Source organism: Antechinus flavipes, chromosome 2, assembly GCF_016432865.1.
Source record: "Antechinus flavipes isolate AdamAnt ecotype Samford, QLD, Australia chromosome 2, AdamAnt_v2, whole genome shotgun sequence".
NCBI lineage: Eukaryota > Metazoa > Chordata > Mammalia > Dasyuromorphia > Dasyuridae > Antechinus > Antechinus flavipes.
Genome location: NC_067399.1, coordinates 401,622,242 through 401,744,137, shown reverse-complemented (window position 1 = coordinate 401,744,137; position 121,896 = coordinate 401,622,242). Strand labels below are relative to the sequence as shown.

General features: G+C 35.8%; 1 protein-coding gene across 4 annotated transcripts; it reads left to right on the top strand.

Moving 5' to 3' along the window:
- Positions 1–2,028: 2,028 nt before the first annotated feature.
- On the top strand, positions 2,029–71,578 carry NMUR2 (neuromedin U receptor 2). Of its 4 annotated transcripts, XM_051978754.1 has the most exons (5): positions 2,029–3,298; positions 8,446–8,530; positions 11,146–11,271; positions 55,660–55,704; positions 71,266–71,363. In XM_051978754.1, exons 1-4 carry the CDS (start codon positions 2,582–2,584, stop codon positions 55,689–55,691), a joined length of 960 nt encoding a protein of 319 aa, XP_051834714.1. In that variant the 5' UTR covers positions 2,029–2,581; the 3' UTR covers positions 55,692–55,704; positions 71,266–71,363. The 4 variants fall into 4 exon arrangements, with proteins under 4 accessions (XP_051834714.1, XP_051834712.1, XP_051834713.1 ...); XM_051978752.1 differs by lacking the exon at positions 55,660–55,704 and having other exon boundaries at positions 71,266–71,578; XM_051978753.1 differs by lacking the exons at positions 55,660–55,704; positions 71,266–71,363 and adding an exon at positions 14,790–15,150 and having other exon boundaries at positions 2,029–3,226.
- The last annotated feature ends 50,318 nt before the right edge of the window (positions 71,579–121,896 follow it).

The window sequence follows — 121,896 nt, the reverse complement described above, 5'->3', positions numbered from 1 at the left end:
AGTGGATTAAAGGAAACAGAGGTTAAATGACTTGCTGAGGGTCACAAAACTCAAGTATCTTAGATCAGATTAAAACTCAAGTTTTCCTGACTTCAAGTCCAAGATTCTATCCACTGAACTACCTAGCTACCTCTCTACTACTGTATCACAATGAAACTGATAGCAAGAAAACACTTATCACAAATAATAATAACAAGATATTTGTAAGAAACAAATTGGAAATAAATTATGTGTCTTTGATTTAGGAAGAACTGACCAAATTGTGGAATAGGAATTTATTACAATAGTATGGAACATAAAGCATAGCAAATATAAAGAACCTGAAGAAATGTGAGGCATAGTGATGAAAACAATCTTAAAAAATATAACCAATGATTGTGACAATGTAAACAAAGTCAACATGAAAGGGTAATAAAACTTTGCTCAGATGCAACAGTTAATATTATTACCATAGCAAACTTAAAAATGCCCCATTTCTCTCTGATAAAAAATGATAAACTAAGATTTTTCAGGAAGAATAGCTGATGTGTGGAGGGAGATAGATGCTTTATCTATCAGGTGCACATAAGTGGAAGAATTATTTGGAGACCTCAAGTCAGAATTAGGGTTCGGCTGTGGATGCCTTCGTAGTTAGTATTGGCTAGGCAAAATAAGCCAGTTGATTTGGTGTTTGTTGGGAAATGTTTGATATGCCAAAGGGAAAAAAAAAAGAATGGATTACTCTATCTTAAAAATGAAATCAAAGGAGATTGAAAGTATGTATTTCAGAGGAATAAAGGATATCTATAGGGGAATCAAATTTAAAAAATGAAAGAAAAAATATAAGGTTTAAAAAAAAGAAATGAAAAAAGCAATTAAAAAATAAAACAGAGAGTGGAGCAAAGCAATATAGGAAAGCTTTTGTCTCATTAAACTACAGTTTTTTCCTCCTTTCTTCCCCAATCTACACAATCCAGTGTAGATTGCCCCACACAGCCCACCTCAAAAAATGTAATTACTGTACATGCAACATCTTGTGAGGAAGCTCTGAGAAAGGAAACAATTTGTATTTTTCATTTCTTTTTTTAAACTGACATTTTTTCCCCTCTAAATTTTAAGGACCAGCAGCACTTATTTAATCTTGAGAGTGGGGAAGTAATCATGTTTAAGCATTTCTGAGTATAAGAAGATTCGAATAAAAAAATTTAAGGGGAAAAAAAAGTTGTTGGTTGAGGAGGGGAGCAAGGTAATTAGTAGTAATGCCTTGAGGAAAATATTTTCTTATCCTTAGGAGTTTCTAGAAAATTTTTGATGGGCATATTTTGAGTCAGCTAATCATAGTATACTAGAATGTCAGAATAAAAGGGACTCAAAGATCAAAGAATACAGCCCACAACTGCTGCAGTTTCCACCTTTAATATTCTGTGGTCCTGTAATCTCTAATTCATTTTCTTTAGACATTGTTATTTAAGTGCCAACTCAGTAGGGATTCCTGCTATTCTGCTCCCTTTCCTTTGTGTATCTAAGCTCTTTCTGACTTCTTTGTAACTTTCCCACATTAATTTCTCAGAACCCACTTAAGTTCTAGAAGCTTTGCATCCAGTGTTAAGTCCCATGTATCAGACATAGCAATTCTCTATTCTCTCCCTCTGACTCACAGAAACCTTGGCTTTTCTGGGCAGCCAGTGCAGTCAGATACAATAGCACAGAGAGCCAAATGATGAGTCCTTTCTTCTCATTCAATTTGACACTCAGTCATTGGGCAGAAGCTGTGAAAGGAGGGGCTTCTGTCTCTGGGACTCCTCAAGTGGGCTCAGCCAGCATAGACAGCAACCTCTAAACTGAAACGAACACAATCCTTCTCTCTCTCTCTCCTTTCCTCCCTCCCCCTCCCCTCTCTCTCTCTCTCTCTCTTTCTCTCTCTCTCTCTTTCTTTCTCTCTCTCTCTTTTCTCTCTCTTTTTCTCTTGTTCTTTCTCTTTCTTTCTCTTTCTTTCTCTCTCCCCTTTCTCTCTCTTCCTCTTTCTCTTTCTTTTCCCCCTTTCTTTCTCTCTTCCCCTTCCCTCTCTCTCTCTTTCCCTTTCTCTCTCTCTCTTCCCCTCCTCCCTCCCTCTCCTTTTTCCCTCTCTCTGTGTCTATTTGTCTGCCCTCTCCTCTTTCTCTTCCTCTCTCTGCCTCTCTCCATCTCCCTTTCCTTTTCCCCTCCCCTCTCTTTCTCTCTGTCTCTACCTTCTCTCCCCTTCCTCTCTGTGTCTGTCTGCCTGTCTCCCTCCTTTCCTTCCCCTCTCTTCCTCCCCCCCTTTTCTTTCTCTCTTTGTCTCTGTCTCTGTGTCTCTGAATCTGTCTCTCTGTATGTCTTTTTCTCTGTCTCTGTCTCTATCTCTCTGTCTCTGTCTGTCTTTGTGTGTGTGTGTCTCTGTGCCTCTGTTTCTCTCTGTGTCTTTGTTTCTCTCTCTGTCTCTCTCTATCTCTCTCCCTTCCTCACTCCTTCCCTCCTTCCCCCCCTCCTTTTTTTCTCTAACTCTACTTGGGAGATAATCAAAAAATCTATCATCTATCAGGGATCCCTTTTTTTTTTTGTCTGTATAACAAGTCCGACCTCAATGGATGATATAAAGAATTCTTCCTGGTCTTACCAGCTTATTCCAGAAGATCCCTACAGAAAATATTGGAATAGCACTGAGGACTATCTGACTTTCTTCTGTGGCCCCCGGAGAAGTCATTTGTTCCTGCCCATGACGGTGGTGTATACACTGATCTTTGTGGTTGGGGTCACTGGCAATCTCTTAGTATGCCTGGTGATTCTGAAACACCAGACTATGAAGACTCCTACCAACTACTACCTTTTCAGCCTGGCCATCTCAGACCTGTTGGTTCTGCTCTTCGGTATGCCGTTAGAAATCTATGAAATGTGGTATAATTACCCATTTCTGTTTGGGCCTGTGGGTTGCTACTTCAAGACTGCTCTTTTCGAAACAGTGTGTTTTGCATCCATCCTGAGTGTGACTACAGTCAGCGTGGAACGTTATGTGGCCATCCTCCATCCCTTCCGAGCCAAGTTGGAGAGTACACGACGGCGGGCCCTGAGGATCCTTGTCATCCTCTGGGTCTTCTCCATTCTTTTTTCCCTACCTAACACAGGCATACATGGCATCAAGGTCTATCACTTCCCCAATGGAACTTTGATCCCAGAATCAGCCATCTGCACTGTGGTCAGACCCATGTGGATCTACAACTTTATCATCCAGGTGACTTCTTTCCTCTTTTATGTCCTGCCCATGGCTGTCATGAGCATTCTCTACTATCTCATGGGAATGAGAGTGAGTATTTGCATTTTTATCTCTCCAGGGGAACTTTTCTTCTCATTTCTCTTATAGCATTCATTCATTCATTTGTTCAACATCCATTCATTGTATTTGTTATAAAGGGGGGGGGGGAAGAGAGGGAGTTTTGCTCTCTCCTACTTCTTCCTTACAACTCTTTCTCTCTTGCCCTGACTGCTTCTAACTGTTTTGTGTACCAGCACCTGTTATAGTGTCATAGACTAAAATACAGGAGCAGAATTTCAGGTACAAAATCCCTTGACAAAAATTTCATGACATGCAGGTTGATTCTTTGATTTAAATGTTAGGTGAAAATGAAGGATAAGCATGTATGAAACTGCATTTAATATCTATTCTGTGGTATGTGTGTGTATGTATATGTGCAAAACAGGCAAAAAATGGAGAGTAAAGAAAAACATAGACAAATACAGTGACAGAGACTGAGACAAACACCAAAATAAAAAGAGACAGAAAAGAGAAGAGATATGAAGGGGAAGAAATAGAGAATGAAAAGAGATAGATCAAGGAAAGAAACAAAATAGAGTACAAAGATTGATAATAAACTATAGAGTAATGAGGGAGAGATAAAGAAATGGAGAAGTAAGGAGAGAGATAGACTGGTAGATTAGATAGATAGATAGATAATAGATAGATAATATTTAGAGAGTTGTATAAACAATAAGAGGAATGTGGAGAAAAATGGAACAATAGGGAAATATTGACAGATGAGGCTAAGAGAGTTTAAGAGAGATAAAAAGGGCCAGAGAAAGACAGAGGGAATAGTTGAAGAAGGAAAGACATACAGAGAGAAATGAAAACTATTAAGTTAATTTATTCTTTCTTTCTTTTTTCATGGTCATAGACTCATTTTCCTTTTCCTAATTTCCTTTTCCCAAACATTGATTTACAATTTTCTTTGTAGCAAAAATTTTGAGGAGGAAAATTCAAGCAAAGATCTATGCTTACAATCACATTTTTCTACTATGAGATATAGAATTAAAAATATATTACTGTACAAAAAATTCAATCCTCTGTAACCTCTTTTCTTTTTAATGAGCTAAGGAGAGATATTAAATTAAATGAGAAAAGAATGGGTTTATCATATTTATGTTATGTGTTTTTTAAGATATCACAGATTCTATTATCTGACAATATGCTCCTTTCTCTATTTGTCTTTAAGTGACATGAGTAACAAGTCCAACAATCAGGCCTGGGGATTGTGAGATTGGTCTCAATAGTATAATTCTTCTGGAGGTGAATGTCTAGGTGTTGTCTAGACAGCAGGAAAGGGACTGAGAAGACAGGCTTCTGTTCTTTTAGCTTTTTCTTAGAATACACATTGATTCACTGAAAAATTGCCCTGAAGAAGTAAATCACTGAGACTGTTCCATTTATCCTCCTTCAAAAGCAAAGTTAGGAAAGGCTAAATTTTGAATAACTATATTGTCACTATAAGAAATTGTGGCAGCTTGGGCAAAAAAATCCCCTCTCTAGGATTCAATTATCTGCTTTGTAAAATGTGAACTATGTATTATATGGTTTCAAAGATCTGTCCTCAAATGTACTCTGTTCTAAGGTCCCTTCTGCCTTTAAAATTCTATTCTCCTTCATATTCTAAGATCTGACACATAGTGTACATAGTAGGCACTTAATTCATATTTGTTGAATTTTCATTTTTAGTTAAATACCTTCAACAAATTCAACAGAGTTATGGAGCACATGTTATTTATATGTAAGACAATTTGCTAAGGCCTGGGTACCAAACAATCAACAATCATGGGGATTAAGTGTCTGCTATGTATCAAATATATAAACAAACAAAAAAAAGTTCTTCTTTTTTATTATTATTAGTGAACATTAAACTACCTCCTTTGTTCTAATTATCTATAAGCCAAAAATGTTTTGTTGATGTTCAGTCACGTCCAAATCTTTGCGACCCCATGGACCCTATTGTTCTTGGAGTTTTCTTGGCAAAATTATTGGAGTAGTTTACTATTTCCTTCTCGATTGAATTAAGACAAATGGGGATTAACTGACTTGCCCAGAGTTACACAGCTAGTAAATGTCTGAGACAAGATTAGAACTCATGTCTTCTTGACTCCTTTGAGCCATCTGCCTGTCTCCTTGGCTGAAAATATGGAACTGACCAAAAGTTTAAAGGGAAATTCTCAAGTTGTTCACTAGTTAACCACTTCTGAGAGATATTACATAGTGAGCTTATGCTTAGATATATACAGATCAGCAGACCTAGTCCCTGACCTAGAGACACAAGATAAGATTCACCTTCGCACTCCCTACCCGTCCAAAGTACCAGATACTGGAAGGAAACATGCTCAGAACAAGGGTCACTTCCTAACAATAGTGGGGGAAAGTTTCTTAGAAGGGAAGATTTGACATGAGCTCCCTTAGCTCTTTCTCAGAGGAATCTCTCTACAGATAATTCATATATATATACATATATACATATACACACAGAGACACCATACACATACATTCAAACATATATTCACACATATATACACAAATCATCTTAAATAATTTTATATGACTAATATATAATGAAAATTTCTCTCGATTGAATCTTTTTTAAGTTTGATATTATTTGAGTCAATGATTACTACCTCTACTTTTTCCTAATAAAATTCAACTCCTGATCATTGTTATTGCTTGTGTATATCTCTTTTTTCCTATCCCTGATAACTCTTCTACTTTACTTCTCCTGTCAACTTGCCTTGATATTACTTAACCTTCCAGCCACTCCCATCTTCATATATTCCTCCCCTGTCTTCTCCCCCACTGTTTCCCTCTCTTTTTATCAAAGAGTTTCTACTATGTGTGAATTTTGAAGGTCATTTTCTTGCTACTTGGTCAGCTAAGTGACAATGAGGAAAAGGCTGGACCTGGAATCAAGTCCAGGCTTGATTGCAAATTGAATGCAAATCTAGGCTCAGATACTTATTAGTGTGAGACTCTGGGCAAGTAAATCAATCTTTTTTTTTTTTTTTTTTGCTTCATTTTCCTCAACTATAAAATTAGTTGTTATAAGGACAAAAGGAGATAAATTTTAAAGATAGATGCCTTGCATGTAGTAGGTGCTTTATAAATACTGGTTATTACTGTCATTATTACTTGTCCTGGGCTAACAGGGGTTAGAGAATCAAACAATCACAAAATGGGAAAGCTGAATGTTCTTTCAATAGAGAACACAAAATGCCAAGGCTAGAAGAGATATCATCTTTTTTTTTTCTTTTGTATCCCCCAGTACTCAGCACAGTACCCGGCATGTAGTAGATGTATAATAAATATTATTGGATTGATTGATTTTAGAAAACAAGAACAAAAAATGTAACAAAATCTTAGAGATCATCCAGTGCTTAGAACAGTGCCTAATCCATAGAAGCACTTAACACATGTTTGATGACTATTAATCTAGTTCAACATATTCATTTTACAGACAAAAAAAATAGACTAAGGTAAGGTAAGACATCTGAGGGAAGAGATAGATCATTGTTTATGAGCAATAAAGTCTGTAAGCATTTGTTTCTGCCCTTACAAATATATGTAATTCTTCCTCCTAGGATGTCAAAGAATTAGGAATGTATCTTCTCTGAAATAGATTAAAAATGGTTTTCATGTGGAATGTTTCTTGGCTGAATGCTAGAAACATTGCCCAGCGTCTAGCCTTACAAAGAAAGCCAATTATCTCAATTGTATAAAACTTTGTCAATGTCTCATTTTCCTTTATTACATAAAATAATTTCACAAAGTTTTTTTTCCGCACTAGGCTGATACCTAATAATAGATATTATGTCCTCTCTGGGACTCAGTTTTGCCATTTATAAAGTGAAGATTTAGAGTATGTGAATGCCAAGATCCTTAAACATTCTATGCTCCATATTCAAAGGTCCCTTCCAGATGTGGTATTCCACCTTCAAATAATAACATGGAATGTCAGAGCTGAAAAGCACTTTAGAACTAAAAATTGGAATTTCAGGTGGAAATCAAAAACACAATATAAAGTATTTGAACTGGATGAAACAAAGGAAGTCATAGATCTAGAATGTTGGAGCTAAAAAGAGCTCATGATAATAAGAGATTAAATTAATATAATGCTTGCTATGTACCAAATATCCTAGCAAATGTTTTTATGATTATTATCTTATTTGATCCTGAAGTTCCAAAATTAAATACATATAAAATAGAGTGGGGGAAAAAACTACTAGATATAAAATCAGGAGAGATACAGATTCAAATCCTGCCCTTCACCTTTACCTTTACATGATTATGTATAGATAATGCAATTAGTCTTCCTAAGTCTTAATTTTTCAGTCATGTCTGACTCTCTTTAACTTCATTTGAGGTTTTCTTGGCAAAGATGCCAGAGTGTTTTGCCATTTCCTTCTAATGCTCATTTTACAGAACCAAATAGGGGTAAGTGACCTGCCCAGGGTCACACTGTTCATAAATGTCTCAGACTAGATTTAAACTCCAGTAAGTCTTCCTAACTCCAGGCCTGACATTTCTATTTGCTTGTACCATCTAGGCTGCCTTAGAGCCTCAATTTGCTCATCTGTAAAATGGGGATGATAACACCTAATAGAATCAATTTCACAGGATCGTTATGGGGATGAATGAAAATAACAAATGTAAGACGCTTTAAAAACTTTCAAGGACCACATAAAAGTTCATTATCAAATCTTAGTAATAAATTCTGAGATCCTTTCCAGGTTTAAATATTATGATATATATCTCCTATCTCTAATGTTCTACGGTCTATGTTCCAAGATCCTTTCTGGGACTATTGTTCTATAATTCTGGTAATAAAGGTAATAAATAAAGGCTGACACAGCCTTTAGCCTGACAGTAAGATGCCCAGATAGCACATATAAATGACAGAGATAATAAGAGGGACATTGAGTTAGAGTTGAAATGAATATGAGAATCCACTGAATACAATAATCCCATTTTGTAAGTTTTATATATGAGAAACTCACCTAAAGCCACATAAGTAGTAAGAAACATGCAAGATTTGAATCCAGGTCCTCTATGCAGAACAAAGATCTGTTGCTTGACCATCGAGGTCTCACTCTACCCCACCATATAATACTCTCATTTCTAACTTCTTCCTAATGCTTTTATTTCAGCTTCGGGGAGACCAATCTCTTGAGGCTGAAGAAATGGCTGCAACTGTTCAGAGACCCTCCAGAAAATCAGTCACAAAGATGCTGTGTAAGTTGTCAGGCCTCTGCACCAAGCAAAGGCAAAAGAAAAGAATATGAAATGACAAGGAAGAAATATTTGGCAGTGGGTAGGGAGGACATCCTTCAATAAACAGAAATGCAAAGTCTCCTTCCTGGGCTACAAAATTTAACTTCCCAAAGCCAAGATAGAGAGATGTAGTTCAATAACAGTTCATCTGAAAAATTCTGTGAAAGTTTCAGTGGACTACAATTCAACATGCCATTATATAATAGGTACTTCCTCATCAAAAAAAAAAAAATGAAAAGAACTAATATATTCCTAGGTTACCTTAACAGAGGCATAGTGTCTAGCAGAGAACAGTTACAGGGCTCTTGTACTATTCCTTGGTCAGAACTCATCTTAAGGATTGTAGTCACATTCTTGGGGACCATTCAGTCAACTAACATTTATTAAGCACAGTATGTTCCAGGCACTAGACTAAACAGTACATTATAAGGAATATATTGGTAAGCTGATCATTTTGATAAAAGATGAGGGAATATATAGAAGAGGAAGAATGAAGTCATAATGGATTTAATAGCATGACATTTTATTATTTAGTCATATTCAACTCACCATGACCCCATTTGGAGTTTTTTTGTCAAAGATGCTGAAGTGTTTTGCCATTTCCTTTTCTATCTCATTTTACAGATGAAGAAACTAAAGTCAAGAGGATTAAGTGATTTTCCCAGCATCACACAACTGATAAGTGTCTAAGGCTAGATTTGAACTCAGGAAAATGAATCTTCTTAACTCCAGGCCCAGTGCTCTATTCATTGCTCTATTCATAACTGCCATATATCATACTATATAAGAACCACTTAAAAGAACTAAGAATATTTTTTCTTAGTGAAGACATAGTGGGGATAAATTAACCATCTCTGCATATTTGAAGGTAAAAAAGGGACTGGGCTTGATTCTGCTTGGTCCTGAAAATTAGAATTAAGAACAACAGGGGAAAATTTCAGAGAGACAGATTTAGGGTCAATATAAAAAATTACTTATTTCTAACTATTAGAGCTGTCCAAAATTAAAATAGGCTGTGTCTGGAGATAATGAGTCACTATTCTCAACGGATAGGGTCAAATAAGTGCTAAATGAGCACTTTCAAAAAAAATTGTTGGGGGGATTTTGTTCAGATAAAGAATGAATTAGATGTATTGTGCAGGTACCTCACAATTCTGTGATCCTGTCCTAAGGATGGAATCACTGTAGTTTTTATTTATGGGTGGAAACCTCACATTAATGTTTTACATTCGATGGTCTCTTACCTCTAACATTCTAGGTTCTTTGTTCCAAAAAACAGCTAGATGGTATGGTGGATAGACCACTAGTCCTAAAATCATGAAGATCTAAGTTCAAATTAAGCCTTACACACTTAGCTATGTGATCTTGGACTAGTCACTTAACATTTCTTTGCCTCATTTTTTCATCTGTAAGATGAAGATAATAAATAACATCTGCCTCCAAGGGTTGTTATGAGTACCAAATGAAATAACAATTGTAAAGGGCTCAGCACAGTGTCTGGCACATAGTAAGTGTTATATAAATGTTAGTCATCAATAATAAAGTCCCATTCTGTTCTGATATACTAGGTTCTCTGATTATCTTTGACTTGTCCTTTTAACTCTGACATTCCCTATGTTGTGATTCCTTTTCTTTGTTCTATAATTCAATTAATAGAAAGTTTTATAGTCTTCCTAAATCCAAGGACCCAGTTCTAAATGTAGCATAGCCAAATATAAAAGCCACAGTAATAATCATATCTATGATATGCTTATGATCCTGAGAAAATAATATTTTTTAAATTCTTAATACATCAGTTTTCAAATCTATAAAAAAGAAGAAGAAGAAAAAGAATATATTATCTCTCAGAACTACTTTATCACCCTTTAATCACAAATACTTGAACATAAATATAGGCCTTTTGAACTCTTGAAAATATTGTTAGGTATTGATTACAGTGAGACTGTACAAAGTTCTTGTGAGTCATAAATATTTTATCATCAAATAAGAAATAGACATTCATATTGCTATCAGTTTAAAAATAAATGGATGGAGAATTGTGTGTCAAAAATTAAAAAATGAAATTTTTTCTATAATCTCTCCACCAGTTTCTGTGTTGCGATTTGGAAATTTTATTAAGCCATAGGGGAAAAAAAACAAGTAATAAAAAGGATTATAATATGAAATATATAATATTAATCTAAAATATTAATTAATTAAATATTTTATGGTATATAGATATGCGATATAATATTAATCAAATAAAAATTTATGTTCCAACAATATTCTGTGAATTATTCAAAAAGTTGATTTATATTATGTTCAAATGCTAGGCTATTAGAATTAGGAGAGCTTAGACCATATTGCATAGCATTGAAAACTGAGTATCAGTTCTAAAAGGGACATTGGAGAGCAGAACATAGAACATCCACTGAACAGAAAGAGCCCTCAAATATAAAACATTAGGCTAATTTCTTAGAGTAATCATAGCTCTCATATAATGGATTGACGAAAGATATTTGTTCATTTTTTAAATTTTCTTTCCTACTTTATTTCATCTGACCTTTTTCAACCTCTTTTTCATCAATCTATTCCAGTCATCTTGGTCTTGGTATTTGCCATCTGCTGGACTCCATTCCACATTGACCGACTCTTCTTTAGCTTTGTGGAAGAATGGACGGAATCTCTGGCTTCAGTGTTCAACCTTATCCATGTAATATCAGGTAAGCTCAGTAACATTATTGATGTCATGTGTCCAACTTTTTTTAACTTTCATCTTACCTCAAATATTAGACTCTGGATATTTTATATTGGTTATTAACTATGAATTTGATTTTTAATATATTGATAATCACTTGTCAGTATGACTGATTTCCTTTTTTAATCCTTTCTTTTATTTTATGCATTTCACTGGAATTGAGATAGCCTTTTAAGACCTCACCATACTTCCCTCAAGTTATTTTTGGTTCACTTAAACTTTGATTCACTGAACTTCATTGTGTTATAAATTTATAACAATAAAGAATCAGGATATTTCATGTAACAGATGGTTTTTGTTCTGGGGAGCCACTAGAAATTATTGATAGCAATGCACATTTTCCCAAATGCATTCCATCTCATTTCCTTCTTTTTATTTAATTCTATTTGTAACTCACTGTTCAGATTCAATGCCTGTCCCAGATATAAATACTGATTTGCTAACATGATTGATTAACCATCAGAGTGCATGTCAAAGTCTAAAAAAAGAAGTCAGTCTGAATTATAGTTTTTCCTGTATGTTGTGTGTTGCTAGACTTATCTCTTTTGTGTAATCATGGATCTCACAGAGGAAATCCTTTAATATTCTACTTTTGAGAAATTACAATATCTTCTACAAATAGGAACATCTAAAGAATCTCTCCAACTATAGGGAATCCTTCTTGGGGACTCATAAGGAAAGAGTATGGTAAGGAATGGAATGGAGTCATCTAAAGCAGGGCTGTGTTTAGAAAATGAAGCAAGAATTCTTTGTTTTAAATTGTTTTCAGGGTACCTCAGCAGGAGTTTGTGGCCACTTATTCTCTGAAAATGGAAGTTTCCAATGAAGGATTTCAATCCATATATAACAAGAAGAACACACATCTCTCTCCTTCTAAAGCTTAATTTACTATTTCTACCCTGGGAATTTGTACATTAATTAACTAAGTGAAGATCAAAAAGAGCAACTTGACTAGTGAGAGCCAACAAGCTCAAGTCAAGTTCCTGAAGGGGATCCCTTTCATCTCTTTCTCTTTGATCTCTAGAGTGTGGTTGGTAGCTTTGGTAACTTTGATTGGATCATTTTGTCATCTCAGTTAGAGTCAGGTACAATGAATTATCCCTTTCTCAGTGAGATCACAATAATAAGGCATTAGTGTATTCAATTAAAGGGCTAAATTCTCCTTATGACCAGTTCAAATCACAGGCATTCAGAGTGGCCACACCATCTCAGCAGATGGGATAAACTAAGTTGAGGGTAACAACAGACCCAGACCTGCTGGTAAGTTAGGGGGACCAAGCATGTGAAGACTGAATGCAAATGAGAACAGCTTTTTCCAAAGACCATGAAGTCGGTTTAAGCTCTGTGGAGTGCTTAGAGCTTGGTTAGAGATCAAAGACACCAAAGTTATCCTTTGCATTTTATAACATTGCCAGTTGTCCTGACTTTGATCTTGCCAATGGATTTGCAATAACTCTGGAAGAGACAGTGAGGCTCATGACTTTGTGCAACTATGCCTCATTTAAATCCAGTTCACATGCAAGATATTACCCATGATGTCATTAGTTCTCTTCTAAATGAAGGGAAAACAAGCAATAACTATATTATTCTGTGCTTTTAATTTTTTTCATTGGCTTCCTATTGTCAGATGAATAACATATAAATGCCTTTGTCTAATATTCAAAGTTTCCCATAACTTAGGACCATATCATTTTTTCAGCTTTTTCTCATGTGACTTGATTCCATATACTCCATGTTCCAGGCAAACTAAAAAGCTCTTCTCTTCTTCTCATCATCACCTCACTTCCTATCTTTACTCAAACTACTCCCTTGCTCCTGGAATGTCTTTCCATTCCCCTTCTACTTAAAATCCTCCCCATCCTTCTAGATATAATTGAAGTATTTATTCCATGAAACATTTAGCAAAATCCTCTCCAACCTTCATTTGGAATTATCTTGACTAGCTTGACCTTCATATAATCCATTGTGTCTCTGACGCATTTATCCATATTCCACACCATATAAATATTTTTGTTATTATCAAGTGATTATTATATGGCCAGCGAAATATGCAACTGCTCAGAAGAATTAAAAAACTGAGTATCACAGAGGGGAAGTGCATGGTGGGTTTGACTAGGGTATAGTGAATAGCCAATGAGAAAGGCCATAGAAGAGCAGGAAAAATCAAAGAATTATACAATAGGAAGAAAAGATGGGTTAATCAGATGGCAAAAATGGGGGATTGCAGAGGGACAACCATAATGCTCCATTAGTGTTACTATAATATCTGGAGAAAGAGTCAGGCTTCCAGCATGTGAGGTGGATTCCTAAGGTTGAACATATGGCTGGATGCTTATTAGTTGTATAATCTTGAGCAAGTCACCTAATCTCGTTAAGCCTCAGTTTTCTCACCTGTACAATTCAAAGGTCTGACTAGATGCTTTATAAGAAACTCTAAATCTACATTCTTAAAATATAAGTAAGAAGGAGTCAGTAAGACCTGAGTTCAAATCTAGTCTCAGAACCTTACTAGATGTATGATCCTAGGTAAGTCACTTACCCCATTGCCTCAGTTTTCTCACTTGTAATAGAGAAGGAAATGGCAAACCACTCCAATATCTTTGCCAATAAAACTCCAAATAGAGACATGAAGGGTCATACATTACTAAACACCTGAGCAACAACAATTTTTAAAAAATAGATGAGTGTTTCAGGATTGGCAGATATGAAAAAGGTGCAACCTGTACCACTGGAGGTGACTCATGACTAGATGATATCAGAGATTCAAATATATCCATTATGTTCCATGTTCCATAATAATAACTGCCCCTCTTTCATCTTCCTCTGATGTGTCATCATGGCCTAAAGGCAAACCCAAGTTCTCCAGTTATGATAACGGAGCAAAAACCCTGGTAGCTACTTCTAAGCGTGGAACACTTTGAGTCCAAGCTCAGTGATAAGCCAAGTGTTTGTTATCTGAGGAATACCCTGGTGCTTAGGAGACATTCATATTCAGAAAACTGATCACAAAGTGAGAAATTCTTTTAGGCTGTTATTACTCTATTAAGGCAAATGAGCCTTGTAAGTTGCTGCAATGAAAAGAGGCCTTGCACAGATGAAATCATTGGTCCTGGAAGTATTGTGGTAATAATAGTTCACCTTGATGCAGGGCTTTATGCATCCTTCTGAGCTATGTCATGCAGGGATTATTATCCCCACTTTATAGATGAGGGAACTGAAGCCTAGACAGGTGAAATGACAAGGTCACACAACTAGTAATTATTGGAGTAAAAGAAGTGTGAGAATTAACCTCAGATTTTCCGATTACTGTAATTTCAGGATAAAGTCTTCATCTTTTCATCTTTGTGTGTTACAGAATCACTTATACAATCTACATCTTTATGAACAGTTGTTGAATAAAACTAAAATACTTTTCTGAGATAATCACATGACAGTTACCCTCCTTTCTTTTCCTTTCCATCTTCTTTCTGCCTATGTCTCTAGGTGTTTTCTTCTACCTGAGTTCTGCTGTGAACCCCATCATCTACAACCTGCTCTCTCACCGATTCCGTGCAGCCTTCGTAAATGTGATCTCTCCCTTGTGTAAGCACTGGCACGCAAAGCACTCTCTCAGTGGCCACTCTGCTCATCAGGACCTGCCATCTTGTGTCCTGCATCAGGAGTGCCATCTTGTAAATGAAGATGTTGATTCCACATTTTCTCACAAAACATCAATCCACAGCTCTCATTTGTCCACTATGCTCTGAACTCCACAGCCAAAGGTGACACATGGTGTCTTTGAGTGGCTGCATACCCAGGTGCCATGATCTTTATAACATTTAGAACTCAGTGTTAAGGAGTTCAATACTTACCATAAAGTTACATTTGATTTCCTGTTGCCTTCTCCTTTGAAAATGCTATTTTTTCTATGAGAAGATGGTTATTCTTTAATAAGGTAATGTGTTAAATCCATTAGTGGGAGTGGGCAGCAGAGAACCACCAACACTCCTTAATTAGTCACTGTTGTAAACAATAGCCAGGGCTGGTCCTGCAAATAATTTGTATAATTCAAACAGGCAAAGGTATGAGTTCACTGATCAAAAAAATTTCACTCCCAGTTCCAGGTATTTAGCTTCATCCCTCATATTTCAGTTTTCATGAAGCTCATATTCAGATGGAAATACCTCTGAAGAGGATTGTAACAAAGTTACAGACAAAATTTTGAAGATCTGTTAAGTTTTAGCCAAAATTGGACCCACAAAGACAAAAAGATAAGGGAGGCAGGATACCAGACAGATGAAATAATGAGAGAGAAGATAGTGACACTGAAAGAGCTAAAAGGTGCAAAAGATAAATTAGTGTGTGGGGATAATGAAATAATGGAAAGAGCTAAGTATCCAGAGAACTATGTTAAAATCCCAGCTCTGATGTTTACTGCTTTTGTGACCTTAGATAATTCATTTCATCTCTGCAAGTCTCAGTTTATTCTTCTTAAAAATGGGAGGAAAGAAATAATCTACTATCTATATCACGGGGATGTCAGAATCAAATGAGATAATATATGCATTTAAAAAAAAAAAAAAAAAGCTTTGTAATCCTGAAAGTGCTAGAAAATTAAGCACTACTCTACTACTTCTTTTTTTTTTGTTGCAAGTTTTAGGTGTCTCCCTAGGTTTCCCGGCAATCAGCCTCAGACCCAAAGCAGACAGTTTTGCCTGAATTTGTGCCCAAGGAGGATGTTTCCCCTAATTAATTCCCTATCAATCTGTGTCATCTGTGGATAGAGGAAAATACTGATTGATATAAGTAGTTCTCAAACTTAAAAGACCTGAGTTCTAGTCTCACTCTTCACTTATTATTTGATCCTGAAAATGTCACTCAGTTTCTCTACATGTAAAATGGGGTGTGTGGAAAGAGAGCAAAGTAATAATCTTTCAGAACTCTTCTGTCTTCAAATCCTAAGCACATGAGAAGAATTCAAGGATCTATTGTGCCTGCTTACATCCCGAAAGACACAAGGCATTATTGAACCTGGCCATAGACTGCAAATTGACATCTAATGATGTTTCTGCAACCCATTTAGGGTCTTGAGAAGCTCCATTCAGGAGAGCAGAAGGCCCTCACCATAGTGCGTTATCAGTATTTATGAACATCTATTAGATACCTGCTGGAAACAAGTCATTCTCAAAGTCCAGTTCCTATCTCTCCACTGAGGATTTTTCATGAATAGAGTAACACCCCTTGAAGAAATGGGAGATTTGATAAGTCTTCATTACTTCCTGATTCCCTTACCTCATATCACTCATTTCACTAAATTACAATCAAACCTCCATGCCCCATAATTTTTTTGAAAACAGGTTATGAAGATAGTCTTCATTTTGTCTTCATTTTATTTTTGTTGTTGTTGTTGTTAACAATTTAGTCTGAAGTTTCCTTGTTTTCAATTCTTTTTATTGAAAATCTTTCTGAAAGTTTTAAGTCACTTCCTACATTAACTAAAGCTGCTTGGATATTTTCCTTTGGCCATGAGATCATAGAAGGCCCCATTCTGATCATTCTGAGGTCCTTGTGTACAGCTAAAGATAAATATGGAGAAGTTAGAAGATTCTGAGATGAATATGGATGAAATCCATGATGCTCTGTGAAACTGTCTTCTTTTTCCCATAAAGTCTATGGTCTTGACTGGCATTCCAAATATCATTGGCATCCTTCTCCTAAAAACAGAATTCAAAGAACAGGAAAGTTAGAAAGACAAGTTGAATAAAATTAGAGTAGACTAATATATGAATTTACATTCATATAAAGTTTCATTCTTTTATTCAAAAACCAATGGTACAAATACATGTAATTTGTAGGGACATGTAATTGTGCAACAGTAGGTATACAAAAACTCTAGACTTTTGCTTAGTTCAGGCACAGAGAAGTTAGCAAAAAGATTCTTGTAGGATTCCACCCCCTCCCCTACTGCTGATATCCCTTGCCAAAAAAAAAAAAAAAAAAAATTCAAGCTCAGTCTGACTTAAAAGCATGATAGAGGTGATAACTATTTTTCTCTGTCTTTGTCAGATCTAATCTAGAGTATCATATTTGGTCTGGACACCACATTTTAGGAAGTATGTTGGAGGATCTTGAGAAGGATATCCAGCAGTAAACTTAAAATCAAAGCAAAAGAGAATTGACAGAAGGGATTAGCAGAGCATTTGCAGGGTGGAGAGAGATAATGTTAGCTGTCTTCACATATTTGAAGGGCTATTATATAAAAAGAGTTATGAGACTTTTTCTGGTTATTCCTCACCAGCAAGCCTATGACCAATAGAGGCCCTAGGGAAATGACATATAGAGGCAGATTTGGGGTCCATATAAACAAAAAGTTCTGAAAAGTTATAATTCTTTCAAAGCATAATAGGTTGCCTTTGGAGGAAGTGAGTTCTCTACCATTAGAATTCTTTAAGTGGAAACTGAATGACCACTTGCTGAAGCTGTTATAGATGAATTTACTGTTAAGCTAAGCATTGATCTCCAAGTTTGATTCCAACCCTTAGATTCTATGATTCTGTAGTAGATCATAAGGACACAGAATGGGAAATTAATAAGGATTCTCTGTATGGATACTCTTGATGAATCATTCCTACCGAGTACCCAGAACGGGACTCTCTGAACATAAGTTATATTTATTTTTGTCCTCACGGAACTTTCTTCTTTTTTATTTTATCTTAATTTTATTTACCTACATATACATTACATTTATTTTTTATATATTTCTACATGGATCATATTGGGAGAGGAAAATCAGAACAAAAAGGAAAAAAAGTGAGGGAAAAAAAAAACAGAAGAAAAACAAAAAGGTGAAAATAGTATACTTCAATCTGCATTTAGTTTCCATAGGTATCTCTCTGGATGTGGATGGCATTTTCCATACAAAGTTTATTGGAATTGCCTTCAATCACTGAATTGCTGAGAAGAACCAAGTCTATCATAGTTAATCATCACACAATCTTCTTGTTGCTGTGTACAGTGTTTTCCTAGTTCTGCTCACTTTACTCAGCATGAGTTCATTTAAATCTTCCCAGACTTTCTAACATCAGTCTGTTCATCATTTTTATAGAATAATAATATTCCCTTACTTTCACATACCATAACTTATTCATCCATTCCCCAATTGATGGGCATCCACTTACTTTCCAGTTCTTTGCCACCACAAAAAAAAAAAAAAAAAAAAAAAAAAAAAAAAAAAAAGAGCTGCTACAAATATTTTTGCACATGTGGATCCTTTTCCTCATTTATGATTGTTTGGGATACAGCCCCAGGCGTGGTACTGCTGGATCAAATGCTATGCACAATTTTATAGCCCTTTGGGCATAGTTCCAAATTGCTCTTCAGAATGGTTGGATCATTTCACAATTCCACCAACAATGCATCAGTATTCCAGTTTTCCCACAATCCCTCCAACATTTATCATTATTTTTTCCTGTCATCTTAACCAATATGATAGATATTAGGTGGTACCTCAGAGATGTATTAACTTGCATTTCTCTGATCAATAGTGATTTAGAGAACTTTTCATATGATTACAGATGGCTTTAATTTCTTCATCTGAAAATTGCCTATTCATATCCTTTGACCATTTATCAATTGGGAATGACTTGTGTTCTTATCAGTGTGAGTCACTTCTCTCTATGTATTTTAGAAATGATGCTTTTATCAGAGACATTGGCTGTAAAAATTATTTCCCATCTTCTTACTTCCCTTCTAATCTTGGCTGTATTGCTTTTGTTTTGGCAAATACTTTTTTTAATTTAATGTAATCAAAATTATCCGTTTTGAATTTCATAATGATCTTTAGTTCTTCTTTGATCATCAATTCCTCCCTTTTCCAATTATCTGATAGATATACTATCCCTTGCTCTCCTATTGTACTTTTAGTATCTTTTTACACCTAAATGTTGTACCCATTTTGATCTTATTTTGGTATGGGGTGTGAGATGTTGATTTGTGGTTAGTTTTTACCATATCATTTCCCTGGGTTCCCAGAAATTTTTGTCAAATAGCAAGTTTGTATCCCACAAGTTGGAGTTTATGAGTTTATCAAACAATAGATTACTATAGTCATTGATTATTTTGTCTTTTGTACTTAAGCTATTCCACTGATCTACCACTCTATTTCTTAGTCAGTACCAGATGATTTTGATGGCTGGTACTAATATTTGGTATTGCCAAATCACAAGCCTTTGCATATTTTTTCATTAATTGCCTTGATATCCTTGACCTTTTCTTTTGCCAGATGAATTTTGTTATTTTTTTCTAGCTCTATAAAATAATTTTCTGGCAGTTTGCTATGGAACTGAATAATTAGACTAATTTAGGTTGTACAAAAGCTATATCAAATACTTATATCAGCAGCAGAACCACATTCCAGTTTCATAGCCCTGGATAAGTTAAGGCCTCTGTTTCTTCATCTTCAAAATGAGGATATACTTGCCTTATAAGAGTTAAGACCATTTCAGAAAACATATATAAAGGACCTGGCAGCTTAGAAGGTGCAGGGGGCAGAATGTTAGATCTATAATCAGAAAGACTTGTCTTCCTAAGTTCAAATCTGCCTCAGACACTTACCAGCTATGTGACCTGAGCAATTCACTTAACCTTGTTTGCCTCAGTTTCTTCATCTATAAAATGAACTTCAGTATTTTTGCCAAGAAAATTCCAAATGGAGTCATGATGAATCAGATAAAAATGAAAAATGATCAAACAAAAGAACATGCCATGTAACATGCCAAGGAAATATAAAATCCTTTAAGGACATGAGTTGCTTTTGATGTTGTGATGTTGTGTTATCAGGTTGATACCTGAGTTTTCATTGGTCAAATTCATTTTAGTTTCCTTTTCAAAATGGTGAACTTTCACGTGCATCAATCTGGCATGCATGCATATAAAATTGTAAATTTCCAGAAGCTTGTGTCATTTCTCTGTAAATTATATGATCTATTTGTAAAATAAACATTTTCTCTCTGTGTGATAATTACAGGTCACAGAAAATGGTGATTATTTAGTTCATTGAAAAATATAGCCATTCAACAAGATCATTGGCACAGAGAGATCCTATTAACTATGAGTTGGTAATTATCCTGGAGGGAAAATGTTACCCTTGATGTGGTACATGAATATCTGCTTTCAGAGGAGCAAAAAATCCTTTTGTATGTATTCCCCCTATATTCATGATTACTTACAGAAATTATTCTTTAAACTTATTGTGTTTCTATAAATCTGTTATAAAGATCAAATGAAATAATATATGTAAAGTGTTCTACATACCTTAAAGCACTGTGTAAATGCTAGCCATTGTTGTTGTTGTCTATGTAGTTATAATATTAAAGATACCTTCCCCAAAAGTGAAAATCCAAGTTTCTGCTCATATTTCATCACTTGAGTGTTAGCTGTTATCTTTTTTTAGGGGACCTACTTTACTGCATGGATAAGAACCATAATTATTGTAATCTCCTCAATGTAAGCTCCTAAGAGCTTGCCTTGTTTCATCATCTGTTCTCCTTAGTGCCCATCATAATATTTTCCATATAGTAGCATTTAATAAATATTTAATGAATTAAATTTGATAAATTGAATTATGTAAATATATATTATTTCCTTTTATTTGACCACAAGCTTCTTGAAGGCAGAGACTATGTTTTTTACTTGGCTTGTTCTAGCCCAGTGCCCTAAACAAAGTAGAAATTTAATAAATTTTTGTCATCTAACTGAAGAAGTATTGCTTCTTATATTTTATCTTTCTGTGTTAAAATATGTGTATGTAATATACAAGTTCATTAATTTGTTCTACTAATAGAAAAAGATTTGTTTGATTTAGTGAGAAGCCCAAATAAAAGAGAACTTTAAAAAAATGCAATTATATTGTTTTCTAATGAATTCTGTAAATCAAATTCCATTAACAAGATACTAGTATTATTCTTTAGGGAACCTGCTTTAATGTGGCAACAAGAATAATAAATGAATGTCATTATTATAATATAGCTACGTGGTACAGTGCATAAGGTACAATACATAAGGTGCCAGAGTTGGAGTCAAGAACAAAGTCCAAGTACTGTCTCAGATGCAGTATGAACTGAAGCAAATCACTTAACTTTTTGATGCCTCAATTTCCTCATTTGTAAAATTTGTTGTTCAGTAGTTTCAGTTGTGTGGGGTTTTCTTCACAGAGAGACCAGAGATGAAGAAACTGAGGTAAACAAGGTAAGCAACTTGCCTCCGGTCCTACGGTTAGGAAGGATATGAGGCCAGACTTGAACTCAGGTCTCCCTGACTCCATGCCGGGTGCTCTATCCACTGCCCCCCACCCAGATGTCTTACCTAGACTCTGTACATCAGGAAGTGCTGAGAAACGTATTAGCCACATAACCTTGGGCAAGTCTCTTAATGCTATTTGCTTTAATTTCTTCCTCTCTAAATCGAGCTGGAGAAGGAAATGGCAAACCATTCTAATATTTTTGCCAAGAAAATTTCAAAAAAGAATCATGATGATCCAGACATAACTAAAACAACTAGACAATAGCAGTAACTCTAAGTTATGGCTAAAAAGGAAAACAGGTGATCATCATTGCCTGGCTCAGCACCCAACCTAACACCTGTTCCATCCACATTAGAACTCTTAAATCTTTAAAAGTTGTTTTCTTTACAGTATTGTTGTTATTGAGTAAATTGTTCTATCTCTGCTAACTTCATTTTGTATCTGTTAAATTTTCCCAACTTCTCTATAACCACTGTTTTCATCCTTTTTTCCCATACAATAATATTTTATTACATTCTTATAGTCAACAAGTCAATAGGCATTTGCTAAACATTTATTATATGCCAGACATTGTTCTACAAATACAAGCAAAAGAAAAGGCATCTTTTAACCTTAAGGAGCCTCCATTTTTAAAAAGGAATTGCCTTCTTTTCCAAGCTGTTGACTCTTTCTTGCATACCTCTCATTTCTTTTCTCATTTTTTGTTCTACTTCTCTTATTTGCTTTTTAAAATCTTTTATGAGCATTTCTAAGAAGCCTCTTTGGGCTTGAGACCAATTCGTATCACTCTTTGAGATTTCCTCTGTGGACATTTTGTCCCCATCTGAGTTAGTATTTTGGCCTTCCTTGTCACCATAGTAGCTTTCTATGGACAAGGTTCTTTACTGTTTCTTGCTCAATTTCTTTCCATTTCTTTTGATATGTCCTCTTTCTTTATTTTTATGGTCTAGTTCTGCTCCTAGGGCAAAGGGGGCACTATCCCAAACTTTCTGTGCAGCTCTGAGCCTTGGCTTTGAGCACAGGGATCCCTTGTGTTTGATAAAGGTAGCTTTATCGGCTCTTTCCAAGAAACAGTCTGGTTTCCCAGAACTTGCCTTCTGAGCTGGGACTGGGGACAGATGTACTGGTTTGGTCCACTAATGAGGCAGGACCAAGGGTCTCAATTGTTGATCTGTTGTGATTATGACTCTCTAATTGGTTTTCCCAGACTCTAAGCTGGGTTGAACACCCCTTTCATCCAAGTGAGTCTGACTTTTCTTGAAGTTTTTCCATCTATCTTGAACCAGATAATGGTTTTATTCCATCAGACTTTCATATGGGGTTTTTGAGGTAAACTAGAAGAGCTCAAGCAGCTTCCTGGCTTAACTTTGCCATCTTGGCTCCACTCCCAGAACAGAGGAACCTCCATTTTAATATGAGAATACTACATGCAAAAGAAAGCCAGAAAGCAAGGTATGGGAGTAGAGATAGTTTCCTGGCATTAGAAAGGAAGGGAATAGTGACAGCATTCAGAGAGTAAAAAGCAGAGGTGGAAAATGAATTAAAAGATGGCAAGCATAGGCCGTTTCTCAAAGTAGAGTTTCCAAGAGGTTCTTACGAAACATCTCCTGTCCTGTTCAATATACTTGGTTTTAATTATTTCTAATATTATTTTGACATCATGAATTATAAAGATGATTTGAGGACATGTTTCCTATTGTTTATCCTAAATATCAAACTTACTAATTATTACTGACTCTGGGCCTATATTTCCTCTTCTTTAAAATAAGGTTCTTAGACTAAATATTCTCTAAGATTCTTTCCAATTCTAAATTTTTTGAGCATTTTGCCAAGTGGAAGAAATCAGAGCAACAGGAAAACTGGAAAAAGAAGATGGATATTCTGAGATAGATAAGGCATAACTAAATTGGGTCTCAAAATGAATTGAACTGGACTGACTTTTGAGATTCCTTTTAGTTATATCATTACACCCATGGATAGGGGAATGGTTATATCAATTGTGGTACATAAAGGTAATGAAATATTACTATACTATAAGAAATCATAAATATAAAGACTTCAGAGAAATATATAAAGACTTATCTGAAAAAAATAGAAAAAAAAAAAAAAGACTTATCTGAAGTGCTCCAAAGTGAAGTAAGCAGGACCAGAATAATGGTTACCATGATTTAAATGGAAAGATATTGAAAATCACAATAGAATTTTGTGTAATTATAATTACTAAGTTTTAACCAGAGAAAAATATCAGAAAATTCCTTCCATTTATCCTTTTAAGTGATAAAAGATGATATTTTTAAAAAACTATCTAAAAACTGTAAGAGTTCATTTTTGCTGAACTGTTTTCTTTTCCTTTTTTTTATTCTTAGTTACAAAAAAACGAGTTTCTGAGTACAGTAGGGACATTTTGGATAATTTAAAATATGACATGAATTATAAATCTAATTAATAATCTGTTTCAAGATTTCATATCTTAAAATAAGTGAATTAGGTAGTTTTAATTACATTTTAAAAGAATAGTAATGAGTGAGATCTGATCTACTATTTGGTTAATTAATACATTGTCATGATTATGTATTAAAAGATGCCTTCAGGCACAATTTAAAGATAAGGGTGAGAGTGAAAAGGACTGAAGATGGACAAGAACAAAGTTGACTTCCTACTCATAGAAAATTGGCTTACCATTTCTACTCATCTAGAGCCATCAACATCTGAAGTCTAAGACAATGATTCATGGTCATGTGAGAGCAACTAGCATAATTATCTTGAAATACCTAATTGCAGAAGTCCTTGAACTGCTAGGAAATGCATGAAAAGATTGTAAAGTGATACAAGTGATAAAGTCAAGTTGGCAAAGTACATAGAACATTCCAACCAGACTCTTCCAACATTATTCAAACTTCAGGCTTTTTCCTTGGTGATATTTTCACAGTTAACTCTGGGGACCTGTAAATTTTCAATGCTTTCAAAAGTGGTAGGATCCAAGAAGATGTGTGGTGTCTGCTTTACTGGTTCATGATTTGATTTTTAACAGGCGAGGACCCTACTTCTTTATAACATAAAAGAAAGTACTTCAGGCATTCTTTCATTTCATCCTGTTCATCCTCAGAAGTGTTTTGGTACTGACACCTCCCCCAATATGCCCTCTCTTTTACCATCCTCTGCCCTTCCCATATCCCATTCCCCTTCTACTTTCCTATAGAGTAAGACAGATTTCTATATGCATATTGAGTGTGTTTGCTACTACCTCTTTGAGGCAATTCTGATGAATATAAGGTTCGCTCACTCCCCTTCTCTTCCCCCTCTTCCCCTACACTATAAAAGTTTTTTTTTTTTTGCCTCTTTTTATGGCAAATAATTTACACTATTCCATCTTTCTCTTTCCCTTTTCTCATCTCTTTATTTTATCTTTTAGATATTATCCCTTCATATTCAACTCACACCTGTGCCTCTGTCTATATATACTCCTTCCATCTGCCACAATAATGAGAAAGTTCTAATGTGTTACAAGGGTCTTCCTTCCATTCAAGATTATAAATAGATTGTAACAGCCCTTCAAGGAACTGAAAACTGAGTAGGTGACTATCAGGTGGAGAATGGAGAAGTTATGGTATACGAATATTGTGGAATATTATTATTGTATAGGAAATAACCAGCAGGATGATTTCAGAAGCCTGGAGAGACTTACATGAACTGATGCTAAGTGAAGTGAGCAGAACCAAGAGAATATTGTATGTGTCAACAATAAGATTATATGATGATCAGTTCTGATGTATGTGGCTCTTTTTAACAGTGAGGTGACTCAGGCCAATTCTAATAGATTTGTGATGGAGAAAGCCACCTGCATCCAGAAAGAGGACCGTGGGGACTGAATGTGGATCACAACATAGTATTTTCACCTTTTTGTTGCTGTCTGCTTGCTTTTTTTCTCTCTCATTTTTTTTTCCTTTTTGATCTGATCTTTCTTTGGCAGCATGAGAATTGTGGAAATATGTATGGAAAAATTGCACATGTTTAACATATATTGGATTACTTGCCATCTGAGGGAGGGAATGGAAGGAAAGGGAGAAAAAAATTTGGAACACAGGTTTTACAAGATGAATGTTGAAAACTATTTATGCATATATTTTGAAAATTAAAAGTTTTTAAAAAATAGATCCCTTATGATATCCCTTTCCTAATTATCTTCTTATACTTCTCTTCTGTATTTGCATATCAAATTTTCTATTCAACTCTGGTCTTTTCATTAAGAATGCTTGAAAATTCTATATTTCATTGAATTTCTACATTTTCTTTCAAGGGTTATACTTAGTTTTACTGACTAGGTGATACTTGGTTGTAATCCTAGCTTTGTTGCTCTCCATAAGATTAAGTGGGGCTGCATGGGCATGGCCTGCACAGGGATGGCCTGCTCAGAGATTGCACGATAACTCCTAACCTGGTGTTACAGATTTTTTTTTTTTGCTGACCTCCTAAGTTGTCTTTAGTAGGAAAATGTTCTACTCCATCATTTGGCGTTCTAATGCACCAAAATTTGTTTGGAATCATTATTTAAAGGATTTGGAGTCGTTTGAGGGATAGGTTGGGTAAGTTCCTGCCTTTACTCTGCCATCTTAGCTCTCTCTCAGAGCTCAATAATTAAAAAAAAAAAAATGGAAAGACTTCAGGGAAGAGAAGAATAAATAGAACAAAGAGAACACTGTATATAGTAAGAGCAATATTGCTTTAAGAATGACTTTAAATGAATACATTATTTTTACCTATCACAAATAGTTGAATAAACTATGAAGAACATATGAAGAAAGATGCTATTAACATCCAGAAAAAGAACTGATAAATAAAATGATGTATGATTTTACATATATACCTATTTGTTTCTAATGGTAACCATTTCTAGGGTAGGGTCAGGGATAAGAAGAAAAAAAAATTATTTGATAATTATGTTGCACATTTGAAAGAAATGCCAAAAGTTGTACATAGTAGATTTACAGTTTCATATCTAATCATCTTTTTTATTGTACTATGTCATAGAAATTTTTTATTCCATAAATTTAAAATAATATATGTATGAAAAAGAAGAAGGTCAAAGGAAAAAAATATGTCATGTTTAGGTATGATATGGCCAAAATTGTCACAGTAAAAGCTGAGTCATTGATCAGACAAGGTGATAAACCCCATGAGCTCTAAATTAAAATGCTATTAGTGTAGTGAGGAAAAATAAGGCCCAGAATATTATTTCTCTCACTGGTCAAATGTTAAGAGACCTAAAGCCCAATCCTGAGTATACTGTACTACATCATATTCTGTAAACAATATTGGGGATCTTTTTTTCCCTCCAGAAAACCAAGTTTTCTCTTTTAAAAAAGGATATAGATGAATTAGTGGAAAGGCCAAAATAATTCCCTTCATACTATGACATTCTAAGGTTTAAGTACCTTTCCAGTTTTCATCAAGATCCCTTCCAGTTCTATTAATCAATAATCTTCCAAACATTTAGGATCCACACAGACATAGAGTATTTCATGTCTTTATTTGGAAGACAATGGCATTTTCCTTTCTCCATTCCATTTTTTAAAAATAATTTATATGCCCACTTGGAGGGAACAAAGCATCTCCCTAATATCTTTAGGGAGTGCTTAGTGCTTCCCTTTTTGAGCACATTTGACTATAGTAATGATATAATCAGCAATACTTAGTTCATTAGAGCGTTGAAGTCTTCAATTGCTCTGGGAGATCATAAAAAACAACTATTTGTTTCACATAATTCTTACTTTTATTTGTGCACAAGATGAAATTGTGAGAAATAGAACAAAAGAGATAAATGCATATAGTAACCTCTCTTCTTTGTAGCAGCATGCTTAGAAAGGGAAGAACTATGGATTCCCTAAAAATATTGGGAAAATGCTTTGCTTGTCCCAAGTGGACGTACAAGTTATTTGGGGGAGCAGAAAGAAGAGGAATGTACAAAAGATAATGCTGCTGTCTTCTAAATAAAACATAAAATGTGCATATACTACTTTTTTCTTGAATTTTTAGTAGCCTAAATCTGCCTAGTATTACAATCAGGGGAAAATATATGTCTTCAATGAATCTTTCAGACATTCCAGAAAAACAGTGAAAAGAGATTTAAATTTAGAATTATATCTGGGTTCGTGTTCCATCTATCTACAAGAAATTTCACTTTTTTAAGCCTCCATTTTTTTCATCTTAAAAATGAGTCATGAATACCTGTTTTGCCAACTTCATAGCATTGTAGCTAGAAACTCACTTTGCAAATTGTAAAGTCATATAGAATCATCATTATCATTATCATTACTATTTCAATCAGGCTCCCAGCTTTCATTAAATGAATTAAATTTACCTAATCAAATGAATTAAATTATGTAAGAATGAATTAAGTTAATTAAAATCACCTAAGACAATGAGAGTGATGATGATGATGATACCTAATATCTATAGAACACTTTAAATTTTCTTTTTTCTTAAAGCTTTTTATTTTCAATACATATGCATAGATAATTTTCAACATTCATTCCTACAAAACCTCTTGTTCCAAATTTTTTTCTTCCTCCCTTCCTCCACCTCTTCCCCAGATGGCAAGCATCCAATGCATATTAAATGTGCAATTCTTTTTTTTTAATTGTAGTAACTTTATTTATTTTTAATATACATTGCTTTATGAATCGTGTTGAGAGAAGAAAATAAGAACAAAAGGGAAAAACCATGGGAGAGATTTTTTTTAAAAAACAGATAAAAGAACATAGCATGTGTTGATTTACATAGTATTCTTAGATCTTTTTCTAGGTGTGAATAGCATTTTCTGTCCAAAATCTATCTATTTTGTATCACTGAATTACTGAGAAGAACCAAGCCTTTCATAGTTGATCATCATACATTCTTGCTTGTTTCACTCAGCATCAGTTCATGTAAATATTTCAAGGCCTTTCTATAATCAACTTGTTCATCATTTTATATAGAACAATATTTCATTACCTTTATGTACAACAGCTTATTTAGCCATTCTCCAATTGAGCATCTACTTCTTTTCCAATTCGTTGCTACCACAAAAAGAGCTGTTCCAAACATTTTGCACATGTGGATCCTTTTCCCTCCTTTATGATTTCCTTAGGATACAGACCCACTAATGGCACTGCTGGGTCAAAGGGCATGCACAGTGTTATAGCTCTTTGGGCATAGTTCCAGAATGCTCTCCAGAATAGTTGGATCATTTCATAACTCCACCAACAATGCATTAGTGTCTCAGCTTTCCTAATCCCCTCCAATATTTAACATTATCTTTTCCTATAATCTTAGTCAGTCTGAGGGGTGTGAGGTGGTACCTCAGAATTGTTTTCATTTGCATTTCTCTAATAAATAGTGATTTAGAGCATTTTTCACGTAACTATAAGGCTTTAATTTTGTCATTTGAAACTTGTCTGTTCATATATTTTGACCATTTATCAATTGGGGAATAAACATGTGCAATTCTTCCATACCTATTTCCACAATCATCATGTTGTACAATAAAAATTAGATCAAAAAGGGGAAAAAAATGAGAGAGAAACAAAAAGCAAGCAAACTTCAACAAAAAAGTGAAAACACCATGTTGCAACAAACCCTCAGTCCCTAAATCTTCTCTCTAGGTGCAGTTGGCTCTCTTTATCAGCAGACCATTGGAACTGGCTTGAATCACCTTGCTGTTGAAAAGAGCCCCATCCGTGAGAACTGATCATTGTATAAACTTGCTGTTGTTGTGTGGAGGGCTGAAATTCTTGAATCGATGCACTGAGCTCAGGACAGCGGAGCACTTGAGGATAACTACAGATTGGACAATACTATGGGCATATGCTTGGAAAATGGCCCTTCCCACTATCCTGTGCTGGCTCAATGATTGGTGTACACAGAGGATTGTAGGAGGGACTAGGGGGTGGAGTAAGACTAGCCAGGGTCACTTTGGCGGTAAATGAGAAAGAAGGTGGTCCTGGAGATTCTCTTCCATCCCCTTCACTTCTAACCTAAAGACCAAGAATAAAGACTAAGGACTTTTGCTTATCCTGACTCTGGCTAATTCTAAGGTATCCAGGGTGCTAATGCAGGCATCACATTGTTGTGTACAATGTTCTCCTGTTTCTACTCACTTCACTCAGCTTCACTTCATGTAAGTCTCATTTTTTATAAAACAATAACATTCCATAACATTCATATACCATAACTTATTCAACCATTTTCTAGCCATGGGCATCCACTCAGTTTTCAATTCCTTGTCACTACAAAAAGGGCTGCCACAAACATTTTTGCACAAGTGGGTCTTTTTCTCTTTTTTATGATCTCTTTGGGATACAGACCCAGTAGAGAAAATGCTGGATTAAAAGGTATACACAGTTTGATAGCTCTTTCGGTATAGTTCCATCTTGCTCTCCAGAGTTAGTCTATAATACCACCAATAATGTATTAGTGTTGCAATTTTCCCACATCCCCTCCAACATTCATCATTATTTTTTCTATCATCTTAACCAGATGTGTAGCGGTACCTCAGAGTTGTCTTAATTTACATCTCTTTGATCAGTAGTGATTTAGAGCATTTTTTCACATTGACTAGAAATAGTTTTAATTTCTTCATTTGAAAATTGTTAATCTCCTTTGATCATTTATCAGTTGTAGAATGATTTGTATTATTATAAATTTTAGTCAATTCTCTATATATTTTAGAAATGAGGCCTTTATCAGAACCCTTGGATGTAAAAAAAAAAAAAGTTTCCCAGTTTACTGCTTTCTTTCTAATTTTGTCTGCTTTGGTTTTGTTTGTACAAGAACTTTGCACCTTAATATAATCAAAATTATCCATTTTTCTTTCTATAATGTACTCTAGTTCTTCTTTGGCCACAAATTCCTTCCTTCTCCACACATCTGAGAGGTAGATTATCTTTTGTTCTTCTAATTTCCTTATGGCATCACCCTTTATGTCTAAATCTTGAACCCATTTCAACCTTATCTTGGTATAGGGTGTTAGATGTGGGTCAATGACTAGTTTTCTGCCATACTAATTTCCAATTTTCCCAGCAATTTTTGTCATATAGTGAGTTCTCATCCCAGAAGCCCAGGTCTTTGGGTTTATCAAACACTAGATTGCTATAGTCACTGACTTGTGAACCTAACCTATTCCACTGATAGATTATTTTGTTTCTTAGCCAGTACCAAATGGTTTTGATGACCACTGCTTTATAATATGGTTTTAGCTCTGATATTGCTAGACCACCTTCATTTGCATTTTTTCATTAATTCCCTTGAAATTTTTTTACCTTTTGTTCTTCTAGATGAACTTTGTTATTATTTTTTCTAGGTCTGTAAAACAGTTTTTTGGGAGTTTGATTAGTATGGCACTAAATACATAGATTAATTTAGGTAGAATTGTCATCTTTGCAAATATTATCTCATTTGATCTTCACAACTATTGTGCAAGATAGGTATTATTATCATCTATTTTATAGATGAAGAAATTGAGGCACACTGAAGTTACATGACTTGTCCAGGGTCCCAAAATTAATAAGAGTCTGAGGCTATATTTGAAATCAGGATTTCTTGACCATTTACCGTGCCTCCTAGTTATCTAATTTGAATTAATCAACAAGATGAGTTCCTATCACTTGTTAAGTACTGAGTTGGGTACTGGGAATAAAAAACAAAATGGAAAGGAACTCTTAACAGCTGCAACTATTTAGATAAGAGGGAAAAGAGGAAATGAAAGGACAACCAGGAAAAGCCTCTTACAGAAGATAGTGCCTGAACATAAACTATGGATTCCAACTAGCAAAGATGAGAAGATTCCAGGTATGGAGGCATAACCATTGCAAAGGCATAGATACAAAAGATGGAATATTATGTGTGAGAAACAGCAAGTGAACCAGAATGACTGGATCATAGACATGGAGTTGAGAATTGAACAAGAAAATGGGAAAGGGTTGCATATGCAGGGTTGCATAAGGCTTTAGGTGCCAGAGGAGTATAATGATACTATGTCAGAAGTTCTCAAAGTATGGTTCAGGAACCCTAAAATTATTTCAGGAGATACACAAGATCAAAACTATATTTATTATAATACTATAATACTCTTCCTTTTTCTGAAGTATATTTGTGTGATGCTAGATTTTCTACATTTTTTAACCAAAACAACATACCATAAGGTTTTAAATGCAGAAGCAGATATGAAGATCCAACAGCATTCTTTTAAGCCAGACATTTAAAATATTTGCAAAAATAATAATAATAACAATGCTATTCCTTATTAAGCTTTTTGGGGGAAATAAAAGGTTTTTATTTAAAAATGTTATTTATTACTCTGCAATTATTATTGTCCTATCAATGATGATGAGATATCTTGCAAGACAGAACATTTCAAGGTCATCATAGCCCTATAGTCCAAAAAGATTTTAAATAAATTTAAATCAGTTTTCATTTTTAATGTCAATAAATACAATCTATATAAATAAAAATGTTTTCACTGTTTTTGTTGTTGAATTTAACATATGTTAAATCCAATATATGCATACATATTTATACAATTTTCATGCTGCATAAGAAAAAAGAGAAGCAAAATAAAATGCAAGCAAACAACAAAAACAGTGAAAATGTTATGTTGTGAACCATGCTCAGTTCCCACAATCCTCTCTCTGGATATAGATGACTCTCTTCATCACTGAACAATTGGAACTGGTTTGAATCATCTCATTGTTGAAGAGAGCTATGTCCATCAGAATCGATCATTGTATAATTTTGTTGCTGCCGTGTGTAATGATTTCTGATTCTGCTCATTTCACTTAGCATCAGTTCATGTAACTCTCTCCAGGCCTTTCTGAAATCATCCTGCTGGTCATTTCTTACAGAACAATAATATTCAATAACATTCATATACAATAATTTATTCAGCCATTCTTCAATTGATGGGCATCCATTCAATTTCCAGTTTCTTGTCATTACAAAAAGGGCTGCCACAAACATTTTTGCATATGTAGGTCTGTTTCCCTCCTTTAAGATCTCTTTGGGATATAAGCCCAGTAGAAACACTGCTGGATCAAAGGGTATGCACAGTTTGATAACTTTTTGAGCATAGTTCCAAATTGCTCTCCAGAATGGCTAGATTCATTCACAATTCCACCAACAATGTATTAGTGTCCCAGTTTTCCCACACCTCCTCCAACATTCATCATTATCTTTTTCTTGTCATCTTAGCCAATCTGACAGGTGTGTAGTGGCATCTCAGAGTTGTCTTAATTTGCATTTCTCTGATCAACAGTGATTTGGACCACCTTCTCATATGACTAGAGATAGTTTTAATTTCTTCATCTGAAAATTGTCTGTTCATATCTTTGACCATTTATCAATTGGAGAATAGCTTGAATTCTTATAAATTTGAGTCAATTCTATTTTAGAAATGAGGCCTTTATCAAAATATTTGAATGTAAAAAGGTTTTCCCAGTTTATTGCTTCCCTTCTAATCTTGTCTGCATTAGTTTTGTTTGTACAAAAACTTTTTAACTTGATATAATCAAAATTATCTATTTTGTGATCAATATCGATCTCCAGTTCTTCTTTGATCACAAATTCCCTCCTCGCCCACAGATCTGAGAAGTAAACTATCCTCTGTTCTTCTAATTTGTTTAGAATATCGTTCTTTATGTCTAGATCATGAACCCATTTCGACCTTATCTTGGAATACGATGTTAGGTATGGGTCAACACCTAGTTTCTATCATACTAGTTTCCGATTTTCCAGCAGTTTTTGTCAAATAGTGAATTCTTATCCCAAAAGCTGGCTTCTTTGAATTTGTCAAACACTATATTGCTATAGTTTTTGACTATTTTGTCCTGTGAACCTCACTATTCCACTGATCAACTATTCTATTTCTTAGGCAGTTCTAAATGGTTTTGATGACTGCTGTTTTATAATGTAGTTTTAAATTTGATACAACTAGGCAACCTTCATTTACATTTATTTTTCATTAGTTGCCTTGAAATTCTTGATCTTTTGTTCTTCCATATGAATTTTGATGTTGTTTTTTTCTAGATCAATATAATAGTTTCTTGGGAATTTGATTGGTATAGCACTAAATAACTAGATTAGTTTAGGTAGTATTGTCATCTTTATTATATTTGCTTGACCTATCCAAGAGCACTTGATATTTTTCCAGTTGTTTAGTTGTTTTTGTGTGGAAAGTGTTTTGTAGTTTTGCTCATATAGTTCTTGACTTTCCCTTGGCAGATAGATTCCCAAATATTTTATACTATCAACAGTTATTTTAAATGGAATTCCTCTTTATATCACTTGTTGTTGGATTTTGTTAGTGATATCAAAAAAATGCTGATGAATTATGTGGATTTTTTTGTATCCTGCATCTTTGCTTAAAGTTGTGGATTATTTCTAATAGTTTTTTAATTGATTCTCTAGGGTTCTCTAAGTATACTATCATATCTGCAAAGGAGTGATAATTTGGTTTCCTCATTACCTACTCTAATTCCTTTAATCTCTTTTTCTTCTCTTATTGCCAAAACTAGCATTTCTAATACAATATTGAATAGTAATGGTGATAGTGGGCAATCTTATTTCATCTTTGATCTTATTGGGAATGGTTCCAGTTTATCTCCATTACATATGATGCTTGCTGGTAGTTTAAAATAGATGCTACTGACTATTTTAAGGAAAATTCCATTTATTCCTATACTCTCTACTGTTTTTAATAGAAATGGGAATGGGACTGATTGGATGAAGTATTTCTCAGTATTGTCACATGATCCCTGTTCCCAGAACTTTGGACCTTGAGAGAAGTTATTTTATTCTCTGGAGGAATGGACTTTGAACCTGAGATAGAGGAAGTTGCAAGAAGTGACATGACCTGTGGGAGGCAGCCAGCATTAGTGATCATTGGTCAAGGATGGTTACATCTTTTTAGTCTATCCAATGAGAAGGCTCAAGTCTTTTGCTTTTAAACCCTGGACAAGCAGGAAGCAGGTCAGGTTCCAGGAGCACATGGCGGGAGCATGGGATAACTCCTAGGTGTGTGTCTGGGCCTCTCCCTGCAGGGATTAAATAAATGCTTTCTCTTTATACCTGATGATGTCTCTGATTAGTTAATTGGATTGGGAAGGGGTCTTGCACCCAACCTGTCCCACACAAATGGATGTTGGATTTTATCAAATTTGCTTTGGTTACTAATATAGTCAATTATGCCAATATTTGAACCAGCCCTGCATTCCTGGTATAAATCCTACTTGGTCATGGTGTATTATCAGGGGGATGATTTTCTGCAATCTCTTTGCTAATATTTTATTTAAGATTTTTTCATCAACATTCATTAGGGAAATTGGTCTATAATTTTCTTTCTTGTTTTCATCCTACCTGGTTTAGGTATCAGTACCATGTCTGTATCATAAAAGGAACTTGGTAGGAGTCCTTTTCCAATTTTTTCAAATAGTTTCCAATATTGGAGTCCATTTTTCTTTAAATGTTTGGTAGAATTCACATATAAATCCATATGGCCCTAGAGATTTTTTTCCTTAGGGAGTTGATTAATAGCTTGCTCTATTTCTTTTTCTAAAATGGGACTTTAAATAATTTATTTCCCCTTCTGTTAATCTGGGCAATCTATATTTCTGTAGGTATTCCTACAATTCTTAAAGATCTGAAAATTAGAGTCTTAATTGATCAAAGATGGACAGAAGCAGCTACACCCAGAGAAAGAACACTGGAAATGAATATAAACTGCTTGCATTTATGTTTTTCTTCCCGGGTTATTTATACCTTCTGAATTCAATCCTCCCTGTGCAACAAGAAAACTGTCTGGTTCTGCACACATATATTGTATCTAGGATATACTGCAACCCATTCAACATGTAAAGGACTCTTGCCATCTGGGGGAAGGGGTGGAGGGAGGGAAAAAATCGGAACAGAAGTGAATGCAAGGGATAATGCTGTAAAAAATTACCCTGGCATGCGTTCTATCAATAAAAATTTTTTTAAAATCTGAAAATTATCTGTTCATATCCTTTGACCATTTATCAATTGAAGAATGGCTTGAATTCTTAGTTATAATTCTTAGTAAGATTACCCATGGTAAAGAGTTTAGAGTCATATATTTATTAAAGCTGTAGTAGACAGCATCTGAAAGAGTCAGCCAGGATGGTGATCAAATCTCTAAAATTCCTTCAAGATTGTTTCTTAATCCTACATCTCAAATTAGCCTCCCATGCTAGTCTCATTAGTCTTATCATCTATGTCTGATAGGAGGGTGTGTTAATTCCCCCAACTGCCAGTTCCTCTCCTAAATCCAAATTAGTTTGAATCTGTATATATTTTAATTTATTATTTATAAGTATACATATTATTGCTCCTGATAGAATATCAGATTACAGACTTTTTTACCCCCACAGAAGAAATGAAGGAGTTTGGCAAATAACAGATATTTCATAACTGCTTTTGGGTGATTGGGTTTTTTAATTAGCTGTTTTAAATGTCTCTGAAAATCTACCTACTTAAACAAGTATCCACAACAAGTGGAAAGAGCTGAATCATAACAGAATCATAGAAAGTCATAAGTAAAAGGAATTTATAATGTAGAATATGTTGGTGATAAAAAAAATAACTTAGAACATAAATTTTGTATTCTAAATATCGAGGTAAGAGAATTAAAAACATAAAATGTCAGACCTGGAAGTGCCCTTAGAAAATAAAACTTAAAGTGTTAGAATTAGAAATTACCTCAGAGCATAGAATGTCAGACAAAGGATACCCTAGCTCAATCCATTCATTTTACACATAAGGACCCTGAGGTCTAACAAAAGAAAGTGCTTTGAACAATATTACATAGCTTGTTAAGGGAAAACGGAAATAATTATTAAATTTCAACTTTTGTTTTTTAATAAGCTTGATGTATAATAATACCAAAAGCATGTTGATTTTCAGTGGCAACCTTAAGTAAACACCCATTGCAAAAGTCCCTTCACAATTCTAAAATTATGCATTAGATTGTACAGTCTAAAGTCTTTTTCAGATTGAAAAAGGGACCCTGAAGCTTGAAAACTCCTTGAAGGAGAAAATCTTCAACTCTGCCTCAGTGAGGGACCTCACCCAGTGAAACAAGACAAACAGTTTCATTCTGTTATCTAGGTAGGGCTGGTTTAGTCCTGAGCAAAAGAATTCCGACCCTATTGAATTAAAGAAACTCATTTAATTCTATTCAAATTCCAGCTCAAGCCCACTAGCCCCCTTCAGCTTGTAGCCAAAGCTCCTATTATAAAAGAGCCAATCTAAAATCCTCTCTTTGCAAAGGTTCTAAACATGCTATGCCAAGGAAACCTCTACCTGCTGGAATAATATTCTCTTCCAGTGTTACCCTCTCTTTATCCTCACCTATTTCCCTAATGATTCTTTATGTCTCTTTGTGTCAGGATTTCTAACCTTACTTCCCAATCCCATAGTAAACCTCTTTTATCAATCTAGATTTTAAGGTTTGTAAATTCCTTTACAGAGAATCCCTACACTGCCAGAAGGGGGTTCACCAAAACTCCCTACCTTTTCACTGAATCCCAAGGGGGTGTAGGAGAGCCAAACCTCTCCATTTGGTTCCCTGAACCCCAAACTTGCCACTAGACCTTATCATTTAATTTACTGACCACCAGAAACCCTAATCTCATTTTGGTTCCCTAAATCTAGACCTTATCATTTGATTCCCTACTAAAGGGAACTCCAAAACCTAAACCTTATGATACTTTTGGTTCCCTGATGGGGAACCCCAAAAACTAGACTTTATGTCTCAAAAAAGTTATGACATTTTATTTTCTACATTTTACATTCCAAATATTTGGTGTTTTACATTCTAAGGTCCTCTCTAGTTCTAATATCCTATAATTCTTTTTTTTTTTTTTTTTAGAAAATTTTTTGAGAGATGATGATCCCAGTGAGATAAAACCTAATTTTTTTGGGTAGATGCCTTGAGTTTTTCAAAGTCCCAGTGGAGAAAAAAGGAATGTCTCACTAGGACATGCAGTAACCAGCCAGTTATGTAAAATGAGCAGCAAATCCATAGAGGGAGCAAACTATTGATTCCTTTTCCCCACTGCTCTTCTCTTGATTATAAATAGGAACCAAGCAGAGACCATCAAACTCTAGAGTTCTGTTCTTTGAACAGCATAAAAAACCTTACCTTTTTCTATAGTACAGGAAGTGATGGTGCCAGAGGATAATTCCATGCCTCAGGACAGTGTGAATAAACATCAGGCCCTGCAATAAACAAAGGAATCATTTAATTAAAGGCCCAATTGTATTGATCTTAGTTAAAGAAAAACTTTATGTGCTCAACAATGCCAAGTTTCCATTTGAGACAAGGGGAAGCACTGAACAGCTCGTTGGTCCTTGGAGAACGTGGAAAGGCAACAAAAAGCATTTTCAAGCCCACAAAAGCCCTTTGAGCATAAGAATCAATTCTGCATTTTCACTAACTGATTTTTGTGGTAGGTTTTATTTTACCATCCACATGAATGAAATATACTGGGCCAATGAACTCTGATTGGAGATGGTGGGAGGAGGAGAATATAACAATTATCATTATGATGATGATGATTCATAAGAGCACAAAATATATAAAGAGGGTAAAAGTGATATTTTAAAATGAATATTATGTATTAAAATTATTGTTATCACATAAGAGACTTCTTTGTCATATAAAGGGCCTAATTTGGGGGATTCTCTCTTCTTTAATTTTCTCCTTAACTAGGTGAAATTTAGAAATATTAGTATCTCTCATTACCCATAAGTAATCATCAGCATCCCCTTCCAAGCACTGAAGTTCACAAGAATCAAAACATAAAACTTTTTGTTTAAAAATTAAAGTGTTCATATCCAAATTCATAGAATATCAAAAGATCCTTCTTTCCTTTAGGAAATATTCTGTCTAGAGACTCATACAGTCTCTATTACTTTAACTTCTGTCCTAGTTGGGCTATACACTAAGGAAGATCAAGTTTACTACTCACTACCCTGTGGTTCCTTTTAGCTTATATGAAGTGGTGTTCACCACTTGTAAATCCCATTTATTACACTCCAGGGTTCCATTCCCAATTTCCCATATGGATAGCCAAGAATTTAGTTCCAGGATAGCATTGTTCCAACACTTATAGCTCAAATCCTCTGATGTCTATAGTTCTAGCAGATTGCAATTGTAAATTTCCCCAGAGACCCAGTTCTCTCCCCCAGATAAAGAACAGGTTAAAAACATCCTAGTTCACTCCCTTCATTTTTACAGATAAAGACTCTGAGGTCTAGTGAAAGGATCAAGATAACATAGTTTGTTAAGGGAAGAACTGGAATAATTAAATTTCTCATTGAATTTTATTAACTTTTGATTTGAAAAAAACTAAATGTATCTCTATGACATCAAAATAAAGGCTGATTTCCAGGGAGCACTTGACTCTTATGGCGTGACCATTCTGGAGTCATCATATCATCCTCCTGTCTTTCAGCTTGAAAGCACACTTTGGTGCCAACCATAAGATCAAACAACCTCCATTCCTGCAGCACCTCTCCTACCATGACAATGAATTCTAAATACTACAGTCAAATTTTCTACTTATGCTATACAAATCAGTCCCTATCTTGAACTTCATACAGGGTTATGGTGAATAAATAATGTTTGAATTTTCTCTTCTGTGACCTATCAATCATATATTGAAGTCACATCAGAATATCACTATTGATTCTCAAAATTGAAAGAATTCAAAATCTTAAAGATGTGAGACTCCTTGCTTTCTCCCCAAAGCTTCCTCACAAAAGGGATATTTCTAAAGCACAGGACTAACCACAGGTCTCTCTTCTCAAGAAATTACAATAGGTATTTTTAAGATCAGACATTTCTTTTCTTTTTATTATAAAGTCTTTTTTGAAATAGTATTTAATTTTTTCTAATTATATATCAAGATAATTCTTAACATTTGTTTTTACAATATTTTAAGTTCCAAATATTTATCCTTCCCTCTCTCTTCTCCTCTCTTCCAAAATGGAGGCAGTTTGATATAATTTATACATGTGCTATTATGTAAAATATATTTCCATTTTTAGTCACAGTTGTAAAAGAAAAAAACCAATCAAAAAGAAAAAATGAAAAAATAAAGTACAAAAAATATACTTTGATGTACATTCAAAATCCATTAGTTGGTTGTTTTTTAATGTAGATGTGGACAGCATCTTCCTTCATAAGTTTTTTGTATTTGTCTTGGATCACTGAGTTTCTGAGAAGAGCTGAGTTACTCATAGTGGTCACCACACAGTGTTCCTGATATTGCATATAATGTTTTCTTGGTTCTACTCTTTTCACTTTACATCAGTTTGTAAAGATTTTTCCAGGGTTTTCTCAAATCTGCCTGTTGGTCATTTCTTATTGAACAATAGTATTACATTATATTTATATACTTCAGCTTATTCAAGCATTCCCCAATTGATGGAAGTCTCCTCAATTTCCAGTCATGAAAAGGACTGCTATATATATTTTTGCACATGTCAGTCCTTTTCCTTTTTTTTGATCCCTACCAGATCAAAGGGTGCTGGTTACCATTTGGGAATAGTTCCAAATTGCTCTCCAACATAGTTGAATCAGTTCACAATTCCACCAACAATGCATTACTATCACAATTTTCCCATATTCTCTTAAATTTTTATCACTTCCTTTTTTTGTCATATTAGGTATAAGGTGGTATATCTCAGAGCTGCTTTAATTTGCATTTATCTAATCAAAAATGATTTAGAGATTCTTTATATACTTTGCAGAGAACTTTGATTTCTTTATCTGAAAACTGTCTATTCATACTCTTGGACTATTTAGCAATTGCAGAATGATTTTATTCTTATAAATTTGACTCAGTTATCTATATATTTCAGAATTGAGGCCTTCATCAAAGATATTTGCTATAAAGATTGTTTTCTCAGTTTTCTGCTTTCTTTCCAATCTTGGTTGCTTTTGTTTTGTTTGTACAAAAGCTTTTTATTTTAATACAATCAAAATTATTTATTTTACATTTTATAGTGCTCTCTTTCTTTTGGTTGGTCATGAATTCTTCCTTTCCCCATGGATCTGATAGGTAGACTATTCCTTACTCTTCTCATTTGCTTATGGTGTCACTCTTTATGTCTAAATCATGTACCCATTTTGACCTTATCATGGTATATGGTTTGAGATGCTGGTCTATACTCAGTTTGTATTCTATTGGTTTTTTTTTCAGTTTTCCCAACAGCTTTTTGTCAAATAGTGAGTTTTTATCCCCAAAGTGGGAATTTTTAGGTTTATCAAACATTAGATTACTATGGTCATCAGCTACTATGTCTTGGGTACTAAGTCTATTTTACAGATCCACCATTCTATTTATTAGCCAGTACCAGGTACTTTTGGTGATTACTGTTTTATAATATAGTTTGAAATCTGGTAATACAAAACCATCCTTTGCTTTTTTTCAATAATTCCCTATTTTTTCTCATTGATTTTAAATATATATTTCCATTGCTCTTTGTTAAATGTAATTTTTTGTAGTATGATCTGAAAAAATACATTTAATATTTTTTACATTTCTTCATTTGATTTTAAGGATTTTATGCCCTAATATATAGTCAATTTTTATAGTTTCCATGTGCTCCTGAGAAAAAAATTTATTCCTTTCTGTCCCTATTCAGTTTTCTCCTAAGATTTGAAGTATAATAGAGTCTTCTCCAGTCTCTTACTTATATTCTGTATAAGTCTATTTCAAGTGTTTTTCTTGTAAATAAAATGTTATAATATTCTAGTTTTTGATTAACTCTGCTATCTACTTTCATTTTATTTCATACTCTTCATTTTCACAGTTATGATTATTGTGTATCTCCCTCCATCCTATTTTTAATCCTGTTCATCCTCTCTCTACTTTCACCTTTTCCCTTCCCATCAGTGTTTTATTTGTCTACTTCCTTCAATCTATCTTCTCTTCTATCAGTTCCTACATCCCCTTAACTTAATCTCCCCTCCTACTTTCTTATCTGGTAAAATAGATTTCTATAGTCAATTGCTTGAGTATACTATTTCTTCTTTCAGCCAATACTGATGAAAGTAAGGTTCAAGCAATGCCCCTAGTTCCTTGTCCCCTCCTTCCCTCCATTGTAATAGGTCTTTCACGCTGCTTCCTGCAAAATAATTTATTCCATTATTCCATCTGTCTCTTTTTTCTGCACCTAGTATATTCCTTTTTCTCATCCTTTAATTTTTTATGTCATTTCCTCAGATTCTCCTTATACTGATATCCTCTATCTGTGTATACTCCTTCAAGCTGTAATATTACTGACACAATATTTTTTTGCTTAGGCAATTGACGTTAAGTGACTTGCCCAGGGTCACAGAGCTAGAAAGGGTTAAGTGTCCGAAGCCAGATTTGAAGCCAGGTCCTCCTGACTTTAGGGCTGTTACTCTATCCACTGTGCCACCTAGCTACCCCAACACAATTTTTAATATTTAACAAATACCATCTTCCCATGTAAGGATATAAACCATTTACCTCTATTGAATCCCTTATGTTTTTACCTGTTTATGCTTTTCTTGGGTCTTGATATTGGAGATCAAGTTTTTATTTAATTTTGGTCTCCTCTTTATGAAAGTTTTATATCCTTCTATCTCATTGAATAACAATTTTTCCCTTGATATGATTAATTTCACTGAATAGATAATTCTTGGTTGTAGTCCCAGCTCCTTTGCCTCCCCAAACATCATGTTCTTTGGCTTCTGATCTTTTAACATTGCAGTTACTAAGTTTCGTGTTACCATGATTGTGGTTCCCCAATAATTGAATTGCTTCTTTCTGGCCAGTTGTAGAATTTTTTTCTACAGAACTGATAGTTCTGAAATTTGATAATTTTCCTTGGACTTTTTATTTTAGGATAACTTTCCTGAGGTGATCAGTAGATTTCTTCAATGCCTAGTCCTCTGGTCCTAAAACATCTGGACAGTTTTCCTTAATAACTTCTTGGAATATACTGTCTAGGTATGACTTTCAAGTACTTAAATAGTTCTGATATTGTCTCTCCTGGATCTTTATTTCCAGTCAGTTGTTTTTCCCATATAGTACTTTATATTTTCTTCCATTTTTTCATTCTTTGGAATTTGATTGAGTTCTGATATCTCATATAGTTGTTAGCTTCTACTTTCTGAATTCTAATTTTTAAGGAGTTATTTTTCCAAGTTAGCTTTTGTGTTTTCTTTTCTATTTGACTAATTCCAATTTTTTAAGCAGTTGTTTTCTCTTTCCAAGACACTGATTCATAATTATTTTGTGCCTCTCTCATTTCTTTTCCAAATTTTTTTCTACCTCTCATATGTTTTAAGCTACTTTTTGACTTCTTTCATGATTCTTTCTCTGCTTTCCATTTTTCTTAGGGATTTCATCCATAGGTGATTTGACATTATTGGCTTCTTCTAAGTTTGTCTCTTGGTCTTCCCTGTTACTATAATAACTTTTTACAGTCAGATTCTTTTTTATGTTTTTTTTTGCTTGTCTCTTTTTTGCCTTTTTTCCTTTCTTTTAAATTTGAGATCTGCTCCTGATATCTCAACCTTCTTTCACCAGAGACTTCTAGCCCTGACTGTTTACCTGATGCTGCACTAATGTTGCCCTCTCAAATCCCTCATATCTGGTGCTGTGCTAAGGAGATATCTGAAACTGCTAAAGGCCTAGGAGTCTAACAGCTCACTTAGTGCTGAGCCAGGATTCTAATGTGAGTAATTTATGTATCTTCAGGTCTATGGAGTATTTCTGAATTTTCCTGGGTATTTGCTGAAGCACATGGTGGTCTGGCCATTGTAGGCTGCCTGTTTGACCAGGGCTGTACTGAAACATGTGATGGTTCTCAGAGTTGCAGTCTACCCAATCCCCTGATCATGGTGAGAAATATAAGGAGTCATGGTGTTGGTATCTATCAGCTCCACCATCCTGGGACTCAGGATCTTGCTGAAATTCTTCCATTCCTTGACTGTTCTTCCCTTTAAACTGAATAAGAGCTTTCCTTTCAATCTTCCAAGTTTCTTTGGTTCAAAGATTGTTTCACCCTGTCTTTTTGATGGTTCTTCTATTTCAGGATATGTGTAAGATTGCTAATTTTACAAATATTTGAGGGAGCAATTTAGTGTGTACTCTACCACCTTAGCTCCCAGAAGTCAAATCAAAGATTTATTTTCTTGTATATGAAGTTCTTCATAACCTGGCTCAAATCCACTTACCCCAGCCTCATACATTATTCCATCTGCCTTTTAGCCAAGCCAAACTCATCTTCTCACTGTTTCTCATAAATATATTCCATCTTCTATCTCTATGCATTTATACAAACTATCTCCCATGCTGCAATGCTTTTATTTTTACCCTCACCTCATCACTTGCTATCTGTGCTTCTTTAAATATCAAGCTTAAAAACCAACTGTTCCATGAGGTCTTTTATGATTCATCCAGCTGCTCTTTCCTCCACCAAATATTATCTTGTGTATACTCACATAATATTTATATATGTTCATGTACATAAATGCATATATGTGCATTTATATGCCTATGTTATATACATTATAGACATATTTTCCCCTATAACAGAAGTTTTCTACCTTTTTCAGTGCCTACATATCTTGGATTTAAATGTCTCTTATTCAATTGCAGGAAATCGAATTCTAGCGTTTACCATACAAATGAAATACAATAAAAATTTATTTTTTTTATAAATAAAACTATGCAATATATAGACATATCATTTTAGTATCATAAAATTGTTAAATGTTTAAGATGACACAGCCAAATAAATCAGTGAGACCTTGATTCTTCTTCTAACTGATTACCAATTTATTCTCCATATAGTTTTTAAGATTCTAACATTTAATGTTCAGCGTATAGGTTATTTCTTGCTTTGGATTTGATTAAGACCAGAATAAAGAATAATGATTCACAGAGATCAGTTTTTATAAATGAAATTCAGGCTTGGAGAAGACATCTAAGAAAGAATGAGATATGGCTTTCTAAGGGGTATTCCAAAAATGTTGTAACTTCATTGTTTGGAAATCAATTCAAAGTCTCTGGATATTGTAAAAATCATTCATCTTTCACTGGGTCATTGTCACAGAGTTGAATTTTTTTCTGGCTTAATATGAAAAGAATTTTCTATCTAAACCATATTCATTTTGTTTAGTTCAATAGATATTATTCCTTCAAATGTATCTAAAATTTTTCATCCCTTTTTCACACTGCCCCTGCCATCTCATCTGCCTCTCTCCAATAGACATTTTTAGAATATTTCAATAGGACAATATAGTTCTATATCAAATACACTATGTCTCCCTTGACAAGATCTTCATTCTTCTCATGGATATAGATAACACCAAATTGGGAATTCTTGTCCTATAGAAGTTAAGTTCCTTCAACAAAGGAACTCTTTTATTTATTGTTGTTATCAGTGCCTACTACATAATTGAGGTTTAATAAATGTTTGTTTATTGATAAATTAATTAAATATTCTCTGGTGGAACTTGGATAAATAATTCAAATTATTCTGCACTTGATTCCCTCCAAAAATGAGAGGAGAGAGTAGACCCATTTTTTTCCAATAAAGGTGTTATAGCACCTCCTTAACGGCAGCTATGTGGCACAACAGATAGAGTCCTGGATACAGAAGACTTGAGTTCAAGTCTAGCTTTAGATGCTTACCTATGTAAGCAAGTTGCTTAACTTCCATCTACCTCAGTTTCCTTATCTGTACAATTGGACTAATAATAACACATGCCTCCTGAGGTTATTGTGATAATAAAATAAGATGTTTGTGAATATGTGAAATGTTTGTAAATCTTAATACATTATATAAATGTTATTTATATTATATTGTATATATTGTTATATATGCTATGTTATGTAAATGCTATATTTTAACAATAGCAAAAGAGATTTATCATTTTATTATATTTCTATTTATTCATTATATGATATCCATGAAAGACAGAGTAGTATTGTGGTTAGAGAGTCAATCTGGGAAAATCTAATTTCAAGTTCCACATCTGAAACATACTAGATATATCACCCTAGGCAAGTCATTTAACTTCTCAATATCCCAGGAAAACCTCTTTCTATAAATTGAAGATTTTGGAGTGGAACAATAGAAGGAGTTTCATTATCTTAAGTTTCCTGTATGAATTTTCAAATCCACACTATCCCCCCCCCAAAAAAGTATCCATTGTCTATAGATTGTCAGAGATAGAAGTAATTGAAGGCATTGAATATTAGAAATTTTAGGTTCCTTGCAACAAAGATTGCCAGAACTGGAAAAAATCTGAGAAATTACTTAGTTCTTCTCATTTTACTTAAGAAGGAAACTTAATCATACCAACTAGCAGAATAGAAGAAAACTGGGTGGCATAACAGATCAGATGCCAAGCTTAGACTCAGGAAGACTCATGTTTATGAATTCAAATATGACTTCAGCCATTTACTAGCTATGTGACTCTGGGCAAGTCATTTCACTCTATTTATCTTCTCTGTAAAATGAGATGAAGAATGAAATATCAAGCTACTCTGGCATTCTTGTCAAGAAAACTCCAAATGGAGTCATGAGGAGCTGGATATTTAATAACAACAACAATGATGTTGTAATAATGTAGACTTCAACCACAGTATCTTTGTTTCAATAGAAGGATCTTTCTAGGATACCATAAAGCCCCCTTTTAATAGTAAAATATGGTTCCCAATCTATTGATTCTCTCTGAAGTGAGAAGCCTGGCCAGTGTCGGGGGATCACCATCTGTTATGGTAGATTTTCTATCTCAGATTATCTTTTAGTCAATCTGGGACCAGACACACATGCTGTGCTTCCATACAAAATGTTTTCTGAGGGTGCTTTCTGTTTCTGAGAAATCTGGACTAGTCTACAGATAATTTGACTAATTTTCAGTTGATTATAGAAGGGAAGGAAGAAAAAGGCAGAATCATCGAGAGGGATAGTTGCTAGGAAACTGATCTGCATTTCAATTCAGAAAAATTCACTAAAGAAATCATTCCAATTCATTCAATCACATTAAGGGAAAAGAGCGGCTTCATACCCATTAGCCAATTTGGTACATGGTCTTTACCCAAGAGTTATCATTATTCAAAATGTAGAAATTGGGAAAAGATTGCAGAAGGCCCTGAAAAAAACAATCCCCATTCTTATACATGTAACCCAAAGGACATGCCTTTTTAATCCTTATCTTTGTTTACCTTTAATAGGGATGTTAGGATTTCGCACTTTCTGAATCTACATTTCATATTCCTCTGTCATCCTGTCCCAATACTGAAAGTGAATCTAGAGTTAGTGTTAGTGTATAGTGTTGTCTCCATATGGTTTCCTGTCAGTATTGGACCCAGATATAATTCTCATCCCCAAGATTGTTCTAGAACTCTTCATTTCTTTTTCTATCATGAGCCAGAATCAGAGAATTGGAGAATCTCAGTGAGAAGAGACTCTAGAAGCCAATTAGTCTTAAATGACAAGTGCTTACATGATAACAGTGTTTACATGACAAGAAATTTCCTCATAGATTGATGATACTAAAACTGGTCTTCTAAACTTTGTTAGAAGACTAACAGGGAAATTACAACTTTTTAAGAAAATACTATTCCATTTTCAGACAACTTTAATTGTTGGAATCATATAGATCATCAATGGCTTAATAGAGAAGTCCAAGTGAAGTATAGGAGACAAAGAACTATGGTGTAACTGGCCACTTAAGATTAAAAGAAATGAAGTTAAGGTATCTTGCAAAGAATGCTGTAAATTAATGGGGAAATGTAATTCAATTTACCCACTCTATTTATACACAGTTTTGTAGGAACACTTCCTTCACCTGTAATTTCCATGGACCATGTAAAATAAATACTGCCCAACACAACACTCAACCTTGCTATGTCAATCATACTTAAGTCAATTCCTAGAATGAAATTTCATAGGATTGTATTTTCTAGGAATCCAATTTCACACTACACTGACTGTGTAGTCAATTTCTTACTACATAATCATTTAAGGATTCAACATAAGGGAGCAGAAGGAGCCCAGGATGGAAAATCAGGAGCCCTGAGTTCGATTTCTGACTACATAGCTTCAAAGCATTATAACCTAGATTAAACATTTCATATCTCTAGCATCAGTTTCCTCATCTGTCAAATAGGAATCACTGGAGATTTAGAGCTTAATTGAACCTTAAAGATCACCTAGTCTTACAGATAAAACTGAAACTCATGAAATGATTTATGCAAGATCAAACAGGTAATAAGAAGCAAAACTGTTGAATAATTATATCTTTGGTGATAACCAAATGAGATGACCACTATAAATTATTTTACACTAAAAATCTCACAAAAATGTCAACTACTATTGCTTATGTTGACCTAAGACACTTGTTGATAGAGATAATCTGGGGAATTCTCCATAAGGAGAATAAAAGTTGAAAATCATCCAAAACATTTGAGAAACAAAGCCAGGGCCTATTTGCTTCTCTGTATTTTTTTTAATTATTGATTAATTCCCTCTGTAGAAGCCCACTTCCTCAATATAATTTGTTATCTAAAGAAATGCCAAAAGAAATGAGAAAGCAATTAACTTGACCACAGCTGGCCTATCAAAATCCCAACTTGAATAAAGGTCTTCTTGATTTCAAGCCAAAACCTCTATCCACTATGGCTGTTCTTTTTTCTTCTAAATATTTACAGTGTTACTATATGGTAGAGCTTTTAATGCTTACAATAGTCCAGTGTGATAATATAAATAGCATTATAGCTATTTCATGGAAAGCAAACAGAGGCTCAGAGAAGTAAATTGAGTTGACCATGATCAGTTGATGAATTTCCCTATATGGCTTCACTCCTCATCCCTGTGACACCCTATACCAAACATATCCCACTGGCTACCACTATGATATGTATGTATTGTATGCATGTATGTGTGTGTGTATATATATATATGTATATATATATGTATACACCTATGCTTTATGCATACATATATGATACATGTGTATTTGTATTATAGTTCTATGTGTACATGTGTGTAAATATAAGTATCTATGTATATTTATGTGTATATTATAGGTATGTGTACCTACAAGTTTATGTTTGTATGTATATGTGTATGCAAGTATATATTTTATGAGTGTATATATGTATGTGTGTATTTTGTCTCTCCTTATTAGAATGCAGTAAGCTCCCTCAGTGCAGCAATCATATGTATTTTTATTCCTAGTACTTTTTCATCCATTCATTTATTCATTGATATTTTGGTGCCATCAAACTGAGCCATAGTCAATGAATTCACCTCAACAGAATCTCACAGTAATCCTTAAGTAATCCTTAATTACTTAATTGGATCCTTGGCTTTTTTAGCCTATTGATTCCCATTTATTTTAATTCAGGGAAATGTGAGCATAAGGTCTGTATTTTACCTTGTCATATTGATCTGCTCATATGCTCCTCTCTCCCTACTATTGTTTTGTGTTAAAAAGGTCTTGTTTCTCTACAAGGTCTTGTACAACCCTCTTCTAGTAAGTATACTGGATATATTCATAGATTCTCAAGGTGATACCTTGACCCTCTCAAGGTTCTAGTGGGTGCCAGCATGGGTTTAGTTACAAAACAGTTGTCATTTAGTTGTTGTTCTTGAGTTACTTCAGTTGTATCCAACTCTTTGTGACCCCATGTTAAGGTTTTCTTGGCAAAGATACTGAAATCCTTTGCCATTTCCTTCTCCAATTCATTTTTGCAGATAAGGAAATTGAGGCAAACAAGGTTAAGTGACTTGCCCAGGCTCACATGCCTAGTAAGTGTCTGAGGTCAGTTTTGAATGCAGGATTTCCTGACTCCAAGCCTGACACTCTACTTTCTGTGATACCTAGCTTTCCTGAAGTGATGTAGGTCACATGCTTTTCCCTGGATTTCTGTTTCCCCTGGAAGATGAGCTCTTCCTTATGTTCTACCATGGCAAGTTCCTAGAATCAAAGACCTAGAAGGAACATCAAAAACCATTTAATCCAACACCTTCATTTTACAAATGAGAAAACTAAGGCTTAAGAAATTGAAATCGTGTATTAAAGAATGCATGGATATCAAGTATCAAAGATGGAATTTGAATTCAGGTCTTACAGGCACCCCAGTCGTGATATATCCATTGGGCCACACTTTTTGAGTTGTAATTTTCTCTTCTGTAAAATAGGGGTAAGCAGTGGATAGAGAACAACTCTGGAATCAAGAGAACCTGAACTCAAATCCAGTCTACTTCCTTAGCTGCATGATCCTTGGCAAGTCACTTTACCCTTATTGACTCCAAAAATTGACTTTAGAAAAAGCATTTTCTCTAGCTGTTAAAGGCTTAAGAGGTAGAACAATATTCTTCCCCATATTTTTATTTTATTATTTAGTCCTTCTTTCTACTCCACCTACTGACCTTCCTGGATTCTTTTAAATCCCACCTAAAACCCTACTTTTTACAGGAAATCTTCCCTAATCCCTCTTAATTACAATACCTTTCTTCTTTTATTTTCTATTGATCCTGCACATAGCTCTATTTGAATATATTTATTTAAACATTGCTTTCTCTATTAGACTAGAAGTTGCTTGAGGGCTGAGACTGTTATTTGCCTCTTTTTCTAAACCCAACACTTAGCACAATGCCAGAAACATGATAGTAACTTAAACTTTAAAGTACTAAATTGAAAAGGGACAGATTATTTGTATTTTCCTTAAAAAAGATTTCAGTGAAAGCATTATACAGATGAATATATAGTAGACTTCTTGACAATTATCCCATATAATGTATTTCTTCCTCCATTCTCATTTTAAGGAATTGCGATACAGTGTAAATGTGCTTGGCTACAAGATAATTCCTATCCAATCACTGAGTCACACTGTCAGCTCAGTGTTGGCTACAACAGTTCAGCCTGCTGGCCACTAGGGATCGCCCTTGTGCCACAAAAAAAGCAGAACAGAAGCCAGTTACCTGTTTAATCAGAAGCTTCCATCTTCACTGTTTAACCTGATTCTAAGACCCTTGAAAAATCTATCTCATGGGATCACTCAAGTTCCTTTTGCTTTTAATTCATTTCAAAATATTAATACCATTTAAAATCCAAGTTCCTAATTTTTAGGAAACTCTGTCAAGCTCAAAAATCCCTACAAAGTCCCAAGATTTCATATAGGGATATCCTTTCTCCTACCATTTCCCACTCCCTGCCCTGGCACCCTCCCCTGAGCATAGAGAAAAAAGATGATGATAATTTTTATTTCTAAGAAAACCAAATAAAATTTTTAAATAACAATGCTGATGAAAGCTCTGATTTTTATAGTATTTCAAGGAAATAGCTCTTTTTGTAATATTATTATCCGCATTTTATAATTGCAGATATCAAAGCCAGGCAGATTATAATTGAAGAGGCTATGTTTGACCACAAAAGAAACAAACCATTCCTAATCACTAGGCAAAGCCGTGCCAACTCATATATAAGTACATGCTTTTAAGATGGCCTCATTTCAATCAATTAGTTAATTAATTAATTAATTAGTTAATTAGTCAAGGAGCATTTAGTAATCATCTAATATGTTCCAGACCCTATGCTGAGCATGAGGCATACAAAGAAAGACAAAAATATAGTCCATGATTTTGAGACACTCATAATCTAATAGAAGAGACAACATGCAAACTATATACATGCAAGATACTTTAGTATAACTGAGAGGTAATCTCAGAAGAAAGGCACTAATCTAGGAGTATAGGAAAAGACTACAACCTTTAATTCATTGTGCTTCAACTTTTATCATTAGAGAAAATCAAAAGGATCATAGATTTAGAAGTGGAAAGGATATCAGATGTTATCTAGTACAACTTGGAAATTATACAGACAAAGTCTCAAGAGGTTGTTTTTTCCAGGATCAAACAGAAATCAGAATTTGAATCCAGTTGAAACTCCATTTTTAGATCCTAAAGGTTTTTGGTCTTCCTGAGACTGTTATTAAAATATAAATCACTATGAATCAGTTTACACCTTATTTAATGAAAATATCCCTGACAGCCAGGATACTTGGGGATCTTATGAATTAACAAGGTAACCACCAAGCCTGGAAATATCCATTTCTCAGTATCACTTGTACTTGGCAAAGGAAAGAAAAAAGTAAAAGAAAGGCAGGAAATCGAAGTCAAGTCTCATGTTCGTCTAAGCAAACATCTATTTCTCCCTGACAAGTTATTCTGCTACAAGATGGCATTTACCAAAATTGGGGGTTAGAGGAAAGAAATCCCCCCACTCAACACATCTGTCAGACACTAATATCTTTGTTAGAAATGAGGTAAGTCAGTCAACAAATTTTCATTAGTCATTGTGTATGAATTTCTCTGCCATCCTAACAAGAATGTCTTCTAACATTCTGCTACATAACATACACACACACACACACACACACACACACACACACACTCCAAAAACAAAAACAATCATATATAGATATATTAAACTGGTGCCAGATAGATTTTTATGACATTTTTGTCTATATTGATTTATATATTTTATATAAGTCAACTTAAGACCAACCAAATAATCATCATTAATAATTGCCAGAAGAACATTGTTAGAGAATGAATGGTCTAGCTATAGAGCCATCTGTTAAATGTCCATTAGTAGAATGTGTTGATTAGAGTAGTTAATTGTCACCTTGGAAAACATATTAGGTTCAGCTGTAAGAGGATGAGTGAAAGACAAGATCTAACAATAAGGAGAGGAGACAAAAGGATGGGAAAAACAAAGTCTCAGAATTGGAAGAAACCTCAGAAAGTCCTTCCTCTGAGTCCAAACTATCTGATCAAGCATCTATTCTACAATTATTTCCAAGTGCTTGTTCAGCCTCTTATTGGACCTCAACTCTCAGGCAAGCCTCTTCTTAAACCTATTACTTCTCAAAACAAATCATTCCACTTTAGGACAGGTCTAATTGCTGGGAATTTCTTTGCTTGTTATTAATTCTCTTGACTTTGCCTCTAAATCTGTCCCATAATATAAACTAATTTCTCCTAATTCTAACTTCTGTGAATAACCAGAACAAGTGGATTCTTCTAGGTGCCATTCGTTCATATACTGAAAAATAGGGTAGCCTTTCTAAATCTTCTCTTTCATTTGATATCTACCAGTACCTAAAACTGGTCATCATATGCCATATGCCATGAACTCTAGTCCTCTCCTCCCTAGTTCAATCATTCTGGTGACTGTCTTTTGGACTTAGAATTGATTTACATTGCACATGTAGTTTGATCAAACAATAGTACGGCTAGCCATTTTCCTATAAAAAAATCTCTTACATTTAGTGTCCCCATTTGGGAAGGTTTTCACTCTCGGTTGCTAGATGAAAGTGCTTAGAAAATCCTAAACTCCCTTAAATAAAGAATCAATAACCTTTTATTATTGATGTACCTTTCTCTAAAGGACATATGGATTCATACAGAGATATGTGGCATTACCCAATCAGAAATGATTTCAAGTTCCCATGCTACTAGAAACCCTAGCTATTTCTTGAACAGGATATATTTTAGTATGTCCTAGTCACATATCATTTGTATATCTTATCAGAAGCAGACAACTATGCATAAAGTACTTTTACTTTTAGCATAGACTCAATAAACAAATAATACATAATATCAAGAAAACCAGGCATTAAAAATATCTTCCAAGTGTTGTAAACCCAAAGTCTTAGCCCAACTCTCTACTGTCCCTAAACATAGTTTTGCTCCAAATCTAGAAATTCTAGTAAATATACAGTTTGAGTTTCTTTAGTCAGTAAATCAATAAGTATTTATTAAGCATATACCATATGACATGCACTATTCTAAAGGTTAGGGATACAAAAGTGGCAAAAGACAATTCCTTCCCTCAAGGAATTCACAATCTAATGGGGAAAAGAACAAGCAAACAAATATGTACAAAAATAGCTCTACATAGGATATTGTTGTTGAATTCTTTTGGAGTTTTCTTGGCAAAGAGACTAGAGTGGCTTGCGATTTTTTTGTCCAGTTCATTTTACAGATAAGGCAGATTTAAATGACTTTCCCATTATTACATAGCTAGTTAGTGTCTGCAGCCAGATTTGAACTTACAAAGATAGTCTTCCTGACTCCAGAGCCATATATATATATATATATGTAAAGTAGGAAGTAAATAAGAGGGAGAAGGCACTCAAATTAAGAAGGTTATGAAAAGGTTTCCCATAGAAGAAGAGATTTTAGTTGGGAAAAAAGGATTTTGAAGGAAACCAGGGAAGAAAAGAGAGATGAAGAGGGAGAGCATTCTAGCCAGCCAGAAAAAAAAAAATGTACAGAGCTATGAAATGTATATGGCACACAAGGAAGCCAATGTCACTAAATGAAAGAGTATGGGGTGGGGAATAAGGTATGCCTGGAAAAGTGATCATGAACACTTTTGAGCATCAGAGTATATATTATGTAATAATGATATTCTCATATATAATTATGTTCTCACCTGAAATGTTACAGAGAAGAGGAGCCATGGAAGATTTGAAGAGGGATAAAAAGACTTAAAAGAACTGTTATGGGGGGCAGCTAGCTGGTGCAATGGATGGAGCGCCAGCCTCGAAGTCAGGAGGATCTGAGTTCAAATTTGATCTCGGTTAACACTTCCTAGCTGTGTGACCCTGGGCAAGTTATTTAACCCCAATTGCCTGGGGGGGGGGGAGCGGGGGACTGCTATGGAAAGTGATATGGTGAGTTGATAATTTCCCTACAACTGCTCCCCTATGAGTAGGCAAAGTGGAGAATATCATCGATCTGGCTCAACCCACATTTCCAAGATGAAGACAAAATCTAGAATCAGGATCTTAGCTCAGCCCAGGGCATCAGACTCTGAAACCCTGTACAAATTAAAGTTCAGAAGCATCTATGTTTTCCCCTATTTTCAGTTGTCTAGTCACTGGCGGAGACCTCTGGCTATTTCTGCCCACTGAACACCAGGTTAGTAGACTCAGCAGTCAATTCCAGTAAGAATTAATACAGTCAGAAAGGATACTGACTTCCCTTTATCTCCAAAGCAACATCACTTAGTCTTAAATATTTCCTTTCCTGCTCTCTTATTAGCCAAAACCCCTTTGCTCTGTGGCAGAGGAGGGAAGAGGAGGGAGAGTTTGAGAAGGAAGACTGGGGCTGCTGCTGCCTAAGCAAGTGCTCCTGATCAACCAGCCTAGCCATCCCATCCATAAAGAAAATGAAATTAGCATAGCATGCCCTGTCCTTGCTAAAACCTTTTAGTGATCACTATTTCCTTTTCTAAGTACTTACAAATCATCCCTTAATAAAAGGTTTTAGAATTTTGCCAGGAGCAAAGGTCAAAATCACAAGACTATAATTTGCAAGACTCCACTTTTCTCTCTTTTCTGAAAATTAGGACATTTTGGCCTTTTTCAGTCCAGAGGCACATCTCACATCATCTAGGATCATTCAAACATCACAGACAATTTCTTAGCAATCATATCTGCCACAGTTTTCAGGGTCAAGTGTCGTTCATTTAGGCTTAATGACTTGTAGTAAGAGAGGGCAGCTATATGTTGCCTGAAGGTCTCTTCACTTTTTTTTTTTATTTTCTATTCCCTGCTAACCACTTCTAATCTTTCCAGCCCAAAAAAATTCTTTTTAAAGGAGAAAGCTCAGTTGCAACATACCTTGGGATAGGAGTGTTTCCTGAGTGGGACAAGTCCACTCCTACACTTTCTGATGGAAATCTGTGCTTAGGGTAGAGGCCAGAAAGGTAGTAGATCTCTACCCCTGAGCTCAACTAGCTCTTAAAACTAGCTATTATGACTAAGACTTGTTCTACAGAAGAGGCTATGCCCATGAGCTCCCACTGCTAATCCTTCCTACCAACCTTTCCAGATCTTAACATTCCCTATTTGATAATCCTTTCTAGGCCTAATGTTGGGATTATAAGAGGTTAGCTTTGATCATTAATAAACCTTAGAGCTCATCTAACTCAACTCTATCATTTCACAGGTGAGGAAACAAGGGCCCAGAAACTCAAGTGATTTGGTCACACAGGTAATAAATAAACCCAGACCCTCCCACTTCAAATCCAGTCCTTTTCCTATTGCTCTACAACTATTTCATTCCTTGTTCTATGAGCAAAACTCCCTTCAGGATTGAACATTGAGTCTATGAGATTTGCATGCAAGAACTGACAAAATATGAATGATGGTGAGTCAGAAACATTAAATTATTTGAAATGAAAGAAGATAACCAAATCAGAGAACTTCCCATTATCTTGTGAACATCCCTAGTCATTGAATTCGTGATAGCTTTGTTTTGTGTTATACAGATTGTCATCTACCAGTAGATGGCTCTCTCATTCTTGGGAAAAAAAAGACATTCTAGTGAAGAAATCAAGGGCCCTTGAATTTCCTCCAAACTCACTTGCAGGCCTCTGCAGTCAAGAAACAGCCCCACATGTCTCTTGCAAAGGGTTCTGGGACTTCTTACTCATGAGACTTTCTTTTAAGCATTCTCTTTGGTGTATAATTACTTATTTTACCTGAAAGAGAATATGACAGATTTCAGTAAACTCTAAAAAGCAAGAGATTTTTTTTTTGAAGCCTCTTAAAAAACCTTTGCTCAAGAAGCCTCCTCCCCAGGACTTACACCCAGTCAGAAGGGTCCTCCCACTCACCTCAGGTAACATTCCACTACTACCAATCTAAGAGGAATAAGAGAGGAAGAAGTATACCTCCTAATCTAGTTTAAGAGATACAGTAACAGTTAATTGTGTTGGCCACAGTTTTTGAAAAACCTAAATTCTAGTCACACTGATTTCGTAATATATTTCTGTAAAGCATGCTTCTCCTCCTCTCTCATCTTTAGTTCCCTAATTCATAAAGTAAAATACTTGCACTATTATCTACCATACAAGATTGTTAGAATCAGCTAAGATAAAAAATGGACAATATATTATCAACCAAAGAGCACTAAAGAAATGATAGGTTAAAACAAGCATCCTACCACCTAAGGAGGTTTTCTGTCTGTTTTCCTACCAAGAAGCAAATATTTAGAGACAGAGTGTCTGGATGACTGAAAAAGATTTATTAAATGCTTAAACATCAGAGATGCAAATAGAAAAGTGGGAAAAAAGCCATTGAAATATAGGAACTCACATTCTAATAGAGGAAGACAACACCCATAGGAGATGTCAGTGTCAAGGCAGATAGAAAGGTACCTCAGTGCCTGCAGTGTATTTGAAGACTAGATGGCAATGCACTTTTCTTATATTACCTCCACCAACAAAATTACATTTATCTCTGGTGTTGAATCTCTTGACAGAACCAAGGTCCCCAGTGGCAAGAATCATCCTCTTATTATTAACAATAACAGAACACACATTTCTATATTGCTTTACAGTCTATAAAGTATATTTCTCACAACAGCCTGAGGCAGAGCAAGGATGATACAGTAGAAAAGCATTCAACTAATCTTCAGGTTTTTGACTCACCTTAGACAAGTCACTCTAACTCTAATGAGCACTTTGAACAAGTCTAATCTCTCTTTCACAAGAAAGTCTTTCAACTGAAGACCGAGCTTATGTCCTAAGTATTCTCGCCTCAAGTGAAGTATTTCTAATTTCTTCCATCAGTTCCTATGCTTTAGATGCTCTAAAAGATCCTTTTCACCCTAAATTTATTATTAGCCCTGTTTTACAAAAAGAGAAACTGATGTTTAGAGTGCCCAGAAGTAATTTACCTAAAATCACAGAACTGCTTAAGTGATCAAATGGGATCAGATGCTTTCTACAGACCAGCCAGAGAAAAGGATCAGATTAACCTGCCTGGAATCTGCGGCTGTGACCTGAGACAGAGCCAGAGGATGAGATTTGCAAAACTCCCTCTCTGCAAAGGAAACAGAGCCACTTACTGAGAAAGTGCTAGGGCTCAAGACTTCAATCCATTTGCCAAAGCACATGCTGTTCCAGACCCAAGGCCAGTAAAGCAATAATGAATAAGCAGGCAAGGAAAATTAATCAGCTTCCAGAGCATTTTAATAAAATGTTATTAGAAATCAATGCAAGCTGAAGCACATCTCAGCAGCACCCGCACCTGTTTCTATTTTAGCCGGATGAAGAAAGCAAGCCAGACAACAAAGGGCAAATTGTTTCCCTAGTGGCACAGGTCTAAACCCAGGAGCTCAAGAGTTAGTAAAGGGGTTGCAGAATCTCAGATTGGAGGAGGGCCTCAAAGACCATCTAGTGCAATCTATATCTGAGCAAGAATTCTTCAACAACCACCCAGGAATGTGGTCATCTCCCTCTCCTTCCCTATGGGTCTCCAGAAAAAGAGAACCCACAACTTATTAGGGTATCCTCTTTGACTTTGGTGCAGCTCTACTTAATGGAGAGGGTCAGGGCAGGTCCAGGTCTCTGAGAAGGCCCAAGGGATTATCCCTACTATGGTAGGATCTACTCTGCCCCTTTACATTTAATTGTGAGGAAATGGATTGGTTTGGTTTGTTTCAGTTACACTGAACTGATAACTGCCTCTTTCAACTTGTATTGTTTTCACTTTCGAACTCTAGCATCAAGCCAAATTAGTCTAATCTCTCTTCCATGTGAAATTCTTCCACATGAAAGTGTTTCAGATATTGAAGCCTGAGATCATATGCCTTCTACATCTTCTCTCCTCAAGCAAAATGTTTTAATTCCTTCTATCAGTTCTCATATCTCATACTTCAGGTTGTCCTTCCAAAAATATGGTGCTCAGACTGAACAGAGTGCTTCCTATGCTGCACCTAGCTAGAGCATTGCTCACTCTATTCTGTCTATGAGATCTCAATGTAGGCTAGCATATTGGGTATCAACTCTTTTGGATTCTATGTTCAATGCTGAGTTATATTAAGTTAATCATCCCCAGACTTCAAAGATTTTTTAACCAAAACCATTATCTAGTGACATTTCCTTCACCCTGTTCTGAAAATATTGATGGATCACATATGTCCCCTTCTTTCCTCTAAAACTGTTACTATTTTGATACAAGCCCCTCATCATCACATGTCTGCACTATTGTAATAAATACCTTCTAGTGGGTCTGCCTGCCACAATTCTCTCTCCACTCCTGCCCTTCCACCATTGAAAAGTCAAGGTGAGATCATCATTTCCCATGCCCCCGTCCCACTCAGAAAAATCCAGTGGTTCCCTACCGACTCTGATATGAAATATAAAATCTTCTATTTGGATATCAAAATCTATCATAACATGTTCCTACACTCATGCCTTTCCAGCTTTATATCTCACACCCCTCCATGTCCTCTTCATTCCAATAACACCGACCTCTTTGTATTCCTTGAATAAGAAACTCCATGTCCCAATTCCCAGCATTTTTGGTGGCTGTTCCTCATGCCTGCAATGCTTTCCCTTCTCACCTCTGATTTTTGGCTTCCCTTGCTTCTTCCAAATCTCAGATAAACTGAAACTTTATATAGGAAGCCTTTTCCAATCCCTCTTAATTGTAGCATCTTTTCCCTGTTGGTTATTTTCAATCTATCCCACATATATCTTTGTGTGTATGTGATAGTTCAGCTACTGTCTCCCCCATTAGAATAAAAGCTCCATGAGAATAGAGACTTTCTTTTGCTTTTTTGTCTCCTAGCACCTAGGATATAGTAGGAATTTAGTAAATATTTACTGACTAGCAGACTGATTATTGTGGCCTTAAGTAAATCACTTTAGCTTTCTGAATTTTGTATTCCTCTAAGGACCAAAGGAGATCTATCTAGCAGTGGAAGTGCATTTCCAGCACCCATGTTCCTGCCTTCAATTTCTTTTCTTACTAGCTGATATTTATATAACACTTGGAGGTTTACAAAACCCTCTATGCAGATATGGAATATTTTATAATGATTCTGGCAAGTAAAGCATGCAAAGATTGTTTTCCTCATTTTACAAAAGAGGCTACCTTGAGATTCAAAGTGGGAAAGGAAGTATCTTTGACAACTAGTAATTGTCAGAGTTGAGACTAGACTTTAAGTCTTCCGACTCCAGACTCCAGATTATGTTACATTCAAAATTTAGCATGTAGCATATGGTGGCAATATAGTTGTCTGAGGTTAGGGGCACATAATGTAGCTGAGGAACAGCACAATTAACTAACCAATAACAGCAGATCTTTGGATTCTAGTCTCTACATTTTCATGCTTATCAAACTGACAAATGACATGAGGGAAAGGAAACTAGTTAAGAAAAAAGTCAGTTCAAAAAAAATTTCAAAAGGTTAAAATATGATAAAATATAATGGGATAGATAATTTAATAGGAATACATGCAACGTATTACAAGAGGATTCAAAAACTAGGTCTTACAAATACAGGATCAGAAGCTATAACTAGACAGTAGAATCTAATGAAAAGATATCTGGGAACTTTAAGGAACTACACATTCAATCCAAATCAACAGTGTGATATAGCAACCAAAAGAAACCAATTTGTAGCACAGGACATTAAGTAAAACACAATATTCATTGACAATATTTCATTGCAGTTATGATCAAAGATTGAATTGCTACGTGGGCCATTATTACTATGTTGGTGCTCTAACCACAGATAAACATCAATAAGTAATATAGCACTTTAGAACCTTACCAGCATATCCTTTAATTCCCATGATCCAGACAAGGATTCCATGAGGTAGACAATGTAAATATGGATATGAATATACCCATGTTACAGAAGAAAAAACTGAGAATCAAGAAGGGGAAACAATGTGAAATTAGGTCTCTTGACTCTCAGTTTACTATACTCTCCACTAAAGCAGGAGACTTATTCATTGGCTAGAGACTGTACAGGAAAGTCCTATGGATTGTAGAATTCTGAAAATTATTGAGTAACAAAGAAACTAGTAGTAAAAACCAAACAATAGAGGTAGGTCAAGTAAGCTGATTTTATTTAAGCTTTATTTAAAATTTAAGACATCAACTATAATGAAACTAATCATCTTTTCGGCTATAGGAAAAATATCACCAAGGCAACTTTGAGATTAAATTTGTTAGAAAGAGCAACGTAAGGGTTTTCCCCCCCTCCTCTGTTTTTTTTATTTTCTCTTTTATTAATATTCTATATTTCATAGTTATAAAAAATACCTTCCACTGCACAGAGAAAATAAATTGGAAACGTCAGCACTTTTGCTTCACAGCTGGGTCCCAAGTTGGTGTTTCTTTTTCTCTGTAAAACCATAATCCCATAAAATTTAAGGTTATTAAGTTGGAAGTGAATAATTCATGAGGCAATTATGAAACATTTATGATGAAATATTATGAGCTTCTGAAGGGAAGGAAACATTTGGGGTCACCCAGTTGAGAAACCTTGGGCACCATTCTGTGATCTCCCTTGAGAAGGTAGAATTAGCTTATAGATCTTTTTCTGCTCTTCTTTCTCACCCTTTTGGCCACAGAGGAAATGACTGCCTTCTTCTCCCTCCCCCTACTCCCACCTCATCAGTATGAGGTCTATGGATGAAGGCAATATGCTTGTCTTTAGGAATACAAGACCTTTTGCAGGGTTAGGATCTGACCCATGAAGCTACAACATGATGAGACTAAGAACTCAACAACCTCTGCTACCTATATTCTGTAGTTGTAGTATTAATTAGCAAATCCTCATAACACTCCTTGTAATGTGGTAACAATAATAACTCACATTTTTACAATACTTTAAAATTAAGTGCTTTTCTCACAACAACCCTGTGTGGTAGGAAATACAAATCATAAAATCCTCAGGCTACTAAGTTGTATAATTGAAAGAACAAGTAGTTGGGACATGAAATTATGAGTTCAACTCCTGCCATAGATACTTACTAGTCAAGCTACTTAACTCCTGCCTCATTTTCTTTTTTTTTTTCTTTTTTTTTTTTTTTACTTTTTAAATAGTATTTTATTCTTCCAAATACACACAATGATAGTTTTTAACATTCACTTTTGCAAAACCTTGTGTTCCAAATTTCTCTCCCTTTTCCCCCTGAAGACAACAAGCAATCTGATAAAGGTTAAACGTGTAATTCTTTTAAACGAATTTTCATATTTGTCATGTTACACAAGAAAAATCATATCAAAATAGGAAAAACAAGAAAAGACAAACAAACAAACAAAAACAAGAAAAAGGTGAAAATGTTATGCTTTGATCCGCATTCGGTCTCCATAATTCTCTCTCATCCATAGTGGATGGTACATTCCATCACAAATCTATTGAAATTGCCTTGAATCACCTCATTATTGAAAAAAGCCAAGTTCATCATAGTTGATCATCACATAATCTTGTTGTTACTGTATATAATATTCTCTTGATTCTGCTTACTTCACTTAGCATCAGTTCATGTAAGTTTCTCTAGTGTCTCAGTTTCTAATCTGAAAAATGGGAATGATGGTAGCACCTACTCCACAGAGCTATTGCTAAGACATAATGAAATAACATGTAGAAAGCATGTTGCAAAGCCTCAAACACTATATGAATATAGCTAGTTATTATTATTTCCAAAAGAAGAATTAGTCTTTGAAAGGTGAAATCTCCTTTTCAAGGTCATACAGACAGTAACCGAGTCAATACTAGAGGCTTAGGCCATTTGAGTCCCAGTAGAAATAGTGAATTAAAACTCCCTTTCACAACATACAGTCAGGACTAGCCCTGATGCTCTAGGCTGTTTCCTCACATATTCACTATGTACAATCCCATTTCAAGGAATGTAATCTGATCTACCTAGCTGCCTTATAAAGGCATGCTACTAAATTTTCTGAAGAAAAAAAAAAAACAGGTCTATCATTTTCTGCACCATTTGAGCAATATTGCAACAAGGACAGAGCTACCTTGATAGCACACACCAGTGACTCTAATGCCCAAGTCCTGCTATTTCTTTGACTTCATTCTTTATCACTACCTGCATTTTCTACTAAAAACCCACTCTCTGTATCTTAACTGTTAACTGCAGATTCCTCTGTCCCCTAGAAGCAAATATCCCCAAGTCTTAGAAATTACAATTATGGTCCCTAGAAACTTTGCACAGAGCAAAGATGCTCAGATTCATTGGAGAAACAGTGGAGAACAAATGAATTGTAATGCAACAAATTTTACTTCCCCATTAGCAATGCTCAAAGAATTTTGAAAGGTACTGGATCCACTTTGATCCTCAAAGCCTCTGCAAAACATCCTCTATAAATATTATTTTATTATGGATGCTTTGAAACAATACTCTGTTGCTAAGACTTTGTATATTTTCTATTAGCTATTGTCTGGTACTCTGTAAACAACATATTGCCATTGATACTCTGTAAACTGTATCTGGTCTCTTTACTCTGTAAATATTACAGCATGGAACAACTGAAAGATCACTGGATTTGAGGAACACCATAGATTCAAAGCTGAAGAAGACATTAGAAACCAGTGAGAATGATGCCTTCCTTTTATAGATGAGTAAACTGAAGCACAGAGTAAGTGACTTGTTCAGGGCCACACAATTTGTAAGTGCTTTTGGCAAGAATTGAATTCGTGTCTTCCCAACTTCTAGACAAATGTTCTGGACAGCTAGGTGACACAGGGAATAGAGAACTAGGATGGAACCAGGAAGATTCATCTTTATGATTTCAAATCTGTCCTTAGATACTTACTAGCTATATGACTCGAAAACTTAATTCTGTTTGCCTCAGTTTCCTTATCCATAAAATGAGCTGGAATGGCAAAACACTCCAATATCTTTGCCAAGAAAAGAAATGGGGTTATAGCAAGTCAGACACCACTGAGCAATAGCAATGACAAAATTCTATCTATACCATTCTACCTCTCTCAAAGATTAAAAACAACCTTGATCTAAACTCTAACACTTATAAAGATAATCTTGAACAAATCACTTAAGATCTTTAGTTTTCTCCACTATAAAATAAGAGGATTAGTCTAGAGTAGAATGATGGGTTTGGTGAAATGAGACTGGATTTAATAGGGATGAATACAAAGTTCTACACTTTGATTCAAAAAGTAAACTTTCCAATTAACAGATGGGAGAAATGTGGCCAACCAACAGGTTTTATGAAAAATACCTGGATGTTTTAGCGACCCATAAGCTCAACGAGTTTGGATGAGCAATTTGAAATGGTAGTTAATATTCTTCTAGGCTACATTAAAAGAGACATAGTATCTAAAACAAGATAGCTGATGGTTTTATAATGCTGTGTCTTATCTGCTTACATGAGGAACAATTTGTTTTACATAACATATTTTAGGAATAAAATAGACATAATAGATTATATATAGAAAAGTTTAATGACAGCATTGTAGGATAATGCATGTGAGGATCATTTACTTGAAGAAACTAAGACTCTAGAATAGAAAAGCCATAGAGGGTCAGAATAGCTGCATTAAAGTATTTGAGGGGCTATGTGGAAGAAGGACTAAAACTTGTCTATTTGGAAAACACTAATAGGAGAGTTGAGCTGTAGAGCATTTCTAAATGTAGTATTTATAAAGGTAAAGAAGTAGGATGCTCAGCAAGGTACAGAGCTCCTTACAGTGCACAAGCATGTTAGACAGCAATCCCTGGCTGGAGAGGATTGAAGGATGTAGTAGAAAGGAACATGGTGAAGCTCAAAAGATCAGAGTATATAGTGGCAGGGAAGATAAGGAATGGTTGGTCCACCATCTTACCAGAAAGATTGTAGTTGCTGACTTCCCTGTGTAGAATACTCTGGAAGGTGGAAAGGAGTAGAGATTGGAGAAGGAGTTCGAGGTGGTGGAGGTGACTGGCACAGTGCCATTGAGAAGTAAGGAATGGACCTAAGGGTTAGAGTAGGGTTAGACTTTTGAATTCCCTTCCACCAGAATAATGATGGAAAGTTGATCCCAGATAAGAGAGAAAAACGGGAACAAATAGAGTCACAATAAGAGTTGGAGACAAAGAGGGAAGGTACAGCATCAATGCCTTATTCTACAGCAATTACCCCTTATTCCAAAGCACTTACTCCTTATTCTACAGCATCTACTCCTTCTCAGCCTTATATTGTCCAAATATGATGTGAACCAGTGCATCAAAAAAGCTTCATGACAGTGCATGATAAACACCTTCTTTGAAGCAAGACAGAAAAAAAAAACTGGATTAGATAAAATAAATGACAAAGAGATCCATTCTGGAGATTTTGAACAGATTAATAAACTGACTTATAAATTGTCAGAAGAAAAGTGAAAATTCCAAAATTTTGAGAGAAAAAAAAATCAGATCTCAAAAAAAAAAATTAAACAAAATAAAAAGTAAAAAAATAAGGTAAATTTAAAAATGACCAAAAGAACATCAGCTACAGCTCTATATGCCTATTTTTTCCATGAATGCAAACATTTATATGAGAAACACTACATGTATATCAAGGGCATTTTTGAGGAGGGAATTAGTAGGAATAGCCAGACTCTTGCAATCAATATTCCACAATAGACCACATTTTTATCACCATGGAATTGAATGTCAGATGGAGAGAATAAAACATCCCACTGTGATTATTGTTTCTTGATTACATAAAAACATTTGATTCAGAAAAACAAAATGTTGTCTTAAAGGCTCTCCTTTCAACAAGGAGCATCTCCACCCATGCAATCTATACATCACAATTATTCAAAATTCTTTGTAAGGCATAACAGAGATGACCTTTTTCAAAGACACCATAAATATCAGGTAAGTCATAAAACAAAGCAATGTATATTCAACAAAAATGTTTGCCACTATGATAGAGAAGACCCAGGATAAAATATAAGTTGAAGAGAAATCCCCCCAGGTCTTCTTGTTCATAAATTCTATTAAGCTAGTTGCATTGAACCCTAGAAACTGCAAAGCTTTCTGAAAGAGATATGTAACCACTCAAAAAGAATTGGCCATAATCATCTGCTCAGGAGAAATCAAACAGATTAAAAATGTCTATTGCCCAGATTATGACAAATAGATCAAAATACAGCTTCGAGACTTTGTGTGTATATGTGTGTGTGTGTGTGTGTGTGTGTGTATATATATATATATATATATATACACACACACACATACATATACACACACATGTATGTACATATACACTCATGTATGTAGATGTTTACACATGTGTACATTCATATATATACATGCATATTAACGTGTACTTATAAATATTAGAAATGCTACAAATGAATAACAAATTGGACCCATAATTGAATAAAAGGAGAAAAGTGATTTTTAGAAATTTTAATTTTAGTTAATTTTAGAAAACTGCAAAGACCCTTAAGTTCTTCCAGAATTCAAGACCCATCTTTTTTAACATCAATATTCTACCAGAATTGCTATATGACTGTAAAATATGGAACACAATAGTCTCTGAAGAAATGAAAATTAAGATTATTCAGAAAGGCAATGCCATTCATAATGGGTGGGAGTAGACAGTAATATAACATAGCTGGCAGTGGCATATAACATAGCCAGTGAAAACTGAAAGGAACTGAGGTACATGATGTCATCAGGAATATATGTGAAGAATTTAAAAGACAGTGGGTCTAATTGCAAGAGTGAGAGAGATTAAGTAGACCGCTCAAGTAGTCAACTGGTATTCTTATGACATCAGGAGAAAGATTAAAGCCCATTAAGTATTCTTTCTTTAATTAACTTATGTAGCATTACATACTATTCATCCCCACTTTGGTAAGGTAGGCATGATTGAGGGAACAACGTAAGCAGTGAGAAAACAGTTACATTTGCGTATTTGAGTAAGATGTGAGAATAGTTCTAGATATCAAGAGAGAAGACAATAGATAGAGAAGCAGAAGAGGAGAAAAAGAGAAGACTAATCAATCAATGGTTAAAGTTCTCAGAAAAGACACAGGGGGGATGGTTCCAAAAGCACAAGAGGCAGAATCCCAACCAAAGGGTTTAACTGGAGTAGGTCTTGGATTTACTGGGCAGTATAGTTTCTATGGCAGTGTGGTAATAAATAGAAGACCAGGAATCAGGAAGACCTACACTGAAATCCAAATTCTGACATTTATTAACTACATAACCCTGGATTGATCATTTGTTTTCTACATGCCTTAAGCCACATCCTAGTAAGTACCTACTAAGTCCCAGACAGTAGTCACAGAAAGTCACAGATTATAAAATCTGTGTTGACAATGGGAGTTTCCAACCTCTGGGGGGAAAACCCTGCATCCTATATTTGTGTGCAGTTTCTGTGATTTCCAAACCTCTTTCCCAGATCTTAATAGCATGGCTGATATATTAGAATTCTTCTCACAGTACTGTGGGAGACACCAGGTGGATTCCAAGCAGGTGAGCTTGTCTCTGAGAGCTTTGGCGTTAAGCTCATGTTAAACAAAGCTGCCTACAGCCTGAAGCATGGGGGTTTGATTAACCAGCGGGCATCTCTGTAGAAAGATTAAACTGACTCTACAGTGAAAATGTGAGAGGCTTAATTTAAACCCAAGTCATTTATAGAAGTTCCCTGGAGAAGGTTAGGAACCCCTACCCCACTAGGGTGCCTGAGGCTGTACAACTTCTCAGCCACTCCTGGGATAAGCATGTTTGCATTTTTTATAATGTATTTGGTTTCTGGGGGTGGGGGGCTGTTGGAGGCTGGTGCAAAGGACAATATACATATTCACATCCATATGCACACACAAATGTGCATTATGTGTATTAATATATCCATTTAATTTTATATGATAAACATATCACTTTATTATATCACATGGTTTACATGTATATAATTCTACTATCTATGCATAAGCATTTACATGTGCAATATATATTATGTATTTGTGTAGATATGTATGTGTATTGTATATGTTGTAATATATAGATCATTTTATATATATGTGTGTGTGTGTGTATGTGTTTGTGCATATCTTGACCTTTTATGAGAGTCATTGATATAAACTATTTGCCTCCAATTTTCAGTTATTACAGCATAATTCATTTGAAATCTGGCAGTTATTTGGAAGGTTAAACACAACATTTTTTGTATTACAATTTGCAAAAAAAAAAAAAAAAATTCAGTTTAAAACCCATAGCTGTCCTGGGAGCTCACAGTTCCCACAGCAGATCAGCACAGCTGTAGGCAGTCCTCTGAGATGAATCAGGACCAGTCATAGTTTGAAGGAGAAGGATGCAGTTTCTAGAACAAATTTTCTTTTTCCTTTCATGGATAACTCAGGACCAGTTTTTGCCTCTCACCTTTCTGTACATACTAGTCTATATATGTTTTAAAAGTTTCATGAACTAATCCATGATTACTTTCCCAGACTGCTTTCCTCACTATAGCTGAAAACATGGAAATAAGCTATTGCCACATTATTCCATCTGTCCTGCCATTGAGCCCTAAGGACCACCAGACTTTCCCATCTGCTCTGCTTTTGTAGTTTCCAGCTCCTGAAACACTGCCATCTGACCTACCAAATATGCCTTAAGAATGACTGTGATTTTCCATTCATTATGAAACTGAATCCACCTCTAAAGCATTGTTTCCCTGAATTAGAACATAAGCTTCTTGGAAACAGGAATAGTTTGTTTTTCTGTTTGTATCCTCAATATTTAGCACATTACTTGGCACATAGTAAGTACTTACTTTTTTTTTTCATTCATTCATTCATTCATTTCTCCCAGCGGTGCTTGCATTTTTCTCAATTTCATCACTTTTAAAATGGAAATAATACTGGTACAAAAATAAAATAGCAGATGAACTTTAAGGTTTGGAAAGGGAATATGCATTTATGTAGAACCTATTATGTGCTAGTTACTTGTCAAATATTAGCTCTCTGGGAGTTAGTTAGTGCTGTTATCACCATTTCATGGTTAAGGAAACTGAGGCAAACCAAAGTTAAGTGATTTGCCAGGGTCACACAGTTACTAATTTACCTTAAGTTGGATTTTAACTCAGGTCTTCCTGTCTCTGACTGAGAAGCTAGGTGACAGTGGATAGAATGCAAAGCTGGGAGACAAGAAAGCTTATTTTCGTGAATTCAAATCTGACCTCAAATACTTAATAGCTGTGTGATCCTGAGTGAGCCACTTAACCCTATGTGACTCAATTTCTTCATCTGTAAAAAAATGATCTGAGAAGAAAATGGCAAATAACTCTAATATCTTTGCTAAGAAAACCCTAAATGCGCCCACAAAGTCAGACATGACTGAAATAATTGAATAATAGCAACTACATAGATATACAATCAAAGTTTTATTTGAATTGAATTTCTACTCTATTCAAGATATTTCTGGCAATTTAGTAACATGATAATTAGATCATCAATTGCTTAACAGAAAGGTCCAGGTAAAGGATAGGAGACAGAACTATGATACCACTGGCTACTTAAGAAAAAATAAATAAATGAAGATAAGGTATCTTGGGAAGAACAGTGTAAAGTAATCTGAAAAATGACTGAACAACAACTTCCTGATCCCAAGTCCAGTGCTCTACCTAATGGGCCACCAGCTATCTCTACAAAGTGCTTTACATATACTATCTCCTATGAACTCACAACAGCTTAAGGCAGCTGCTATAATTATCCCCATTTTACAGATAAGAAAACTAAAGGTGACATGAAATGATTTATTTGGAATCACACAGCTATTAAGTGACTGAGGGAAGATTTGAATTCAAGTCTTCCTGACTCCAACTCCAGCATATATTTCCTTTACTAGCTAGAATCTCTCTGAAGGTCACTGTGAGACATAGGCATGTATTATATTAGATAGATTATAAGTTCTTTGATAGTAGTGTCTGTATTGTATATTCCCTTTATCTCCAATTCCTAGGATGTTTCCTTATACATACTAAGTCTTTAATAAATGTTTGTCAATTGAATCAATCAAAAGGAAAAAGAGACTTCCCACTCTAGTTGAAATCAGGAAGATAGCCACATGTCCATCTCCAGTAAGTTTTACCAGGTCTCCCAACACTAGCTTTACTCATCACTTTGGATTTTAAAGTTAGGGAAGAAATAGAGTAAAGAAGAAAGGGAGAAATAAAGGAAAAATTGACTTTGATACTTATTTTATATATAGCTTTGAGCAAGTTATTCCTCCTTTTGGGGCCATATGCCTTCAACTATAAAATAAGAGAGGTAAGTCAGGATGACCCCAAGTTCAAAGTTTTCGTACAGCTGACACTTTATGATCTATACACTAAGATCCTGTCCAACTCCTCTTTGTTATGATTCAAAGAATCTCATCCTATGTATTCTTGAAAGGGAAGGGCAATTCCCCCATCTCTCTCTTCCAGTCCCTGCCTTTCAAAATATAACTGCAGCTGGTAGCTGCTGGTGGTGGTTTTTTAAGTTTACCTGTAAGGCAGATTTGAAATCATTACTGTTCCCTTTTTATAGATGATAAAATTGAGTCTCAGAGACATTAGATTGTTCAAGGTCATACAACTTAGTAGCAGAAATAAGATTCAAAACTAGTATCCTCAGCCATACCCTCTCCTTCTGGCATAATTATTCACCCTCTAAATATTAATTTCAAACAGGTTCTCATGCTCAACAATGAAGGGTGATCAGGAGGGACAATAGAATTGCTGAGGACCAGAATGTAAAGTCATGACCTATTAATCAAGTGTGAGAGGGAAAAAGAACCCCTGAGCTGCTTATGTGAGAGCATCTGGGTACCATCGTGGCCAGCTGTGAGGCAGAAGACAGGCCCATAATTGGCTGTCAGGGAGGCCTCCTGATACGTCTCTACCAATTGTTCCACTCTCATGATGTCACCAGTGACGCCACCTGTGTTCATTAAATTACCCAGAGCCCTTCAGCTGGGGCCTCAGCCAATAATGATGCCTCCCAGAGCTAGAGCTATAGGCAGGGAAGGGTTCCAAACCTGGCGGTTATTTAGCATTCATTTGCATTTTAAAATGAGTTAGGCCATGGACCGTTGCAAAGCCATGACAGAGGGTTTTTTATAATAATTAGTCTTGTGGGAATGGGTTGAGAAAGGACGACTCTGCTCTAAGATTGTGCTGCAACAGAGAACAAGATGCAGCATCTCAGATGAGAGCTTTTCTCCCAGCTCATGTCAGCCCAGTGGACTAATAGCAGCTGCTGCCCACTGAAAGTAGCTTCCCTCCCTCAGTCTCTCCTGTACCCCTTTTTTCTCTTTGCTCAGTTAATAAACTCAATGAATTATAGACCGCCCCTGATAGTTCGGTCACAATTAAACATATGCCTCTGCCCAGGACAGTGCCTTTCAGTACTGGCTTCAGGCACTTTCAAGGTCTCCCTATAATGGGAAATTTCAGTCTTTGAGGTTCTTAAGTCAAATATTACAAAGGTGTCCCTCAGGCCAATGCCTCAGAAATGATCTCTCTATAGATCTTTCTCAATCTCCAGAACCCTGTGGCTCTGTAATCATATAATTTCAGAGCTAGAAGGGACCTCAGAAGATAGATTTTAGAATGATCTAAATGTGATTCTATGAGACTTGAGCTCATACTGTATTGGAGCTAGAAAAGAAACTAGAACCTAAACCTCCTCAAAACAACTCCAGGAGGTAGCGGCTATTATTATACCCATTTTACAGTTGAAAAAACTGAGGGAGACAGAAGTCCAGTAACTTCCCCAAGATCACATAGCTGTTGCTGTTGTTTGTCCTTTGTTTTAGAAGAGGACCCCCCCAAAAAGAAGAAGAAGAAGAAGAAGAGAACCATAATATCAGAAAGATGGTGTTATGACATTCAAACGAATTGGATTTTAAGTGAGAAAGGATTGTGCAAGGTCACCAATTTCACTTTCTCCTCCCCCCATTTGGGTCCAGCAGCAAGATACAGATCGGTACAACTGGAGATGGCCCTGGATATAGTGAAGATCTTGGCTGTTTTAAGCTAAGGTCTTTAAACAGGTCTCAGTTTGTCTGAGGCAGTGTCCAAACAGTGAATAAAACTAAGAAAGCTAGGATAGAAATGAGGCTGAGAATGGTCTTTTTTACTTAATCAAATATGTGTTCATGTATGCATGTGTGTGTGTGTGTGTGTGTGTGTGTGTGTGTGTGTGTATGAAGAGATGGAGGGAGAAAAAGGGAGGGAGAGAGAGAGCGAAGGAGAGAGAGGAAGGAGGGAAGGAGAGAAGAAAGGGAGAAGAGAGGGAGAAAGAGAAAGAAGAAAAGAGAGGGGGGGAGAAGGAGAATATATGATATCCTATGTGAGATAGAGAGAAGGGAAAGGGAAAGGGAAAAGGAAAAGGAAAAAGAAAGGAAATCTGTGTTGCCCAATTGGCCAGTTCCAATTGGATCCTCAATGGGGCAGCTCCTACTCCTAATCACAGAGATTGTTGTTTGTCCTACATTCTCAAAGAAGATCATGACTTCAGGGAGGTAATGCCATAATATATAACCATGGGTAACATAGCTAGTAAGTTTCTGAAGCTGGATTTAAATTCATTTCTTCCTGAATTCAGTCTTCGAATTTTGTATACTATTCTATCACTTTTTCTTTCTCTATTTGTGTGTGTCTCTCTCTGTCTCTGTCTGTCTCTCTCTCTCTCTCTCTCTCTTTCTTTCTCTCTCTCTCTCTCTTCTCTTTATCTTTCCTTCCTTTCCTCTCTCCCTGTATACATAAAGATACATGTGTACATATATGCATGAATGTGTGAATGTATATTTATACATATATGTGTGTATAAATATACATTCACACATTCATGCATATATGTACACATGTATCTTTATAGAAATATATAAGCAAGAAGATTTAAAAAAAAAACTTTCAAAATGGAAAGTACCTTAATAAAACCAGGAATATATTGGAGCCATTTCAAAATGGTTAGCTGAGAGCCACTTGTTAAATTTCATTGAAAGCCATTATGTCTCTTGAAATTGGCAACATTAAAAATCAGAGCTTAGTTTATTGCTTTGTTGATTAGCCTTAATAAAATAATGGAGAAAATGTTATGCAGAATTAATTTAAAAGGCTTTTGTTAATACTTTTTTTTGAAGAGTTTGTTGTTAAATATTATGTGTACATTGCTGAGTAGAACCCTCTCATTTTACCAAAACCAACCAAACAAAAACAAAAAACCCTAAGGTCCAGAGAGGTCAAATGATTGGTCCAAAGTGAGCATATGGCAGAGCTGAGACCAAAACACATGTGTTCTGATCACTGTCTTGTACTCTTTCCATTATAAAGCCAAATTTTTCTTTCCAAAGATGTGAGAATATTCATGTCATAACTCTTCCTTGTTGCACACCATCACCAATTCCAAAAGTAAGGAATGTGGAATCCAAATGGAGTTGCTCCACTGTGGTTACTGCCTCCTCTGGAGTTCTAGATTAAAAATAAGACAGAAACATGCAATCATAGGATCACAGATTTAGAGCAAAAAGATTCTTAAAGACAACAAGCCCAACTCTCTCATTTTACTCATAAGGAAACTCCACAGATAAGGAAACTCCAAGAACTTAACTGAGTTCTAGCGTTGGCTCTTCCACTAATGACTTGTGTGACCTTAAATAAAACACATCTCTCTTTGTTGTGAACTGATCCAACCATTCTGGAGAGCAGTTTGAAACTATGTCCAAAGGACTACAAAATTGTACAAACCCTTTGACCCAGAAACACCTTTACTGAGTCTTTATCTCAAAAATATTTTTAAGAGGGCAGCAAGGAACTATTTCTACAAAAAATATTTGTAGCAGCTTTTTTTTAATGACAAAGAATTAGAAATTGAGGGAATGCCCATCAATTGAGGAATAGCCAAATGAGACATGGTATATGATTGCAATGGAATATTGTGCTATAATAAATGATGAGCAGGAGGGTTTCAGAAAAACCTGGAAAGACTTATATGAATCAATGCTGAGTGAAGTGAATAGAACCAAAAGAACACACTGTACACAGGAATGGCAATACTATATGACTTAGCTATTGTCAGCATTACAATGATGTAAGACATGCATGAAAAATGTTATTCACCCCTAGAGAAAGAACTGATGGAGTTTGAATAAACATAAAAGCATTCTATTTTTCACTTTCTGTATTTTTCTATGTTTTTTTTCCTTTGGGTCTGCATCTTCTTTCACAAATGACTAATATGACAATATATTTTACATTATTGAACATGTCTAACCCATATCAAACTGCTTGCTACTTCAGGAAAGAGGAAATGAGGGAAGGAGAGAAAAAAATTTGGAAATCAAAAAAAAAGTTAATGAATCCTAAATTTTTTTACATGTAAACCAAGGAAAAAATAAAATATTTTTCTCAATAGTATTTTATTTTCCAATTGCATATAAAGATAATTTTCAATATTCATTTTTCTATATTTTGAATTCCAAATTTTTTCTCCCTCCTTCCTTTACCTCCCCCTCCCCAAGACAGCAATTAATATGATATAGGTTACACATGTACAATCATTTTAAATATTTCCATATTATGTATAGTTTTTTGCCTTATTAAATTTTATTTCCTTATTTTTTAATCTTTTTTTATTTTTCAAAATACATTCAAAGAGAGTTTTTCAACATTCACCCTTGAAAAACCTTTTGTTTCAAATTTTTCTCCCTCCCTCTTTACTTACCCTCTCCCTCTCCTAGATAGCAAATAATCCACTATAGGTTAAATATGTGCAATTTTTCTAATCCTATTTCTACTTTTATCATGCTATACAAGAAAAAGATCAAAAAAAGAAAAAATTGAGGAAAAAAAAACAAGTAAGCAAACAACAACAGGAAAAAGGTGAAAATACCATGTTGTGATCCACATTCAGTCTTCATAATCCTCTCTCTGGATGCAATGGCTCTCTCCATCACAAGAGCTTTGAAATTGCCCTAAATCATCTCATTGTTGAAAAGAATCAAATCTATCACAGTTGATCATCATAGCATCTTGTTGTTTCTGTATAAAATGTTCTCTTAGTTCTATTCACTTCACTTGCCATTAGTTCATGTAAGTCTCTCTAGGACTTTCTGAAATCAGCCTGTTGATCATTTCTTATGAAAGAATAATATTCCAATACATTCATATACCATAATTTATTTAGCTATTCCCCTAGTGATAGGCATCCATTTAGTTTCCACTTCCTTGCCACTACAAAAAGGGCTATTACAAACATTTTTGCACTTTTGAGTCCTTTTTTTTTTTTTTTTTATGATTGCTTTGGGATACAAATCTAATAGAGATACTGCTAGATCAAAGGGGAGTTTGAAAGCCCTTTGGACATAATTCCAAATTGCTCTCCATAATGGTTGGACCAGTTCAAATCTCCACTAACAATGTATTAGTGTCCCAGTTTTCCCACATTGCCTCCAACATTTAGTATTCTCTTTTCCTTTCATCTTAGCCAATCTGAGAGGTACGAAGTAGTACCTCATAGTTGTCTTAATTTTCATTTCTCTAAACAATAGTAATTTAGAGCATTTTCATATGACTAGAAATGGTTTTAATTTCTTCATCTGAAAATTGTCTCTTCATACATTTGATTGACCATTTGTCAATTGGAGAATGACTTATATTCTTATAAATTTGAGTCAACTTTCTATATATTTTATAAATGAAGTCTTTATCAAAAGCATTGAATGTAAAAAAAAATTTCCCAGTTTTCTGCTTCCCTTCTAATCTTGGTTGCATTTGGTTTTGTTTGTACAAAAACTTTTTAACTTAATATGATCAAAATTATCCATTTTGCATTTCAAAATGTTCTGTAGTTTTTCTTTAGCCATAAATTCCTTCTCTTCTCCACAGATCTGAGAGGTGGATTATATGGCATATTAGGCATGTTGTCAAAGAAAAATCAGAACAAAAGGGAAATCCATGAGAAATAAAAAGCAAACAAAAAGAAAAGAAAAGAAAAAAGTATGCTTCAAACCACATTCAGAAAAATAAAATATTATTTTAAAAAGAAGACACATGCCTCCTCTATATCTGAGTTTCCTCTTCTGCAAAGCAAGGGAGGTTCACTACATGAACCCTAAGGTACTGCCAAGTTCTAGCATCCTATACTGCTTTCTTGCAAGCCACTGGGAATGGCCCAGCAAATTGTTTCCCCACATTGCCTTGAGATCATTGAGAACTATACTGATGGCATCCATTGTGCTTGAGTAGCTGTCCAGAATTTAATGACATTCATCCCCTGCCTAGGGCATGGTGACTGCTTGAAAGCATGCAACCCCCTCCAAAAAAATCTTCAAATTGAAAGGGACGTTGGAGGTCATCATTTAAAGTCATCCACACTCCACTTCCATTTTAGAGAAGTGAAAACAGGCCTAGAGAAAGGAAAACGATGACTGAAGGTCATATAGCTGTTGTGGACATTGCTGAAACTAGAACTCACTAAGTCTCTGGATTTCCACAACACTTTGCAGTCCTTATCTAGGAAGCTTAAGGTCCCCATAATCTTTACTTCTCTATGTGTAGTTACAACTTGTTCATCATTCTACCTGCTTCAAAAGCAACTTTGTGACCAAAGTTTGGTGACCTCATTATTTCAACAACAGAATGTGTTCAAGTGAATTTCCCCAAAGGCCCCCAAACTTTGCCATTTTATTTCTATGTCACTCCCCGTTTTAACTCATATTAATCAAAAGTATACATTTTTTTTTACTTTGCTGTAGATTTTACTAACCTCTTCCAAGCACTAAAGTAAAGGTTAGGTTTGGGAGGGTGGGGAGGAAGGAAAAATAATGATTGAGCGTGGTGTCTTCTTTGTAGCCTAAACTAATATATCTATGGAAAGATTATTTCATGTTTTCAATTTTCTTAGGAACAGAATTGAAGGGACTGACTTTTCTCCAGGAATCCTCAATTGCTATTAGAGACACAGAGATTGGCTCAGAATGGAAATGACTTTCAGACAGTAGTCTAGACAAACTATTCTGGGGCCCATTCTGGCAATGGCTGTTGTCTCCTGGTAACTTGACCATCTCCAAATATCCTCTTAATCCCCACATTCACCCCAGAAACACACTGACTAGAAAGCTCCCAATATGGATCTCAGTTTTCCTGAAAGGAAGGGGAGCAGGACAAGTATTTATAAAGCATCTACAAAGCACTAATTGCTATGTTAAACACCATACCAAGTTATCTCATTTGATCTTTACAACAATCATGGGGGGGTAAGTGCTATTATTATCCCATTTTACAGTTGAGGAGACCGAAGTAAACAGTGACTTCCCCAGGATCATGTAGCTAATATGTGCCATCTGAGACTAGATTTGAATTTAGGTCTTCCTGATATCAGGCCATAGCTCAATTCACTGTATCACCTAGCTGTCTCAAGAGACCCAGGTCTCTGGAGGAACATACATACATGCCTAAAGGCAAGGATGGCTTAGCCAATTAAACATTTCAGGGACAAAGTTTCTTCTGTACATACTTATATTAAACTTTGTTTGCCAATCACACCAGTGAGGTTAGAAAAGATTTAGTATATTACAACTTGGGTATATCAAGTATTGGTTTATAGCTTTCCATGGAATCATAGGAGCATGGATCTAGATCTGGAAGGGACCGCAGAGCGTATCTAATCAAACTTCCTTTTTTCATAGATAAAAGAATGGAGGCTCCAGGAAGATAAAATGATTTAGAAATAATTAGTACCCAGGAACTTTGACTTCAGACTTTTATTTCTCTCTTGCCCAGTACCTCTGTCGAATTTAGTGCATTCTAGTTCTTTCTTACTTAAAGACACCAGTCAGAGGATATCTACCGCCAAAAATGGTCAAGTGTTCAAAGCAAATAACAAGCATGAAGTGGTGGAGAAAGAGAGGGTAGAAAGAAGAGCAGGTAGAAGGAAGAGAGACAGAGACACACAAAGAAGGACAGAGACAGAGAAACTGACACAGAGAGACAGAGAGAGAGAGAGAGAGAGAGAGAGAGAGAGAGAGAGAGAGAGAGAGAGAACCCCAGTACATACATAGGAGTTAAGTGGTAACTGACTTGGTCTATCCCATGCTTTCCACATCCTGGCATGAATTTGACACCACTGAAGATTATGATTCAATTTAAGAAAGAGGAAATTGCATCCCTTACCCCAAAATCCCCATTCCTGTTTTTGCCTGTCTCCTTGGAGGTACAACTAAGAGGGCCTTTTTCTGAAAGATTAAGAAATATTTTATTGAATTTCCCTTTATCACCTGAAAACAACAATCCACTAAAATGCAATATCATTTTGAGACATGTCCTCTTCTTTCTACAGCACTATTGCCATCATCCAGGCAGGGAGGCACTGCATCCATTTGAAATGCCACCCACACACTTAGGCCAGATGCTTCCTCTCACTTCCAAAGAATATCTAAACCTTAACCAGACAGACTCCCAGTCAATACCATAGCTCATATTTCTAGGATACTTCAAAATTCAAAGCATTTCATGTCCATGATCTTGTCGGATCCTCATAACAGTTCTGAGAGGGAGAGAAGAGATATCCATTTTAGAAATGAAGAAACTAAGATCCATAAAAGCCAAGTGATTTGTCTAAAGTTTAGACATAAAACCAGGATCCAGGTCTCCTGACTTTTGTTTCTGTTTTCTCTTCTATAATGTTCTTTACCATTGAATCTTCAATATATTACACGCATCTCAAGGTTCTACTCAGATCCCTACCTCATTATTTTTTACCTTGATATTGATTTCTAACTTCTTTGCCTATATTTTGTCTTTCATATTCTTGATCCCAATGAGGCTAAATGGAAATAACCATATGAATGAGGTGAGAGAAATTGTCCCAGACATCTATATTAAAAAAAAAGGCTAGGAATAAATGCCGTGTTAAAATGGATTTCTGGGAACATAATATCAGTTGATGGAAAGTGTGATTTGATTTACAGAAATTAAATTTATGTGCAACTATTCAGGATTTAACCAAGGTCTGCCTACAACTGTTCACATAGTATCTAAAGCTTCCATAATTGCAAGGGAATCGTCATGACAAGTTATCAAAAACTAATATATTATTTTCATCTTTGGAAAGGAGCAATAGGAGATTTAGTAATTGCCAGGTGAACCCCTAATTAATGTGTAAATTGCTTGGTAGATTTAAGGAAGATTATCAGGGGAAAACATGAGGCTTTATACCTACTCAAAAGGAACATAAAATGCTAGAATTGGAGAGCACCTTGGAATAACAATAATCATATCACTGTTACTACTAATACTAAGTATTAATAAGAAAGCTACCACTAGTGCTAACATATTTCTATAGCACATAAAGATTTACAAAGTGCCTTACAATAATCTTTTAAGACAGCTTATTTTGCAAATGAAGAAGAATGGTAGAGGTGGAAGAGGTGATCTCTGAGAGATCATCTTCACCAATAATCTCATTTTATAAAAACAGGAAACTGAGACTCAGGAAAGGGAAAAACTTTTCTAAACCACGCGAATAAAAAAGTGACAAAGCCAGACTCACAACCTAAATATAAATTATAAAAGCACAGGAAGTTCCAGGCTCAAGACTTTATTGTAGTTCCTATCTTTTGAATTTCTATGCCCAGGGCCTGAGAAGTAATCCCTCTTACCCAGGAGAAAGACATTCTCCACACACCTGATAACCCCATTCTTCTCTGTCTGTCAGTATAGAAACATGGAAAACAATCTAAATTAATGAAGTCTATTCTTGATATTTTGACTTTAATTTGCAAAGGAAAAGTTGAAAAACAGATGAAATTCATCTTGAGATCTTTCTCTCTTCTCTTTCAGCAACCTTTTCTGACCTCTCCCCCACATTCCATTTCTACTTAAGAAGGATTCCATATACTGGACTGTTCTCCCTAGACAATACCCTCATTTTATGGACCTGTTTCTCTTTCCTCAAGACATGCTATGGAATAGCACGAATAGATGACAATCTCATTCAAACTGAATATATAAGACTTGATAACAGTTTAACTTTCTGAATCATCCTTCTGGGGGGGGGGAGGGGGAAAGGCACAGGAGGGAAAGGAGGGTGAGATCTGCAGGGGACAAGATTTTAAAACAAAAGAATGATGCTGAAAGAATGGAGTACATCCATGGTAGGACTCTGGGGAAGAGATTTTGAACAGACAATTATCTCAAATCTCATTTCTCTCAGTCTTTCACATCCTTTCTTTTATCTCAAATCTCATTTCTCTCAGTCTTTCACATCCTTTCTTTCATTTCTCCAATTTCCTCTCTGTGTCTCTGTCTGTATGTCTCTCTCCCTCTCTGTCTCTGTCTCTGTCTCTCTCTGTCTTTTTCTGTGTCTCTTTCTGTATGAGTCTCTGTGTCTCTGTCTCTATCTGTCTGTCTCTCTCAACACAACCCATCTTGATCAACAAATATTTCAGTGGTCCCTATGTTCTGGGAAGAATTCAAAGCCCTAAAAATACAAAGAAAGATCAAAGATAGACTCTGATGTTAAGGAACTCATAATCTAATAGAGGAGATGATGCAAACAACTGTATATTATATAAAGGGGAACATTGGAAATAAATAAGATGGTAAGCACTGAGGTTAGAAAAGGCTTCTTATAGAAAGTGGGATTCTATCTGATGTTGAAAGAAGCCAGAAAAGCCAAGATGAAGAGATAAGTAGAAAGAGCATTCCAAGCAAGAGAAACAGTCAATGAAAACACCCTGAGTCAGGAGATGGAGTGTCTTGTTTGAGTAAGGGAGAGCAAATGATTTGGGATTTCCAGCTGGTGTTAGACAGGGTGGCTACTAGGGCTTTATCATCAGAAGGGAGCCAGATCTTAATGAAAGTCAAAAGAAGGAAGGAATGAGAAAAAAAAAATATTTAAGATGAAAGCAAGTTGGTTACCTATTGATCATATACTCTAAAGAGCACAGTGGAAGGGATAAATAGCTTTAGAAAAAACAACCTGGGGGAGGAGGTAGTAAAGGGGGATTGTCATACAGGTAGAAAACGGGGTTTAAATAATGATAGTTTAGGATTCAGAATCACTGAGATAAGGAAGATTTGGTCAAATGGCCACTGCAAATGGGAGTTTATTAAACAATGAGGAAGGGTTTCACGTAGCTCACTAACATCCCTAGGAATCTGGCTTCACAGTAAGGTCCTCCCAGGCCATTTAGACGGTATAGAAAGAGGAGTGGCAATGAACCCAACAGAGTCAAGGGAATGGACTAGCAGGGGGAACACAATGGAATGGCAACACCATTCCACTGGCACAGTGACTGGTGGACAGGTCCTGTTGTTCCCCTCCTTCACTGGTCAATGGGAAAGCTGGTCACTTTAACAAAGGGAAGACAGAAATGGGAGGGAGAAGGAGGAGGAGAGAGTTCTGGCCTTATGGTGCCCAGTGGCACACAGCCCAGAGTCAGTCACACAATAAAGTTAACCAGAGCTCAACAGATGCCAGGGCATCTGTGACTGCAGTGATGGTGCAGCTGGGGTCTTCACATTCCTGCATGCTAGAGGAGGAAGCTAGAAAGACAGGAAGAAAGTTTGGGATTGGGTCCCTTTAATGGAAAATAAAGTCATCAAAGATAGCACCTCCTTTTCCAGCATAAGCCAGCAGCTTGATAAGTACCCCCACAGTGTAGCCTTTAAGTTTTGCCAGCCAGCAGCGTGGATATCTCTGGCCACCAGAGGGCACTGGGCCTCATATAGAGCTACAGTGAGGCGTCCAGTTTAGACCTTGCCTTTATTCTTGAAGTCTCCCCCTCATCCCTCCCACTTATCAGGACAGAGCCTTTAGAGGCCTTTAGGGATTGAGAATGGATCTAAGAAGAATGGATGATTCTGAAAGTGTTCATTGTCCTGGTCAAACCCCACATGGAAAACTGCAAATTTAGGAGTGCCATATTTGAGAAAGAACATTGGCAAACTGGAACCCATCTGAGGGAAATAAGCCAAAATACTCTATTATGAGTGATAATTGAATCATGTATGTGATTTGTAGAGCTTAAAGCACTAAGTAAACAAATGTAAGCTATTGTTATTATAAGAAGAAACTTTGAAACAATTAGAAGTGATCAAACTAAAGAAAAGAAGCCTTGGAGTAGGAGTGGAAGACATGATGACCATCTTCAAGTATCTGAAATCTGGACATGTTAAAGTGAGATTAAACTTGTTTAGTTTGGCCCCAGGAGGACAGAACTAGGACTTTCCAATAAGGGAAAGTTGCATGTACCAGATATGGTCTCTATTTAAGGAAAAAGCAGTGTTGTACTAGAAAGAAATTTGGAAATAAATCCTAGTTTCAAATTCCAGTTTGCTACTTACAAGCTATATGATCTTGAGCAAGTCACATAACCTCTTTGGATCTCAGTTTCCTTACCTGTAAATCGGGAGGTTTGGGATTTATGACTTCAAAAGTCCCTTTCAGCTATAAGCCCAATGAAATATATCAGTTCTGAAGTATGATGCCCTGCCTTGAGAGAAAAGCTCTCAGGGGGCTTGAAACAGAAGCAAGATAAGTATATATGTCACAGATATCCTAGAACAAATTCTTACTCATTTACAACTAAGACTAGAGGCACTTCAGCTCTCTTTCACCGTTGATATTATAGTCATCTATAGACTATATATACATAGTCATCTATAATCTATAATAGTCATCTATAGATGCCCTCTGCTGGCCGTACTTTAGTTTATAGCTTGCAAACTCATTAATGGCTCAGAATCTTTATAGCTGTTGGATAACTGAAGCCTTGAAGAAAAAGAATTGCCTGGGCTCCAATTCAGTCATGGGAAATGGTGAACAGTGTCCCACATACCCATCTAGAGCCAAATCCAAAAGCTACTCCCATTCCTACCAGAAGCGATAGGGCTATTATGTTATAACCAGTCTGGCATTAGAGGCTTCCCCAAGCTGGTGATTCTGAGCCCCTTTTATGTCTCACTGGGGACTGACTGCAGAATAGTTAAATTGAATACAAATAGCTTAGGGGACATATGTCAAACCTGGCACTCCAAAGATCTCCACTAACCTCAACTTTGTGTGAGAGTGTGTTTCTCACGGCCACAAAATCACTTTATCCAGGGAGCTTTCTCATCATTCTAAGTATCAAGAACCTAGCTTCTTAAACTGTGATTCACAATTCTATAAAGGGTCTCATAATTGAATGTGGGGATTGCAAAATTATGATTATCATCAATGTTTGACTTATAGACTATATATATACACCAGGGGTCATATAGTAATTTCTCAGGTGAAAAGGAGTCACAAATAGAAAAAGTTTAAGACTTGTCCTAGAAAATAGCTCCCTAGGAGAAGGGAAGTAGGGATGGGGTAGAAGGGCCAAAATTGGTCCATGTCTGTCTACAGAGGTTAGAAGGAGTTCGCAGATACTTGGAGTCAGATAGATTACAAGGATTTGGTAGACATTTATGAGAACTAACCCTAAAATAGCCTGGCTACACTCTGAAGTTAATCATACACGCTGCCACCACTCCACAGAGGACAAGAGCTATGATGGACTTCCCTCACCTGAGTATCATGCAGAGGGAAAGAACCCAATGATGAAAATAATACCAGAGAAATAGAGAGAAGCTGAAAGAATTGTCCTAAGTCCAAAGTACTGAATCAAAGAACCACAAAACCTTGGATCTTGGATCTGAAAGTGACCTCCAAAGGAAGGCATCCAATCCAATTTGTACCTGGTGGGTGAATTCCTTCTACAATATTATTGACAAGTGTTCATCTGACCCTTTCTGGCACATATGCAAGGATGAAGAGCTCCCAGTTTATTAAAGCTACCCATTCCCCAAAAATGAAGTCTCTTATATCTGTTGCCTGAAACATAAAATGAATTCTATCTGGGGACTGTGGAGGATGGATGTATGCTTTGGACATTTTTCCAAGGGAGGAATGACTGAACCCCTAGAAATTCTGACTTAAGATTTAGCTTAATGGTGTCAGCTCGAGGGAACTACCCACCCCCACGTTACTCCTTAGCCCCAGAGCCCTTGGAACTGTTACAAATCAGTCACACATTATTGATGAGGAATTAATTACAATAACTGAAGGAAATTGTGGGAGTAACTTAAGAGTCAGAGAATTTGACTTTGAACCCAGGCACTATCATTTATTTGGTGTTTTCCTTAGTAAGAGAGAATTGACCTCTTAGCCTCAGTTTACTCATCTGTTGAATGGTGATATTAATCCTTGTTTTTCTTTCTTCACAAGGTTATTAAAAGAATTAAGTGAGATACTATTCTCAGCAATTTATTGCCTATACATAAGAGATTATTATCTTAAAACTCCCTTGGGCTAACTGAAGAAGCATCTTTGTCAATTTTCAGGGAAAATTTTCTTCCCAAAGAAACTGATTCAAGATTGCTGCAGTTTAACAATAATAAGGATCATACACTACTCCTCCTCCTCCTCTCCTCGTCCTATTTTATGAAAACGACTGCCCCAGAGGAGAATAAGAATGAGTGGAAACGTGACAAGCATTCTCTTCCTATTAATATCTTCTCACATTGCAGTCAGTCCTAAAACTCCCCATAGCTGGGAGAGGAGCGGGAAGGGAGGAATGAGGATAAGAAGCACCCAGAATTCAGGTCATGGACAGTTAAATAGGTACTACCCTTGGAGAAGCATTGTGATGAAAGGGAGAATATTGGATTTGGAATCAGCTGAGTTGGGTTTTAATCTTGGCTCTGTTTTTGGCTCACCATGTGACCTTCAACAATTCACCAAAACTCTTTGGACCTCACTTACCTCATCTACAAAATGGGGATGATAACTGACACCAATTCCCTTGTAAATAAAAAATGCTTTACAAACCATAAAGTGCAATAGAAATTGAAGGCACTGTTATCTTTGATCAAGTCCTGGATTTAACTATAGGTTTAGATTGCTAAATGACATTATGGACATTCTGAAATGCATTGTGAATGTCCACATATAATCTACTATTCAAAGAAATTACATGTCTTTATATATTTCAATTCTTTCTAAATTAAAAAAAAATCCTTATCTATCTCTATATGTCTGTCTTTCTGATCTAAATCTTTTATATACATATATTCTGATTAGCATTACATTTACCATATATACATACATATGTGTTTATATGTTATGTATATGTATTTCTCCTAGTAGACCATAAGTTCCCTGGGAAAAGATAAAAATTTATGTCTTTCACTATGTGGAGAGAATTCTGCACAAAATAGAGGCTCCAATAAAATATCAAAAGCACACACTTAGAGGAGACATCCTAGAGAGACCTGACTTCTGACAATTTTTCATTCTTTTCCCACTGGAACTTAGGAGCCAATAGGATGGAAATCTAAGGATTCTCTCAAGGGATCCAGAGGAGCCAGAGCATACTTGTGTTCAAAGAAACTGGATGGAAACCCACACAGAAACACCAAAGTTTCAAATTTTATCTTAAACTCTGGAATACATAAACTCTAAAATTCTCTATTGGCTAAGTTTTGTTGATGGAACTTTCTTCCTGTTCTTCTGGCTCCCTATTCCAGACATCCAGGCTCACTTCAAAGGTAAAAATAGCCTGCTCACCCTTGCTTCTCTGAAATATTATTATAGCAGTTGGGGTTAAGTGACTTGCCCAGGGTCACACAGCTGGAAAGTGTTAAGTGCCTGAGACCACATTTGAACTTAGATCCTCCTGACTTCAGGACTGGTGCTCTATCCATTACACCAACTAGCTGTCACCTCACCTGTTTTCTCAAATCCCTTTATCCAGTTTGTCTCTCTTTCTGGAATGTCCTCCCTCTACTTCTGTTGAATGCTTACTAATGAAAGGGGAAGAGGTGGAATAGAAACATATTTATCAAGCACTTATTGTATGCCAAGCATTGTGTTAAGTATTGAAAACAGTCATTGAAAGTAAATGTATCCCTGATCTCAAAAAGTTAATTCTCTATTTATTTTATTATTAATTATTATTAATTAATATTATTAATTCTCTATTAATCCTTATTTGGGGTGTACTGCACATAAAGGAAGTTCTCATTCATGGAAGATGGAAATATCAAGTGGTATTTAGGCTCTGGCAGGAAAAATAGCAGGTAGATGTCAAAGCACCCAGGATCCATCCAGGATCTTGAAAGTTCATTGGTTAGAAGCTAGAAAATGAATGAATGCCCATCATTTGGAGAATGGTTGAGTAAATTGTGGTATATGAATGTTCTGTAAGGAATGACCAGTGGGATGAATACAGACTGGCGAGACTTACATGAACTGATGCTAAGTGAAATGAGCAGAACCAGGTGATCATTATATACCTCAACAACGATCTGTTTGAGGATGTATTCTGATGGAAGTGGATCTCTTCGATAAAGAGAGCTAATTCAGTTTCAATTGATCAAAGATGGACAGAAGCAGCTACACCCAAAGAAAGAACACTGGGAAATGAATATAAACTGCTTGCATTTTTGTTTTTCTTCCCAGGTTATTTATACCTTTTGAATCCAATTCTCCCTGTGCAACAAGAGAACTGTTCGGTTCTGCACACATATACTGTATCTAGGATATACTGTAACCTATTTAACATGTAAAGGACTGCTTGCCATCTGGGGGAGGGGGTGAAGGGAAGGAGGGGGAAAATCAGAACAGAAGTGAGTGCAAGGGATAATGCTGTAAAAATATTACCCTGGCATGGGTTCTGTCAATAAAGTTATTTTAAAAAAAGAGAGAGAGAAGACAGATCACTAATTACCAATTCTAGGATTTGATCTATGAGATTATTGAATTTTAATTGCTGCCTAATTATAATTTCTACCACTTTCTAAGGATATGGTAAACAAGTTCTCAGCACCATCCTTGTATTTTACAGTCCCAATTCCTTTGAGCATTTCAGAATAAAGATGTTATATAAACACACACACACACAAAAAGAAAGTTCATTGGTGATGTTACCTTTCTTCTCTTGAAAAGCAATTACAGAGCAGATGATCTCAAACTAAACGAATAGAGGAACCAAGAGTCAGAGTGGAATGTGACTCAAGTATGTTTTCAGGCAAGATGGGATGGTGGGACCGAATGTCAATATCCAACAAAGCTCATCCAGTGCCCAATTGGAAATTACTAACAAGATAATGGACATTTAGTGAGGAATAGGAAGATCCATGGTTCCCTTTGATTATGATGAGTAGTGCTGGCCCCAGTGGTTTGACCACCAGTTGGTATCTCAGGAGAGAAAAGGAATCTATAAAAAGAATTCTCTCCCTATTTCTACCTTTTAATATGCTTTTCTTCAGTGATCCAGAGCCTGTAGAAGCCAAAGAAGGTTTTTGAACAGCTAGGCAATAGAATTAGATCTCATGCCTTAGCCAAGATGGCTTCCTCAACAGAGGCAAACTCACAGCTCACACGTTGAAATTCACAACTAAATATTGACCAATAAATCTAAAAACAAACTACAGAAAGTGACTGTGTCCACCTCAGAACTGCACTCTGAAAATAAATCAGCCAGAGTCTGATGGGTAATAGGAAGGTGGGTCTACCAGTAATAACAGGGTCAATATAAAGTAGTATCTCATTGTGACCACAAGCAGGTCAGGAATGTATGTAGCTTTCAACATTTCTGAAGGCAGCCAGAACAGAAAGGTCCTCTAGGAATGTCCCATAGTAATGACTTTAGCATCCCTAAGGAGCAGCATAAGGCAGCTATCTTCTATTACTACAGCACTTAGATGGACAATACAGACTTTCAAGGGCTCCGGGGTTCCCCAGTATTTTGTCCTAAGATGTTAGAGAAGGCCCTGACCAATATCCTGAACCTTAAAAATCCATAGGGGTCAAGGCAGCTAGATGGTACCAGCCCTGAAGTCAGGAGGTCCTGAGTTCAAATATGAACTCAGACACTTAACACTCACTTCCTAGCTGTGTGACCCTGAGCAAGTCACTTAACCCCAACTCAATGAGGTGGACATCAATACAGGAACCCAAGGGAGACAAAGATAGACCAGTTAAAGAAGTGTATCAGGGGACACAGCCAGGCTCTGGCACAAATCTTCAAATCAGAAATTAATGGAGTAGAGATGTATAAACCAAAGAAAACCACTAAGTTTCAAAAACCATTTTCATTCTAAAAGTCTCCCAACAAAGGAGCAAATAACAACTGCAAAGTCATACATTAAAAAAATGTATTTCCTGCAAGGACTATGTGGATATCTAGAAGAAATGAATCAATAGATAAAAAATGAAAAACGTTCTGGAGAAAAGAACTGGAAAGAGAAAAAATCACTTACATGAGAAAGTAGTAAATGTTACCCAATAAATGAACACTCTGAAAACTAGACCAAATAGAAATCAACAACTGCACAAAACACACACACACACACACACACACACACACACACACACACACACGAGCATGTATGTATATATTTAGAAGAAAATCAAAAGATTGACAACATAAAAGAAAATGTAAGATAGCTAATATTAAAAATATCTGACCTGGAAAACAAGTCAGAGAAAATTCATTTTAAAATCTTTGAACTCCCTGGAGGAAAAAAAAATAGTAAGAAACCTGAAAACTATTTCAGAAAACTATAAATCAAAACTGTCTAGATTCATTAGAACCAAAGGGCAAACTGAAGAGAGACAGAATCCACTGATCACCATCTGAGAGTAACCCTAAAAGAGAAAGTCCCATGAATGTTAGAGACAAAAATCCAAAGCTCCTACATTAAAAAAAAAAAAATTCTAACAGAGAATAAACAAAGTATCCTTCCAGTACCTTTATGTATATTTGTTTGATATATATTTGTTTTTGTTGTTGTTTTTGGAAACATTTGTTGATAACCAGGATATTCAAGCAAACATTGTACCCATTCTCTAACTTTACTATAATATAGTTTACTGTATGTTTATTGTAATCAACCATCCATTTATAACAACAAATAAAAACATCCTACAATGAAATGGGCTTCCAAAGAAAATGATGGGTTCCCCCATCATCAGATATCAACATTATCATCTGAACATTGTCAGAGACTATAGAAAGGATTGCACAAAGGAGAGTTGTACTATATGCTTTCTGAGTTCTTTTTCCAGTCAAGATTCTAGGGTTCAATCGTTTTCTCTTCAAAAGTCTACATATAGGATATTTTTCCAATGTAATAGAACAAAATCCTTCCTTAGTGGACGATCACACACTGTCAGACAAATTGAGACTAATGCCTTCCATTTATGACAGATATACAGCAAAAGGAATGTTTGCTTTTTGAGTTCCCAGTATTCCTAACCCCCAATGCTTTCTTCCTTCTTCCCATTCCCCATCCTCACCTTTGTTTTCTTCACAATTCCTAAAATAGCTTCTCTTTGGAAACATGGCCATTAGGAATCATTTTTTGTGTTTCCATTTGCAAAACTAAAAGCTCACTCAGCTACAGTGAAGAAACTGACCAGAGGGTTAGGGAGAAAAGCCAGGGAGCCCAGGACATAGATGGCAAGCTATCTCTGAGTCATTTGGGGAATGTTTCAAATGATGACTGGGATGTAAGCCAGTGGTGCCTTGTCTTCCATAGGGTCACTAAACAAGTCAGTCTCCAGGACTCAGCAGAGTATATTCCAATCAGCATTGGCATCTAATGTAGACTACTGTCTGTATAATTTGAATTTAAGAACTTAAGCTACACTTCTACAGTTTTTACAGTTTATAAAACACCTCCTTCACAGTCTCAGGAGAGTTGTTAATCCCTCCCAAGAAGTATTATTACTCCTTCCAGGGAAGTATTATGCTTCCCTTTTTCCAAGTGAGAAACGACTGGGGGAGAATATCCCAAGTTCATAAAGCTAGGAAGTGAATGACTGGGGGGATTCAAACCCATATCACATCTTGTGCTCTTTCCACTGAATGCTGCTGCTATGAAATTACTTGTGGCTCTAAAATCCTATCGTTCTATGAGTACCAAATTCTGAAACAGCCCTCCTTTCTCACCCAAAATAAGTAAGTCAAGAAATCTTGAAAGGAGTACTAAGCTAGGGATGATTTACAGCAAGGAGAGTATGGCTACTGCAGAGTCATTTCGGGAAAGGAACTACATTCTAAATCTTTAGCTCTGGCCCAGCTGGCCTCTGGGGGAAGGTTTGTTTCCTTGCTGTCCTTAGCATTTCAGTTTAAGGTCAAAAAGGTTCCTGCTGCCTGCTCTGTACTCCAGATGAGCTATACTTTGGGGCTCAGGGACATATTCATTTTCCAGTGGCTTCTTTAGGCAAAGCACCAAGCTGGTCACAGACAAACATAGCATCATTAAGTACCCACACAGTGCTAGCCCATAGACCCTGGCTACTTATTGGTAGATTCAAACAATATAGAATAACGTAAAGGTAGAGACACTAAAGAAAATAAACCTCATCATTTTTCTTAGGTCAGAACCTAGTGATGTTCAAATATTCCTCCTGGAAACTTGTTAAAAATTGTTCCTAATTTTTCATTCCAGAACAACACAGAATACATCATCTCTTTTCCCTATAGAAATTTGAAGGCTATGATTCCCCAAATTTTTGTTTTTCCAGGCTATGAACTCCATGGCTTTGCATCTCTTCACTCTCCTGATCACTCTTTGCAGTTCACTTGTTTGATACCCCTCCTAAAATATAAAATATAAAATAATATAAAATTATTTAAATATATAAAAATATAAAATAGGGAGTCCCAATATTGAGAATGATAGCTAGTAGGTATTTCAAATCTTGGAACTGGAAAGGATTTTTAAATGTCAGAGATGAGAGGAAACTTAGAGATCATCCAATTCAATCTTTCCTTTTGTAACAGGGAAATGGAATCCCAGTGGCCCAACATCCAAATCTGATCTTCTAACTCTCAACCCAGAGTTCTTTGCATGATGCCATACTTAGAAACTTTAGGTCAACTTGCATAGTCAACCAAGGTTTGGAGTTTCCAAGTTTTACAGGGAAGAAGGGCAGGATGAGAAAGAAAAATATAATAGATTTAAAAGTGATTAAATGAAAGAAAACTCCTTACATAATTGGAGTATAAATCATTTCAGATGTGAATGATGATATGAAGACAGGCAATTTATTTTAAGTATTGGAGATTTTCGATCATCAGTTTAGCTATATTTAAAATCCCTTACTGATGTTAGGAGGATAACAACATTGAAAGACCTTAGTCCTTTTTAAGCTTCACAACATAGAAAATTGGAAAGTAAAACACAGAACATCAAAACTGAAAGAGACCTTAGAACATTGAATGTCATAGATAGAAGAGGCTTCAGAATGAGGGAGATGAAAGGCAGCTTAATCCAAGAATATAGAATGCAAGAATTGGAGGAGTGAGAAAATAAGGAAATTAGGGACATTAAGACAAGTGGCAGTGGGAAATGAGTGAACTATTCTGATTTTATCTTGTGATTCAGTTTTGGAGCTAATTCAGTTCCCTTTCTATTCAACTTTGGGTCTAGTCCAAATTCTATCTTGTGAGAAACCTTTATTCAATTGGGAAGAAAATCTTATTGTATTATTTAAATCTAGGCCTGCATAGTGGGGAGTTGGACCACTTCTAACTGCTGTTCAGAGACCCCTTATAAACCCAGTCAGACACAAAGACTGATGCAAGAAGTTTTCTCCCAATTACACATTTCTAGCAATCCATATCTTATCTGAAAATTAGACCCATTCTGATCAATCAGTTATTGTTTCCACATTCTTCTGATTATTTACAAACATTTATGGGGACTTCAGGGAATTGTAGTCTTGGAAAATCCCTAATCTTGTGTCCAGTTAGAAATCAAATTACCTAACATTATAGTCTTCTTGTCATTAATTGGCCTTATTTGATTGATTACTTTTCATGTAAAAAAATCTTTCTCTCCCTATATTTGTAGTTCAGCTTTAAGTTGAAGAAGGGGCCTGCTCCTAGTTTTTGGCAATTAGCATGCATACATTGCTTAATAAATTGATAAGCTCAGAAGAGCAAATCTTTGTTGCCTAAGTAATTTCATCTCTTATCCACTACAGGTGTCCTGATGGCTAACATCTATTCCAATGACTTTCCTTTACAAATGGAGAACCAGAAAGTAGAAGTGATTGTCCAAAGTTGATTGACTGATTGACTGTTACAGTTGAAGGAGTTGAAACTGGAATCTAGGTCTTCTGTGTTCAGTATTCTTTCTATCACATTAGCATTTTAAAATTTTATATACCACGGAACCAAAAAAACACAAAACCAGTGTGAATAAGTGTTGCTGCCTGGCACTCTCTAGACTACCATTTCTGCTTTCAGTCCAAGTCTCACCCAGGGAAGCAACTCCTATTGAGAAGAATTCAGCCATCTCTACTAATTGCAAACCACCTGACACATACAGGACAAGCAAGCCAATCTGTTTAATCATTCCGCAGTCAAAAGTCACTCATTTTGTTCCTAATTCTTTGAGGCTACACAAAAATACACAAAGGTGATGCTATGAAAATTTTGTTAAATATTTGACTTATCCTTTCTGTTTTTGACCTTATTGAAATGACTGATAATTTAATCATTAAATCAAAGGGTAGAAACAGGTTAGTGACTTTTATTACATAATTCTAAACAATTATCTGGAATAGTTGGACCAATTCATAGCTCCACAGGTTAATGGCATTATCTTCTCATGACCATTCAAACTTTGACTTTCTATTTTTTTGTTATTTTAAAATTATATTAATAAGAAAAGAGCAAAGGGGGAAAAAAGGCCTCAGTTTGTGGATATAAGTAAATGCAAATTGGCAAGTTCCTTGATTTTTATGTTTAGTTGGCTAGATTCAAGGAGGTTCTTTATAAGTCAGCATAGCAGATACTGGAAAAGAAAATCTATGTATCTTTTCATTCCCACAAGAGTGAAACATATTAGGCAAAACAAGAAGATGAAAATAAAATAAAAAACCATGTGTATGCTAGTTAATTTGGCACACATCCTGTCTCAGTCTAAAATTTAAAAAACTGTTGTAATCCGCCCCCCCCCCAAAAAAAAAAAACTCTGCTATACTAGATAGATTTGTCTTCTATGAATTCTTGATGGTTGGTAGCTCCCTGATTGGGACAAAAAAGGTGAGAAGCCCTACTTACTTAAGTCCTTACTTCACCTCATAAAACTTTTCTTTTCACCATATTCTCAAACTGCTTAGAGTGACCCTGGAAGAAGTGGCCAAGACTTTGGTGTAAAGAGATTCAGAGTCTCATGTAACTAATATGTATCCCTTCCTTTTACCTTTCCCTGAAGACCACTAAGTTTGAGACTGTATCTATCCGTGCACTATCCATGGTTGTTCCCCATACTTCTCTTCTCCACTGTGTTTTGGATCACCTCTGATTTGGTGGTGTTGCCCTAATTTTAGAGGGCTCAACTCCTGACCCAGTTTGGGAAATAGATGCTGACATTCTCTTTTTGGTTCTGTCTCCTCATCCAAGTCTTCAGATTTGGGTGTACCCAATAAATTACTCAGGCTTCCATGAAACAAGACAAATAAAGGACCTATTATTATGCATCATTGACCTAATTCTTCTGCACAGTCCTATTAAGTCTTAGGATTTAGCCTAATTCTAGTATTGTAAGTGGAAAGAAATCCTAGTTCTGACTCTTATTATATGTGTGGCAATGGGCATGTCACTTCTTTCTGGACCTCAATTAAGGTTCATCAATAAAATGGGTAAATCCCTACCCTGTTTAACCCACAAGATAGCTGAGATGAGATAAGAGATATAAATCACTTTCTAAACATAAAATACTGTGTCAATGTGAGATGTCAGTATTAGTACTATTAGAGGAGGGGCAGAAATGACTTGATCATACCTTCACAGTTAGTGAGAGGTTGTAGTTTTACATCTGCCACACAAAAACTTTAATTTCCATTCAACCTTGATTGGAACTGACTTCCTGACTGTGACATCAAAGATGGGAAACCAGATTTGTTTAAGCAAAATATTTTCTCTCTCTATAGAATATCCATTTCTCCTAATACAGTTTTCATTTCTCTTCAGTATCCCAGAGCTCTCCCTTTTGCTTTCTTTTTTTTCCATATCATACTCCCTTACAGCAGATTCACTCCGCAAAGTTGTTTCCTAAAATCTTTTCTCTTCTCTCACTACATGATCTCACTCACTGATCTCATAAACTTCTATGGTTTTTGTAGTGTTCTTCTTTTCTCTAAAATATGATCTTCTCTGGGAGCAGGTTTCCTGGGGAGCTTCTGGGGGCAGCATTAGTATCAGTTCAGAGTAATAATCACCTCAAATGCAGCCAGCTATTAAAAGTTCAGATCCTTTATTGTCTCTTCCAAAATAGCCCAGGTAGCCTTCTTAGAGGCCTATCTCCCTCCTTGGTTCCAAGAGCTCTTGCAGCTTGTCCTTTGTCTCTTCCAGCTTCAGCCTCCAGCTCCCTCTGACTCTCCAGTTCTCCTCTACCCCTGACTGAGACTCTGCCTTTTATGTTCTTTTAGAAGTGTGAACTCAAAGGTTGACTCCTTCTCTGAGAGTGGGATTGTGGGAGGTGTAACTTGTGAATCTCCTGGACTTGTGAATTCTAATGTGTGAACTCTCAAAGGTGTAAACTTAAGTACATAAGCATTGTTTCTATCAATTCCAGTGAGTTAACACTTTATAAGGATTCTAATAGGTTTTAATTAGCATCTTCATACTTTTTTAATTTTTTTTTAAATTTTAATTAGCATACTTCCATATTTGTATATCCAGACCCAGTCTCTCTCCTGAGCTCCAATCCCACATCACAGATTGGCTATCAGATATTTCAACTGAATGTATTGTAGACAGCTCAAACTTAATAAATCCAAAACATAACTCATTATCTTTTCCCCCTCAAACCCATATCTCTTACAAAAATTTCTATTCTGTTAAAGTTACCACCCTCCTTCCAGTCTAACAGGTTTATAAGCCTGATGTTATCCTCAAGCCATAATTCCCATTCATCTCATAAATCCAGTAATTGCTACATCTTGCTACTTCTATTTCTACTGCAGTTTTCTCATCTATAATCTTTTCATCAATGATACAGCCATTCACTTTAGGGTGTCCCAGCTCCTAGTACAGTTTCCAATATATAGTAGGAGCTTATTATATGTCTGCTGATTAATTAATTTTATTGTTAATATAACACAAACACACTATGAAATGGAACTATTCAGGAACTTTCCATACCTACGCTGTTGGCAATAATGGTATGGCAGAAACAGAGAAGAGCAGCTAACAAGAAATGGATATTTTCAGCTTTGACATAACCTCATGAGTCATGAGTACTTGAAGTCAAAGGTTCTGGTGCTTGAGTTTGTAGAGAAAAAAATTTTTCTGATCAGTCAAGCTCCTTGAATGTGGAAAAAGATAGCCCTATGGTTTCTGCTAGCATCCTCCTTGAACATCCAAGTCAGTAAGTTACTTGAACAATGCAATCCTATGAGAAAAGAAATGTGTTCAACAAATTCTAAAGCTTTTCTCTCTTTACTAGGATTCTAAACCAAAAGATAATGCTACAAGATCTAAAGAATCTCTACTGTGAGTCCTTAGTACTTATACATTTTTATGATGTCAATCAGCGAACACACATAAAACTACTATGTTTCAGGTATTGTGTGTACTAAGTGCTGGAGATACAAAGAAGGACTCTTAAGGAGCTCACAGTCTATAGGGGGATACAACTATGTACAAATAAGCCATATACAGGATAAATCTGAGATATTAATATTAGGAGCAACTAGATGAATATAGTACCAGGCCTGAGTACAAATCTGCCCTCAAACACTTATTAGCTAACTTATTAACACTTATTAACCCCACTGCCTCAAAACACACACATGCACGCGCATACACACACACACACACACACACACACACACACACACACACACACATTAAGAGGAATCAGAAAAGTGTTCTTGATGAAGGTGGGATTTTAGCTGGCACTTGAAGAAAGCTAATTAAGTCAAGAAGCAGGAGTGAGGAAAGAGAGAATCATAGGCATGGAAAACAGCCTGTGAAAATACCATGAGTCTGAAGATGGAGTTTCTGGTTGGAAGAACAGCAAAGAAACTAGTGTCTCAGGATGGAAGAGAAGGAAGAGAAAGTGGTGAGGCCATAAGAGAGACTGGAAAGATAAGAAGAAATTAAGTTGTGAAGGACTTATATTTGATCTGGAGATGATAGGAACCCACTGGAGTGAAATAAAGGCCTTCTCATATCCAATTTAAAAATAGTTGTGATATTTACACTATTATTTGACAAAGGTAAATAAATTCATTTTTCCCAGGTCATAAAACCACATCAAAAACTATTACCAAAACAGAATAAATTTCACTTTCATTTTTCCACTATGGTAATATATTTTAATAAAAATCTATCACAAATTGATTCTTAGAATAATTGTTTTTAAAAAATCAGGGTTCCCCTCTTAGGTTAGGTCTATGAAAATGGAGAGAATACTTTGTCTCACTTATATTCAAATATTTGTGGAGTTATTTGGGTTAGCTACCAGGTAGTACAGTGGTTAAAGGCTAGTGCTAATGATCTACTAATGAAGGGAGACAGGGTCAGCCCAACCTTATTTCACAGTGGTAATTAGGGACTTAATAAATGTTTGTTGAATTAATGAATGAATAATTAGAAAGTAAAGTGAATTAATGTTTTTGTTGTTGTTAGTTAAAATAGGAAGTCCCCTCTAGCCTTATTATTCTTTGTTTTAAGGTCCTTTTTAGCTCTGATATTCTGTGCTCTAAACTGTTAAAAATTCTAATAGTCTACATTCCAAGGTCCCTTCTGGCCTTATCATTCCATGGTTTTCTGCTTCTGCATTGATGGATCCAGACTCTTATTCCTCTCCCCCAAAGGCATTTCTGGACCACTTTCTTCATTTCCTATTTTCTGCTCAAACTATCTTGCTCCCTGACACCTACTCCATTCTCTTGGGATTCTACTCAATCTTTAACTCTCTTTATTTTTGTCTATGCTTTAAAAAAAAATCTGTGGAGATAATTAAGATCATATCCATGGTTTTCTCCACATCACTTCTCATCTTCAACTTCCTGGGTCAACATTGAAATAGACAATGATCAGAGAACAACATAAATTCCCATCAGGCCCATACTCTGTCCTTACACGTTTGAGCACTGACCTCTAATCCTGCCACAGCCAATTCACAAAACTTTGGTCAAGGAGAAACAGCCTCAGGGACAATCGTTGACTGGTTCAGTCTCCATCTAGCTCCAAGCAAAAACTGCCAAACCTCATTCAAGTCCTCCTTTTCTCCCTTTTCCCTACTCTTGTCCTGTTGCCTTTAAGAATCATCCTCCCTAGAGAGAGTTAAATCCCTCATGATTAGGTCTGAATACAAAATGAACATTGAATGTGTAATTTACTATTTACTGTACTTGTCTTTGGTTAAAGATATGTGTGTGTGTGCTAGAATACAGAAATGTTAAAAATGGAAGGAAGCTTAGAACATAAAATATCATAACTGGAAGAGACATTTGAGATCACCTAATCCAGCAGCTACCTACCCATTTTACAGAGGTCAAAATGAGTCCAAGAAAGGGGACCAAAGTTACACAACTATCTAGTAGCTGAGCCAGGACTATTAGTACCCAAGCTTTCCTGAATCCCTATTTATCAATCAACAAACATCTTTTTAAAAATTCAATTTCCAAATATATATTACATGCAAGATACTAACTTTCTTTTTTTCTTAACTACTTTTTTTCAATAGTTTTTTTTGTTTCAAATACATGTAAAGATAGATTTCAACATTCAGAAAATACCATTTTCAATGCTGAAAAACACATAAGTTCAGCTAAATAATGATTCTTACTCTCCTAGATCTTATAACCTAGTTGGAAAGATGAAACATGGACACCAGACAAAGTAGATTATTATAAATATCACAAAAACATAAGAATAAAAGAAAGTATCATGAGATTAAATGATAAATGAATCGATACTGTGCCTAGAACTTAAAGGGAGGGAGGCCTGGATTTGAATCCTTCCTTAGATATCCAGTAGTTTTATGATCCTAGGCAAGTCATTTCACTTCTGTCTTCCTTAGTTTTCTCATCTGTAAAGTGGGACTAATAATACCTCACAGTATCATTGTGAGCAAAAATGAGAGTACAGGAAAGTGCAATATAAACCTTAAAGCACTATATATAAATGCAAGCTATCATTATAGCAGCATCTGAGCTAGCCCTTAGAGAATGAAAAGATTTTCAGAAGGGGACCTGATTAGGAAGGCAATCTTCTATAAAGGAAATAAAAGCATTTATACTTTCCTGAAACTTGTGATTCTCTGCAGATTGGTCAGAGATCATTGTACCAGCCAAATCTTTCACATTCACAAGCCTAACAGTCCCACTCGGGTAGATAAAGACTGTCTACTGGAAAGGCATTTATGTCACAAGTCAGAATTTCAAGATACTTTCTTCAAAGATGAAACAGCATATATTTCTACTCCTCCTTCCATACCTACCAAAATGGTAGATACAAAGAATTAGACATGATCTGCTATAGAGCTCAAGGAGTTTATAGAATGGGAAGGAAGATGCCAAACATATCTGAATCAATATGATAAATAGTAATACTTGTGTTCCTTCCCATCCGAGATTCTGTTCTAAATTCTAAGAACATTTACAGCTCAAATATTGCATGTTCTTTAGTTTCCAGCTCTGATGTGCTCTGTTCTAAAGTCTCTCTCCCCCCTCTAATATTCTAAATTCTATGCACTCTAGTACCTTTCAGCTCTGGCATTCTATAAATTACTTGAACACTGGATTTGAAATCAGAAAGATTTGAAATCAGAAAGATTTGACTCCACAATTCTACTTCAGATATTTGGAAGCTATATGACATTGAACAACTCTCATTTTAATCTCTTTTGGCCTCAGTTTCCTCATCAGTAAAAGGAAGGTAATAATAGCACCTATTTCATTGAGTCCTTCTAAAGAACAAATGAGATGCTATATGGAAAATGTAAACCTTAAAACATTCTATGATATATATGTGGTGTGTATATACATATATGTACCTATATAGAAATAGATATGTAATAGATATGTATGTTTATCTGTATAATATATAAAATGCTTTATGGTTCACACATTTGATATATACTTATGCATATATACACACATCTACATACTTTATATACATAGCTTTGTAAGTATATACACATACATATTCTGAATTTTACATATTCTGATTTTTTTAACATTCTGTATTCTAAGGTCTCTTCCAGTTCTAATATTCTATGAACTTAAATTCCTACCAGCACTAACATTTATTCCAAATGAAAAGATAAATGGAAATCATATTATGGAGGGCCTTGAACATTAGCCTAAGGAATTTTAATTTTATCTAATATGCTCTGCAATTGTTCAAAAGAATATTTTAGGAAAATAAATCTGGGATAAGCTACTGATGTCAGAGAGAAAAAATATATCCCTCTGGCCAATAAATTTGGTCACACTTCCTTCTTTTTTCCTTCTTCTTAAGGTAGTTGAGCAGAATCCTCTCACCTTAACCTCCTATTTATTCACTCCTCTCTAGCCTGACCACTCCAGGACAAACAGGACATTCTGATGCACCCTGCCTGGGGAGCTGAGAAGAAAAAAAAAAATTATTTGCATGCAAATGTCCCCTTAATGGGTAACAAGGCAAACAGCAGTCACTAGATGTGCTGTGTAAGGATGAATTGTCTCTAAATAGAATATGCTCCAAGTTTTCCATGGGGCACCTGCATCAGCAGTTCTGGAAGTAAGTCACTGAGGGAGAATGAACTTTCTCCCAGGCATGCTCTGCCCCCAGAACATTTACCTTCACAACCAAGGGAACACATCACAAGGCCACCCAGTTCTTGGCTCCAAATAGGCTGGGGAAAGGTAGTAGCTCAAGCTCCCTTAATCTACATAGAAACAGAATTTATTATCTTTTTTTAATTCCCTATCCTAACTTTTTTTTCAACTGAGATCACCATTCTTCCTGTTACTCAAGTTCAACATCTCAGTCAGCTTTGACAGTTACTTCCCCCTCTTTTACCCATCAAAGCCTTTCTTCCTAGAGGCAGAGAGGTGATCTAGTAGATAGGAAGTTGAACCTAGAATCAGTAAATTTATTGTTGTCAAATCATTTTTCAGTGGTGTTCAATGTGTTTATACTCCATATGGAATTTTCTTGGCAAAGATACTGAAGTGGTTTACCTTTTCTTTTTCCAGCTCATTTTACAGATAAGGAACTGAGATCAGAGTTCAAATTTGATCTCAGACACTTATTATTTATGTGACTTTGGGCAAGTCAAGTCATTAAACCTCTGTTTACTTCAGTTTCTTCTACTGTAAAGTGGGGAGTAATAATAGCACCTACCTCTCAGTATTGTTGTAAGGATCTAATGGGATAATATTTGTAAAGCACATAGTAGGCACTATATAAATGCAAGCTATATAAGCCATTGCCGAGTCTTGTTAAATCTACAGACATGACATCTCTCATATCCAGGGGTATTATGACTGTCAAATGAGATAATAAGTGTAAAACACTTTTTAAAATGTCAGTTATTATTATTGTTGTTATTATTAGCCTACAAATATCAGGCCTCCAGTCTGGCGATGACTTCATTCTGAGTCTAACACACTCCTGCTGAGCTCAAGCAATGTTTATAGAGCAATTCAAGAATGTGCTGGTAAATGTTTAACAACCTAAAAAAATGTATGCACACACACTTTTAATCTGCATTATTAACACTTTTTCAAATCTAGAAAATCAACAAAACAATAAATCAATCCTTGATTTGCAGCAACTACCGATTTCTGAGATGTAAATGCTCACACTGAAAATTTAACAATCAAGTACTCACAAACTCATTAGAGCTGGCTGCAGTAGCTCTGCAGTCATCTCCACATTCTTTTCTCCACTTGAACAGCCACTGCCCGAGTTCAGGTCCTCTTCACCTCTCACACAGACAATTGAAATAGCTTCCTGGATGAAGCAATGAAAAAAGCATTCATGTACTACTTGCTATGTTATAAGCATTGTACTAAGAGTCTCGGGTACAAAAACAAGCAAGCAAGAAAGTCCCAGCCTTTAACCAGCCTCCATTTCCCCCTGCCACAAGTTTTTCCCTTTACAATCTATCTTTCACACACTTGCCAATGCAGACAGGGACTCTTCTTTGCCTCTTTATATCTCCAATGCTTAGCATACAACCTGGTACATAATAGGTAATTCATAAATATTGATTGGTTTATATCAACTTCACTTCTAAATTTGTTTTCTTTCCTTCTCTCTTCTCTACTCCCCTACCTGGCAAGCTTTTACTTACAATAAAAAATAAATAAGAAAGAGGAAAAATACTGCAGTTCAACAAAACAAACCTATATATCACCTGAGTCTGACTGTAAATGCAATGCTCTACAACCAAAGCCTCCTCAAAGATGGGAGAGAGCTCTATTTGCTCATTTTTGGGGTCAAGCTTAGTCATTATATGATTACATGTTATTCAGCTTTAGGAAGGTTGTGGATGTTTTTTCCATTGTTATAGTCATTGTATATATTGTTTTTCTGAATCTGCTTATTTTTCTCTCTGTCTTTCTGTATATAAGTTCATATAAATCTTTCAATGCCGTTTATTCATTGATTCTTATTATTGTTGTCCAGTCCTATCCGACTCTTCATGATGCCATTTGGTGGTTGTTGTTTTTTTGTCAGAGACACTGGAGGAGTTTGGCATTTCCTTCTCCAGTTTATTTTATAGATGAAGACACTGAGGCAAACAGGGATTAGTGACTTGCCCAGAATCATACAGCTAGTGAGTGTCTGAGGTTAGACTTGAACTCATGAAAATGAATCTTCCTGATTCCAAGTTCAAGGTTCTATTTACTATGCCATTTAACTGGCTCTACACTGATTCTTAAAATGCAATAATATTGTTTAACTGTTTCCCATTTAACTTATTAAGTATCTACTAAGTTTCAGGAATTAGGCTAGAAACTAAGGATACAAGGATATAAATTATCAGTCCCTGTTCTCAAGAAAACTGCATTTAATCCATGGAGACAACACATGCATAAGAGTTTACACACAATTGTGTGTGTGTGTGTGTGTGTGTGTGTGTGTGTGTGTGTGTGTGTGTAAGCATTAGCAGCAGCTGAGATAATCAGGAAAGGCTTCACATAGAAAACAATTTGGGGAGAATACCATGGATCAATTGCTGGATAAGGCATCAGGAAAAACTAAGTTCAGATGTGGCTTTAGATATTAATATTTACTACATTATGCTGTATTTTTAAATGTGTGCCTAAGTTTCCTCATCTAATAAATGGGGTTGTTGTGAGGAAAAATGAGATAATATTTATAAGTGTTTTGCAAGGCATAAAATGCTTATAAATGCTAGCTATTTCATTATTGATAATAATAATTATTATCATTGAGCTGAACCTTTAAGGGAACTAGGGATTCTGAAAAGAAGCAAAAGTGAAGAGATTGTGAATTCCAAGTGTGGGAGATGGTCTGTCTAAATGCAGAAGGATTGCAACAAATAGCCTAGCTTGCCTAGAACAGAGATTTCACTAAGGAGACTAAAGCACACTAAGACTACTAAAATAAACTGGAACCAGTTTGTAAAGATGTTTAAAAATCAAACAGAAGTGTTTATATTGGATGCTAGAAAAAAATCATCAGATACTAGAGATAACAGAGCAGAAAATATAATAAGAAATGGACTTTCCTACTATCAATTTGGCTGTGGTGTAGAGGATTGGTCAGAGAGGCTTAAGGCAAAGAAATATATTAGGATATGATTGCAATAGTCCAGGAGAGGGGTGATAAGGGCTTTCACTATGATGGCACTCATGTGGGCAAAGAAAAGGGAATGGATGTGGGAGACGACATGGAAGAAAATTCAGTAAATCTTGGAATCCAATTTGGATATGTGACATGAAGAGTAGGAAATCAAATATGACAATGATTTGGGTGACTAGAAAGAGAGTGGTACTCCCCACAAAACTAAAAAAGTTCAGAAAGGAGGCATTTAGAGGGAAAGACACAGAGCTCTAGCTGTATTAAATCTGTGAAGTCTATAACTTGAAAAGTCCAATAGGCAGTTTGTAATACAGGGCTATACCTAAGAAGACAAAGACTGTATATATAGATATAAAAGTCAATCTTCTGAGAGATGATTAAAATCCTGAGAGTTAACAAGGACTCAGTGAAAGGACTATAGAGAAAGAAGAAGACCTAGGAGAGAGCTTTAAGGTACACTCATACTTAAGTATGAGGAAAGAAGAAATAGTCCAGAAAGCAGAAAGAGTCAAGAGAGAGTTATACAGGGAGGGAAAAGCAAAAAAAAAAAAAAAAGAGAAAGTATTTAGAAGTACACAATCATCAGTGTCAAATATTACAGAGACAAGGAGAATGAGGATCAAGAAAAGGTCACAGGATTTGACAAAGAGATCATTGGTAACTGGAAAAAAAAAACAATTTTAGTTTAAAGAAGTTAAAAGTCAGATTGCAAAAGGTTGAAAAGTAAGTATGAAAAGAGGAAGGCAAGGAATGTAAATAAGTTTCTCTAGGATTTTGCTTGTGAATAAGAATAGAGATATAGGGCAATAGCTTCAAGGAAAGGTAGAAATTTAAAATTATTGGGGTATTTTTAAGGCTGGAGAAAACCTCGTGTATTTTCAGGGAATGAAGATGAAACCCATAGAAAGATGGAGTTTGGGGATGGATGGGGCTTTGAGATAAAGAGTTGGAAGGGAATAAAACCTAGGGCACAAGTAGAAGGGTTGATCTTGATGAGGAGAAAAGTAGCCTTTTCTGAGAGACAAATAAAATTGGAAAGAATAAAGAATTATCTCAAGGGCTTTTGAGAATTAACAGATATCTATTTTGTTTCCAGTTCTTTATTACTTCAAAAAAGTGCTGCTATTAATACTTTGGTTTAATATGAAACCTTTCTGCCTATTCTGATTTCTCTGGAATATATGACAAGCATTAGGATAAACAGGGCATGGACTCTTTAGTTCCTTTCCTTACATCACTCCAAATTATGCAATGGTTGAACATATTCACAGTTCCACCAACAGTAAATTGTTATTCCAAAAGCATAAGTTAATCCTTGTCATTCCTCTGCTCAGGAAGCTCCAATGACTCACAATAGTTCCTAGCATCACATACAAAACCTCTCTGCCATTTAAAATCCTTCATCATCTGTCTCTCACCTACATTTCCATCCTTATGACACTTTAGTTTCCATTAGTCACTCCCTACATCCAATATGTAACCAAGCACTGTCATTTCTACTTTTATTACATCTCTCTTATATACCCTTTCTCTTCTCCGACACTGCCATCACCCCAGAACAACCATCACCTCACATCTGGGTTATTACTAAAAAATCTCTCCCTACTCTGGTCCATCTTCCACTTGGATGCCAAGGTAACTTTCCAAAAGCTCTAATCTGATTATATTCCCTTCCCTCCCCACCCAAACCCAACTCTATTATCTTCAGAATCAAACATAAAATCTTATGTTTGGCTGTTAAAGACCTTCACATCCTGGCCCCTTTCTATGTTTCCAATCTTCTTATATTTGACTCCCCTCCACATATTCTAAAATATCATTGTTCTTCACACATAACACTCGCAATTCTTTTCACTAGCTGTTCCCCATGCCCAGAATATTCTCCTTCTCTATTCCATTATCCCCTTCCCCTGCCAATTTTCCTGGCTTTCAAGAATCCCACCTTTTGAAAGATGATTGCCCTCCTTGTACCACCCTCTCCATACTAGTGCCTTCTCTCCAAGATTATCTTCCATATTTACTGTACCTGTTTTGTTTATACGTTGATATCTTCCCCCATTAGGATATAAGTTGCTTTGCCTTTTTTTGCATTCTCAGAACTTCACACAGTAACAGATTTTGATTAATAGTAGCTGCTAAATAAAAGCTTGTTAACTGACTGCTTGACTTCATGCCCTCTACATTGCGGACAAACTGTCCAGCTTGCCCTTCAGTGTCCACTTTTGATATGAGGCCTCCCTTGATAGCCCCTCCACATGCTAGTGCTCTTCCCAGCCTCACTGAACATTTTAGTGGGTTTTTTCATACTATGAATTATTTATCTATGTATATATATTATACTATCACCATTCCCTAGGTCCAACTCTCCACTCCAATGCACAAAATGAAAAAAGAGCATTTAAGTTCTTTCAGAGAAGAGACTTCAATTTTGGTTTTGTATCCTAGAGATCTAGTACAGGTATTTATAGTAAGTGGTTAATGCATGCTTGCTAAATGAATGAATGAATGGGCTTGGGTCACCAGATTAAACAGGATTGATTATATGAATTAATGTTCCCATGATTCACAATGAAGAAAACTTTCCCAGGAAAAGAGTGGATAAAGCACAGGATACAATATTTTTTAAAAGAAACTTAACGTTTCTAACACTTTCATCATAACAGTCCTATGAAAGCTATAACAATACAGCCTCCACTGTTTTCCTATGGTCTGATAACTGTGAGTGACTCATAGAGAATGAACGTCAGCATCGGCTTGTAGCCCTGTTCAATATGCACAGGCTTCTTTATAAAAAGTAGGGAAGATTGTATAAGGTGAGGGAAAGAGCAAAGAATTTGAGTGGATCTTAGGACCTCAGATCCCAGAAAGACCTTAGAATGTAGAAGTCAGAACTGGAAATCATTTAGATTCCAGCTTCTCAAATTATGGGTCACAACGTCATATAAGGTCTTGTAATTGAATGTGAGGATTGCGAAATTATGATTTATTATTAATAAATGTTTGATTTGTATGCCTATTTTATATACCTATTTATCGGAGGTCACATAAAAATTTCTCAGATGGAAAAGGGTCATAAGTGAAAAAAGCTTATGATGTCCTGGGATAGACATTTTACAAATGAAGAAATTAAGGTCTTTTGTTATTCATTTTTTCAATTGTTGCTGACTCTTCATGATCCCATTTGGGGTTTTTTGTGGCAAAGATGCTGGAGAAGTTTGCCATTTCCTTCTCCAGCTCATTTTGCAGATGAAGAAACTGATGTAAACAGGGTGAAATGACTTACCCAAGGTCATACAGTTAACATGTCTCTGAGGCCAGATTTGAACTTCGTTAGGGCCTTGTTGTGGGAGATCTTTAAGCAGAGACTCAAAAATTCCTTCTCAAGGATGCTTTAGAGAGCACCCTTATTCAGAAATAGGTCATACTAGACACCCTAGGAGTTCCCTTCTAAATCCTGAGATTCTCTGACTCCAGTGACACAGTGATAACGGTACTCCCATCCGCACATATGTGTGACTCCACATGCTTATCCACCATCCAGTATTGCCCTATTAGCTGGATCTAGGGGAAAGCCACATTTCATGGCAGCAAGTCGGTTCCCTTGTGATCACCCCATATAAATACAGTACGGATTAGACTCAGAAACTGACCTTTAAATATTCCATTTTCTCGGTGTCCCTCCTCTTGGTGCCACAGATAGGAATTCTCAAGGGAGCGCTGAGTGTAATTGCTTCGGTGTCTGCCTTGGGAAAGGACTGCCTTTGGTGCAATGCTGTTTTTGTCTTAGACTTTATTTTAGTTCCTTTGTACGAGGCTAGCTGGCACTGTCCTTTGCATTAGGCTAACTGTGTCAGATGGCAAGCACTCCTTGGCTGAATTTAGACTTGTCCCTTTACCTATGGACCTTGGGTCTTCTATATATACGCATCCAGTACCCAGAGACTCCCATCTCCCATGGAAATCATGTCCTTGGGAATGGATCCAAACCAGCCACTGGGTGTCAGACTTGTGTTGCCCAATTATAAGGGAATTAGCGGTCTGTTTGATTTAGTAGTTAAAACTATACTTTTTATAGTTTTCTTAAAATCTTAGAACCTTAGATGTGGAATAGAACTGAGGTCATCTAGCCCAATCTATACTTGTTATGAATCTTAAGCTATAGGAGCAAAAATATGACATCCAGTTATGGGAGGTGAAGAACCATTGTACTCATGCATACTTATACACTCTTGGAATGATAAGATTTTGTAGTTTGAATTATGAGTTATAGTACTTATAGCTTAAATATATACAAATGGATAATAGGAGTATCATTATCTCCATTTTTATAAAAAAGAAAACTGAGATTCAGAGAGCTTAAGTGATTTGTTCATGTCACTGAGCTAAGCAATGTCAGAAGCAGAACTCAAACCCAGGTTTTCTGATTACCAAGTCCAGTGCTCTCTGTATTCCATCACCCTGTAAAAGACCTTAGAATATAGAACACAGAATGTCATTGCTATAAGAGAACTTACAACACAGAATATAGAATGCCATTGCTAAAAAATAATAATAATAATAACTTAGAACATAGAATATTAGAGCCTGAAAGCTTCATAAGAGATAATTGGGGAGGAAGGAGCAGGATGGCAAATATAATCAAATAGAGAGGTAGAGCTAGAAAGGAAGTAAGTATGACCAAAAAAAAAAAAAAAAAAGGAAAAACAATTAGGAGACAGGAATGGAAATGAGAAAGTGGCAGAGAGTAAAAAATCTTCCTAAGGATTATATTTTTTCAAAAACAGGTCAGATAACCAATCTGTCTCCTAGAGGCAGGTGGCTGGTCAGAATGACCTCTCAAGGTCCTTCACAGCCTCAGGGTTTGATGAGAAGTCAGTTACAACATATGCTACCATGCTATAATCTCAGTCACTTCCCTTCCTTAGCTGTAAATTAATTGTTTTAAAACAACTTTTGTGGGGGAGATTTTGTTTTTGTTTTGGGGTTGGTTTTTTTTTTTTCGTTTCTCCCAAGGAAAAAGCCCCTAGCTAATATGTTTCTTCTTGACCACAAATCTGTATCTCCTTAAGTAATGAATGATCCCCTTAGAATCTAGCTTCCATTGTAAGTCACAGATGATGGGCCTCTCATTTGTATGTTGCTTGAAAGACTAAACCTTTTAAGGCATGTTGGGATGAGTTGGAGTAATAGTATTTTCCCTGGGAGCTTTAACTAGGTCACCATGTCCTCCAGGAGAGTCTGGAATTCTAACACAAATGAGAATAGAAAGGATTATGGAGATCTCTATGCAAATAAGCCACATTTTCTCTTTTTTTGTTTAATATAATATAAATATCCCTGTTCTGCCCTCACTCTCCACAATTTATCAATCAACAAACATTTATTAAATATTTACTCTATGTTAGGTACTTGGGGTACAAATATAAAGAATGAAAGAATCCCTACCCAGCTTATAATCTAATAAGGAAGAAAACAAATAAGTACACAAAATATATAGACTAAATATAAAGTCAGCATACAAAATAAAGTATACAAGTATGTGTACAAAATAGGTAAAGTAAAAAGAAAAAGAAAAATATTCCCCGATAAAGGCATTTTTTAAATTAACAACTATCTTGTTAAATACAAGATGATATTTAGAGAAAAGATACAGTAGTTATGTATATCAGGAAAAGTTTTTTGTAGAAGATAGCATTTGATCTGAGACTTGGAAAAAGAACCAGACTCGGTGAGAGGGATGAGAAGGGAATGAATTCCAGTCTAGAGATGACCAGTACAAAGACACAGAGGTGGGGAATAGAATCTTCTGTGTGGGGACACAGAAAAGTCCAGTTCTGGATCACAGCATGCTGGAAAAAGGTTAATATACAGTCAAGTTGAAAAGATAGTTTGGGATCAGATTGTAGAGGAATAAATCTAAACAGACAAGTTTGCATTTTCTCCTTAAGGCATTAGGGATCCCCCTGGAGTTTATTGATTAGGGGACTGACAGGATCAGATCTGTGCTTAAGGAAATTCACTTTGGCAGCAACATGTAGAACAGTAAATGTGAAAAGAGGGAAGGGATTTGATGTGTGAGAGATTGCTGAAGTATAAACACTGAAGATTTATCAACCTATTGGCTATATGGAATGGGGAAAAATAAGAAGTTGAAAATAATTCTGCATTTATGAACCAAGAGACTGGAAGGATGGTAGTGCCCTCACAGACATAGTGAAAGTTGAAAGAAGAATAAGTTTTAAGGGAAAAATGTTGAATTCAGAAATGTTGAATTTGAACAATCTCTGTAACATATACTTCAATTTGAAATATGTAATAGGCAATTGGTGGTACAGGATTGGAGCTTAGGTTACTGTGGAATTGCTGGAGCTGATGGAATGACATGGCAGGCATAATAGGAAAAACAATTCCTTTCTACAAGAATAGAAATTATAACAAAGATGGAAAATCCTGTTACTGTATGGTAACCTGCCAGTGAAGGAGAGAATAATCCTATAAAAAAGAGGAGGAATGGTGGTGGTGGTGATGGTGATAGTAGTAGTAGTAGTAGTCGTAGTAGTAGTAGTCATAGTAGTAGTAGTAGTAGTAGTAGTAGTCATAGTAGTAGTAGTAGTAGTAGTAGTAGTAGTAGTAGTAGTAGTCATAGTATATCAGTAGTATCTTCAGATGAGAAAACTGAGACAAAGTAAGGTTGCTTCTTCATAACATGACATTTTCCCTAGATTCTCATTCATTATTGTTATTGATGATAAGAATAGTTCACATTTTTGTAATGTTTTATTTACAAATGACTTTTCTCACAATCCTAAAAGATTGGTAACATAAAATTGCTCCCATTTTTAGATAAGAAAATTTAGAGAGAAATTATTTCCCCATGATAGACCGGTGAGTGTCAAGGCTGAAATTTGAACCCAGATTCTCTGATTTGAAAACTTAAACTCCAATGCAACTCAACATTTAATCTTTATTAAAGAGTAGTTATGTGCTAGTCCTTCTGCTAAGCAGTGAAGATACAAAGATTAGAATGTAACAGTCCCTGCTCTCAAAGGATCTTCCATTCTACTGGCATGGCCTTTTGATACACTCATGAGTCAATACATAAAATGTGCAAATCAAATTCAAAATAACTTCAAGAAGAGGACAACATCTGGGAAATTCAAGAATGACTTCATGGACAAAGTGACCCCAGATCTGAGTGGCATAGAATAATGATGGAAGACTTCAATTATTCTAACATCTATCAGAGCTCTCTTTTTGCCAAAATAAGAGCAGGTAATACCGTCTTAGGTTGTCTAAATTATATTTTCATCTTTCAACAGGTGCAGAGACCAACAAGGGGAGATTGTATATTGAATCTCTCATCACTATCAGGGAATATGATCCATCATCATCAGGGAAGCATTGGTTGCTAGAATGAAAAATGATGAGAACCTTAAGGGAAATATTTATAATATAAAGGGAAATCTGGACATGGTGATAATTAATATTAGAGAATAACTTCAAAAAGTTCAAAAGAAAGCTTATTTATAGAAATGTGATGGAGCCTGCTTGAAACATGGAGCCAAAGCATGTTGTTAAATTTTCTATTTTACACCTTGAAATTAGTAAATGCTACAAATGAAACAAATGTTTTGTTGATTTTCTAGATTTAGGATAGTAATGGAAAAATGTTTATGATGCTGATTAAACTTCAAAGTGCATCATGTGTACTTTTTTCCAGAGAGCTGGTTGTTAAGCATTTATCAATACAGCCTTGTATAGATATTATCACATGAACTAATATTCTATTAGGAAAATCAGCCAGGAAGGAATGGGAAATTTTTAGAAGAGAATTCATAAAAGTCAAAGAGGTAAAAATTTAAATGAGGAGGAAAAATGGGAGTTGGTCTGAAAAGACCAATGTTCATGCTCCAATTAAGATTTCAAAAAGATATGAAGAGAAGATGGAAGTAAAGCAGGGAATAAAAGGTGAATATAAAAAACTGGCACAGTCCTATAAAACTTGTGTCAGAAATACTAAAGCTCAGTATAAGCTGAGTTTGGCAGGGGTAGTTAAGGACAATAACAAGGGATTTTTTGTGACATTGAGGAAAAGATGAGAATTGTACATGGAATAGAACGACTGCTTGGGGTGGATGGGATGAAAATAACTGACAACAAAAAATGCAAAGGCTGAAATGTTCAATTCTTACCTTGCTTCTTTTGTTTCTATTCAGAAGAATGGCATTTCCTCTGGGAGTGACAAATCAAAAATGACCAATGGAGAGTTGAAACTCAAGGAAAAAGAGACAATAAATGAGCATTTCCTTGTCCTTGATGTAGTCAAGTTACCTGCCCCAGATGAACTACATCCTTGGGCACTAAAAAAAAAAAAAAAAACTGGCAAATAAAATTGCTGAGCCTATATTGGTGATATTTGAAGATCATGTGAAATGGAGAAACTACAGTAGGACTGGAGAAAGGCAGTGTCATTTCAATTTTCAAAATAGAAAGGAAAACAGAGCCTGAATATTATAGACCAGTTTCAATTCTTGGGAAAACCTTAAAACAGATCACTACAGAGATGGTTATTACTATCCAGAAAAAGAAGCAATTGTTACAGGATTTTAACAGCCTAATCAAGACCAAGCCATGCCAGATTTATTTCCTTTCTGAACAGGATTCCTGAATCACAGTACAGATACAAATATAATTTACCTAGTTTTTTTTATTATTATTTATTTTTTAAAGTTTTTTATTTTCAAAACATATGCATATGTAATTTTCAACATTCATCCTTACAAAACCTTGTGGTCCAAATTTTGTTTCCTTCTTTTTTCCCTACCTCCTCTCCTAGGTGACAAGTAATCCAATAAATGTTAAAACATGCAATTCTTCTATACATATTTCCACAATTATCATGCTCTACAAGAAAAATCAGATCAAAAAATAAAAATGAGAAAGAAAACAGAATTCAAGCAAACAACAAAAAGAGTAAAAATACTATGTTGTGATCTACACTCAGCCCCCCCTCTTTGGGTCACAAGACCATTGGAACTGACCTGAATCATCTCATTGTTGAAAAGAGCCACATCCATCAGAATTGATCATTATATAATCTTGCTGTCTATTGCCAAGTACAATGATCTCCTGGTTCTACTCACTTCACTTAGCATCAGTTCATAAATTTACCTAGATTTTAGCAAAGCATCTGATAAAATCTTATACTATTCCGTAGAAATATGAAGAGATGTAGATTAGATAGTAATACTTAAATGATTTGGGAGGTGATTGAATGACTCGATTTGAAGAATAATCACTAATACTTTTCAGGTCTCCAGAGGAGAATCCTATAGATCTGTTTAGCTGCTGTCTCCATTTTTATCACTGACTTGGATAAAAACTGAGATGTTATTTTCATCAAATGTGTAGATGTCACTAATCTAAAAGGGAAAAGTGGCATGTCATTTGTCAGAATTGAGATTTAGAAAAAGATCCTGTTAAAGCAAGAACTAGATCAAATAAAATGAAATTCAATGAAGATAAGTGGAAATTATAACAGAGTCCAAAAAATCAGCTTCATAAGTAAAAGATAAAAATTCATGGTTAGAATGAAAATTCTCCAAGGAGGAAGAGGTTGTAGATTATGAATTCAATGTAAATTACTAGGGTGATGATGTAGTCAAAACAGCTCATTTATCTTGAGCTGTATTAAGAGAAAGATATAGCTTTCAGGAATAAATTCCCTCAGTATTCTTCCTTGGTCAGACCATATGAGAAGAATTATGTTTAGTTCTAATTGCTACAGATTAAGAAAGATAATAAGTTATAGAGCTATATAAGTAAGCTATAGGACATTCAAAAGAGGAAAACCAGAATGATGAAAGGCCTTAAGTCCAAGTCATAGAAGATTGGTTAGAAGAACTAGGGATATTTAGGGTGGCGAAAAGAAACCACTGCTGGGATATTGTAACTACATGTATCTTCAAGAAGTGAGGTATTGTCTTATGGGAAATGGATCAGATTTGAACTAGTTGGATCTGGAAGGCAAAACCAAGAGCAATGAATAGAAATTTCAAAGAGGAAATATCAGACTTGGTATCAGGGAAAAATTCCCAAATATTTCAGTTGCCAAAAATCAAAAATATTGCCTTGGGAAGTGGTGAGTTCTTTCTCCATGAAAGTCTTCAAGCAGAGGTTGGATGACTGTTTCTTTAAGATACTATAGGGTTTGTTTCAGTTATGGCTTCAACTAAATAGCTATTGAGTTCCCTTTTGGAATACATGGAATATGAATAAAATCAATTTACCATGACACATGCTTATGGCATCATAATAAGACTTATAGTCATGAATGCATGCAATGAAACTTTATGAACTGTTCAACAATACAAACATCAAACCCTGTAGGAACAAATCATTAACCTGATTTCTTGAGATCCTATTAATCATATCCTAAACCTATGTTCACAACAAGATTCCATCTCTGCCCAAAGATTGGCATTTGAAGGTGGCATTTCAAAATGTCTTCATCAATCAGCCATGCTCTCAAGAAAATACAGGATGCTAATTTTTCCAAGTTCTGGGAATGCAACATTCTACCCCAGTCCTAACCCAGTAGGAAACCAATGGCTAGGACCTCCAATAGAATTTTATGATTCTAATTTACATGTTAAATATAATAAGTTCTCTTTGATAATCAATAATCTAAGCTTATGAAGAAATTACCAATTGTTTCTTAATGTCATTAGCAAGTGTTTATCAGTAATTTATTAGACTTAGTATACACATATTATTAACAATTGTTTACTGCTGGAGAAGTGGAGAAATACATCATTAGAAACAAATTAGAAACCTAATTTGGGAAATTGTCATTGCCAAACTATATTATTCAATTATTTATCTTATTTCAGAAAAAAAAAACTTACTTAACAACACTTAGCCACAAAATGGAAACTTTCAACAAAATGGAGTTCATTATCTTTAAGTTAACATACTTATTCTCACTATACCTTGCAATTCTAAAACTGTATTTTCTTCATCTTTGACTTTGGGGAAGCCACAGAATTAAATTAGACATGATCTGTGAGCTCACAGTGTAATGAGAAAAGATGTGAAATGTAAACAAATAGTGAGTACAAATTGAATCATATGCATACATTAGAAAAATACAGAGAATTGCTATGAGAACAGAGAACAGAGGTAGCTCAACCAATAGGGAAAAGGTTCCATGATGAAAGTGACATATGAACTGGGCTCTCCATATATAGTTTCCATATTGCACATTTCTGAAAGCTTTAAGATTTTGAAAGAAAATAACTCTTTGAGGGAGTTTGTGTTTAAGTATTATATATATATACATATATATATATATATATATTCATGTTGTAGTTGAGGAAAATAGGGATACAAGATATAAACACTCAATAATAAATGCTAAGTTCAGGATTCAGATATAGGCATTCTGATACTTTTTTTTCCTGTGATATATCTTAGATATAATAAATATCTGGCTGGGCCTGACAATCCTAATATTTGTTTTCTTATAAACGAATCAAAGACCATTGTCTGGACAATATTCTGGTTCATTCCGATAACATTTATTTAACAAACATTTGTGTAAGGTCCTGTTATGTGCATAGCTTGATGTATGATATTAATCTAGAAGATTAGCAATAACTTCCTACCCTCTCTCTTTTCCCAAAAAAAATGGTGAAACTGGGGTTTGAACCTAGGTCTCCTAACTCCAAGGCTGGTGCTCTGACCATGATATGAAATAAATCTCCAAAACCAAAGCATCACATATTCTACCTCCCAATATCACCTTTCCCAATAGGAAAAAAAAAAAGATTCATCTTAGAAACAAACATGAAGAGCCCAGAGCTCCTCCCACGCATGACATCACAGTGCTGGGTTGGCTCAGCATTTCTCTGGGTACCACGGTCTGTAATCAGGCAGTACTGAAAGGCTGGCCTGGGAGACAGCAGGATGTGAGACTGGAACCGGCAGGATCAAAGCCTTTGTCTCAGGATGTGTGTCTGTATTTCTGTCTGTGAAAGGGATGGGTTCCTTTTTTATGAATGGGTCCACTGTGATTTGAAACCAAAGCCCAATTGAATCTCTTGTCACTTTCTCTGTGTTCTGTGGGGCTGAATTTCACCTTGCGTGTCCCCAACACAGGAGAGCAGATGGGGAATTCTATGAGGGTGAGTGCATAGCCAGTCTATTTTAATTCTCCACCCCATGCACCCTGAAGTCTGAGCTAACAGAAATATAAATGTTTCAGAGTACATAGAAACCGCCCTGGGCAAGGGCTTCCACTTGTCAATTTCCAGATGTCCCCAGCTGCAATATCATTGGATGAGCAATGACAATATACCCTCCACTGTGTTCCTATGGCCTGATACGCTGAGTGACTCATGGAGAAACGTCATCGTCTGCTTCCAGCCTGGCTGAAGACACACAGGCTTTTTATGAGCACTAAGGCAGGTGATGGGAGGGAAGGTACAGGGCGTCAGAAGATGCACTTCTATTGCTTATGACTTGAATGACATTTAACAAGTCAGTGAACTCTTGTGGGTCTCAGTTAGCTTTTCTATAAAGTGGAAATGCTATTTGTCCCTTCTACTTAATAGTATTGTTATGAAAATCAAATAAAATTAAGGAAATGAAGGGAATTGAAAAGCATAAAGTATTATACAAGCTAATAATGTGTTTATATGTGTGTATGTATGTGTGCATATATATATGTCTATGTATGTATAGTTATTATATAATATATAAATTATGCAACTGTAGACAACTCCTTTAATACATATCTCTGAGCCTGCCTCGTAATCTATAAAATTATATATATGCATATATATAAAAATATATAACATAAATATATGAATGTATTCTTATTGTACTTTATTAGGAATCGCCTACTTTTAAATGTTTTTCTTTAAATGGCTTTAATTTTTTTTTACTTTTTTAAATTGAAATACATATTTTTATAAATTCATAAAAAGAATTTTGAACAAAAACCCTATTAAAATATCAGGTACCTCTTTCAGATACAAATGAATTACTTCTATCTGGTGACAATACAGGATAATTGTAGGAGAAAGTATGTATGTAGTTAACCAAATGTTGAAACTTCAAACCTAACATTATGAAATAAAGCAAACATCTGTGATCATGTCTGTGACATTCACTGGGCCCAGAAGATTAGTTTATTTTAGAGCTCCTGAAATCCTTTTAGAATTCTTTCCAACATAAGAGCCTGTTCCCTTCTTATCAACCCATGTTTTTCTAGTCTCCTCAGGGTTTATATAGACTTTCTAAGGTCATAGGATACCAAAAACAAATTACTTCTTCATCACAGTTTTGCCCAGGTCTGGCTCTTCCAATCCATCATCTTCCTCATCATCTAGAGCCCAGTTTCTTATACTGCAGATCAAGACTCCATATGGGGTCTTGCAACTAAATAGGGGCATTGCAAAATTATGATGGATTATCAGTAAATATTTGATTTGTATATCTATTTTACATACCTATATGCCGAGGACCATATAAAAATTTCTCAAATGAAAAGGGATAGTGAATGGAAAAAGTTTAAAAAGCCCTAATGTAGAGCAGAGAAATCATTCAGCCATATTCCAAGTGCTTCAGACCACCAGTTAAAACATAATCAGGAAAAATATAATGAAATAAATTAAAATACAATAGAAGATAGAAAATATTAAAATGTGTTTTTAAGTGGATATGTAGCTTGTAGGGATTCTTATGGATGATTTAGTGGATCTTGTTTTCATTTAGTTTGACACCATGGATCTAGACTGTCACCTCTCCCTTTGTTAGCCATAATTTCCTGGAAACATAGACCTACTTTTAGCCCTACTTATTCCTTTTTCCTCCTGCCTCTTCAACTGAGGAGCCCTCAGAGAGGGGCTCTATCTAGATCAGCATTTGGCTCCTTTAGTGCTCTTATTCCAAAATCAGTTGTCTGGTTCAAACCTTATTTCCATCAAACTAGACTCCAGCTAGAACCCAGCATCATGTCCTTTTACTAGGTCTTCTTGCCTTATTCTCTTCCACTTCTATTCCACCCTACACATACTGCCAAATTCACATTCCTTCTTCTGCCTAAATCCAAACAAATCAATCCCTTTTGAGTTACTATCCTATGACCTGGAAAAAAATCACTTTACCACCAATGATTTTTCTAAACTTTTTGTTCTCAGGATTCCTTTGCTTTATATTTTTAAAAATTATTAAGGCTGTTCACATGAACAATATGAATAAATGAAAATAATATGAATATGAACAAAATGAATAAACAAAAGTTCACATGAGTTACATTTGTCAATAATTGTCTTTGTAATTTTGTCAAAATAGTTTTGGCCTTGAGGATACCTTTCAAGGGTCTCAAGTGTACCAAGCAGTTCTTGGATAACACTTTTGGAACCAAAGGACTAAATGATCTCCAAAAGTCTTTTTACTAACTAAATCTTATGAAATCTATTGTCTACTGAATCTATTTCAAACTCCTTTACCTGGCATTAAAGGGCTGTTTTTCCAAACTGATCTCATACCAATCTTTCATTTATCCATATTAGTTATAACTAGTCCCCATTCCCCAAACATATTCCAGTTTTTCTTACATTATCTTTGACTTTGTTCACACTGTTCCCTGTATCTTTTTCTTTCTTTCTTTCTTTCTTTTCTTCCCTTCCTTCTGTCCATACAGATTATCATAAACTTATCTGCATGCACTCTACAAAGGAGTATAAATTTTGATTGCTGAAACTTCCCATGATGTCTTGGGGTTTTTGGACTAGATTTTTTTCTTAAGACTGAATATGGACCAATGCATAGGACTTTCACCTGTGTGTTGTTTGTTTGCTTGGTTTTCTTTTCTTTCTTGTGTTTTTTTTTCTTTTGATTTGATTTTTCTAAGCACAGGAATGCAAATATGGAAATATGTTTGGAAGAATTGCACATATTTAACCTATAACAGACTTTTTGCTGTCTTGGGAAAAAGAGGGGAGGGGAGGAGAGAGAAAGAAAAATTTGGAACACAAGATTTTACGAAGATAAATGTTGAAAACTATCTTTGCATGTATTTGGAAAAATAAAATACTATTTAATAATAATAGTAATAAAAAACTATACCTTAAACCAAAATCATTCTGGCTCTTTTTGTTTGACCAATAATAGTACACAGGCCAAGCCTTACTTGGTCACTGTTTGGCTCTAATTGGCTCAAAGTGAATGTAAATAGCAATTATTTCTATTTTGGCCAGAAACCCTGAGGGTCTTTCCCTCCCAAATTGATTTTTTTTAATTAGGTAAAAGAGGCAATGCCTCAATCAAACTGAGACCTATAAAAGACTTTAGCTTAAAAAAGCCCAGATTTCCCACTGCACCCAGGCCCATCTCCAGTCATCCTGATCTATACCTTGCCATTGGACCCAAATAGCTCTGGAGGAGAAAGTGAGACTGGTGACTTTACACAGCCTTCCCTCATCTAAATCCAATTTATTTGCATGTCATGGCATCATCGCCATGATGTCATAGTTCATAGTCCTCCTCAAGAATGAAGGACAAACAACAACAATTCCTGTACCTGGAATGTCCTTCCTCCCCACCCTCTGAACATCCTTTTGCCTGCTAAATTCCTACCAAACCTATAAGGCCAATTCAAACTCTCCTGCCTCCAGAAGGCTTTCTTGATTCTGATACTCCCTTCATCCTTCCTTTGGAATTGAACTCCCTCCCCCAAATTTCTTCTTCTTCTTTTGTGAGGCAGGAGTTACACAGCTAGGGAGTATTAAGTGTCTGAGGCCAAATTTGAACTCAGGTCCTCCTGACTTCAGGGCCAGTGCTCTATCTACTGTGCCATCTAGTTGTCCCTCCCCCTAATTTCAAATAACATTTTATTTAGACCTCTCCAACACAGTTACATGTGTTTGAGTCTCATCCCTCTAAGAAACTCTTAAGTTCCATTATGGCAGGTATTATGTCCTCTCTAAATTTTGTTCCTCAACATCTATCAGTGTTCAGCAAACAATAGGCTTTTATCTTACTATTGGAATTATGAGACATCAAATTGTGTGGACTGTCTGCTTCCTCCTCAAAGTTTTAGTTAATCCCCAAATCTCAAGAACCAAAGGCAGATAATAGAACCATAAATGAAGAGGTAGTAGGGACCTTAGAAGTCAGCTAGGTCCAACTCTAACCCTTATTTTATAGATGAAGAGCAAACTCCCTTACTTGCCTAAGGTCTTACAGATAACAAGTACCAGAACTGGAATCTAGTGCACCAAAAGATCCAGTACTTGGTCCTAAGGGGACAATTTCATCAGCAACTAACCTAGACAAGGTGACTAATGACCAGAATTTGTGCCTACAGCCCCAGTCATATGACTTTACATATACAGAGAAATGCATATAAAATGGGAATGATATAAAGTCTGAAATCTCTGGATTTAGCACTGGAAGAGACTGTGATTATCCAATCCAGACCCCTCATTTGCAAAGGAGGAAATAAAAGCCCAGAAAATGATTCTGGGTTCACACAAGGTCCCGAGCAATAGGCAGCAGAGACTGAATTTGAACCCAGATCTTGCACCAAAGCCATGGCTTGTTCCACTTCACCAGCCTTCCTGAAAGGCAGCAGACTGTATCCCACGGCTGATCCGAGGCTCCACCTGGCCATGCTCACCTAACCCCTGCCAAGACCATCTGCAGGCTGGTGCCAAGCAAGCTTTATTCCAGCCTAATGTGTATTTCACCAGAGTGCAGGCAGTAGTGACAGAATGAGGTTAGGATGCGGAGAAAAATGACATGATTATTTTATCCGAGGTGTCGCAGGGGAAAAGGGGGGAAGGAGCCAGTGGCAGGTAGTCTCTGGGCTTGGGGGCGACTCAGGGAGCTCACCCATCTCACCCCCAATAAATGTGACGTGTGCTTTTCAGAAGATCTATTGAGGGGAGGAGAGCAGGGAATGAATAATGGGGCACAGCTTCTTTGTAGGTATATAACTGATTGCATAAAATAATGGAAAGAAGCCAAGGCCAGGACTCAGTAGTCCTAGATTCAATTTCTAACTGCTAACTACATTGCTGTGGATTGTAGATAAGTCATGGAACCTATCTGTGCTTCATCTGTATAATAAGGAGGATACTCGCACTATTAATATCCCAGATTCAGATGAGATAATGGGTAGAACAGTGCTCAAATGGAAGTTAATTATTCTCTCTACTTGACAGACCAAAAAACGAAGGATCTGAAACCTAAAGTAAAAACCCCAAATGGAGTCATGAAGAGTTGGATTGGGCTGAAATGATGTAACAACCAAAGCTGAGGGGTCTATGGAAGTAGTTTAAGGAAGAATTAGATCAAAAATCCCAATCTATTCACACCAAGTCAAATGATTATTCTATTATATCACACTATCTCACAATTAAAGTTTGTTCACTCTATTGGCTAGATTAGCCTCTGAAGAGATTAGGAGCTAGAAATAAAGACTAGTGAATTATAATGAGAAAGGAGACACTAAATAATGTCTGAAAGGGAAGGAAGAGTATGTGGGATTTTTGCTTTCTTTTGTTTTTGGAGGAGGGAAAGTTTTTTGAGCATTAAGGAGTCATCATGAAGACCCATAGATTATAGAATGCCAGAGCAAAAAGGTACTTTTGATAGAAAATGTTAGCAAGTAGACCAGATCTCAGAGGTCCAACTCCCATCCCAAGTTTGACTTCCTTCTACAAAAATTCAAAGTGGTCCTATAGTCTCAATGTTTGAATACCTACAGTGACAGGGAATTCATTACTTCCCAAAGAATGCTGGGGTACTGAAAACCAATGCTGCTCAAAGATGGTTCCTATGACAGCCACTATCAAGGTTTTCCTGCTCCCGGGTTTTGCTAAAACACTTTTAAGGAGCCTCCTTCCAGCTCCTCCTTCCACACTGGGATTAATCCATCACCAAGTCTGAGCTAGTGCGCCAAGCCATTAATCACTCGGGACAGCTGCCTCAGCAAGAAGCAAGCAAGGTGACTGCCGAAAACCATGAGAGGATGGGAGAGAACGCGGGATAGACACTGTGACAGACAGCCCAAGGGAGCCTATGACACGAAGCAGGCAGGTCAACCAGAGGCTGCTGTGGCAGGATCTTGAGGCACACATTCCAACTGCAGAGGGGGAGGTGTAGACAGAGAGACAGACAGAGAAAGAGAAAGAGAGAGAGACAAAGACAGAGACAGAGATAGAAAGAGACAGAGACAGAGAGACAGAGAGACACAGAGAGAGACAGAGAGACACACAGAGAGAGATAGAAAAAAAGAGACAAAGAGTCAGAGACAGAGACAGAAAGACAGACAGAGACAGAGACAGACAGAGACACAGAGACAGAGAGAGACAGAGAGGCAGAGACAGAAACAGAGAAATTAAAAAAAAAAAAACAGAAAGAAGATATGCAGAGAGAAATAGAAGCAAAAAATAATTCAATAAAAAAACCAAGACAGACACAAAGAGACAGGGAGGCAGAGAGACAGACATAGAAAGAGAGAGATAAGAGGCAGAGAGCTAAAAAGAGAGAAAATGGAGAGAAAGAAGCAAAAAGTGATTTAATAAAAGACCAAAAGAGAGAGACAGAGAAACCGAGATGAGACAGACAGACACAGAGAAAAAGAGAAAGACACAGAAGAGACAGAAAGAGAGAAACACAGAGATGGAGAGATAAAGAGAAAAACAAGCAGAGAGCTAAAAAAAAAAAAAAAGATGCAGAAAGAGATACAGGGAAAGAATGATTCAGTGAAAGACAAAGAAAGAGAGAGGGAAAGGGAGAAAGAGGGGGTGGAGAGTGAAAGAGGAAAAGGGAGAGGAGAAAGATGGGAGTAGGGGAAAAAAAGAAAATGAGACAGGAAGGGGGAGAGAGAGAGAGAGAGATGAAACAGAGAGATAAAAAGCCAGAGATGGAGAGAGGGGGAGGGGGGCAGGAAAGAATAATTCAGTGAAAAACCAAGAGACAGAGAAAGAGAGACAGAAACAGAGACAGAGAAAGACTGGAAGAATCATATCTATCATGATTCCAATAAATAAATGCCCAATGACTCAAAACAATGACACAAAATCTGTTGAAGGATATAGACGGTCTAAAGAAGAGGGAATTCAGAAAGGATCTGAGCTCTGTCTTCAAATTTGTGAAGTTTTCATATGGCAAGGGGCTTCTACTTGCCCCCAGTGAACAGAACTCGTCTCAATGGGGACAAGCTCCAGGAAGGCAGAATTTGGCTTCATATCACTTGATCATTTTGGTAAACAGAACTAGTGCTGCAGGATGAGCTTGCCAGAAATCAGAGCTGTCTAAAAGAAGAAAGGTCTTCTCTGAAGTCAGTGAGCTTCCTACCGTGGAAGGTCTTCAAGTCAAAGTTGGGCAACTACTTGTCAAGGATGCTGCTGAGGGTCTAGGCAGGGATTAGATTACTGACTTTCTTTTCTCTTCTAGTTCTGAAATGATTGCTTAAAATCCATTTTCTTTGCTGGCAGCAGCATTGTTGCAGGTCTCTAATACAAGCTCAAATTTGACCTCAAACACTTACAAACCATACGATCCTGAACAAGTTACTTAATTTCTGTTTGCCTCAGTTTC

Excerpts from the sequence above, each read along its gene's own strand:
- NMUR2 (XM_051978751.1), top strand. The coding sequence starts at position 2,582 with ATGGATGATATAAAGAATTCTTCCTGGTCTTACCAGCTTATTCCAGAA. Across the intron at positions 3,299-8,445 it reads ACTATCTCATGGGAATGAGA|CTTCGGGGAGACCAATCTCT; the intron begins GTGAGTATTTGC and ends CTTTTATTTCAG. Across the intron at positions 8,531-11,145 it reads ATCAGTCACAAAGATGCTGT|TCATCTTGGTCTTGGTATTT; the intron begins GTAAGTTGTCAG and ends AATCTATTCCAG.